Source organism: Carassius auratus, unplaced genomic scaffold (assembly GCF_003368295.1).
Source record: "Carassius auratus strain Wakin unplaced genomic scaffold, ASM336829v1 scaf_tig00014207, whole genome shotgun sequence".
NCBI lineage: Eukaryota > Metazoa > Chordata > Actinopteri > Cypriniformes > Cyprinidae > Carassius > Carassius auratus.
In genome coordinates, this window is record NW_020524479.1 from 304,014 (window position 1) to 448,192 (window position 144,179).

A 144,179-nucleotide genomic window follows, 5' to 3' on the forward strand; every position below is an offset into this window, starting at 1 on the left:
CGATTTACATGTTGCCCCTTGGTAATATTATTAGAAAATACAGGATTAGTTTCCACTGTTATGCTGATGATACTCAGCTATATATCTAAACGAGACCATATGAGACTTCTAAATTATCTAAACTAACATAATAATAATTTTCTCTTATTAAATTCGGATAAGACAGAGATATTAATTGGACCAAAAAACAGTACATAGAATTTTGTAGATTACAATCTGCAACTAGACAGATGTACTGTTACTTCCTCTTCAGTAAAATATCTGGGTGTTATATTAGACAGCAACTTGTCTTTTGAAAATCATTGTTCTCATGTTACAAAAACTGCATTCTTCCATCTTAGAAACATTGCCAAGCTACGAATGTTACCTCTTTCTGATGCAGAAAAGCTAGTTCATGCATTCATGACCTCTAGACTGGACTATTGTAATGCACTTCTAGGTGGTTGTCCTGCATCTTCAATAAACAAGCTACAGGTAGTCCAAAATGCAGCAGCTAGAGTCCTTACCAGGTCAAGAAAATATGATCATATTAACCCAATTTAACAGTCTCTGCACTGGCTAAGTTCCGTATCAGTTACAAATTATCATTACATACCTATAAGTCCCTAAATGGCTTAGCTCCTGCATACCTAACTAGCCTTAAAGGTGCCATCTGTAATGTTTGGCAAAAAAAAAAATCAAGTCATACTCCACATTCCATACCAGATGGGGGCAGTATGCCTCAATAAAGTGAATTGGTCTACTCTAGAGTAACAAACGAGAAACGGCATAGTCTCTATGCTCCGCCCCTACTTTCACAACAACACTACAGCCATAGCCGAAGCCTAACTGTGCGTTCACACAGTCGGCATCTAGAGCGTCAAAAATCGCTCTTGCCGCTCTGCTCACGATGCTGCAGAAAGATTTGTGAGCGCTCGGACGCTCTTACGTAGATCGAATGCTTATTTTGTATTTAAAGCGGCCGCAAAGCACAAGGAGTTATAAGTTAACCTCATTAAATATTGTTGTGGACAAATATTAGGATCCTTTACTTAAAATGAACAATCTCAGACACCTTGGTCCACGTATTACTTTTATTTTTTATGTCCCTGTACGCAAACAGGGACACATCATAGATTCATAAAAACGCTAAACAGCAATAATCACCCTTTCCTTTATTCTGCTTGGGAACTAATGTGCCAACTCTCAAGCATTCAGCGTGAGACACACACAATTGACTCTTTTCACAAACTTTCACGCCACACATCAATTTTTTCACGCACAGAAAAACCACGAATCAAAGAGGACACGGAGACCAACAGACTAGACAGAGCAGTTTAGTTATGATATAATAAAATGGGTAACATTAAGTTAGGGCTGTGCAAAAAATCGAATGCGATTTTGATGCACATCTCATCAGTAAAGACGCTCCTGTAATTAGAAGTATATCTCCAGCACGTGTGTTCAGATCAGGGTTGCCAGGTTTTCACAAAAAATCCTGCCCAGTTGCTTCTCAAAACTAGCCCAATCCCGCTTCCAGAAGGTTCCCCGATAAAATATTGCTTCCCGGGGTTAAAATATACGTTTTTTAGCAGGGTTGTCTTGGTAAAATTAGCATTTTAGGGGCTAAATATCACGTTATTTGTATTGGGGTCGCTGTGACCCGCGGACATGAAAAACAACCACAGACTTGGCAACACTGGTTGGCATTTACTACACCGAGCCGTAATTCACTGACAATCTACACAAAATCGATGTTAAAATCGCAGGCAATTCTTTGTCGATTTTAAAGCGATTTTGTTATAGTTGTCGGTAGACTACGGCTCTGTGTAGTAACTGCTGCTCCACCTGAACCAGTGTTGCCAAGTCTGCGGTTGTTTTTCATGTCCGCGGTTTGAAGCAATCCCAATACCAATAACGTGATATTTAGCACCTAAAATGCTAATTTTACCAGGGAAACCCTTCCCAAAAATTTATATTTTAACCCCGGGAAGCAATTTTTATCGGGGAACCTCCTGGGAACGCGATTGGGCTAGTTTGGACTAGTTTTAAGAAGCAACTGGACAGCATTTGTTGTGAAAACCTGGCAACCTGGCACATGCTGGAGATATACTTCTAATTACAGGAGCGTCTTTACTGATGAGAGTTGCATGAAAATAGCATTCGATTTTTTGCACAGCCCTACGTTAAGTTATAGCTAGCTTATTATCAAACGCAGCTACGGTTAGCCATCGCTAACATTAGCACGTTTATCGAACAGCCTTCGATACATTTCTATGTTATAACTTCCCGAAAACAAATACACAAACATATAAAACAAACTTCTAGCGAAATACTAACAGCATCTAACTTACCAATCCAAAAGAAATGTTGCAAGGTCGGAGTCGAACCTCATTTCTTTCAGGTCCATCAGTTGTCTCCAGCGATTAAAAGCAGTGCCGATGTTTACTCTGGTTCGGTTCCTTTTCTTATCGGATTTGATTTGTGATTCCGAGCGCGGTTGTTTCCCTGTAGTGTGTGGTGGTCTCTTGCCAAGGGCTTGAGACATTCTTTCTCTCTCTTCCCTGAACTGAAATGAAGTACTGGGCTGTACTTTCCACATGACTGACATCAACTTCAGGCACGCCCACAAGCCGTGCGAGTTATTTGTGTATTGCAGGTTGGCTGGTGGTTATGTTGCCCGCATACCACCTCCCATGGCCGAAACTGCTATTACGACACCTGTCGGGCCGGGGCTAGTAATGCTAATGCTAATTAAGGTTGATATCTCTGCAGCACTATAACTTGACATTTTTTTATGACATCATCGCCCTTATTTCTTCTCATTCTTTTGATGCGTGTAGGTCATGTTATGGATATTTTTACCTAAATTTTTGCATATGGCACCTGTAAACCATGTTACAATCCATTACACTCCCTAAGGTCACAAAACGCTGGACTTTCTTTTTTTTTTTAATCTACATTAAAAATGCATCTCTTTCCCCAAGCATTTGAATAATGTATCTCTTAAATTGTGACTACAGTTGTATCTGATCATTCTTATTCTTTAGCTTGGGTTAAACACATTAATTTTACTTTGTTGGAAAAGCAGCTATGATAATGATGTCTCTGTTTGTTTCTATGTTTTGCCACAGGATAACTAGGATTTACACAAGCTTCAGTCTGGATCCAGAACACCTGAGAAGACATGATGCTGACCCCTCATAGGACGATTTAGCCTACTTTTATTGCTGCATGCCATGTGTGGGGCTTCGTATATTTGGCTTCATCCGACAATGATTAAAAATTCTGAGATCTATCTTTTCACTCTGAGGAAAATTAAGGACTCATACACAACTATTATAAAAGGTCAAAACATTGTTCACTGATGCTCCAGAAGGAAACACAATGCATTAAGAGTTGGGGGTGTACATTTTGAACAGGATGATAACTTAAAAAAAAAAAATTGTTTAAAGATCATATCTGTTCATTTGGTACTGCCTTTCAGAAGCTACATAGTTTTCTAATACTGATTTTCAGAAAAAAAAATTAGTAGTTTTCCCTGATCATTCAATGCAAGTATTCACACCCTGTCTCTCTTAATAAATTGTGCTGATTTCTTGAAAATCAATAAATGTGTTTACCATTTGAAATAGTTGTGTTTGAGTCCCGCAATTGTCCTCAGTGTAAAAAAAAAAAAAAAAACAGATCTGAAATTATACATTCATTGCTGGAAAGAGTTCAAATATGCAAAAGATGCTGGAAAACCTGAGAAAGTGAAGGATCTGGAGGATCATTTAAACTGTTCAGGACAAAGGACTCTTGGAACACTATCCAAAAACAAACATGAAACACTATATATTTTTATTCACTCAGCTATAATTCTGACTAGCAGATTAAATGTAATTAAATGAGATTTAATTTCAGTGAAATATCAATACCCCTATCATCCTCTGCCATGTCCTTTCTATTTATTATGTGGAAACTGTCACTGGTGGTTTAAAGGGTTCATATTTTCACAGTCCTTCAGATGAATGGTTGGGTCTGGGAACAGAGGATAAAATATAAATACTATAAATACATTTTACAGTTTTCAATGTTTAAACACGAGTTAGAATGATGAAACATAATATAATAATACAAATGTAATGAAAACAGGCAGATATTTTGTTAGCTGAACTATAGAGCAATTCACAAGGTCATCTATATATAACAGACAGAATAAGCATATTTGGCCTGCTGTTGTCTGGGAATGGAGGTGAGAAAAGCACCAATATATAAACTTCCTCTGATGCTAATTCCTCAAATAAAAACCGTTTGTCAAATAAACGGCGGGCCTCTTATAGTGGCCGGGGGCGTGGTCAACACGTCAAATAAAGCCCGGTCTTAAATAAAGGCCGGGGGAAAATTTGTGCAGCAGAGCCAGATAACGAACGTACACGGAGAGTTTCTCATGCTCGAGTAAAGAACCGGTTGCGTCGGTTTTCGGATCACCAGTACACTGAACCGAGAACTGTTTCTGTCAGACACGTCTGAATCGAGAACTGAGGAGCTGATGATGCTGCGCATGCATGATTCAGCATGAAGCAGACTGACACACAGAGCGTCTGAACCGAACTGATTCTTTGGTTTTATATATATATATACACACTGTATCTGGAAATCTTTGTGCACCTCAAGTGTATGGTCATGTATGGGACTCAGCACACTTGCCTGGGAAATTTTTGTACACGGGTCATACAGTATACCTTAAATTTCACAGAAATTTCCTATGTCAGATTTATCCCAGAAATTCCTCTTTTCACGCAGTGCTAATTCTTGTTACAAATGTGGTAGAACCCAGTGGTGGAAAGAGTACTGAAAATTTGTACTTAAGTACAAGTACTGTTACATTGATGAAATAATACTCAATTACAAGTAAACGTACTGCTGTCAAAACAGTACTTAAGTAAAAGTAAAAAGTACTCCTCTCAAAAAATCTCAGAGTACAAGTTACTTGTTACTTTAGCTGGTGATATTTAATTACCAAAAAATATTCATATCAAAGATCTATGTGGATGGATAATAGTGTCAGGGACCTGGCAAGCCCGGGCCCCACCAATCACTGTTGTCACTGTCACAATCACTGACTGGTTAATCAATGACTATTAACCAGCCACACCTGCCACGTATCACGGAACCAATCAAGAGCACTATAAATACACTCACCCGCACCTCAGTTCCCGGTCAAGCCTCCAACAGGAAAGACCCTCACACTTGTCATCCGCTGTTGTCTCAAGTCAGATGTAACGTATACTCACCTCACTGTTACGTTAACCTGTGTTCTTGTTCTGCTGTTCCCAGGATTGTGGATCACCGTGCGATGCCATGTGTTTCTACGATTGCTGTATTCTCCCATGATCATTCCGAGTGGATACTGTCTGCAGGGCCGGCGCTAGCCATTTGGGTGCCCTAAGCACAAATGCTTGGCGGTGAACCCCTGTGACGGTTGGGTTTAGGTGAAACACAAGGAGAGGGTAGGATCCAAATGCAAGTATGGTTTATTGTAACAAAAAGGTAAATACAAAATAAACAGTCATGGGAGACAAACAAAACCAAAACAAAAGAGGAAACCGGATGAAACGGGAACTCGGAGGAAGCGAGAAGGTAAGGGGAAGTCTCGGGAGACGAGAACAATTCACACATAAGGTAAGGACTCCATACAGACAACAGAGAAGAACAGCTCTATATAGGGAGACTAATGACTAAGGATTGTCAACACCTGTGTGATTTAACTGGAGTGCAATTACTGTGAAGACATGACCAGACTAGAGGAATTAAAGTGCCTATATGGTGAAGTGCCTAAGGAGAAGTGAGCTCACTAGGGAACACCCAGGAAAACAGAGCTGACAGCGTGACGCCCCCCCCCCCCCCCACTCCCCAACTAACCAACCAACCAAAGAAATGAATAATTCGAACTGAACAATGTAAACACAGAAAGTTAAAAGTGCAAAAAAAGTTTAGTGCAAATAACAGTATAAGTGTATGAATTTTATGCAGTATGAATTTTAAAGTGCACATTTTAAACTGCAAATAACCATGCATAACTGCACAGAAGAAATTACTCAACAGAGGGACTACATCTCTATAAAGAGACCATTCTGCTATTCTATAGAACTATATTAAACATTTTCACTACCATCAGTTGTCAGAGGCCCTACAGAGGCACACGCCTACATTTCCTAGCTGCAAAATCAGCTATCAGCAGTGTTGGGAACGTTACTTTAAAAAAGTAATTAGTTATAGTTACTCATTACTTGTTCCAAAAAGTAACTGAGTTAGTAACTGAATTACTCTATAATAAAAGTAACTCGTTACCAGGGAAAGTAACTATTTGCGTTACTGTAAAAAAAGAAAAAAAAATAAAGAAAAAAAAAAGTTGCTACATGTAAGATAATTTGTACTTTTTTTTTGGGGGGGGGAATTTTCACAAGTCAGTTGAAATGAGTAGAACAGACAAGTACATAACTTTCAATATTTATTGCACGTCAACAGACAGCAAGTTTTATCATGCACTTCAAGTATTATCTTTGTAAGAAAGGGTGTTCTTGGCCACTAGCTTTGTTGATGCAAGGGACGCGCTGCTGAAGATCCCTCGCCGCTGTGGTGAATCCGCGGTGCCCTCGAGCTGGCGAGGTATGTGCCGCCAGGGACGCTCGAGGCGGTGGGCTGGAGCGAGTTGCCGGGGACGGGCGAGCTCGCTGCCGGCTGCCCACGATATGGAGGGGCGGCTGCCATCCGTGAGGGAGCGGAGGAGTCTGTGCCATTCGCCAGGGGGCCGGAGCCTGCCGCCTCCGTGATGGAATCCGGAGGGGCAGAGAACGGGGGACTCCTGCCGCTGCCCAAAATCGGAGGAGCCGTCGCCGTCCATCGGGCGGCGGAGGAGTGTCGTGCCGTCTCCCGAGGGCCGTCCAGTGCCACTGCCAGGCACCGCGGAGGAGATCACCCAGCCGGTGGAGGGCCGAGCAGCAGTGCGTCTGGGAACCAGAATGTTTTTTTTTTTTTTTTTTCTCTCTCCCCTCTCTCGTCCCTGTCCCTGTTCCCACAGGTCCCCGTGAGCGGTCCCCCCTGGAGGGAAGGGGGAGGGGGGTCTGAGTAGAGCGCAGTCTCGAGGGTACCCCCCGGCCTACGAGGGGCGATGGGGGTATGTGGCGATTGGGGCGGGGCCGAGAGGCGTCGGAACGAGGAGTGAGGCCAGGTGTAGTGATTGGAGATGAGCTACACCTGCGCCCCACCGCCAGTATCGAGTCCCACGTAGGAGATGGAAGGATATAAAACTGGAGCGACTATAGTGAAGGACGAGAGAGGACCAGGCCTGGGACATTATTTTATGTGTTTGCTTTTTATATATGCGCACCAGTCGTCCGTGAGGGGCTGGTGCGCCGTTTTGTATTTATTTTTGAATTATTAAAGTGTTTTTGATTGTGCGCCGGTTCCCGCCTCCTTCTTCAGGATGATTATGGAGTTATATCGTTACACCATCTGTGCTGCGAATCTCTGTGTAGCTGTTGCGTGTGTGTGTTTGGTGCCGCTGGCGCAGCCGCGTGTGCCGGCATATGTGTAAAAACACTGGCTCTGATTGGCTACCATGAAACACATGACTCTGCCTTAGCCAATCACAACCGCTTATCTCGTCATTAACCCACCTGCTCACTCGCTGTGTGAGCCAGGGGTGCGTTCGGATTGCATAGTTTATTAAATCAATGCATAGTAACGCACCGCATTTAACGTTCACTAACATTAATGGCGTTATAACGACGGGAAAAGTAATTAGTTACCTAACGCCGTTCTTTTAAAGGCGCAACATGTAATTTTTCTGCTTTAAAAATAGCAGAAATCACTATATCTATGTTATATATATATTTTCGTTGTGTACATCATCCCGACAGTTTCCACGAACTTTCAAATCCGGAGAAAATTATAGTTTAATTAGAAGACATGGCACGTTTCTTTATTTCCGTTTTGTCGCCCGTCTATGGCGTCATATAAACTTTGACCCCTCTAGTTTATCTAACTTCCTGCAGAACCGCCAAATACAAAGGTGAACAGAAACAAAGACGAGACGAAGAAGAAAAAGTAGTAGCCTTTATCGAGACTATTATATTTTATATTTATATTGTTTATATTCGTATTTAAACCTCAATCAATAACTTAGTTATGGATCATGATTATGCTTTGCCTGCACGTTCTGTGAAGCGCAAACGCACGGGTGAAATAAATGACCCGAGATGGTTTTGGGACAAGAGAAGCAACAAGACACGGGGAAATTTTGGAGTTGCATTTCCAAGATAGAGAGAGCTTCGTGACAAGCTGAAACTACAGAGAGATGCCGAACTCGCTTGCATTCTGATAAACAGGTATGCATCCATTCAGCAAACTTTATCTATCCGTATATTTTGTGAAACGATGATGTCTTGTGTAAAACGCAGACGGACTAGCTCTCATGTAAATCTACATTTGTTCTATATCTAGCTGAATAAAGTAGCTTCAAATGCAGTTCTCTAACTTGTTCGATATCATAGTATAACGTAATTATAATTATTAACGAAAGGCGACCGTGTTTTTTAACATATATTACTACTAGCTAGATGGAATATTGATTTGATAGGGGTCTCAATTCATATAGATGGTTTCATCAGCGCCTGGACCTAAAGTTCAGGTCTGTGTTGTTTATATCGGTCTGGCTGCAGTGCCTTCTACAAACGCAGTTAAAGGCAAGGTGATGAGTAGACTGAAGTTGGGCTTAGGTGGTTGTGCTGTGGGATGTGTTTCCCATACATTTATTTATTTTTGGAGACCCGCCACAATATTAAAACTGATCTTTTTTCAAAAAGGCTTCATTGAGTAACGTTAAGTACTGCACGTTTAATAATAATAATTCCTTACATTTATATGTTTAAATATCAAAGCGAGGCACAGGTGTTTTTATATTGCTGTATTTCTAAAGGAAGACTTGCATGTTATATGCCTGTTAAAGCAGCGTGTGAGCGTAGCTCTGCTTTGTTTACAGCTGTTACTGGGGAAACCTCTATTGATTGTGCTTTAGGTCTATGCTTTAAAACATCTCCTGTTGGCAAATAATGAATTTGCATTTCCTTAAGTCCGCCTGATCCACGCAGAAAACATTTTGTTTGTTATCAAAAAATATCTACTCTAGAGGGACTTGGCTGTTGTTATTGATTCTATTTGGAAGTCTAACGGAAGTTAAGTTAGGTCCACAAAAGTGCTCATGCGCAGTAACGTTTGTTTATGTTGTTGCCGTTGAAACCGTCTATATCTCTCCATTTGAAAAGACGTGATTGTCAAAATACTAAGTTAGAATGAGTGAGGAATGATAGTGAGGAGCGACAGAGCGTTGAGCCTTACGCTCTTTCCCGACGTCATCAAAGTACGTCTTATGTTATTATTTTGATTGAGTGACCCCTGGTGGCCAAAAATTCCATACTGCACGTTTAAAACTAACATTTTTATTTAAAACATTGTCTTACCTGCAAGTGACACGCGAGATTCACCTTTTTCTCGACTAATTTGGTCTAGGCCTATATTACTTTTGTATTGCTTTTGTATATTAAAGGGGGGGGGGGGGGTGAAATGCTATTTCATGCATACTGAGTTTTTTACACTGTTAAAGAGTTGGATTCCAATGCTAAACATGGACAAAGTTTCAAAAATTAAGTTGTACGTTTGAAGGAGTATTTCTGTTCCAAAAATACTCCTTCCGGTTTGTCACAAGTTTCGGAAAGTTTTTTTCGAGTATGGCTCTGTGTGACGTTAGATGGAGCGGAATTTCCTTATATGGGTCCTGAGGGCACTTCTGCCGGAAGAGCGCGCGCTCCCGTATAGCAGAGCAGACAGAGGCTGTGCACAGACAATCACTGATCAGAGCGAGAGCATCGCGAAATGTCACAAAAGGAGTGTGTTTTTGGTTGCCAGGGCAAGACAACCCTGCACAGATTACCAAAGAAAATACAGCATTAAGGGACCAGTGGATGGAGTTTATTTTTACATAGCATCAACGGAGTTGTGCAAGTGTTTGTGTTTGTTCCCTGCATTTCTAAAATGCTTGTTTTACAAACAAAGCCCAGTTTGATGACGGATTTGCGTATTGTTTATTTCTTAAGGATGATGCAATCCCAACGAAAAAGGGTCACGATTGTATGTTGGAACCACAGGCGGTGAGTAAAACTGCTTAAAATATCTCTGCCTCCTTGTTAGTGCGTCCGCCTCCCATCGGAGACCCGGGTTCGAGCCCCGCTCGGAGCGAGTCGTTGCTGCTGCTGCTCTCGTTCAGTTTCAGCCTTCACAGCTGTCACAGCTTCCAATCGCTCTCAAAGCAACTGGCGCTAGTGATTCTTTAGCTCCGCCCACACGTCACGCCTCCAGGCGCTCGTGTTTTTCTGGGAAAAATCGGTACAGACTATCTTTCTCTTATGAATATAATAAAACTAAATACTTTTTGGAGTTATGAAGGATGCAGTACTACTCTATAGGTACTCAAGATTAACATGATATTGAGTGAAAACGAGCATTTCATCCCCCCTTTAACATGCTTTTAGAAATATTTTATTTGTTATTTATACTAGTAGCCTATTGTGATGATTTTTTCACAAACCAGATTTTTTGGTGCCCCCCCAAGCACTTGGTGCCCTACGCGCAGTGCGTGATGTGCGTGTGCGGAGCGCCGGCCCTGACTGTCTGTGGCCTGCGAGAAGGAAGCAAAGAATAGTGAGTGATCTATAACTGTGGCTGTGACATCTGAGATCTAAACTCTTGCACCTGTGGATTTTTTTTTTTTTTTCATTCTACGAACTATACTACATGCACTGGAGAAACGGAACTTAACTGTGCAACTAGCACCAACGATACACTGCGCACTTGAACTCTTAATAAATAACACCATTCTGAATTCACCTTTACCTCTGTGTCCAGAGTCATACCTGACAGAAGGCTTGACCAAAACCTAACAAGGATGAATTCAGCGCAACCCGAAGACAGCGCTTCCGCTAATCCTACTCCCACATTGGTGTACATGGCAAGCTCGATATCCCGACCAGTGCCCTTCTCCAGTAGGGAGGAAGATTGCAATGGGTTTCTACTACAGTGTTCACTCGTGCTGGAACAGGACGCACACCAGAATGCTACAGAAAGATCTGAGATTTCATTTATCATACAGCAATCATCTGTACCAGCACTGAGATGGGCCGAAGCATTATGGTTTCAAGAATCTACCATCACTACATCCTTACAGAATTTCATCGGCCATTTCAAGGAGGTATTTGGACATCCGGTGGGAGATTCCTCGGTCAGTGATCAGCTGTTAAATTTACGGCAGGGCAAAATAACTGTTTCTGAATACTCCCTAGAGTTTCGCACTTTGGCAGCATCAAGCGGATCGAATGAAAAGGCCCTACTAACTATATACCGACGAGGACTAAATCCCCCTCTACGACTCCAACTCGCCATTTATGATGACAATCTGGGATTGGAAAAATTAATGCAGCAAGCTCAACGTGTGCATTAACGGTCACAGTCCTGTTATCGAGAAACCAACCAAGTGAGCAATTCTCTTTGCCCAAGTATGCCTGAAAAATGCCACCGCCCGAAAAAAAAAAAGGCGACTCCAAGTGGCTATCTCCTGAAGAACAAAATTGTCATAGAGAACAGAGGTTATGCCTGTAATGCGGGGGAGGGGACCATTTCATACGTGCCTGTCCATCTCATCCTCTACGGTAAGTGGTGAGTTCGGTCCTTCCTCGATCTTATTCTTAGTGTGGAACCTAACCACCAGGAATCATTCTCCCCATTTATATTAAACAATAGTCGTGCAGAACTAATACTGGGCCGACCATGGCTGATTCAACACCAGCCCTTTATTGATTGGAAGACTGGGAAGATACTCAAATGGGGTTTTAATTGTCAATACACCCACGTAAATTACCCTATTTCAAAAGTTGAAAGTCAGCATGTCACCCTACTTGTTCACTCCACTTCTATTGAAAGCCCCAAGGAGAACCAGACTGTCAATATCCCACCTTGTTATGCCTCATTTGCAGATGTTTTCAACCCCTTAGCAGCCTCCTAGCTTCCGCCGCATTGCCCATGGATTTGTGCAATCAATCTGGCTCCAGGAGAGAGCATTCCTAAGGGGGCAGATTTACTAGCTCTCCATCCCTGAACAGGAAGCGATGAAGGAATACATAGAGGAAGCCCTCAGACAACGATACATCTGGCCATCTACATCTCCAGCCGCAGCTAGTTTCTTCTTCGTTCCCAAAAAGGATGGAGGGTTGAGACCATGCATTGACTACAGAGCCTTGAATAAAATAATGGTGAAGTTCAGTTATCCTCTTCCATTAATCCCATCTTCCCTCGAACAGCTCAAGGATGCCCGTATCTTCACAAAGCTGGATTTATGAAATGCATATAACCTGATAAGAATCAGAGAAGGAGATGAGTGGAAGACTGCTATCATCACCCCTGCTGGCTACTACGAATATCTTGTGATGCCGCATGGCCTTGTTAACACTCCATCCATCTTCCAGAGTTTCATGGACGAAGTCCTATGTGAGTACCTGAACCAGTTTGCTCTAGTATACATTGATGATATTCTCATATATTTCTCGAATGAAAAGGATCACCAGTACCATGTGGCCAAAATACTCCAACGACTCAGAGACTTCTCCTTATTTGTAAAAGCCGAAAAGTGTCTTCCATCAGCAAGCCATTGAGTTCCTCGGCTACACTATAAACAGAGAGGGGGTAAAGATGGACAACAAGAAGACCCAAGTGATTACCTCATGGCCTACTCCAAAGACCATCAAGGAACTACAAAGGTTTTTGGGTTTCGCAAATTCCTACCACACATTTATTAACCAGTATAGCATGATTACTGCCCCACTTACCTCTCTCTTAAAAAGGAAAACCCAAGATACTCAACTGGACCTCCGAGGCTGAGCAGGCTTTTCAGACGCTGAAAAAGGTGTTTACCAGAGCCCCCTTGTTACAACACCCAGATCCTGAAAAAAGATTTATAGTTGAAGTGGACACCTCCACGACAGGCGTCGGCACCATTCTCTGCTAGTATTCTGAAAATGCTACTGAACCCATGCCTTGTGCCTTCTCAAAAAAGTTGTTCCCTGCAGAGAGGAACTATGAAATAGGCAACCAAGAAACTCCTCGCAGTAAAGTTGGCGCTAGAAGAATGGAGACTCTGGCTGAAAGGGGCCCGGCAACCGTTTCTTGTGCTGACCGATCACAAAAAACTGCAATATCTGAAAGAAGCCAAGAGACTTAACCCTCGTCAGGCCAGGTGGGCTCTTTTCTTCACTCGGTTTCAATTTCAGATCGCTTATCGTCCTGGATCCAAGAACACCCGAGCGGATACCCTGTCCTGACTGTATGCCATGGAGGAAGATTCAGAGAAGCCAGAGCCTATCTTACCCACAAAGTTGTTTGTAAATCCTATTCAATAGGACTTCGACAAATTGCTCAGAGAACAAGCTCAACAGCAACCCATGCCACCAGCGTGCCCACCGGGAAGGACGTTTGTACCCGAGGATCATTGCAAGGGTCTGATTTTCCCAGGTACATTCAGGCCACCCAGGGGTAACAAAAACTCTTGCTGCTTTGCAGCGTAAATATTGGTGGCTAGGCATGCAGGAGGAAGTGCAGGAGTTCATCAGAGGATGTGTGCTATAACCAATGTCCCACGACATCTACCCACAGGAAAACTGGTACCCTTACCTATTCCCCATTGCCCATGGTCTCCCATTGGGGTAGATTTTGTCATGGATTTCCCAGTTTCTGATGACAAGACATGCATTCTAGTGGCCATTGCCAGATTTTCCAAGTCATGCAAACGAATCCCTTTATGAGCTCTTCCCACAGCATTTGAGACTGCCGAGTTATTGATCGAACACGTGTTCCGGAACTTTGGGCTCCCAGTAGACGTCATCTCTGATCGGGGACTGCAATTTATTTCGAGGGTATGGAGGGCCATTTCTCTATTAAACGTCACTGTCAGTCTCACTTCTGGTTCTCATCCCCAGGTCAACGGACAAACGGAACGCAAAATCCAAAACATCAGTCGCTTCCTAAGGACATTCTGCCACCAGAACCAGAACCTGTGGAACCGTTAAATCATCTGGGCTGAGTTTGCACAAAACTCGCTCCGTCAATCATCAACTAACCTCACTCCCTTTTAATGTATTTTAGGCTATAAAACCCCCACCCTTCCGCTAGTCCTAGCAGTCAATATCTAGTTCCAGAACAGTGAGAGGGTTTGGGACCAGGCTCACCAGCATCTCCAACAGGCAGTGAACCGGCAGCAACACTTTGCTGATCTCCATAGAAGAGCAAATCGCATGTACCAACCTGGTCAGCTAGTATGGCTCTCTACATGAGATATTCATCTAAGACCACCCTGTAAAAATCTCAGCCCTAAGTATATTGGACCATTCCCCATTGAACACCAAGTTAACCCTGTCATGTACCGTTTAAGATTACCTGTACTACTATTCTCAAGTGAAATGAGTAGAGGCTTGGACCTGGAAACAGCAGTTCTCACGTCATACTTAACCAGATGATTCTCCCAAGCCATCAAACTGACTCCATCAGAGCAAGAATGCCTTTCCAGAGCCCGAAGCGACACAATTTTTTTTGTTTGTATGGATTTGTATGGTTCAACTATTTGCTACAAGACTAGTGCTGCGCACTAAAAAAAGCTAGTAGGGTTATTTTTTTCATGATGTACAATAATTTTTAATACCATTGGCAAAACTACCACATACTGTATACTGCCATATACCTGTAGATATATTTTTTGTTTGTCCATCAATTTTTTCAAGGCCCTCATTATTTCAAGCTTTGAAATTGGTTTAATCCAAGTCTAAAAAGACACATATACTTTATATGATTAATAGATTTTAGAGGCTTTTATGTACACATACAGTACACACACACACACACACACACACACAGTACACACACAAACACACACACACACCCACACACACACACACACACACACACACACACACACACACATATATATAGTCAAATCAGCATTGAGTCGCGTTCTGTGAAGTACCGCCCCTTTTTGGGCGATTTCTGTCAACTGTGAATAGACTTCCATTCAAAGATCTTTTTTTTCGAACTTATCACGCTGTCAGTCTCTGTTTTCCTGGGTGTTCCCTAGTGAGCTCACTTCTCCTTAGGCACTTCACCATAGGCACTTTAATTCCTCTAGTCTGGTCCTGTCTTCACAGTAATTTCACTCCAATTAAATCGCATAGGTGCTGACAATCCTTTGTCATTGGTCTCCCTATATATATCTGTCCTTCTCTGTTGTCTGTATGAAGTCCTTACCCTATGTGTATCGATGTTTCTCGTCTCCCGAGACTTCCCCTTACCTTCTCGTTTTTTCCGAGTTCCCGTTTCATCCGGTTCCCTGTTTTGTTTTGTTGGTCTCCCAAGACTGTTTATTTTGTATTTCCCTTTTTGTACAATAAACCTTACTTGCAATTGGATCCACCCTCTCCTTGTGTTTTCCTAAAACCCTACAATCTATCCAGCATTATGTCTACTACCATTTCATCCCCAGCCAGGAAGTGGGAGAGAAATCGTTTTGAGGGCTCTCGCCTAGTGGTGTTCCGGGGGACCAGGGGAGGTCGCTCTGGAGCCTGCGGTCGAGAGGAGGTCCGGCAGCAATCTCCACTGTGGGCTCCCGTTTACCCGGGATTCAGTTGGGAGCCGCCATGTTCCCATGATGACCACGGGGGAAAGGGAGACGCAAATCGGCTGAGCCAGCGTCGCTGTGCAAAATGGCCTCCACTCCTGGACCGCTGCTCAAAATGGCCGCCAACCTAGCACCACGAGGCAAGATGGCTGCCAGCACAGCGCCAAAGCACAAGGTGGCCAACAGTCCAGCGTCACAGTGCAGGATGGCTGACAGCTCCGCGCCAACATACAAGATGGCCGCCAGTCAAGCGCCACTGTGCAAGATGGCTGCCAACCCAGCATCAAGAGGCAAGATGGACGCCAGCATAGCGCCAAAGCACAAAGTGGCCACCAGTCCAGCGCCACAGCACAAAATGGCCGCCAGGCCAGCGTGACAGCCCAAGATGCCCGATGCTGTTCCGGAGGCCGAGGCGGTGCCCGATGCTGTTCCGGAGGCCGAGGCGGTGCCCGATGCTGTTCCGGAAGCCGAGGCGGTGCCCGATGCTGTTCCGGAGGCCGAGGCCGTTCCCGAGGAGGTGCCCGCTGCTGTTCCGGAAGCCAAGGTGGTGCCCGATGCTGTTCCGGAGGCCAAGGCCGTTCCCGAGGAGGTGCCTTTGACCTGCCAGAGTCAGGATTAGCCACCATGGAATTTCCAGAGACAAGGCCAGTTACTGCTGACCCTTTAGAGTCAAGTTTAGTCACCAGTGATCTTCAAGGACTGAGTCAAGTCATCGGGGATTTTCAAAGACTGAGTCAAGTCTGATCTTCATCCTCTCGGGGGTCTGGCCACGAGGACGTGGTGGTCTTCCGCTCCGCCCTGGGAGACCCCGGCCTCGACCACGAGGACGTGGTGGTCTTCCACTCCACCCTGGGGGACTCTGGCCTCGACCACGAGGACGAGGTGGTCTTCTGCTCCGCCCTGGGGGGGTTTCTGCTGTGACCACATGGTGGTGATGGTCCTCTGCTCCGCACGGGGGGGCATCACTTGATGTCTTCCATGGACCCATGTTTTTGTGTTTTTGTTTTCTTTTTTTTTTCTGTTTATCTCCTTCTTTGGACCTGGCCCTCCGTCCCTCCCCTTTATCCTCCGCTGGTCCACAACCCTTCTGGACTCCTTGTTTTGTGTTACACTTCTCTTGTCTCTGTCTTTCCATTTTACCTGGTTGTCCTGTCTTTGTCTCCCCATTCCACCTGGTTGTTTGTCTCTGTCTTTCCATTCTATCTGGTTCTATTGTCTCTGTCTTTCCATTTTACCTGGTTGTCCTGTCTTTGTCTCCCCATTCCACCTGGTTGTTTGTCTCTGTCTGTCCATTCTATCTGGTTCTCCTGTCCCTGTTTTCTGTCCATCCGTCCCTTCCCCTTAATTCTATCGTGTCACTGAAATAAATACCATTCATTCATTGTAGCAATAAGGATAAATTGGCAATTAAAGAATTAGGACAACCAAGACCAAATTTAAACATCAAACAAGTATCTACAAAGGGCGGGAAGTCGTATAAACAAGTATGTTCGAGGAAGTGGTATGAGCAGAGAAAAAGGCTAATAGGCTGCGAAGTAGCTGACGCTTTATTCTGCTAATTTACAGCTGCATTTTGTTACATCGTGAGAGCATGACGGACATCGCATGGGCAATTACAGGTGTCACCGAAATGCATCATCTCTCAGAGAAGGTGTAAAAACATGAAAGAGCAAAGATGCATATGGATAGTAGGGAGCAGTGTAATATAAGTGAGTAATTTAAGTAAGCAGTGTAATGTAAGTGAGGAATGTGATATAAATGAGCAGTTATATAAGCGAGTTGTGTAAACAGTTATTTATGTGACTTCAATGATTTCTTATTAAACTGAAATCGAAGTAAAACGTGTTTTTTTTTTTTTTTTTGGGAAAACCACGTCCTGGCGTCGGTCTTCATTTGCTGCTGCTGTTAACATGCATATAAAAACATAACGAGAGCAAGAGATTGATTCATAATGTCAGTTTATTTTTAACTTTTGATAACTTTTGACAAAATTTAATCCAGGAGCAAAGAGAAATAATTTCTAATTTAAAAGCACGGAGAGATCGCGACTGCACACAGTCTGCGCACAAGCAGTCCATTTGTATAAGTTAGGCCTATGTGAGAGATTGCATCCAGTTTTCTGCGATTACATGACAGCATTCTCAAATTACAAAAAGCGCTCAACACATTTCCTCAGGAATTATTAAAATTATGCGGAATACCTGCAATTCCACGCAGAGATTCAGACTGTAATTGACAAGAGGCTGATGCGTGTCAAACTCACAAGGAGAGGAAAGAGAGATGCAAATTGTATTGGTGTATATTCGGTAGATACTGTGGAAAATGAATAATGGAACCGTGTCAGATATTTCAGTATCGGTATCAAAATATAGATATTTATGATAGCGCTACCATGTAGTTTGTTTCTCCAAGCTTGGAATCCATGAATGACACTGAGCTCCATCTCTGTCTGATCAGCTCTTCACCTGCTGCAGAGGCGCTTTTCCCAGTTCAGATATCAGCGCTTTTATTGGTCCCTTTACGATCAGATATTTTTATTGGCTACTGAAGTGCTGGCAAAAGTTTGAATATCAATGCAAACTGTGGGTGTACTCAGTAACGAAATATGATTTAAAAGTAACGAGGTAGATTATTTTGCTTAATTTGTACTTAAGTACAAGTAGAAGTACAGCTTTAAAAATATACTCAAAAAAGTACAAGTACCCCAAAAAACTACTTAATTACAGAAACGTGAGTAGTTGTAATTCACTACCTCCCCCCAATGGTAGAACCATCACTTCTACCACAAAATACTTTTTTAAGTAATCTTCCTGATGTGTCCCAACTCCTTAGCATATCCAAAACCTCAGACCAACTTGATGATGTAGCAGAAACTATATATTCTCTCTTTTCTATTCTCTCATTTTACATACAGTTGCTCATTTACACTTAAGGAAGATTAAGGAAAACAGTCTGACACCGTGGTATAATGAGCACACTTGCAACCTGATCTAAGTTCCTAAAAGAGATGCTTCCAGAAGTCATAGATCCTCTTCTGACTATTATTAATTTGTCATTGTCATTATAATATGTCCCCAAAACCTTCAAACTGGCTCAAAAAACCACAACTTGACTCCAAGGAACTAGTTAATTACAGACCGATCTCGAATCTCCCTTTTCTGTCCAAGATACTAGAAAAGGTAGTATCCTCACAATTACAGTATATTTCTTCTTAGAGAGTAGCGGCCCTAGTACTGAGCCTTGAGGTACTCCATACTGCACTTGTGATCGATATGATACATCTTCATTCACTGCTACGAACTGATGGCGGTCATATAAGTACGATTTAAACCATGCTAATGCACTTCCACTGATGCCAACAAAGTGTTCAAGTCTATGCAAAAGAATGCTGTGGTCAATTGTGTCAAATGCAGCACTAAGATCCAATAAAACTAATAGAGAGATACACCCACGATCAGATGATAAGAGCAGATCATTTGTAACTCTAAGGAGAGCAGTCTCAGTACTATGATACGGTCTAAATCCTGACTGGAAATCCTCACATATACCATTTTTCTCTATGAAGGAATATAATTGTGAGGATACCACCTTTTCTAGTATCTTGGACAGAAAAGGGAGATTTCGAGATTGGTCTATAATTAACTAGTTCTTTGGGGTCAAGTTGTGTTTTTTTTAAGAGAGGCTTGATAACAGCCAGTTTGAAGGTTTTGGGGACATATCCTAATGACAATGAGGAATTAATAATAGTCAGAAGAGGACCTATGACTTCTGGAAGCACCTCTTTTAGGAGCTTGGATGGTATAGGGTCTAACATACATGTTGTTGGTTTAGATGATTTAACAAGTTTATACAATTCTTCCTCTCCTATAGTAGAGAATGAGTGGAACTGTTCCTCAGGGGGTCTATAGCACTGTCTGATGTAAGACTGTAGCTGACGGCTGAATGGTTGCAATTTTATCTCTAATAATATCGATTTTAGAAGTAAAGTAGTTCATAAAGTCATTACTGCTGTGGTGTTGGGAAATGTCAGAGAGGAAAGGTAATTTGTTCTGTTAGAGGCACTTGAAATTGCCCAATAAGCCGTGGTTCCCAGAACTTGTGGAGATGCTGGAATATTGGAATGATTGTGACGACATTTATGATTTGAAATTTGAAAATATTGGGAATATTGAATACAAACCTGATTCCAATGGAATGGAATAATTTACAATAATTTACAAATCTCATAAATGTATATTTTATTCACAGTAGAATATAGATGACATATCAAATGTTGAAAGTGAGACATTTTGAAATGTCATGCCAAATATTGGCTCATTGATGTGGAAGTTTACAATATTTTATTCAGAATACAACATAGATAAAAAAAAAAACTGAGGAAATGTTAAGGGGAAATTAAGTTGATTTTAAATTTCAAAGCATCAACACATCTCAAAAAAGTTGGGACAAGGCCATGTTTACCATTGTGTGTGTTTACCATCTCTGAGGAGACAAGTTGCTCAAGTTTAGGAATAGGAATGTTGTCCCATTTTGTCTAATACAGGCTTCTAGTTGCTCAACTCTCTTAGGTCTTTTTTGATATGGACTGCAGGCTAGCCATTTCAGTATCCGGATCCTTCTTCTACACAGCCATGATGTTGTAATTGATGCAGTATGTGGTCTGGCATTGTCATGTTGGAAAATGCAAGGTCTTCCCTGAAAGAGATGATGTTTGGATGTTGTTCTAGAACTTGAATATACATTTCAGCATTGATGGTGCCTTTCCAGATGCACGCACTCATGCAACCCCATAACATCAGAGATGCAGGCTGACAGAATTAACTCACCATAAATGGATTCAGCTGGAAACGGAGCTGCGCCGAGCTCTTCTGCAGCAGGGCTTTCTTCTGGGTCAACAGCAGGAGGAAATCGCTGCTTCTCGTCACACCTACTCTGAGATCTCTCTCCAACTCAACCAGCTAGTAGCCCTTTGGCTGCCCTGTCTGTCCCACCTGCTCCTCGCCATGAGGAACCACGACTTAATCCACCCGCTCTTCTGCAGCAGGGCTTTCTTCTGGGTCAACAGCAGGAGGAAATCGCAGCTTCTCGTCACACCTACTCGGAGATCTCTCTCCAACTCAACCAGCTAGCAGCCCTTTGGCTGCCCTGTCTGTCCCACCTGCTCCTCGCCATGAGGAACCGCGACTTAATCCACCCGCTCCATACTCGGGTGAGCCCAACTCATGTCGGTCATTTCTGTCCCACTGCTCGCTGACTTTCACTCTCCAGCCTTCCTGTTTCCCCACGGAGCAATCCAGGGTGGCGTTCATCATCACTCTCCCAGTAGGTCAGGCGAGAGAGTGGGGAACGGCCATGTGGGACAGCACGCATGACTGTTTTGCGTCATTTGAAGCATTCATGAAGGAGCTGCTCAAGGTGTTTGACCGCTCGACATGTGGTATTGAAGCAGCTCGAGCATTGTCGCTGCTTCAGCAGGGAGAGCAGTCAGTGTCCGGTTACTCCATTCAGTTCCGCACACTCACCGCGTCCTGCGGCTGGAATGAGAAGCTCAACCACGGCCTTCTCATGCTCAGCCACGGCTTGGCTGAGCATGTGAAAGATGAGATCTATTCACTAGAGCTGCCCTCTGGCTTGGATGGGTTTATCGACCTCGTCATTTGGGTCGACGACCAGATTACTCTCCGTTCTCAGCACCGAAGAGAGGGGATTACCCATGAACACGTCACCGGGGTCCTGTATGGCGCAGCATGTGACACGATGTCTCAAGGCCACATCCTCCTGGAGGAGGAGCCTATGCAGATTGGGAGAGCAAGGCTTACAATAGGAGAGCGACACTGTCACTTGAATAATCAGCTGTGTCTGTACTGCGGTGAAGCAGGTCATGTGGTAGCGGCGTGCCCTGTGGCAGGGCGACGATTTTCACACAAGGCATGGTGGGCATCACTACAACCCGACTGCCACCTGGTGGCCGTTCAGAGTTTCAAGCTTCAGTACAGTTTGGTGGAGCTGTTTTCCAGGTTTCGGCATTGATTGACTCTGGAGCGGAGGGCGACTTCATGGATTCCATATTTGGCTACTCGTTTGGGGATTTCGGCCCTTGCACTGGCCGAACCTTTTTCTGCCAGGACCCTTTGTGGCACCCATCTCACTAATATACTCACACCACCCAGTTTGTCACATTAACTTTGTCTGGTAATCATGCTGAAGAGATTAGATTTCACCTAATTCACTCGCCCACCGCTCCAGTGGGGTTGGGTCACACCTGGTTGGGCCCATGGTTCTATTAAGTTATGCCATTTGGGCTTTCCCCAGTGGTCTTTCAGGCACTCGTCAACAACGTACTCCAAGACATGGTCGATCGGTTTGTTTTTGTTTATATCGACGACATCCTGATCTTTTCCCAGAATGAGCGCGATCATGTCCAGCACATCAGGCGAGTGCTCCAGCAGCTGCTGGAGAATCGTTTATTCGTTAAGATGGAGGAGTGTGAGTTTCACGCAAAGTCGGTTCTGTTCCTAGGTTTTATTCTCTCACCTGAAGGTATCCGAATAGATCTCGCCAAGGTAAAGGCAGTTGCAGACTGGCCCACCCCAGATAGTTGTAGAGCAGTCCAGTGCTTTTTTTTTACTTGTAGGTTAATCAAGCAGCGGTTTTGGTGGCCGTCTGTGGTGCAGGTTGCTCGACGGTTTGTGTCGGCCTGCCGTATCTGTGCTGCGGGTAAGGGATCCAATCGACCCCCTGCAGGGCTACTTCAGCCATTGTCGGTCCCTTCGGCCCTGGTCACACATAGCGATGGACTTTGTGACGGGCTTGCCTTCATCTAGAGGCAAGACGGTGTTTCTCATTGTGGTGGACAGGTTCCCAAAGGCTGTCGATTTTATTCCCCTCCCCAAATTGCCGTCAGCGAGGTAGACAGCGACTATGGTCTTAGATCACATTTTCTGTATTCATGGAACGAGGTTTCTAGGTTTTGGACATAGTTCTGTCGACAGCTGGGGGCGACTGCGAGCCCATCTTCCGGTTATCACCTGCAGACTAATGGTCAGGCCGAGCGTACAAACCAAGATTTGGAGAAAGTCGTGCGCTGTGTGGCCATCGAGGAGTATGTGCACAACTCCCTCCCGGTCTCATCTATGGGTTTGTCTGCCTTCCAGTGCTGTTTAGGCTACCAGCTACCTTTATTCCCCTCTCAAGAATCCAAAGCTGTTGTTCCCTCCGCACATGCATTTATTCAGAGATGCCTCAGTACTTGGAGGATCGCCAGAAAAGCCCTCACTCGGACTGGCGAGAGGAACAAGGCATCAGCGGACCGTCACCGTCCTAAGTCCCCACTTTACGTGTGTGGTCAGAGAGTCTGGTTGTCTACTAAGGATATTAACTTCAGACTGCCCTCCCGTAAACTGGGACCCAAATTTGTTGGACCATTTATCATTGCCAAAGTGCTTAGTCCGGTGTCAGTAAGGCTCAAATTGCCCCCTCAGTTTAGAAGGATCCACCCGGTTTTCCACGTTTCAAAGATTAAACCCGCCTTTCGATCCCCCCTTCAGCCCCTGACCTCTGCCCCTCCATCTCCTAGGCTCATCGAGGGGTCGCCTGCCTATAGTGTACGAAGGCTCATTGATGTGAGGCATAGAGGTAGAGGTCATCGATATCTGGTAGACTGGGAGGGTTATGGTCCGGAAGAGAGATCCTGGATTCCGGCTCGCAATGTCCTGGTTCGTGCTCATAGATCAATTTCATTAGCGTCATGGTGAGTCCTCCAGGGAACTCCAGGAGGCATCCATGAGGTGGGGGGAACTGTCATGGTGTAGGGTGCTGTCTCAGCTTCCCCTGTGGTCTGTGTTGCCCTGTCTGCTTGGTAGCTCATGGTCTGGGCAATCAGCGCTGACCATGGCGGTGTTGTGCAGATCATGAACAGATTCTTCCCCACCTGTCACTCGTTCCCCCACTCCCTTATATGTCTCTGCTTTTCTGTATGTCATCGTGAGTAGATTGTTTTGTCTTTGCTCATGTTTTGTATGGTATCCAAGTTTCAGTCTCACCTTCTGTTTTCCTGTCTAAGGATCCATAGTTCAGAGATCCGGCAGCTCGAGTGGTCAGCAGTGTGCCAGCCAGCTCGGAGATCTTTGTGTGCGCCAGAGCATTTTATTATTGTTTATGTTATTTTGTGTTTTGTGGCGAGAATAAAATTATCCTTTTATCTACTTTGCTTCTGAGTCATCTGCCTTGCACGCACCCTGACAGATATTAATTTATATATATTTATATATAAGAAACGGCTATGTGCTTCAGCAACTAGCTCCCATCTAAGCATCTAAGAGGAATTTAATTGTCAGTGGGAACATAGTTTCATGCCACAGAGCTTCTCTTAAAACCACAGACAGTTGACAGACTTGTGTTCTTTGCTAAAAATCTTGTAAAAAAAATAAATAAAATAAATAATAATTACAATGACATACTTATCCCAGTTGCACAGTTTAAATTGTGAATTGCATGCACTTAAAAGTTGACAGAATGTACTTTCTGTAGTTGTTTTGCACTACTTCGGTTACATATAGGCCAACATGTGTTCATTTAATAAAAAACTGCTTAAATTAGCAGTTTAATCTAAATTGTTGTTGTTGTTTATTTGTTTTAATGGACAAAAGAAAATCATGTTTTTTTATTATTTAAAGGCGCAATATGTAATTTTTCTGCTTTTTTTCTGCTTTGAACTTTCAAATCCAGAGAAAATTATAGTTTAATAAGAAAACACGGCACGTTTCTTTATTTCCGTTTTGTCGCCCGTCTATGGCGTCATATAAACTTTGACCCCTCTAGTTTATCTAACTTCCTGCGGAACTGCCAAATACAAAGGTGAACAGAAGCAAAGACGAGACGAAGAAGAAAAAGTAGTAGTTAGCCTTGATCAAGACTATTATATTTTATATTTATATTGTTTATATTCGTATTTATACCTCAATCAATAACTTAGTTATGGATCATGATTATGCTTTGCCTGCACGTTCTGTGAACGTACGGGTGAAATAAATGACCAAAACGTACGGGTGAAATAAATGATCCGAGAAGGTTTTGGGTCAAGATAAGAAACAAGACACGGGTAAATGTTGGAGTTGGATTTCCAAGATAGAGTTTTGTGACAAGCTGAAGCTACAGAGAGATGCCGAACTCGCTTGCATTCTGATAAACAGGCAGGCATCCATTCAGCTAACTGTATCTATCCGTATATTTTGTGAAACGATGATGTCTTGTGTAAAACGCAGACGGACTAGCTGTCATGTATAGTATAATGTAAATCTACATTTGTTCTATATCTTGCTGGATAAAGTAGCTTCAAATGCAGTTCACTATCTTGTTCGATATCATAGTATAAACGTAATTATAATTATGAACGAAAGGCGACCGGGTTTTTTTAACATATATTACTACTAGCTAGATGGAATATTGATTTGATAGGGGTCTCATAATTCATATATCTTTCCATTCGAAAAGACGTGATTGTCAAAATACTAAGTTAGAATGTGTGAGGAATGATATGGAGCGACAGAGTGTGTGTTCCAATGAACAACAACTCCCATGAGCCTACGCTCTTTCCCGACATCATCAAAGTACGTCTTATGTTATTATTTTGATTGAGTGACCCCTGGTGGCCAAAAAGCCCATACTGTACGTTTAAATGCGAATGCAAGCATCCTACATAGCAAACAGACTTGGCCCGCATGTTGCCTCAAGGTGGCACTGCTGGCCTCCTGTCGGCAATGGCATGTACCCTTTCAGCCAGAGCTGGGCCATGTGCGGCAATGATGGCACGGCTGGGATCCGGCAAACAATATCCGAACTGATTGTTGGTGGGAGGAGTGTGGCCCAGATCAGTCCAGTGATATGTGGCCCAAATCAGGCTAAGATCTGTCAGCATATTATGTGACCCATGATAAACAAGATAAATACAATATTGCAAGATAATGGTTAAATGATCATATACAGTTTAATGAAGTGTAGAACTGTTAAAATGTAGTCTTTGAAATGGCAAGTCAAAACAGAATGAAACATTATCATTTAAAAATGAAGCAAATCAGTCAAGTATATTAAACTGCACTTTATTATAATTTTATTACATTTTATATTATTATTCTTGGTACAAATAATCTTAAATGCCTCCCATGAAAAGAAAGAGAGAGAGAGAGTATTTAACCATTATCATGTAATATGTATTTGGTTATTTGGCTACTATGGGACACACACTGATCTATAATATAGAGTGGGGGCACATCATTTTTATTAGTATATTTATGATCATGAAAGTATTTTATTTTTATTTAAATCCTGTATCCATGTGATGCTTGGTGGTAGGAACAGATCCAAATTCAAACCGCATTCATTGGCGATATGTATCGCCTTCCTCTGAAGCTATAGTAACTATTTAAAAATGTGACGTTAAGAAGTTTTACAACAAGTTTTACAGCAGCAATATCAAATGCTCATTGGCTCTCGCCGGTTTTGTCAGAGATTGCGACATGCCATGTGTCCGGTGATGCATGTTTTGAATGAGGAACGCGCGCCTTGACAGAGTGGATCGGGATAGTATTTTCAGCCTTTAACAACTTAAATTATGCCCTGAATGACGATGCATTGCAGTTGCAGTCCACTCTAGCAGAATATAATAGTAGTGCAACTACTATTATATTCTGTCAGAGTGGACTGCAACCGTACTGCATCGTCATTTGGACTACTGTGGTACTGGTCTTGGTCACATCTGTAATAAATTATTATGATTAAGTTACATGTGTCTATCTGTTACGTTGGTTGATTTGTTCTTTATAAAAATAAATAGAAAAATCAATGCAATACGTTTTTTTATTGCACAGTTACATTATGTGTGGGTTTTAAGTCAGATTTTTTATTCAGTTTAATGTACTTTATTGGCATAGTTTGTGTCTAAATTAAAGAGCCAGTAAGATGAAAATTCTAAGCTTCTTATCACTGTTTATAAGTCCTGTACAACAGGTTTAAATCCATCCAAGGTTAAAAAACATTGTCATTTTGTCAAAATATCATTTTAAAATTACCTCAATTCTCAGAGATCCCCAAATGGTTCGCGCGAAGCTGTTCAAAAGATTCAGTTTCCTTAAACCCCACCTTTCGGTAACATACTGTGTTCTGATTGGTCAAGTGACATAGTCAGTTTTGATTGGTTGTTCCGCATAACCCTTAATTGTAAACAATGCGTTAGCATATTTTTGGGGTGAATTATGTTTTATTCCTCTCACCGCGAAGCAAACAGTAAAATAAAAAACTTGAACAGTCTCGCTGCTTTTTCTTCTGTGTGGGTGTATTCAAGCCGCGTGCTTCAGTTTACATTTATTCATTTACATTTATTCATTTAGCTGACACTTTTATCCAAAGCGACTTACAATTGCTATTTATGTCAGAGGTCGCACGCCTCTGGAGCAACTAGGGGTTAAGTGTCTTGCTCAGGGACACATTGTTGTCTCATAGTGGATTCGAACCCGGGTCTCTCACACCAAAGGCATGTGTCTTATCCACTGCGCCAACACCAACCCACAGTTCAGTTTGAATCTGAATAGCGTGTTCAGCGCAGGGGCGTGGTCACATTAGATATAATTAAGGGAGACATGAAAAACAGACATCGCGTTGTTTTCATATGGATAACTTTATCACAGAATATCAGTTTTCGGCACCACTTGTTTAGTTTTAAAAGTAGACATGTCAAGCTTTCTATAGATATCTCTCTCATGTCTCTTCGTTAAGTATTCACGGAGTTACACTTCATTTTAATGACGTGTTTGTAAATGAAGATCAGCGCAGTCAAAGGCTGCAGACAGCACACATACTGAGAAGACGCTCGGGAGAAAACAAACACATAACTATGATCATAATCATACTTCGCGTTGTGATTCGGAGATGCTTGTTGGTCCAAATAAAGTTTGTAATGAACCCTCTTTTATGGCCAAATGCTTTGAAAATCACGCCTTGAACTCACCAAGATTAGAAAAGCAGTCATCAGTGAAATGTTGTGAACACAACAAAAGGGATTTGTTGTACTGCTCTGGTATTGTGGTAAAAATGAATTTTAGCCATTGGTTCTTCTGATCTTCATTCTTTGGCAGTGAAAATAAAACAAACTTGCCTTTACAATTAAAAACATACTGTCTCCTCGACATGATGCTATCACACCAACCAGAGCGTCTGTGTGGGGGGTGGGGCAAGTCAGAGTTTTGTTTCTCCCAGGACGGTAGGTGGAGATTATTATGCAAAGTGTTCTAGTGACGTACATAGAGATGGGCAAAAGATTTGAAATCTATAACGACTCTTCAGAGTCGACTCCTTACTTTAGAAGCCAATAACTTTATAAATCGTGTACTTTTTGGTTTAATTACTTTGCACATTGTTTACACTGATGGACAGCTACATCATACACTGTAATACAGGTAATTTTTGATTTCCCATCTGTGTGGCTCTTTAAAGCATGTCACAAAATGAATAACTGAGATCATAGCAATATACAAGGTAATAATATGAAATATCAAAATTCCCAGACAGCAATATAGTGTTTGCCCAGATCCGGCCCACATTTGGTCCACATGAAATCCATTCAGGCTGGATCTGGGCTGACACTGCTTGCTGTCTGGGTTGGGTCTTGGCTATATAAGGCTCAGGTGTGGCTAAGATTTGGGGATTCTGGTTTACTTAAGGCTGAGAATTGGCACCAATAATAAAACCTGTTGTGGCCCAGATCAGGGCCAGCTAAGTCTGATTAACTGGCTGAGATTCAGGTCGGTTATGGCCCATGTGTGGCCCGAGTCTTTAATCCAGTTCTGGGCCACTTCCGGGCCGTCATTCTTTGCAGTACTTGGGCCGATGGAAAAGTCATTGTGTGGCCCGGATCTGGGCCAGAAGACATTTGCTATGTGGGATATCGAGATATATATATCGAATATTGTAAAAATGTTTACAATATCGAGATAATTTTTTTATATACTGTATATCGGCCAGCCCTACCCATAAAAGACCACGAGAGTGGCTTCTACAGTTGCTATTTTCTGGTACCAAAGAATTAGAGCGGACTGTGCCTAATCTTGGACCTGAGACCACTGACTCGTGTGCTTTCGAATCACTCATTCAAGATGATTACACTGAGACAAATCCTCTCACACATCAGACTGAGAGATCTCTGTGGATTTAAAGGATGTTTCACTAGTTTCACTAGTGGCCTAGTGGTTAGAGAATCGGACTCACAATCAAAGGGTTGTGAGTTCGAGTCTCGGGGCCGGCAGGAATTGTGGGTGGGGGGAGTGCAGGTACAGTGCTCTCTCCACCCACAATACCACGACTTAGGTGCCCTTGAGCAAGGCATCGAACCCCCAACTGCTCCCCGGGCGCCGCTGCAGCATAAATGGCTGCGCACTGCTCCGGGTGTGTGTTCACAGTGTGTGTGTGTGTGTGTTCACTGCTCTGTGTGTGTGCACTTTGGATGGGTTAAATGCAGAGCACAAATTCTGAGTATGGGTCACCATACTTGGCTGAATGTCACTTCAATTCACTTTTCACTTTGGCGTGCTGTCCGGGGAAGGGGTCCGAGCTCAGGAATGGCCCGAACCTAGAGTACCCCCGCTTCCCCGTCTATTCATAAAGTGAACTCAGAGTGAGGAGATGGGGTGGAGGAGGGATGCTGATAAACCGTCAATGGATAGAGGTAAGTCAGCAATATTTATACTATGGGATTGATTACTTGATTATGGTCCACCTGTGTCGATTAGGCTAAGTATCTGACGCGCTCCTCCCGAATCTTGTTAATAAAAACGTAATTTCACTAGTTCACGCTTACATATCATACATCCAATGGGAGCCCCGACTCCATGCATTGGATGGGTAAACCTCTCTGTATGTAAAACAGAATGGCAAAAAGGATTGCCGGGGGCTTTCACCTACGTCCGAGGGAGTGTGAGCTCCTGGCAACGAACGGGTAAGCCTTGCAGAATGGAAAAGGTGAGGTTGTCTGGCTGGGAGGCTCTCGTCAGCATCCGATGGGAGCTTGGGCTCCTGGTATCGAAGAGAGAAGCCTTGCCGGCCATAGGATGGAAAAGGTAAGGTTACCTGGCCGGGAGGCTATGGCCGGCATCCGGTGTTGTTTTATTTTTTATTTTTATTTTTTATTACATTTGCTACACCGGATGGGTAGTCTCTTCAGTCATCAGAGGGAAAATTGAGATTGTTTTATCTGCAAAGCACCCATTGCTGTTCGGCAAAACTTAATTTGCGGTATTGGATGGGTACGTCTTGTTATCGGAGGGAAAATTTGTTTTAGCTGCGATGTACTCGTTGATGTGTGATAGGTAAGTGTCGCTGACTGAAAGAATATTTATTTTATTTTATTTATTTAATTTTTTTGAGGTTAATCAGGCATTAATCAGGTAAGCTTCGCTGGATGTAATCGTGCATGGTTGGAGTAAGAGAAAGATTCTTTATTCTTGTCTGAGCTTACTATTTGCCATTTTAACCATGCAGGTGCACGAAAAGAGCCTATGGAATCACCAATAATCGAAAAATATACTTTTTTTTAAATATATATTTAAAATAGCTAGTTCATGTAGTCGGCACTACTGTCATCTAGCCTGTCCTGTTTTTTTTTTTTTTTTTAACAATAGTAGATTCCATTTAAAGTCCAACGATTTAACCCTAATATGGACGTAAACGAATGCCTTAAATATAAGGTATTCAAAAACCGGTAAGTTCATATATTTGGAGTGAGTTCGGTTGAAATGATGCCTTGGTCATACGCACTCCGGACCACATGCCTCATGATGGGACCGACGCGCTGCCCCGGTAAACAAGAATGAGATGCGTTCTAACGTAACTGTGACATTAAACTCCGTTAGTAAGAGCGAAAACGTTGATTGGAGAATGAGCTTAATATCGTCTTGGTACAGGAAAGACTCCTGCAGGAGCAGACACTGCTGCGGAAGTGAGGAGGTACAGGAAAGGCTCCTGCAGGAGCAGACACTGCTGCGGCATTGGGGAGATACGGGAAAGGCTCCTGCGGAAGCAGACACTGCTGCGGCAGTGAGGAGGTACAGGAAAGGCTACTTGCTTCGGCTGCTGTAGATGTTGGCTGCGGGAAGAGTAAAAAGGGTTAGTAACATTTGATGGGGCAAGCTAAAAATGAATGGGTAGCATACTCTGTTACCAGCTTAGCAATTGGTTGACAATTCCTCAAGCCTTGTCCACATTATTATGTTCCTGTTGGAAAAGCATCTTTACTCTCATTTGGCCTCCGGGCTCTTTAGACGGTATCCAGAGTGGATACGTTTGGAACGCTGTTTTCACGTTGTAGTATGGACTGTGGAAACAGAGGCTGTACTGAAAGACATGATTATAGCAGTAACGTTAACCCCTTGATAGTCACCCCCCATTTTTGGCATGGAGACAGAAATTACATACCCAAATTAAAAATGTTTCTGCACATGATTCTTTCTGACTAGATACATGATCAACATTTGTCCACGAGCTGACACTTCGACGTTTACAGTTCAGGAATAGGAATCGTTTTCCTGACATAAATTACTAAATAACTGTCACTGAAATTATGTTTTATCGAAATATTGGTCAAATATCGAAGCCACAGTCTTTAGACTTTCAATTGATGCACGGTTTATCCAGATCAAGTAAGAGAGTGATGTTTAACGTGCTGTGAACGTGAAACGATAATAAACTGCGGCCGTTGGCGATGCTTGCAAGCAAATGGGTTAATTGCAGTTATGTGCTATTCGCTTCCAAGTAGTTTCTAAAGATATTTACTTGCCTGTTTTTCGTATAACGCCCCTAAAAAGGTGACAGTAATTTTACTCATACTTGCTATCCTGCGTCAAAACACGAGGGCAGATGCGTTTTAGATGAATTTTGAGTGATCACACCAGTGAATGGTGAAATAGGTCCCTAAATAATTTGGTCCTGCCAGAAAACTTGCATGGAAATTAAAATGTAAAATTAAATCAAGCATTTAGCAGACGCTTTTATCCAGCGACTTAGGTACGGTGCATTCAGGCATTTTTTTATATATATATCATGGAACATATGTCTGTATCATTTCAGTGAGGTTTAAATGTGCGCTGTAAGGCGAATGTAATGTCTTGGACATTTCAGTGTGGATGAAGACTCTGGAAGTAATGCCTTGGCTTCGTGGTTAAAAGTGGCATCATCATCCGACGGAACTATGTTTGTATCTGTAGTCCAAATCTATGCGCACTCCACACTCCATATCAGCAGGTGGCGGTAATGCATCTTTATGCTGGTTTGCCAAAACCACCATAAAACACTAGTAGAAGAAGACGGAACTGCGTCATGACGTCGTTTAACAAACTTTAGCCGCGAACCTGCTTTTAGATGCAACACTTTGGATGCCAACTGCCGTAAAAAAACAATGAAGCAGAAGAAGAACCTGCTTTTAGCGTCTTCGCCTGAAAATGTATTGGTTAACGCCGCGCGGTCTGCAATGCTAGAGGAAGCGGCCTCAAACTGCCACTCGGCCTGAACGTCGTGGTGAAAGGCTGAGCCGCGGCCGGGAAGTGAGAGAGGCTTGCTGCGGTGAGGCTGCGACCCAGGCTGGTTGGAGTATTGCTGCTGCAATCCAGCGCTCGAAGAGAGCTCGGTCAAGCTTGGGTCTGTGATAAGGTGACAGATGAAGCGAACCAGCATGCTGATAAACCGTCAATGGATAGAGGTAAGTCAGCGATATTTATACTATGGGATTGATTACTTAATTATGGTCCACCTGTGTCGATTAGGCACATTATCTAAGTATCTGACATGCTCCTCCCAAATCTTGTTAATAAAAACGTCATTTATTTTCACATTCAGGTCGCCCCTTGCCACAGACGTTTCCTGAGATTTGCATTTGAGGGGATAGCATACCAATTCACTGTCCTACCCTTCAGTTTATGCCGCTGCATTCTGATGGAGAAAATGAGGGGTCCAAGAACTGATCCCTGAGGAACACCAGTGACCAGTTGATGTGTTTTCGATACCTTCTCCAAATCAGCGAAGAGGAATCCCTGTGATGCCCAGTGATGAGAGGGCAGACAGAAGGATCTGATGATTGACAGAGTCATTAGCAGCAGATAGATCAAGAAGAATAACAACTGATGATTTGGAATCACCTTTTGCAATCCGCAGGGCTTCCGTGACTGACAGTAATGCAGTTTCAGTTGAATGGCTACTTCTGAAACCTAAATTTAGGTGGATTTGATAGTCTGGTTTACGAAAACAGTTAGTTGGATCAGTTAGAAAAGATATAGCAACTTGAGTCAGACCAGTCTAAAGATCTGACCTGAGTCTGGTGGTTGTAACTTTAAAGGTCTAGGATACTTAGAAATTTAGTCTCAGAAGAGGAAAAAGAAAAATAAGAAGAAAAAGATGAAGAAGAAGAAGAAGAAATAAGAATTTGGTAAATTGGCTTTTTCAAGCCAACTTAATACAAATAATCTGTCACGCTATCTGGTCTCTGTTTCCCTGTGTGTCCACTAGTGGTCTCACTTCCCCATAGGCACCTCACCGTAGGCACTACAATTCACACAAAGCCTTGTCCCTGCATCACAGTAATTGCACTCCTGTTAATTGCACCAGGTGCCTTCACTTATTAGTCATTATCCTCCCTATATTTACCAGTCTTTCCTGTTTGTCTTCATGGAGTCCTTTCCTTCCATTACCCAGTTTTCTCATCTTCCGAGTTTCCCGTCTCCGAGTTCCTGTTCCCGTTCCTGTTCCCTTTCCTGTTCCTTCTTTGTTTGTTTGTTTGGATTGTATTCTGGTTTTAACCCCGGCTTGTTGGATTACGATTTGGATTACCCTTAATAAACCACACTGAGATTGGATCTTTCGTCTCCTGTATTTCTCTGGGTCTCCGATCGTCACAGAAGGACTCCATCATGTTGAGATCCAGCGGTGTGGGACTTCATTCCAATTCCCCAGCCAGAATGGTGAAGTGGGGGGAAAAATATTTAAAATTAACCACCCTCCGCCAAGAAGGCAATGAGGTGGGTGTCATGGCACAAATGTTCTGGACCCTAGCGGATGGTTTGGGATAGAATGATGCGGCCCTAAAGACATATTCAACACCGGGCTGGATGACCCGGTTCCTAGATATGTAATGAAGCAGTTGGATGCTTTTAATTTCTGGGAGTTTATATTATTCTTACAACATAGGTCTCCATGCACAAGAGGTTGAGATCCAGCGGTGTGGGACTTCATTCCAATTCCCCAGCCAGAATGGTGAAGTGGGGGGAAAAATATTTAAAATTAACCACCCTCCGCCAAGAAGGCAATGAGGTGGGTGTCATGGCACAAATGTTCTGGACCCTAGCGAATGGTTTGGGATAGAATGATGCGGCCCTAAAGACATATTCAACACCGGGCTGGATGACCCGGTTCCTAGATATGTAATGAAGCAGTTGGATGCTTTTAATTTCTGGGAGTTTATATTATTCTTACAACATAGGTCTCCATGCACAAGAGGCCGCCAGCCCAGCACCACAGCACAACATGGTCGTCAGCCCAGCGCCACAGCACAAGGTGGTCGCCACGATGCAAGATTGCCGCTATGCCCAGCGCCACAACACAAGGTGGTCGCCAGCCCAGCGCCACAGCACAAGGTGGTCACCAGCCCAGCACCACGATGCAAGATGGCTGCCAGCCCAGCGCCACTGCCCAAGATTGGTTGACCTTCCAGAGTTGAGTCAGGTTCCCGTTGACCCTCCAGAGTCGAGTCAGGTGCTCAGTGACCCTCCAGAGTCAGGGTTAGTCACAGTTGACCTTCCAGAGTCAGGGCTAGTCACAGTTGACCTTCCAAAGTCAGGGCTAGTCACCGTTGACCTTCCAGAGTCAGGGCTAGTCACCGCTGACCTTCCAGAGTCAGGGCTAGTCCCTGTTGACCTTCCAGAGTCAGGGCTAGTCAGCGTAGACACTACGGAGTCAAGTCAAGTCCCCGGTGAAATTCATGGACAAGGGCAAGTCACCAATGATCTTCATAGGCAAAGTACAGTCACTAGTATTCTTCATGAACAAGGTCAAGTGACCATTGATCTTCATGAACAAATTCAAGTCACCATTGATCTTCATGTGCAAAGTCAAGTCACCAGTGATCTTCATGAACAAATGCAAGTCACCAATGATCTTAATGAGCAGAGTAAGGCCACCAATTCTGCGCCGCCCTGGTGGGCTTCTGTCTCGACCACACAGATGTGGTGGTCTTCTGCTCCGCCCCGGTGGGCTTCTGTCTCGACCACAGGGCTACAATTCCATTTTGCTCCTCTCTGGATTCCTGCCCTGTCTGTTTGGCCCTGGGGACTAAACGTTATGTCCTTCCTGGACTGGAGTTTTGTTGTTGTTGTTTTTTTTTTCTTTTTGCTCCTCTTCTGTCTGTTTCCATCTATGGACCTGGCCCTCTGTCCCTCCCCCTGATCCTCCACCGGTCCACCTCCCTCCTGGGTTCCTTGTCTTTGTCTTTCTCTCTGTTTCCCTCTGTGGACCTGGCCCTCCGTCCCTCCCCCTGATCCTCCGCCAGTTCACCTCCCTCCTGGGTTCCTTGTCTTTGTCTTTCTCTCTGTTTCCCTCTATGGACCTGGCCCTCCGTCCCTCCCCCTGATCCTCCCCCGGTCCACCTCCCTCCTGGGCTCCTTGTTTTTGTGTTTGGACTTCTTGTCTTTGTTTTCCCCATTTTACCTTGTCCTCTTGTCTCTGTTTCCCCATTTTACCTGGCCCTCCGTCCTTCCCCCTGGCCTTCACCGCTCCACCTCCCTCCTGGTCTCTGTGTTCCTTGGCTTCTTCTTGGGTTCGGGTGGAGCATCTGGTAGCTGCTCCGCGGAGGAGGGGGTAATGTCACGCTATCTGGTCTCTGTTTCCCTGGGTGTCCACTAGTGGTCTCACTTCCCCATAGGCACCTCACCGTAGGCACTACAATTCCCACAAAGCCATGTCCCTGCATCACAGTAATTGCACTCCTGTTAATTGCACCAGGTGCCTTCACTTATTAGTCATTATCCTCCCTCTTTTTACCAGTCTTTCCTGTTTGTCTTCATGGAGTCCTTTCCTTCCGTTATCCAGTTTTCTTGTCTTCCGAATTTCCCGTCTCCGAGTTTCTGTTCCCGTTCCTGGTCCTGTTCCTGTTCCTGTTCCTTCTTTGTTTGTTTGTTTGGATTGTATTCTGGTTTTGACCCCGGCTTGTTGGATTACGATTTGGATTACCCTTAATAAACCACACTGCGATTGGATCTTTCGTCACCTGTATTTCCCTGGGTCTCCGATCGTCACGCAATCAACATAAAAAAAAACTAAATAGTAAAGCTCGTAGACAAACTTCAAGTTGGCTTGAAAAAGCCTAGCTAGAAAGTTTGAAGTAGTTTTAAAAGATTAAAGTTTGAGGGTTTTCAGTTTAAAGTAATAAAAGTAGTTTTAAAGTTTTGAAGACCATACAACCTATCAAAAAATTAATAAATAGACAGATAGATAGATAAATAGATGAGAAATTGTTTACTACCATGTTGCTAACATTATAAGCAAGAAACAAGCATGTTGCTAGCATGTTTCAGAAAAGTTATTTGCATGTTGCTAGCATGTTTTGCAAGTGACTAGCATGTTGCCAACATGACCAGCAAGTGACTAGCATGTCATTAGCGTGATTAGGAAGTGACTAGCATGTCACTAGCATGCATCGAGAATATGATAAGCAAGTGACTAACATGTTGCTAGCATGACTAACAAGTCAGCAGCATGAAGTTAACAAGACTCACATTATTAACAAGTGACTAGCATATTTAACATATTTCCAGCATTACTATCAAGTCACTAGCATTTTCATAGCATGATAAACAAGTATCTAGCATGTCATTAGCATGATTAACAAGTGACTAGCATGTCATTAGTATGACTAAGTTACTAGCATGTCATTAGCATGATTAGCAAGTTACTATCATGTCGTTATTATGTTTCCAGCATGATAAGAAACGTGACTAGCATGTCACTAGCATGTTTCAAGCATTATTAGCAAGTGACTAGCATGTCACTAGCATGTTGTTAGCATGATTATCAAGTGACTAGCATGTGACTACCATGATTAGCAAGATTACCAAAGTGACTAATATGTCATTAGAATTAGCAAGTGACTAACATATCTCTACCATAGTGTTAGCACAATTAACAAATAAGTAGAATGTTGCTAGAATGCATGATTAGCAAATGAGTAGCATGTTGCTAGAATGATTAACAAGTGACTAGCATGCCTATACCATATCGTTAGCATGATTAATAAATGAGTAGCATGTAATTAGCATGAATAGCAAGTGACTAGCATGTCACTAGAATGATTAACAAGTGACTAGCATGTAGTTAGCATGATTAGCATCACTAACATGTCTTTAACAAGTTTCTAACATGTTGATAACATTATTAGTAAGTGAATAGCATGTAATTAGTATGTACTAGCATGTTTCTAGCATGACTAGCAAGTGATTAGCATGTTGTTAGCATGTTTCAATGCTAATCCAGCTAAAACCAGTTGATTCAGTAAAAAAAAAAAAAGCTAAGACCAGTGTGAGAGTGGCCAAAACCAGCATGTTTGTAGCCTGATAACTAAAAAACTAAAAAGATGGATGCGGAAATAGAAGGTAAAAACTTGTGCCACATGCCAAGAGAATAGAAATTGACTACCCTGTGCACCTTTACATCAGTGGGAGGTGCCGAATCTGCCATGGAGAAGAATCCACATTTATTATGCTGGTCCGTGGTTAGGGAGAATGTTTTTGATCGTAGTGGATGGCTACTCTTAATGGCTAAACGTGTACCCATTAAATAAGTCTACCTCTACAGTAACCATTCAATGCCTGTGACAAAGTTTTAGCCCACGTGGGATACCTGAAATGGTGGTGTCAGATAATGGCAGTTGTTTCACAAGTGAAGAGTTCCAAGAGTTCACATCACATCAAATACATCGCCACAGCACTGTATCATGCAGCTTCTAATGGACTGGCTGAACAGGTGGTGCAAATGTTCAAAAGTGTAATAAAGAAGAGCAAAGGAGATTCCATTGAGACAAAGCTGGCTAGAGCAATGTTCAGTTACAGGATCACACCACAGTAGACTACAGGGAAATATCCTGTGGAACTGTTGAAAACTAAGGTCTACCTTGGAAAAGTCAAAAACTTTAAAAGTCAAATACAGGAAAAACAAATGAAGCAAACATTTGACCATGATCAACATGCTAAAAAGAGACATGTGACTGAAGGTGACTAAGTGTACACTAAGAACTTGGTCAGGGCCTATCTGGATTCCTGGAACAGTTCAGAAACAGACGGGACCGGTGTCTTGTACTGTTGCACTTGAAAATGGTCAGGTAGTGCGCCGGCACATAGATCAAGTGAGGAACAGGCATGTTGTGCCTGCAGAAGAAACTTTGGAGTTGGAGGAAACATCTATGAAAGAGGGGGAGGAGTTAACATGGATTGCGAGTGTTACACTTCCCAAAGACACTAATGTGGAGCAGACAGAGGAAATGACCAAGGAGGTGTTAAGATCAGAAACTCCGGTGAAAGGTCATTTAGAGTTAAGGAGGTCGACGAGACAGAAGAAGACTCTGAGTTATTTACAGGACTATGAATAGTTAGAAGTGAGTTCCCCTGCCACAGGGCAAGAATGCGTCACTGGGATGGAGGAAGTCCACCCGAAGTCCCTAGTTTATACTGTAAATGCACAAATGTTATGGTTTTGTATTGTTCCCTTATATATATATATATATATATATATATATATATATATATATATATATATATATATATATATATATATATATATATATGTTTATATATAAAGCTGGGTAAAATGTAAAATAGTTGTAAAACGTGATATATTGTAAAGAGTAGATACCTATTTGAAGCTAGTGTTATTTGGGGAAAAGGGATGTAGTAAATTGGATGCATTTGACAAAATTGTCCAGTAGAGGGCGGGATGGGTTTACTTATGTTACGTTTTCTCCTGATGAGTGTTGTTCCAGGGTTAGTAGGTGTCGAGATGCATTGTCCGATCTGCACCTGTTAATAAAGAAACAACCCTAAAAAACAGCTAAGACCACCGTGACAGCGGCCAAAACCACTTTAAAACTTTCTAGCCAACAATCATCTTAGGCTGGTTTTAGCTGTATTTTCATTAGGGAGCTTTTAAGCTTTGCTATGCCAGTAGACAGCTTTGGTTTTAGCTGTATTTTCAGTAGGGAGCTTTTAAGCTTTATTATGGCAGTAGACAGCTTAAATACACCATAAGTCTTATTGTATGAAATAAAACAACCCCTCTTAACTTTAATTTTATGAGTGTCTGCAGTACTGTTAGAAGAGTTGGAGATTTAGCTGCTCTTTAAAAAATAGACAGTATATCAATGTCTATCAATGCAAGCTTCATTTGGTCTTTTACATATCTAGGGATTGTGTTAAAAGGTGCACCTCACTTCAAAATACTTTCAAGCCTTTGTTGAAGAGTTCACAGAAATGTTATCACTGATTTCCTATTTTTTGTTTCTTATGCTATTTCAGGGGATTTTAATGTTCACATAGATAATGCGGAAAACAAAACTACAAAAAAATGATAACTGTTTTAAAAACTTTTGACCTGATTCAAAATATGCTAGATTTAATCATCGGTAGAGGTCTAAACATTTCATCCATTGCAATTAAGGACGTAGCATCTGATCATTTCTGTATTTACTTTGATATATTGATCTCTGCTACCACTGTATCTTTCTCTGTCAGAAAGAGACGAAAACATGAGAGTGCTATTTATGGAGGCTATATCTTTAACACCAACCATTTCTGCAGACTCTGTTGATCTTCTCCTTGATTCCTTTACTCAAAAGTTAAACATTTTATTGATGATATTGCTCCTGTAATAGTCAGTAAGAAGAATGGCAGACAGAAATCGAAATTAACAGCAGTACAGAGTATGAAAAGACAATGCAGAAAAGTTGTCTTTTTATTTTAATTCACTATAGCATCTATAAAGACAGCCTTCCTGCTTTCTATGTGGAACTAGCCACAGCTAGACAGAAATTCTTCTCAAATCTTATAAACAGTAACTTACAACAACAACATCCCCCCACCCCCCACCAAGTCAGATTCCCAGTGAAATGCTCTTCAACAGCAAATGCAATGAGTTAGCTTCCTTCTTAAGAACATTAATATCAGGAAGGCTATTAGCACATCCTCTAGTTATACAGAGGTCGGACAGATTTGAACGCAATATCAAAAAGAATATACTATGTCTATTTTTAAAGCAACTGATAGCAACATTTTGAAAGAAATAGCGACTACATGCTATCTTGACACACTTCCAACATCTTTTTCAAAAGTGTGCTAAACTGTTTAGACGCAGACCTCTTAGAAGTGGTGAATGCCTCACATCTTTCTGGGACTTTTCCAAGCTTGCTGAAAACTGCAGTTTTTAAACCCTTTCAGAAAAAGAGCAATCTTGATAGCACCATTTTGACCAATTATAGACCAATATCAAATCTTCCTTTTATAGGCAAAATTATAGAAAAGGTAGTTTTTAATCAGCTGAACAACTAACTGATGTTATTATGTGAGTATAGGAGAGCATAAGTCTAAGTGGACGTCCATGACATGCGGAGTCCCACAAGGCTCAATTCTTGAACCGCTCTTGTTTAGCCTGTATACTGTATGCTTCTATTAAGTAAAATAATGCGAAAAAAAAAAAAATGCCTTTCACAGCTATGCTGATGATACCCAGATTTACCTACTCATATCTCCAAATGACTACAGCCCCACTGACTCTGCCAACACACTAATGAAATTGTGCCAGAACAGTCTTTGCATTTGGAAACAAAGTTGAAGTTCTCAAGGTGAACACATACCTTGAATCTGAGTGTCTAACAACAAAAAATCAAGTCAGGAATCTTGGTGTGATTCTGGAGACAGACCTTAGTTTCAGTAGTCATGTCAAAGCACTAACTAAATCACCATTTAAAAAACATTGCAAGAATTTGACATTTTGTTTCCAGTCAAGACTTGGAGAAACTTGTTCATGCCTTTATCACCATATCACCAGACTATTGTAATGGCCTTCCCAAGATGATCATTAGACAGCTGCAGCTCATTTTGCTGGCCAGTCAAGTACACCAACACCATGGTCATTTAACCAACCTTTGGTACTTTTGTAGTGTGGACAGGTGCCAAATCCTGCTGGAAAATGAAATCTGGTCAGCAGAAGGAAGCATGAAGTGCTCCAAAATGTCTTGGTAAATGGGTACAGTGACTTGTTTTCAAAAAACACAATGGACCAACTCCAGCAGATGACATTGCACCCCAAATCATCACAGACTGTGGAAACATAACAGTTTACTTCAAGCAACTTGTCCTATGAGCTTCTCCGTGTTTTTCTTCACCATTTTTTCCTTCCACTCAACTTTCTGTTGACATGCTTGGATACAGCACTGTGTGACCAGCCAGCTTTCTTGGCAATTAATGTTTGTGGTTTACCCTTCTTGTCAATTGTCATGTCAATGATTGTCTTCTGGACAACTGTCAGATCAGCAGTCTTCCCCATGATCGTGTAGCCTAGTTAACCAAACTAAGAGACCATTTTGAAGGCTCAGGAAACCTTTCCAGGTATTTTGAGTTGATTAGCTAATTTGTTGAGATTGTGAATTGGTGGGTTTTTGTTAAATGTGAGCCAAAATCATCACATTTAAAATAACCAAAGACTTGTGCATTGAATTTAATACACGAGTTTCACAGTCAGAGTTAAATTACTGAAATAAATTAACTTTACACGACATTCTAATTCATTGAAATACACCTGTAAACCTAACAGACTAGAGTCCTGCACGGGTCCATTTTTGGAGACCTGCACCCGCCCGTACCCACAAAGTTCAGCACCAGATCTGACCATCACCCATGATAATATAAAAATTAAATCTGCACCCACCCAGATCTGTTAATATTTGGCCCATTACCTGATCACACATGCTAAAATCAATCCAATTAAAGTGCTTTATTTTTTATCTCGCACCTCTCTCAACATCACGACAGTGTCATAAATGTGCTATTGAAACGAAAGTGCACTTTAGGTTATCTGCGGGTCCCCGACCCGTTGCAGGACTCTATAACAGACCATACAGATTAGGATTGAGTCTGTTAGAAATAACAAGGGTTTACACAAAACAAGGGGGATCTGCTCTTATAGTTACTATACCGCCCGCAGTTGGAATCAGCTTCAAAAAGAGATCATATGTGATAAAACATTGGCCACTTTTAAATCTAGACTCAAAAATCTGTTTAGCTGTGCATTTATAGAATGAGCACGGTGTGGTGTCTGTGTGCTGTGCGAATTTATTGCACTGTATTTTATTAATTTTATTTTATGCAAGCCAAAATGATTGCATTGTATTTTAAATAAACTTTTAATTAATTTTCAAAGTTTTTTAATTCCTTGTTTTTTTTTTCATGATTATTTTACTTTATTTTACGTAAAGCTTTTTGAATTACCATTGGGGATGAAATGTGCTATATAAATAAACTTGCATTGCCTAAAAGAATATGTGATAAAGTGATTCAAAAAAAAAAAAAGAAAAACACACGGGTCCACCTCAAAATGTAATATTTTCTGTATATTCTGTATTTTCTGAATCTTAAACAAAATTATTTAATGTGTCTCCTTAACCTTCAGAGCAACTGGATATGTAAAATAAACTGTAAAAGCTTTATCCCTTACTGGGGCTTTAACATCCCCAAGAAAATAGCACTGGTAATCCCCAGGGATAGTATGTTTCAATTCTTTATAAATAGGTGTTATTACACTTACTATCGAAGTGATCTACATTACATCTTTTTAAAAAAAGGAAGACAAACTAGTCCTAGATAATGGATCAGAAAAAAAAAAAACTGCTTTGGATTATTTTTAACAAACCACTGGCATTGCATACTTTATCATAGTCTTTTATTGTAATTATAACTCCATATTTATTACTAAAATCATTAGAAGATAAGAAAAACCCATTTGCATCTAATAGATCATGAATAAATATAATGCCTTTACTATACCAATCATCTTTAAACTTTCAGTTTATAACTATAGACATATTGTTCCTAAGAGTGTTGTGAAGGGAAATTTTGGGTAAATATAATTTTCCAAAAAGGCAGTACTTGTTTATTTTAATATTAGAAACCTTCAAACAAATTTTAGAAATATCAAGATCACATCTTGAGACAAATTCAAGGTCACCAATATTTTTGAAAATATGATTAAGAATATGGTACCATATTGAGTAAGGCTTTGCTAAGCAGCTGTGGCCTAATGGTTAGATACTTGGACTAGTTACCTAAAGGTTGCTGGTTCGAGTCTCGGTGCTGGCAGGAGTTGTAGGTGGTGGGGGGTGAATGAACAGTGCTCTCTTCCATCCTCAATACCCATGACTGAAGTGCCCTTGAGCAAGGCACTGAACCCCCAGTTGCTCCCCAGGCGCTGGATATCTGGCCACTGCTCTGGGTGCATGTTCAGGGTGTGTTCACTTCTCACTAATGTGTGTGCACTTGGATGGGTGAAATGCAAAGCACCAATTCTCAGTATGGGTTACTTGACAAATGTCATGACTTTCACTCTTTAAGCCATATTATTCTGAATGTACCAAGATCAAAATCAATGGCTTTCAAACCTCCTTTTCATACTCTTTAACCAAATGCAATTTACGTAATTAATGTGTTTTATTCTTCCATATAAATGTAAATAATATTGAAATCACAGATTGAATTAATTCTGTGGTAGTATAGAGCATAAGATCATTAGTTAAGTTTGGATACCTCAGTTTTTGATAAGATGATTCTGCCCAACATAGAAAAGTCTCTGGATAACCAGTGGTTTAAGGATTTTTCCATACCTTCTATTTTTGGATTAAAATTTGAATGTTCTCTATTGACAGAATTCTTGATTATTTTAACCCCCAAGTACTTTACCTCTGTACTGGAATTCCCTCTATTTCTTTTGAAGCACAATTATTGTGCCATTATTTCACACTTTTTAAAATTCAGTTAGATTTTGAAAATGTAGTCACAGGTGTATCTATTTAATTAACTCAAATTCTCTATTGTCTAACACCCTGACAAAGGCCTGTTTGTGCTGATACGCCTTGGTGTTTTTTTAACATATAGGCCTGTCTTACAATAAAGGCTTTTTATATTTTGCCTTATATGTGAGTGCGTGGACATGGATTATTTTTGAGGAATTAAGAATGTTGAGTATGCCCTGAAAAAGACCCCCCATGTAAGGCATTTCTCATTATTAAGACATAGTTTCTCATAATAATGAGAATCTTTCTCGTAATAATGACTAAGCTTCTCGTAATAATGAGAAACTTTCTTGTAATAATGAGAAACTTTCTCGGAATAATGACTTAATCCATTAAAAAAATGTAAAATAACAAATCTTAATTGATGTAGGCGCAAACTTGTTCTGTAATCTTTAGTGTATAATAATATAATCTGTCATTAAATAATGAATTTAGAGAAATTATCTGCATGTAGTCTTTTGTTAATTTTGTTAATTTGTAGCACTGTTACTCTTCCAGATAGTTATGGCTTCAAACATTCCAGACTAATATTTACATTTACATTACATTTACATTTATTCATTTAGCAGACGCTTTTATCCAAAGCGACTTACAGATGAAGACAGTGGAAGCAATCAAAAACAACAAAAAGAGCAGTTAAGATTTCAGTTAAGAAATCCAGGCATTTTATGAAGAAATGAAAACCATTACACATATAAACTTAATTTCTAGATGTTTATTTCATGCATCACATGCATACAGTGTACAGTAAGATATCTCATTTGAAAATCACAAATTATCGTTGTTCATTACCATAGCAACCTCTTGGTCTTCAGCATCCCACTTTTTGCAGGAAAAACGCTTAACGAACAGAGACAGACTGAACCAAATTCAGTAAACAACTTAATGATCAAGCATATTGTATAGACAGGCAGTAGGGTGGACCCAAAATATGAATGCAACACAAAACAGAAACGCTTATGCATTTTGTATGTATACATATGCGCAGAACACCAAGTGGTTGTAACTACGCCTTGTTAGCTAGATGAGATTAACTGTTTAAACATTGTGGTTGCTTGTGATGCATGAAAGTGACAGTTAATAAAACCAACAAATCATCAAAATTATTATCTATTCATTAAGTTTATACATGCAATGGCTTTCATTTCTACATAAAATGCATGTGATTTTTGTTGGAATATACCTGAAATAACATAGTCTGGCAGAGTAACTTGGTAAGTGCTAAAAATTAACAAATGACTACATGCAAAAAACTATCTGAAATCGTTATTTAATGACAGATTACAGCATTATATACTTTAGATTACAGAACAAAGCAATGTTTGTGCTGTTCCTGTATGGCTTTGACCAACAGATGTCGCTTGCTTGCAGTTACTCTTGCATTGCACATTTGTCGATTAGGTCTCTCTCTCTCTTTCTTTTTTGTGTGTGAATTAAGTCATTATTATGAGAAAGTTTCTCATTTTTATGAGAAAATAAGTCATTATTATGAGAAAATAAGTCATTATTACAAGAAAGTTTTCAGTAAAACGAGATACTAAGTCATAATTATGAGAAAGTTACTCATTATTATGACGTACAGAATTATATTTTTCTCAGCTGTGGCAGAAATGGGCTTCCATAGTTCTCAAACGCCAAAAAGCAATTGGATCAAGAAATTGGGATAGACTGTAAATTAGGGGATTAAATGAAAATGCTTTAAAAGGAGTAGGATATCCTGCCATTTACTTTTAAAAGTATTAAAATCTCTTCCAATAATAATTTCATCTGTAAGCCATGTGGTAGCCATTTTCAAAAAAAAATAAAAAAATAATAATAATAAATAAAAATATTAGTGCCCTTAGTGTAACCATAAATATTTATCAACATATATTTACATTCTTTGAATTAAATTCAAATTCAAGAACCACCATAATCAAGTGACCCTCACTATCGCTTAAATTTGCAACACGTTTAATGTCCATTTGATTAAACAAAAAGGTGACTCCTGCAGATTGCGAAGTTACAATGTGTTTTAAAGTGGTTTTGGACACTTTTTTTTTTTATCAGATCAGGCTGGTCTTATCTGTTTTTTGTTTTTTTTTTGTTATTTTATTTTACTGAATCAACTGGTTTTAGCTGAATTAGCATAGAAACATGCTAACAACATGCTAGTAACTTGCCAATCATGCTAGAAACATGCTAAAAAATGATAACTTAGTTAACTTAGATGTTAACTTAGTTATGCAAACAGCGTGTTAACATGTTGTTCATGCTAGAAACGTGCTAGCAACATGCTAGTAACTTACTAATCATGCTAACAACATGCAAGTAACATGCTAATCATGCTTGGGGGGTGGGGGGGTGGGGGTGAAATGCTCGTTTTCACTCAATATCCTGTTAATCTTGAGTACCTATAGAGTAGTACTGCATCCTTCATAACTCCAAAAAGTCTTTTGTCTTATTATATTCATAAGAGAAAGATAGTCTGTACCGATTTTTCCTGGAAAAACACGACCGGCTGGAGGCGTGACGTGTGGGCGGAGCTAAAGAATCACGAGCGCGAGTAAGCTTTTGCGTTGAGAGCGTTTGGAAGCTGTGACATTACCGTGAGGAAAAAAACATCCAAAACAAACCATGACTAACAGTCAGATTCAGCGTATATTTATGATCCAGAATCAGATCCAGAGGCTGAAATTTAACAAGAGCAGCATCAGCAACGACGTCTCTATGTGGTATGTACTGAAACTGTATATATTTGCTTAGCGGTTTTGGAAAATGACTAAGTTCCACTTTATGTTGTCTTTTTTTTAAGCTGTACATGTGGAAAGTGCAGTTTGATGACAACATTGCATGTTGTTTACTTGATGTGATTACACGCCGATAGCTAAGTTAACAACACAGAGATATTTGAAGCAGTTTTACTCACCGCCTGCGGTTCCAACACACAATTGTGACCCTTTTTCGTTGGGACTGCATTATCCTTAAGAAATAAACGATGTGCAAATCCGGCGTCAAACTGGGCCTTGTTTGTAAAACATGCATCTTCGAAATGCAGGGAACAAACAAAAACACTTGCACAACTCCGTTGATGCTCTGTAAAAATAAACTCCATCCACTGGTCCCTTAATGCTGTTTTTTTTTTTTTTTTGGTAATCTGTGCAGGGTTGTCTTGCCCTGGCAACCAAAAACACACTTCTTTTGTGACATTTCGCGATGCTCTCGCTCTGATCAGTGAATGTCTGTGCTCTCAGTGCTCTGCTATACGGGAGCGCGCGCTCTTCCGGCATAAGTGCCCTTAGGACCCATATTAAGAAAATCCGCTCCATCTAACGTCACACAGAGCCATACTCGAAAAAAACTTTCCGAAACTTGTGACAAATTTTTGTTCCAAAAATACTCCTTCAAACGTACAACTTAATTTTTGAAACTTTGTCCATGTTTAGCATGGGAATCCAACTCTTTAACAGTCTAAAAAACTCAGTATGCATGAAATAGCATTTCACCCCCCCCCCCCTTAATAATAACATCATGGTAGTAAATTGCTAATCATGTTAACAACATAATAGTAACTTGCTTATCATGCTACAAGCATGCTAATGGCACAAGGCAGCATACTGTTATGCTTTTTCAAAATGATTATTACCATTATTATGTAGGCATTGCACAAGCCAACATACTGTTATGCTATTTAAACTTATTACCATCATTATTATGTTGGCTTGACACAAGTTATCCTATTTAAACTTAAGTTGGTTTGAGAAAGCCAACTTACTGAAGTGCTATCTGAACAATTAATGATCTTATTCATGTTAGCAAGTCCTCTGCTAACAATCCAACATCGATTTAAGGAGCAATAAAAACACGAAAAGTTTTGAGAGAGTGCACAACATAATAAGACACTCATTTATTGCAACATAACAGTTTTATCACAGGGTGTTACTTACCTTGGTTAAGTTTCCATCACTGCAAATACATCATATAAAACATCCACCTTGTGACATAGTATGCATGCATGTATTTGTTTATTTTATTTTTATTTAATTTTATATGTTATTTTATTCTAGTTAATTATGATTAAATTAATCCTTATGACATTTTGGAGGTGTATTTGACCGATGTTCATGATCTGTCAAGCGAGTTGTTTTCCTCCGTTGACACTCATGAAGTAGCCAATGAAGCCTCCAAAAAGGGTCCCGTGGAAGGATGACCAGCCCCCGCCGACAGCTGTGCTGGCGCAACGTTTTTGTGACTTTCGCAGTCTGTACCCGGTACCATGGCGTCTGGCGAGGAGGACGGAACAGTTGAGGAGAAAGAAACCAACAACAAGAAGCGGACGAAAGGCGCCATCGCAACGGCATGGCTCACGTTCTACAATATCGCCATGACAGCCGGGTACTTGCTGGTTAAAGTTTAAGTCTGAACTGCTTTTATTTAATTCACTTGCTGAATGCAGCCGTGTGTCTGTTTATAGTGTGACCATTGTAAATCATTCGATTGTTAAGTTACCAAAGTTAACTTTAAAAGCGTCCACGATAGTCTCTTGCGCTAAACACTCACAGTGCGCGTACATAATTGTTAGTTTTGATTTATAAAGGGTCAGCTGTTACAGAGTAACAGGAATATTCTTAACAGCTACCGAAGCATGCTCAGCTTTTCCTAATACGGTTGACTGTACTGCACGTGTCGTCCCCTTCTCCTCAACTGTCGCAGTGATATGTTTAGCGCTGACACTGAAACTCTGGCCCGGCATGGCGAAATGCTCGACAGACAAAATGCAGCTAGGAAAAGTAAAAGACGGGATAATTGTAATGAAAGCGGAGTGAACCCGTTTTTCAATTCAACATAACTTACGTGCTCTAAACGGGTGTGGACTTAAAAGGGTATATTTTTGTGAAAAAGAAGTGTTGACCAATGTCCCAAAACATGTTAAGTAGGCTACTCTTTATATTAACCGTAGTATGTGAATTTTACTTTTACAGTTAATGCATTTAAAATGTTCAGAATCGCAACCTCGCTTTGATTTTTTATTTATTTTTTTTTTTAAGTGCAATGACTTTAATACTTTTAAGTGACTAACTACTTTATAATGTGTATGAACTGTATCTTAACTTGGAAATAAGGTGAAAAGCACAACCTTACATTATATGCTTTTTAATTATTTTTGGTGTTTTTATTAGTTTTTATTAATTAATTTATTTTTATTTGTATTGTCTTTTATTGCAGGTGGCTTGTATTGGCTGTTGCCATGGTCCGGTATTACCTCCAGAAAGGCACCCATAAAGGCTTGTACAGAAATATTGCCAGGACACTTAAATTCTTCCAGACATTTGCACTGCTAGAGGTAAGATCAGCTGCCTTTAACCCCCATTGTGATATAAACATGCACTTTTTTTTTACCCTAATTTTTGACACCACCTTGAAGGAAAACAAAAACCTTCTTCTATGATTTTTTTTAACTCTTTGTATCTATAGTTGTTGAATGAGTTACTCTCAGGTAATAATGTGGGATTAATTCCTGAATTAAAAAAAACAATCATATGGTCTTTCTCAAATTTTTGGCTTGTCCCTTATCCTGTGGGTTAATCATTGGGAGAACATTATATTATTTTATTTCGTTATAATGTTATTTTAATATTTTTGAAATGTTGGAGTTCCTCAATCTGCAGATAATTTTTTTTTTAAATGTTAATTCCAAACTGCATTTTTGCACACTTACAAGAAAGTGATAATACTAAAAAAAAAAAAAAAAAAAAAAACTCCTCACACAAGTGGACTTTGGCATTTACGATCACATAATCATGAGTGGTACATCCTCATCATTCATTTTGAAAAAAAAAAAACCAAATATATATATATATATATATATATATATATATATATATATATATATATATATTATTAAAAGAAAATCTTAACCTGGGCTTTAAACCCAATGAGAATTATTGTGTTTTAGCCCCCCGACAAAAGACACAGATACATTCAAAAATAAATGTGACACAGATATTAGATTTTTTTTTCTTTTTTAATTTATGCATTTTGCTACATCTAAACAGCTACACACGTATATGTGGGTCCTCAATTTACAAAAAAGCAAGCAAGCAAATTATTAGTTTTTTTTTTTTATTATTACTTAATTTCTTCAAAAAAGGTGCAGTAGCATTTGATTTTGTGTGTGATATTGCAAATAGCCATATTTGAGACAGTAATGACATGCACCTTTCAGAATGTTAACTTTAAGTCCTCTGCCATTTAAAGAGAGCTGTGCATAGTAATGTTTACCTTTGAATGGTATTCACCATTCATTATGAGCTCTGTGGATGTTTTAAATAAAGTAAGTTATGTGTATGAACACTCAACTCACTGTAAATTGTTGGACAAGTGAATTGCCTGTCCAGTGGTTTGTGCAGTGCCACTAGTTCACTGCATTGAATGCAAGTGGTATGTTAAGTGTGACCATTAGATGGTGCTTGTCATTCAAGTTTTGTAACCTTACCTCTGAGTCAGCCTAGGCATATATAGAAGTAGATATAGAAGACAGACTGTTGTTTACTTCCTGTTGTACTGTTCTGTGCTCTGAACCTATGGAATAAAGAGTAAGAATAATTCCATAGCATACCCAGCTGGCATTTCAAAATTGAAACAACCTCGGTACCATGGTTGAATCAACGCTGAATTACCTTTCGATTTTGCAAATTTGGATCAATTGTGACATTGATTCACTGTTGAAATTGTGTTGTTGTTTGACCATTGAATTTGCGATATTGTTTCATTATCTTACCTTCATCAGGGGTGAATTATGCTCCGTTTGTAGATGTTGGATTAACAGTGAATTAGGTGTTGATTTTGCAAAGTGAATCAACGTTGATAACACAATGTTATTTCACCATCGTACCTTTCAACATGGGTGAATATACAACTGTATGTTTATTTAGAACCTAGTTTGCATTTAGATCAACACTGTACATTATAAAGGTTAAAAATCAAATGACTGGCAGCAATAGCTTTACAATCAACTTCAATAAACTATCACATGCTCAAAATGGTATAACAGTAGTTTTATTTTGGAAACATACTGTATAAAACAGATGAAAATAACCCCAAACTTTAGCTTGCAGTGTTTGTGCATGGATGTATTGTTAAAAACCTTTAGAAGAACAATTAAAATACAATCATTTTTAAAGGTTTTTGTAAAATAATATACATATTTTGTGCTGCACTTGCAAGAGAAACTCTTGTACTTTTATCTTTTATTTTGGTGGAAGACTATAGTTTCTGTAAAAAAACATGTTTTACTAATGTGTCTCATTACTAGAGATTTGTACATTTGTGCAGTGAAAATGTGTTGAACAGTTCAAGAATGGAACCTGTAACAGGAGGGAAGGTTAGGACAATTCCGGGGGCCCCCTGAGGGGGGAAACATTTTCTAACGAGGGATCAAATTAAGTAAATTTTTATTAAACTAAGTAAAATCACAACCTATCACAAAAGGTCAGTGAATAATTTACAGAATTGACAGTGCAATGTAGCAGATGAACAATTTCTTACCAATTTGCCCAAAATAAACTGGATCCTTGATGACTCTACAAGGGGAAAGAAGAAAAGGTTTACTGAAAAGTACTTAAAAAGCAGGATTTCATTTTATACCATTTCTTTAAACCAGTGGTTCTCAAAATTTTTACACAAAGTACCACTTCAGAAAATATTTGGCTCTCTAAGTACCACCATAATGACCAACATTAAATTTCAGCAGCGTAGTAGGCCTAACTATTCAGCTACAGCTCTGCACAGTTAAAAAATGAGGCAGTTTTATTCCTAATAAGAATATTCATAGTTGTCAGACACTTCAACATTGTAAATTCAAAGTTTGAACATTAACACTGCACTGGGATTTTATTCAGGTAAATGAAATACTTAAAGATTAAATTAAAATTTGTTGTAACAAAAGTTATATAACTGTACTGTACGTAAATGTTAATGTAAAAAAAAAAAAAAAAAAAACATCCTTACCCAGATTAAATAAAAATGTATTAACATTAATTTATATTTATTTTACTGATTCCTCTGTGTAACCACTAGAGGGAGCCTGACACTTTGAGAACCACTGATTTAAAATGTACTGACATTTGCAATTATATATTTCAGAAAACACGAAATAATTTTATCTATTAAACAAACAAAAAAAATTGAACATATATAACACACCTAATGCATGGGATTCATATCAGGAAAATTTGGAAAAATTTCTAAAAGACAGACATTAACAAAACACTTACCAGCAACACAACAACACCAGATGAGCATTTAACTTGAGTATCTGTGATAACGTAATACAAAAATACACACACAGGTATTTATCTTCTGCAGGTTACATGTCCTTTCGTAAACTCTGGAAACGTTATACTTTACTATTTTGGAAAGATAATAAAGATAGCTATTTTCTTACCTCATTTTGCCAGTATGTTTGCAGGGCAAGACACACCTGACCCTTCTTGTGTTCACATTACAGTTTTTGTTCTCCATTGACATGTCACGACTCAAATTCGCTAAAAAAAAATATAAAAAAAAATAAAAGGCAAATATTAAATCATTCAGGACTGACCAAACAGTTACTATGAGCAGCTGCTCACAGGCAACCGCCTCACTCACAGAGAGACAATAATAGCGATCATATTTTCAAATTTAGTTGCATTGTCCAGTTTCTTAGATGACAGCGAGATTAACCAATCACAATCAAAGCAATAAAGTAAAACAACCGATAGGAATTGTTTCAGTGTGATGCAGCAAAATGTATATTGTTGTTAATTATGATAATATTTAAAATATACCTTTAAATTTTAGAATAGGTATCATAATTAAAATATTGTAAAATCCTATTAAAATAATAAAAATAATATTAATTTAATATTAATAATTTAAAAGTCATTTATTTTTTATGCTGTTGAAGACATTAAGTTGATTCAACATAAATATTTTATTAAAAAAATATATATTATGTTGATCTACAAATGTTTTTGTTAACCTTTTTCAACCATTTAACATTTTTCAATGTTGTTTCAATGTTGAAACAACAACTGACCTAATTTCAACCATATTTCAGCATTGAAGGTTGGTCATGTTAGGGATAAGCCAGTATCAGATTTTTCTGTTGCGATTAATTGCTAATGCTTTCATTACGGTATATGGTATTATCACGGTATTGACGGTTATCATGGTTATAATTAGGGCTGCACAATGTGTTGTTTAAGCATCGATATCGCGATGTACGAATCCATGATAGTCACATCGCAGGATTTGCGATGTAGGCTGTCGTAGTTGATCCGTTATTCCGTTATCCGTTGACGAATGTGATGAGCGCGCGAGAGAGAGAGAGAGAGAGAGCATGCGAGAGAGAGAGACAGAAGGAGAGAGAGAGAGCGCTTCAAACAACACGAGTGCTGTCTTGCTCTCTCTCCCTCGTGCATATTAATCAATTGACACGATGGTGTCGATGTTTAAATCATTTAAAATGAGAATGTAAATCTGCTCACCCCATTTTTGTTTGTAAGAAAAAATTAGATTAGATTTCATATCGCAATATATATCGCAGAAAAATAAAATATCACAATGTCATTTTTTCCCAATATCGTGCAGCCCTAGTTATAATACAGTATAACAGCTTAAATAACGTTTTTCTTATAACAAAAATATGGAACATTTAAATAAAATATCGCAATGTCATTTTTTCCCAATATCGTGCAGCCCCTAGTTATAATACACTAATAACAGGTTAAATAATGTTTTTCTTATAACAAAATTATGGAACATTTAAATAAAATAAAGCAATACAGAAAAATATATAAAGTTAAACGGTTTACCAATATTAAAGTATAAAAACTACACTATAAAATGTACACTATAAAAACTATAAAGACCCATAGGTATAACTAACCTTAGTTAATGCATTTACATTCACAATGAGCAGTAGATACATTTCCTACAGAAGTTATTCATCTTTGTTAAAAAAAATTACAAGTCTTAGTTCATGTTAGCTCATTAAATAACACGGTTGCAACTTTCATTAAAAATTGGAATTAGGGTTGTGCCAATAGACGATTGTATCGTGTATCGATGATAGTCAAAGATATCGACGTAAGCAGATGTCTCTGTTGATAGTCAAGACGATATTAGGCTCATTCTCCTATGTATGTATTAAATAATAATAATAATAATAAATATTATTATATTTTTTTTAATTAGGCGGCCTATTATAATTCAGCTCTTAAACTGCCCAGCTATTTCACTTCAGAACTGCATTTCACAAACACACATTCGCGCGCAAAGGGGGATTAGAGCCTGTAGTCGCTGAAGAAGTTGTAACGCTTGACTTGGATAACTCATTAAATCCATGAAATGAAAGAGATAGAAAATGAGGAGTTGGTGACCCACACATTTAATGGCTGGTACACGGCAACGCACTCTTCTCATTCATGATTAAGATTAACTCTTTCTTGGCATTACATATAAAGTATAGACAAAATAATAACAAGTCAGCAGAGCAGACTTATCATCCATAGAGGTTCTCAAGTAGTCCTTCTCTTAAAGACTGATCACTTAATTATAACATTCACTATGTGGTGATGACGTAGAAGGACTAGGTAAGTTTGCTCTGCCACCTTGTTATTATTTTCATGCACACAGCACTATAATGTGATGCTATATAGAATTGTGATATGCACTATAATGTGATACATATACATAGTTTTGACCACTACAAAGTCTCCATCCATAAACAGACGTACATTGTCTGCAGATAGAAGGTATTTCATTGCACTTTAACAAGTAATCTGAATGGCCTATATATGTGCAATATTTTAAACAAGCCCCAACTGAGTTTAATGCCACAGTTATGTTAGAATGCATCTCATTCTTGTTTCAATTCTGGTGCATCGAGCTCGTCATGGGACACGCGGTCTGGAGCGTTGTATAACTGATGCATCAGTTCAATTCAACTTTACTCCAAATATATGAATGTAACAATGTTCTTTCGCGGGAAGAAGGAGGCGGGAACCGGCGGACAATCAAATCACTTTAATAATAAAATAAAGACAAAAACAGCAAACAAAACCAAAACACAAAATAAATCCAGTCCTGGTCCTCTCTCGTCCTTCACTGTCATTGCTCCTGTTTTATATCCTAACCTGGTGGTAGCACTGGACGGCCCTCGGTGGACGGCACAACAATCCTCTGCCGCCCGGTGGACGGCGACAGCTCCTCCAATTTTGGGCAGCCGGCAGGAGTCCCACGTCCCCTGCTCCTCCGGATTCCTTCCAGGATGGCAGCAGGCTCCAGCCCCCTGGCGAATGGTGCCGACTCCTCCACTCCCTCACGGATGGCAGCCGCACCTCCACATCGCGGGCGGCCGGCAGCGAGCTTGTCTGTCCCTGACAACTCACTCCAGCCCACCGCCTCGAGCGTCTATGGTGGCACACTTCCTCCCCTGCTCGATGACACTGCAGATTCACCACAACAGCGAGGGATCTTCAGCAGCGCGTCCCTCCTTCTCCCGGTTTTCGGCACAAATGTAAAAATAAAACTTCATAATCATCGGGAAGAAGGAGGCGGGAACCGGCGGAAAATCAAATCACATTTTAATAATCAAAATAAACTCAAAACAGCGCGGCAGCCCCTCACGGATGAAATCAAAACACAAAATAACATTTCAGGGTTTTTCCTGGGTCAGAATTGGTCTTCGGTGGTGGATGACCGACATGGTCATCCACACACAGCAAAGAGTACCGTAGTACCCACATGATCCCAATATTGACAATAAATGTTACATTTAAAATAAATACAAAGAAACAGTTTGTGATTTTTTTTTCAAATCCTCTTTATTAGTGAAAAAATGATAACTGTCATCCTTTCTTGCCCTCTTTGCAAAAAAAGCTGTAATTTTACCACGACTGGCTTTTATAGTTTAGAAAGATAAAATCCTTTCTTGATAGACTTGATAATTATTTTAGTATAATCATATCAATTAAAAAGTAGCATTAAAAACATAGTATTAAAAGATGTAATAGTGTAATTTTTTACCATATAAAATTTAAGAAAATTAGCAGCTAGCTAGCAACAGCTTGCTTTGTGCTTTGATCTAGCTTCATCTCACTCCAATCTAACTTTAATTGATTTTATAGGTTATTTACTACACATTGTCATAGGCCTATTTATTAATGCTAAATTTTACTAAATACTCTTGCTAAATGGGGTAAGCACACTTACTTTCTCATTACAGATGTGTATGTTCTTCTAAGAAGTAATGATTTGTTATACACTGATTCAGACACTGACGGGCAGACCAATTGCTTTAACTTTTAACTACAAATAGTATATAACTATACAAACTGCCAACTATAATTCAACATTTTCAACAGTAATATAACATTAAGTATTTCCACAGGCTTATTACTCGTATATAAACACAATAATCAGTCAATTACAGGCCTAAGCCAATAATGTACTGTTTCACTTTCCCTTTTAAAACATATTTCAAACACTTCAAAATGGAAATACTCAGGTTATTGCAACTAACTTACAAAATATTATGACAACAGTCATCCTTCAATTCTTCAAAAATATGTTCACACAAGTTACAGACCTACATTAATTTTTAGCTACAGAAAATGAATAATGTAATCAAATGTAAAATTGATTATAAATTAAAGATTGTTCTTTATTAAACTTAGCTTTTTAATCAGGAGCAGGGAGCGATTTCTTTGTTGTTGTTGTTCGATTAATATAAAGACTGTCACTTTAAGAGAATGCACTGATACAGTGGCCTACGTTCAGCCGGCTATGTCTGCTGTAGGATACTTAAAACAGGCATTTTGACATGATTTTTGTGTGAATTTGTCCATTTAAACACAATACTTCAGAGAGATTATATTTTCGCGCATGCCGAGGAGCGCGTTTACGCGCTTCGGACGAGCTCACGCACAAATCTTCACACTGCACGCGCATGCTCGTGTCCTCTGGCTCTTAAATGTTTTAACTAACAAAGCTTAAATGAGTTTAGTTTAAACACAGATATCAGCACCCAGATGACGGAATAAATTACTGCTCATATACAGCATTCGCGTTGAACAAGAGTGAATGATTTGTTTTTGTAATGTCTTCGAAGCCAGAATGCACATGCATCAACATAAACATTTATTAGCTGAACCCTGAAACTGATTTTTACGTGCCATTTATAACAAGCAATATTACAGAGGATATTACAGATGCTTTGTCAGATTTAAGTTGAAGCGCGTGCCGAACCGTGTGTGGTTGAACCGAACATTTTTTTTTTCAGCGAACGGTGCCACCCCTATTACCTCAATAATCAATCAATTACAGGCCTAAAACAATCATGCCCGAGCAGACGGATATTAGTACATCTCGTCACACTGGCACCCGCTTCTAAATCAGTTGTATGGTCTGGTTTTCAGTCTAAACAGTTGCGTCAAGCATAAATGTCTTGTCTGTTTTGGGAGGTGCGCGCACAGTCAGCAGAGGCTCTTGCTGCGGTGCCAGGCGACTTAAAATGCTTCCAAGATCGACTTGTCGACCGCGTTCGACGGGCTGGTGACTCCGGCTTTAACCATTCATTATAATGAATCGCCTCAAAGGAGTCATTAGGTCATGAATCGGACTTTAGTGGACATGTTGTGTGGGAATCCTGGCTGTTAGGAAATTCAACACATACAAAAAACTTCATAACTGTATATATATATATATATATATATATATATATATATCTAAATAAACGCAAAAAAAATTAACTATATATATATATATATATATATATAAAATATAGTTAATTTGTTTTGCGTTTATTTAAAGTTATGTCAGCTGCATGTGTGAAATGCTTGTCACAAGTTGTAAGAAAAGATAAGGCAAATTTTGTTTTGACTGCAATTCTCACCCAGCAGTAATTCCAAGCGTGTACATCTGCAGACTGCAAGACGGGGGCGTAACTTGAAGTGGGCGTAACTTGAAGTAGGAGGCGTAACTTGAAGTTGTCCAAATCACACAGAACCACGCGAGATCTCAAAACGATAAGTTGTTGTCAATATGGCGGCTTTAATTAGGGCACAGAATATTGATTACGTTTTAAGGGAGGCAGGGTTTTTAGGTTTTTATGTGTGTGTAGATATTAATGTTAGGGGACAATGTGAGAGATTTGTACGTTTTAGTAGGAAAACGTATTATCTGATCCACACCGGAACAGAAGAGGGTGGTAATGCACCAACAAGCTGGATGTCAACCGCCGTTAAACTGGAAAGAAGACGAATATGACAGCTTGCTGTGAGAGACAATGGTGAGAATATTTTTTTTCCCGAAATAATTATTTAAATTGAAGTGTATAAGTCATTTTCATAAAGTGGTATTGTTTTTGGAGTTAATAATTTATTAAAACTAAGGCCTAAAGTAAGCAACCTATAACCAAAAGGTCTAAAGACGCTATCCTCCGGTTTCACAGGCTTAATCTAAACCTGTCTGTGACCTACATAATATAGCATATTTGTGATTTTGCTGTAAACATGTTTTATAATGCATAACTAACGGAGGAGCTCCATTAAGTACACGACTCAATAGTGGATTTACATAAACCATATATACTTCTTGAAGACTATTACTAAATGTCTGTTTATGATCTGACTGGATAATGTTTGATAAGAATTGTAGATGAGCACATCTAACAGACATGAAACAGGTGTCTGAGTGATGTGTGTGTGATAATGTGTAGAATTCACTTTTGTCAACACTGCTTTAGATCAGTGTAAGTCATGTAAACAAACAAATCTACATAAAGTAACTAAACATCAGTTATCTATTTTATTTGTCCATTTGCAATATTGATAATTTAAGGAACATTTGTGTTGGATAAAAAGTGATTTACATCAGTTATTATCTCAACATGTAAATGCAGTATATCACAGATATATGACAGAGGAGACTGACTCTTGTCTGGATGTTACAGGGACAGATGAGACACGTGTGTTTATCTGCTGCAGAGACACTGATGAAGGATACTGCCATTAAAGGATTTGTGTAAGTACACTACAAAAATAAATGAAACATTTTAAATCAAGTTGTATTTTATTTTAATGTAATTTTAAACAACTATTACACCTCTTTTCTTATTCTTGATTTCTGTGCATTTGCTGCAGATCTTTTGTGGTGGAGCAGGACCTGCAAGGAAAGGTGAAAAAAAGGGAAAACCTGAATAAAAAAAGAATAATGTAATGACGTTTTGTATTGTGTATGTGTATTTTTGTAGGACATGAAAATGTAGACTGGTGTGTGCACTGAGGATGGAGAAGACCACAGCATCATCCTGGAAATGATCAAGAGTCACAGATGAGACGCTCCATCACTTGTTGTGGAAATTCTAATTCAATAACAATTTGTAGAGACTGAGAATGAAAAACCAAACAGAGTTTTGCTTTAATTCTCTGCAGAGAATGATCTGGTTTACACACAGCTTCCGAGTCTGTGTGCAAAGAGATAACACACAGACATACAGACCACTTTTTATAGAATGTAAAAAGATACATTGAAGGACAGACTAGGAATTTTGAGCCAATCATGTTGCTCAGTGCACATCATAACAGATGCACATCTCATGCACATCTCATCGTAGATGCCTGGTTACTCTCAAAAACTGTCCGTCTCTGCTGCACAGTTTCCCCTTAAATGTTGTCATTCAATCTAAAGCAGTAACATGCACAAGTTACATAAATAACTCCATGTCCCTATGGACTATATATTCTACCTAATTCATTGTATGTTAAAAAAGATACTTAAATAAGATTAATGCAATCAATGCCAAATTAACAAAACAAAAAAATTCCATAACACACTCCACCTGCCCTTTACTGTCTCATCAGGACCAGATGCTGCTGTGGTGTTTTCATCCTCAGTTCGAATACCGGGGGACACATGTTAGGTAAAAACTATTAGTCTGAATGCACTGTAAGTCACTTTGGATAAATATATAATTTATTTATATATTTGAACCACTTCAGTGGTTTAGCCCACTACAAAAGTAATAAATCAATGCATGTACTTGTAAAGTCTGTGTAAATGTTTTTCAGGTAGTCGAGCTCATGGGTTGCAGGCACACGATTGTTTGGAGCAGACACAGCAGTCAGATTGTCCTGCACGTGTTCTTCTGCTCTCGCTTCAAGGTTGTGTGGTTCAGAGAGCCGACATCATGGTCTTCCTCAATTGAGAAGAATGCGATTGTGAAGTGCAGCAGCAGAACTGTATCAGTTGTGTTCAGATGGCAGGAGGATGTTAGCTTCACCATCTGTAAATACATGATTGTTAGAACAATAAGTTTGAATGAAGCTTTGTTTCATGTGTTGTTGACTTGTACATGTATGCATTTATTGTGATGCTAACTTTTATACATTGTTTTAATCATTTAGACATGTTTTTTGTTCTCAGTAAATTAAATATAAATATTTTATCCATTCATGTATTAATTGCTTGACTGAAAATTGATGTATTCACATCGACTGCATTTGTTTAACTTGTATATAGACATGTATAGCTATGTCACAAAAGAAAATACATTTTGCTTCTTTTACCAAAATGTAATTTTAAAAAAATTATAAAATTATTGGTTGCCATTTATCGTTATTATTGCTTGTTGGGGTGGGCAAAATATGCAATTCATTATGGGGTAATGTTAATTTTCGAGTAGTAATACTTACATTTTTAGAGTATCAAATCAACAGTCTTCTCCAAAGGTGAGATCTTCGAGCAGCTGATCGACGTACCCTTTGTTGCTGTGAAGTGTTTGTGCACCTGACCCTCTTTTTTATTATTAATGCCAAATTATTACATAATAGATCATGGTAAAACGGTTGTATCTAACAATAAACAATCATAATGCCATAAAACAGTAAATAAAATAAAAATCATGTTTTCATCATAGTATGAGATACTATACAAAAAAAAACATTTTTCATGTAAAATAATTGAAAAAAATATTCAAGAGATAACAGTTTTGGGTTTTCTAATAATAAAAAAAATGCTTTAAGGATAACATTTGATCACATTAGTGATTAGTTATAAAAAATTAAAATCAACAGCATTGGCTATACTACAATCACAAAATAAAAAGGTAGCCGTTTCTGCAACAAGACTACAACATGGGCAATGTTCTTCCTTATCAAGATACTTACAAATACATTAATTATACCTGTCACTTATATCTTTTAAGTTTTTGTGCTCGTTTTAACTTTGTAGGTCACATGATCAACATAGCGGATGATGATATACAAATTGCATTCATACTTCATACATATGCATTTAGGCTGTAGAGTACATACTCTTTTAGCGCACGTTAAGTTAGTTCTTATTGACAAAAATGCCTAATTAAAGGGTATGCGGTTTCGAACGCATCCCGACAAAATCTTGTTTTGAGAACTCGCGTGGTTCTGTGTGATTTGAACAACTTCAAGTTACGCCTCCTACTTCAAGTTACGCCCCCGTCTTGCAGTCTGCAGACAGACCCTTCTCGGTAATTCAGCCAAAATATTCTCCGAATGCACCACATGAAACATGTGTTCGGTCTTCCAGATGAGTTGATTTTGATGCGAGGGAGAGAGAGCATAGACAGAACTTAAGACGGAGAGTGGGTGGGGCGCTGTGCTCGTTTTCTCTGTCACTCCGTCAGTAGCCTGCTTCACTCACAAAACCCAATTACAGATCAAATATGGCTTTGGCGGGACAAAAAAATCGTTTTGGTGGCTGCCAAAAAATTTTAATTGTAGGAAAAACCCTGCATTTATACTGATAACTTTTGTGCGCAGATGCAGCAAATTTGTGACAGGATGCGCGATATGACAGTTGCGTCCAACTATATGTGAACTAGCTGTTTTAAATACAGTATTTTTATATTTAATGTTAGTTTATAAGTTTGTTTGAAAGTATATTTTTTCGATTATTGGTGATTAGTAGGCTCTCTCTCGGGCACCTGTACAGTTTAAAACACCAAATAGTTATTCTATGACAAAAACAAAGAGTCTCACTCTTGCCCCACCAATGTAAGATAATATCATGTATTGTCAATCTCACGGGCTGACGATATGATGATTTGAAAATGAATTGAACTTAATTAATGTTCAGAAGAATTTTTCATTGGCAATTTATGTGAACCAGTGAATTAACTAATGTTTACTAATGAAGCCCTAATGTAAAGTGTGAATGAACAATAAAAAAATCAAAACACTTTCAAACAATATCTAGGGGCATGTTGTAGTCCCGATTAAAATGAAAAAAAAAAAAAAAATAAATAAATAGCCTATTAATTCTAAATACTTAAGTATTTGGCACTTTGATGAAAATCATAGTGAATACACAAATCTGAATGACTATTTAAAATTATTTAAATATGTTTTAGAAAGTAGAGCAGCTGCTTTATTTATGGGGTTTCCAGGGAAAGGGCCGCATTTTCTGCAGCGCCATCTGTTGTCAGAGAATGAATGTGTTTTCATTCAGTAGTCTCTCACGTGGTCCCCCAGGTGCTTCTCATGCGTGCTTGTTTACATCAGAGCACACATGCGTCTTTCGAGCAGCATACAGTGATGTTGTGCATTTTGACCAGTTGATGGAAAACGTCTTCTTAATTTGCATTCCAAATTCGGAATAATTTGTAATATATAATTATTCACTTTATTTAGATGTACCCAAGATAACAATGTTGTGCATATTCATTACCGTGATATATCGCATTACCAAATACTTGCATATGTCTAGGTCATGTGCCGGCTGTTTTCCAACCGTTCAAAATGAAACGTTGTATTAACGATGTTTCAATGTTAAAATAACAACTGACCTTATTTGAACCATATTTCAACATTTGAAGGTTGGTCATGTGCCGACTGTTTTTCAATCATTCAGCTTTAAATACTGTATAAATGTTGTTTCAACATTAAAACAAAAGACCTTATTTCAACCATATTTCATCATTGAATGTCGGTCATGTGGCGGCTGTGTAATGTCATATTTGAGCCGCACATTCAATATTACATGCTCGTGGTGTACAATAGTATGGACTCCATTTTTGTACTCAGAATAATACTTTGTAAAAAATGAGGAACTGTCACCCAAAGGCAATATTATAAGGAAAATTACGCACAACTTGGCTAAAATATGGTGACTTAAATGTTATCAATGATATTTATTAACTTATGGGACTGGGCAGAATGGCATGCCACATCAAAATGAGTTCATTGAAGAATTTCTGTTTGTCTTCTAGCATGCTTGCATCTGTGTTCTGAATCTGTCTTAATTTCTTGTGCTCATTCTTTTTATAAAAGAAATTTCCTTAGCTCATTACTTCTGTTTTTATTTCAGGTTGGACACTGTGCTATTGGTATGTACTGCATTTTAAAATGTTATATAATAATTTTATTTCATATATATAGAGCTATTTTTATGTAATATTTTGGTTTGCTAAAGGAATTGTGCGGACATCTGTAATTGTGACTGGTGTCCAAGTATGTTCTCGGATATTCATGGTTTGGTTTGTTACAAACAGCATCAGACAGGTAAGTGTGCATGTCAGTGTGAATTATGGAAACTATTCACTGTTAACCTGTGTACAATCTCTAAATTGGCTTTTACATTTTACTATTTTTTTTCTTTTATTTTAAACATACGCTAAGATTCAGAATGAGGAGAGTGTGATATTGTTCGTAGTAGTTTGGACGATTACAGAGATCACTCGCTACTCTTTCTACACTTTCAACTTGCTCAATCATCTGCCATACTTCATCAAGTGGGCCAGGTACAATTGTGGCATGTCACTAAATGTAATTTCCCAACAGCAAAACTGCATGGCTTGGTTTCACTTGTTTACTCTGCATGGTGTGGTTTCAACATGTCTTATTTTTTTACAGTATATTTCTCCACACAAAATCCATCTCTACAAGTGCTTTGCACTTGAAAACGCAACACAGACCAGTGATTTTCCACCAATATAATATCCCTGATTCACACAGTCATAAATCATTATCCGTATTGTAATTTTACAGTTTTCTGTAAAATTAGTACTAGTATTGCTAAATGTATAGTTGTTATTTGATTCCAATTACTAATATATATTTTTTTTTGCCATCCAGCTGGTCCTATTGCAAGAGGATAGTGATGACCATAGCAATGCTTTTTAGGAGTTCAAGCATGTAACACTAAAACCCTACTGTAATTGTTAGAATGACCAAAGATCAGCAATCCCCATGTAAAACCTTATTGAGCAGACCAAACTATAAGTCATAGAGACTTGAAATGTACAGGGAAGGTAGTACTCCAACTGCCTACCACTGGATCAAGGTTCAATCCCAGTTGGCTGTAACAGTTGGGCGCTGCAGTGTTCAAAAGTACCAAATCACTCATAACTTAGTCACAGCCTCAAGTGTCTTATGTTGTTGGAATCAGTGGCTGATGCCAGACAAAAATGGACATCTCAAATATTCAGGTATTTTGAAGTTTATGAAAAACATACTTTTGCGAACTAGACCTAGTTTTTTTGCATATTTTTGCACATATGCACAATATTCATAATATAATTCGTAACTTTTCCTCTAGAACCACTGATGTCAATCAAATTGTTAAACGATTGAGATGTAAAAAAAAAAAAAAAAAAAAAAAACGGCTTTTGCAAACAAGATTTTTTTTTTTTTACAAAATAAAAAAATGTATAAATAGTTTACATGCATAACAGTATGTCAGTACATTTTGAGTAATTTTATAGAACCTTTTTGCATCTTTGTGATAAAAGAAAAAAGAAGAAACAAACTGCATCAGCAGAAATTTTCCTTGTCTTCAGCAAAAACACATTTGAATGAAATATTTTGTTTAGTACCCGACTGGGAAACATTGGAGGTCATTTTGAAACTATTGAAAGTCTTCTTGATGCTATGTCCTTGAGTAAATCCAGCCTAATGGAAGCTGGAAACTGGAAACTAATCAGATTTCTGCAGCCAGACAGCCTCTAGGATGCATTGTCTGTCCATGTAGACAGAAAAAACCAAGGCATTCAGTTTTATCAGTAATAAATTCATAATGAAGGGATTTTAAAAATTAAAAAAAGGTGGCAGCATATTGCACGGCAAGCCATCGCATTCCTGGCTTTATAACTATTTGTGCTGTTATAATGGTTCTGCCCATGTTTTTGAAATCTGTTTTATCTGTGCTGAGGTATGATTTCTCAGCACTTCTGGAAATTCAAGCCTCAGTAAACTGTGTGGAATATTAGTATGGTTCTGGTGACCATAATTTCCCTAAGCACCTGAGGTACATTCTGCTAGAGCTATCTTGTCTGAAATGTGGCTCGCTCATCAAGAAGAAGTGGTGGAAGGTTAGTGGAAAATGTGAGTAATGTACACGAAGTACGTGCAAACTATCAGTGTCTATGGATGTGGATCCTTCCGGTGTACCCTGTGCAGTCTGTGCCAGTACTTCGGATTTTGCGGTGAAAAACGCATAGTCTGAGTGTCTGGTCAGATTTCTGTCTTCTAAAGGAGCTGATATAAATGGCGATAGTGCATCCACAGTACCAAGATTTCTGCACAGTTAGAGCCGCACTGCTGAATGTGATGTCAGTAGGAAATGTTTATTCTGATTTTACTACTTCTGATTTTACTACTTGCTGGTCATATAATTCGAATATCATCAAAAAGTTGATTTATTTAACTAATTCCATTAAAAGTGAAACTTGTATATTATATTCATTCATTACACACAGACTGATATCTTTCAAATGTGTATTTCTTTTAATTTAGATGATTATAACTGACAACTAAGGAAAATCCCAAATTCATTATATCAGAAAATTAGAATATTACTTACGACCAATACAAAAAAAAAGGATTTTTAGAAATCTTGGTCAACTGAAAAGCATGAACATAAAAGTATGAGGATGTGCAGCACTCAATACTTAGTTGGGGCTCCTTTTCGCCTGAATTACTGCTGCAATGAGGCGTTGCATGGAGTCGATCAGTCTGTGGCACTGCTCAGGTGTTATGAGAGCCCAGGTTGCTCTGATAGTGGCCTTCAGCTCTTCTGCATTATTGGGTCTGGTATATCGCATCTTCCTCTTAACAATACCCCACAGATTTTCTATGGGGTTAAGGTCAGATGAGTTTGCTGGCCAATTAAGAACAGGGATACCATGGTCCTTAAACCAGGTACTGGTAGCTTTGACTCTGTGTGCAGGTGCCAAGTCCTGTTGGAAAATGAAATCTGCATCTCCATAAAGTTGGTCAGCAGAGCTAAGAAAACACAGTGGACCAACACCAGAAGATGACATGGCACCCCAAACCATCACTGACTGTGGAAACTTTACACTGGACCTCAAGCAACATGGATTGTGTGCATCTCCTCTCTTCCTCCAGACTCATGGACCTGATTTCCAAAGGAAATACAAAGTTTACTTTCATCAGAGAACATAACTTTGGACCACTCGGCAGCAGTCCAGTCCTTTTTGTCTTTAGACGCTTCTGATGCTGTCTGTTGTTCAAGAGTGGCTTGACACCATTTAAAGGCCTTTGCAGGTGTTTTGAGTTTATTAGCTGATTAGAGTGTGGCACCAGATGTCTTCAATATTGAATCTTTTCACAATATTCAAATTTTCTGAGATACTGAATTTGGGATTTTCCTTAGTTGTCAGTAATAATCTTCAAAATTAAAAGAAATAAACATTTGAAATATATCACTCTGTGTGTATTAGCTGATTAGAGTGTGGCACCAGGTGTCTTCAATATTGAATCTTTTCACAATATTCAAATTTTCTGAGATACTGAATTTGGGATTTTCCTTAGTTGTCAGTAATAATCTTCAAAATTAAAAGAAATAAACATTTGAAATATATCAGTCTGTGTGTAATGAATGAATATAATATACAAGTTTCACTTTTTCAATGGAATTAGTCAAATAAATCAATGTTTTGATGAAAGCGGTCTAAAATTTTCACCAAAAGAGGAGCCCCCTAAATGTGCATTTTTTAAATATATTTAAGCCTTTAAAGTAAACATATAACACAACAACAGAACACAAAAACAAAAAACAGCAACGACAAATGATAATAGTAATATTTAGAACTATTAAATAGTATTTAAATAGTGATAGCATGTATAATAACAATGATAATTATATTTAGTGGTGAGGGTGATGTTGATATTGATAAAATTATTAATAACAATAATAATAATAACAACATATCAATAATAATAGCAACAATAATTACAGTAATAATAGTAATACTAAATATGGCGATGATGATAACATTTTGTATTGAAAGTACAATTGCAATAGTTATATCAATATTAATATAATAACAACAACAATGGTAATAATAATAATAATAACAACAATAGTAATAAAAAAAAAAAAAAAATTAAATAAAAAATTTAAATAATAGTAATGCTAAGGATGGCGATTATGATAACACTTTTATCTTATGGCGACAGTGATATCAATAATAACTATTGTGGTAATAATGATAATAATAATAATAATAATAATAACAACAACAATACACACACGTGCGACATGCACCCACCACATACCACACCTCTCCTATGTTTTTTTTGTGTGTGTGTCAGTGTGCTTTTTTTTTTTTTCTCTCTCTTTCTTTTACAGTTACTATTTGTATGTATGCCTAAACTAAGGTGGTGCATTAAAAAGAAGGTGAAGTGCATTAAAATCAGCATTTGGTGCATTAAAATCATGTGTGGTATGTGTTAGATGTTGACTTGATTTGGTTATATTTTTATATTTTATATATCAATATTATTATTATCATCATCATTTCCTTTATCCATTTATTTATTCATTTATTTATTTTAATCATTTAATATATACGTTATACCATTACCACCCTTATATCAAGCAAATTATCATCACATCGCCATCATTCCATCACTGTTAAATGTTTCTATGATATTTAAAATATTAATAACCATAATGTCAATAATAACTATAATAATGAAAATACTCACAATATTACTAAAACCTTGTATAAATGTATAATAATAAATGAATACATAATTAATCGGGATGAGTCAGATTTGTAATAGTTGGATGAGGTCTGATCTGGAGTGTTGAGGTCCCGATACACAGTTGTAATGAGGTGTAAAATATTCTACGGAGATGTAGTCTATGAGCAAATTTTTCCAGTGTGTTATGTGAATAGTGCTTCGGGATTTCCAGTTCAAGAAGATAGTGGCGATGGCTAAGGCTACAAGGAGCATCCTTGTGTTTGTTATTTCCTGATTGAGAGTTGATAGATCACCTAGTAAACAGAGTAAGGGGGATAATGGGATGCGGCAGCCCAGGAGGCGGGACAGGGATTCAGTGACGTCTTTCCAAAAGTGTTTAATGGGTAGACAGGGCCATGTTGCATGGATATATGTATCCGGACAGCTTTGTGAGCAGTGTGAGCAAATTCCTGATGTGAATCCCATTTTAGCCAGCCTTTCCCCAGCGTAGTGTGTTCTATGAAGAGTCTTATACTGTATGAGCTGAAGGTTGGCGTTTTTAGTCATTGAATAAATATTTTTACAAATTTGAGTCCAGAAGTCGGTATCAGGAGCAATCAAAAGGTCTTCTTTCCATTTGATTGCTGGTAAAGTTATAGATTTATTTGAATTAGCTATAATTTGTATATTTTGGAAAGTATATTTTTCGGGGAGGATATATTAATTAAATCTGCTAATGCGGTAGGAAGATGAGTGTTGATAGTTCTGTTGTTGATTTTGGATAATACAGCTGATTTGAGTTGCAGATAATACAAGAATTGATTACTCCCGATACCGTACTCCTGGACTAAGAAAATGAAACAAAGTTGTTAGACTGAAAAATGTGCTTTAAATGTGAGATGCCCTTTTGTGCCCATTTATGAAAATTTAGTGTTTTTTTGTTGCTTGTGAAATCAGGGTTATTCCAGAGTGGGGTGAGTTCAGATGGGGCCTGATTGGAGTTTGTGATGCGATGATATTTCCACCAGGCTGTCAGAGCAGAGGCTATTGTCAATGATTTGAAACATGGGTGGTGTTTAACCCTTTGCGTGCAAACATCGCTGACGGCCCCAGTTTATTATTGTTTCACTTTCACAGCACATTAAACATCACTGTCTTACTTCATCTGGACAAACTGTGCATCAATGGAAAGTTTAAAGACTCTAGCTTCGATATTTGACCAATATTTTGATAAAACATTGTTGCAGTGACAGATATTTAGTGATTTATGTCAGGAGTGCAAAATAATAAATCCGTATTATGCCACATTTTGAATAGAAATTCACAACTCACTCATATTCAGTCACGTCAAGAGCGGTTTATTTGTGTTCACATAGACTCACTGAACAGCGTCAATAAGGATTTACAGACCAAAGATGCATATCTGCGGAGATATATGGATATATTTACTGATGTTTACTTCATATTTCTTCAGACAGAATCGTCATTTCTATTCATTTTCCACGGATTTACGCGATCAGATGATAAACAGCCTCTCCCAGCGATCTCTGTGTGCGTGCAGTAGTCACAGCTCGTGCGGTGTGTGACTCAGACTCTGATTGGGTCTTTCAAACGTCAATCTTAGAGTTTCATATCTGGACACCGCCCCATCGTGTCACATGCTTCCTGCACACTTCCTGGTAGTTATCTGGCCAAAACAACACTGAAACACCTCTGTACACACAAAATATCCGAATAATAAACCCGCGATTACGATAGTAAAGCTTGGTATGAGAATTTCTTGAGATCTGGGGCGTTTTTATAAAAAAAATCGAAAATGTACATCGGAAATGCTAACTTGTGCAGCGATGAAAAAGGCTACAAATAACATATTTTTACAACAGTAAACGACCAAATTCCACCCCTGATCGCTAAAGGAAGTTATTATAAACACTCGATCGGGGTTTAAAGTGAGTTTTGAGTAAAAGTGTATTAATAATTTCATAAATTGTCAGATGTAGCTTGATGCTAACGTTAGCACCAATGCTTCTAATAGCAGGTGCTTTTCTTCTTCATAATGCATTTTTGTCTCAATAATTCACGTAAGGTCGTAAGAAAATGTTTTGTTGTATTTTTATAGTAAGACTTTTGATAAATAAGGGCTAAATGCAAAGAGAGACTGAAGTGAGATCGCTGCTTTGTTGCTTTGTAAAGCCTGAAAAACCACAATCAAGGCTAATAAAGGTGGAATAAAAACAAAAGAATAATGATAAAAGAATAATGCGGATAATGTGTCATACTTGGCGGAGGTGTGAAAGAACCGTTTGGTGAGAACAATACAATCATGATTCGGGCAGTTTTCAACAGTGAAACATACACAAAGAGAACAGGAAAGTTTACATGTGAGATCTTACAGAGATGACAAGGGCCATAAATCAATCTGATGAGCCTTCTCTAAAAACACACATGACATGGCCTTAGAAAATATTTCATAAAATTCACAGTTTTACAGATTCGATTATGAAATTTTTTATGAAGTCTTGGAAGACTTGTGGCCTTAGCTACACTGTGTTTTCAAACTCATTTCCTACATCAACATTTTTTTAAATACATTTAAAACATATGTTTTTAATATTTTTATTTTTGTTTTTATGTTTGAGCTTATATATCTCTATTATCATAACAGTCTGAGTGATTCTGATTCCTGAACAGTAAACTTTAAAGTGTCAGCTTTGTGAACAAAGGTTGGTTATGTATCTAGTGAGAAAGAATCATGAGCAGAAACCTTTTTATTTTGGGTATGTAATTTCGGTCTCCATGCCAAAAAAGGGGGGTTACTAGTAAGAGGTTAATGGACTGACTAAAAAAAGGGATGTCTGATATATGCAAATTGTTCTATGAGTGATTGTTCTATGTCTAGCCATGTAGCCATGTCTGACTGAGTGGGGTGAGTCCATTTATATATGTATTGAAGTTGGTTTGCTAGTGAGTAATGGTAAAAATGCGGTGCTTCTAATCCTCCTAAGGATTTGGGTTTTTGTAAAGTGCTTAATTTTATCCGGGGTGGTTTATTTTTCCAGTAGAATCGGGTAATGATGGAGTTTAAAGATTTGAACCAATTGAGAGAAGGTTGGGTTGGGATCATTGAGAAAAAATAGTTTATTTTTGGAAGTACTGTCATTTTGATTATAGCTATTCTGCCTTGGATGGAGAGTGGTAAGTTGTGCCAGCGGTGAAGGTCGTCTTCTATTGTTTTCAGTAGCGGAGTAAAGTTGAGTCCAGTCAGCTCTGACAGCCTGGAGGAAACCTTAACACCTAAACAAGTGATGTGGCCGGTGCATAGAGGAATGGGTGATACCTGGGCTACAACATCCCATTTAGTTTGATGTAACGAAAGAATTGAAGATTTATTCCAATTTATTGCATAATCTGATATTGTAGAGTATAGATGGTTTTAGTTATTTCTTGCAGAGATGATTGAGGATTTTGCAAAAAGAGTAAAATGTCATCAGCATATAAACTAATCTTGTGTTGTGTTTGGGGTGTGTGGATTCCTCTGATGAGTGAGTTCTGACGGATGGCTGCTGCTAAGGGTTCAATGAAGATGGTGAATAAAGAAGGAGAGAGTGGGCATCCTTGCCTAGTCCCCCTGTGCAGTGTGAAGCTTTGGGATGTTAGTCCATTGGTTGTGACTGTGGCAGAAGGTGATGTGTATATAGAATTTTAATCCAATTAATAAACGACTCACCAAAGCCAAATTTTTGTAATGCGGTGGATAAAAAGTTCCAATTGACTCTGTCAGAAGCTTTTTCTGCATCTAAAGTGACTATAATGGTATTTTCCTGTTGTAATGATGAATAATGGATTAAATCATATAATCTGCGTGTGTTGTTGGATGCCTGCCTACCTTTAATAAAACCAGTCTGATCCGGGTGGATTATGAGCGGGATAATTTTTTCAATTCTATGTGCAAGAACTTTACTGATTATTTTAATGTCTACATTGATAAGAGATATAGGACGGTAGTTTGATGGAAGGGTTGGATCTTTATTTGGTTTAGGAATAAGTGAAATAGTGGCTGTGTTCATGTGCACTGGTAATCTTGAATTTTCTTTTATTTCCGTTATTGCTCTGATAAATAATGGAGATAAAATTGACCAGAAATGTTTATAGAACTCAGCAGTGAAGCCATCAGGTCCTGGTGCTTTATTGTTGGCATTTGACTCAGGGCGATATGGAGTTCTTTTTCTATGATTGGATTATCCAGTGTGCTGATTTGTTCGGTGTTAAGTTTTGGGAGTTGAATATTATTGAAAAATAAATTAATATCATCTTGTCTTGTGTTATTATCCGATGAGTAAAGTTTGGCATAGAAGTTTCGAAATATTGTATTTATTTCTTGTGGAGAGTTGGTAGGCTTCCCTGCTGAGTCCTTAATAGTTGCAATTGTTACTTTTTCTCTGTTTCTTTTGATCTGATTGGCCAAATATTTACTAGATTTGTTGCTATGATGGTAGGTTTCTTGACGGAGTCTATGAATTAGATATTGAGTTTTTTTATTTATAATTTCGTTTAGTAGGAATTTTTGTTTTCTTAATTCATTATATACTTCTTCTGTTTGGTTATTTGCATGTAATGTTTCAAGTTCTTTTATTTTATTTTTATTTTACATTAGATCTAAAAGATAGATTTAGCAACATATCGCAGATACTCTACTATGAAAATCACACAGCTTCAGTGTGACATCAATAAGAAAAAGTATAATTTCATAGATATTGTTAATAATAGTTGTTTATAGTAAAATATGTATGAATTTAATACATGACCCAGACTATTTATTTATAAATAAATATTACATTTGAATAAAGATTACCGCTGCCTCGGGGGATTTGTGAGCGGCTGCCAACGCTGGCGCCTTGGGGAAACTGTGAGCGGATGCCCCCGCCTCGGGGCAACTGTGAGCAAACGGCACTGCCTCGGGGGAACTGAGGGCGGACGCCGCCACCTCGGGGGAAATGAGGGCGGACGCCGCTGCCTCGGGGGACTCGTGAGTGAGGTTCCTGCAGGGAACCTCCTGGGTAGGCACCTCCACCCTGATGGCTGAGCCACTCAACTGCAGAGCCAGGTTGATGTAGTCCTCCAGCATCTCAACGGGGTGCCAGTATGGCATGATGGATTTGAAGGGCTCGGCTAGTCCTCCCCAGAAGAAGACCATTGGGCAGGTACTCTCGATCACCGACAACCGAGCCAGCCCCAGGAAGTCCCTGGCGTAATCCTCCACGGTCCGATCTTCCTTGTGGACATCAAGAAACCTCCCTGCTGGACCCTTGTAGCTGGCTGTGTTCTGTCACGGCACAGCAAAGGTCACCGTGGAAGAAACAGGGTCTGGGTCCAAATGCAGGGAAAACGGAGTGAAGGTAAATGAGTCCGGGAGAAAGGGAGCGGGGTTAGAAAATAGACAGGAGAGAGAGCACATGGCACCAAACAAACACAACACTCACAGGAGACCCTCCCGGGCACACCAGTTGAAGACTGTGAAAAAAAGAGTTGGTTGATTGTGATTTCATTTTTTTTTCTTTTTTTTTAGTGTGTAATGTTGCTGTTTGAGCATAAACAGTATTTACAAAGTTATGACACTGAAAGTTCAATGCAAATGTAAATATTGTCTTGTAATAAATATTATGGCAGTTTAATGCCTACAGTTGCGTCTGGTAGAGTCTACAACAAGCTACTTCCTGGGTTGTTGACATCACAAACCCTGAAATTTACATAAACCCTGCCCTCGGAAACATGCAACAAAGGGGACACTGCTTAAGCGAAAAGAAAGAGTTGTTGCCATGACATGAAATGTAGGGCTGCACGAAAAAAAAATATTCATATATGAATTGCAATTCTGTCTTCTAACTATTCTAATAGATTAAAAAGTTTCAAAATCAATGTTCTGAAGCAGCAGTTATTAATTCTGTTCATTGTGTCCCCCTGCTCTGCACACACTCTGCTCTGCATCTCTTATTCAGATCATCAATGAACTGTGTTCCAATTATACACAATTTGTGTATAGACTGACAGATATTGTTCACGTAGCTATGAGAAGGGTTAAACAGTAGCGAGCAATACTTCCTGTCAAACACTTCTTACTGTTACAAAAATGCTAATTATGTGTTCTTTAATCAGGATGAAACAGTATATTAGAGGCTGACATAAGCAGTAGCATTTACAAATGACAGCATATCTATGAGACAAAAAAAAAACCCACACCATTCTGAAACGTCCTGTAAGAGCCCCCCCTGAAAGAGAATGTTCTGGAAAGTGATTTTGAGGCTCTCTGTGATGGTACCACGTGGTGTCGCTCACTAGCGGATCTCAAACTTTTGGAGGGGATGAAGATTCATAATAGTGAGTGGAAGTAGAGGGGAGCTGAGCCTATGGCTGTTCTAGATGCGAGCAGCAACTGGTAGCCAGTGCAAGAAGATAAAGATAGTTGTAACATGGGCTCTTTTGGGTTTGTTGAAGACAAGTCGTGCCACTGCATTCTGAATCATTCGTAGATGTTTGATTGTTGTTACGAACTTGAAAAGGTCTAGGGAATGTACCTCAACATTTATATAATAACATACTGCTGAAGGTGGGGTATGGTGGAATAACACATGAAAGACTCTCTTTCAAAGGGAAAAATAAACTGGGCTTTATTTACAACAAGCCAAAAGGCCACTGGACCCAGTCAAACAACAATAATGTGCACAATGTGATAATGTAAGCAAACAAACAAACAATAAATGGAAAAGAACAAAAGCTGCACCAAAGGAAAGAACAAAATATAACAAAACAATCCTCAATCTAAACCTAATCTAACAAAAACAAAAATGTAGAACATAAACCAAAATATTCAGTGCATCCGGTACCCTAACTAAACTACAGTACCTAACAAAAAACTGAAATACAAGGGAGGGCGCTCACTTCTTACCTGGTGTGTCTAAACAATCTTCTGCTACGGGTGCAGTGTATATCGCGATATACTAACCTGCGTTCTCTTCCCAAAATGTTAATTATTATTAACCAATATCTCAGAGCGCATGAAAAGGTAGACAACACAAACTAATCTCGTCCATGTTAGAGCGCAACAAATATTAGAAGTACAAAGAACAAAGCACATAGCACACAATTCAATTCGCGGGCAGAAACATACACAAAAACTCCCTTCACTACAGAAAACTCATTTCACTACAAAAAGCTTGATTCACTACAGAGAGTTCTCAATACACTATTGAGAGAAAGCATGAATGAACAAGCCAACCCTTTAACCAGCTGGGCAGCCTCCAATTGACTCTCAAGCGGTGCCTTATTGATGACTGATGTCCGACTCAGTCAATCACAGCAACCTGCAAGCAGAGAGAGTAAACTAGGGACAGAGAGAAAATAATGAGCACAACAACCAACACGTGCAAAGTACACAAAAGTGCACAGATCAATGAAAACAAAACACATGTGGAGCGTAACAATTGTGCTTGATGTAAGTCCAGCCAGAAGAGCATTGCAATAGTCCAGCCTAGAAATGACAAGGGTGTCGTGGAAATTCTAATTCAATAACAATTTGTAGAGACTGAGAATGAAAAACCAAACAGAGTTTTGTTTTTGTATTGCTTTTAATCTGGTTTACACACAGCTTCTGAGTCTGTGTGCAAAGAGATAACACAGTATATAAAATTTATATAGTATATAAAAAGATACAATGAAAGACGGACTAGGACCTTTGAGCCAATCATGCTGCTCAGTGCACCTCACCCCATGGTACACATGTAGCAAAATGTAGTTTAAATGTAATGAAGAAATGGTCAAAGATATGAAGGGGTTTTACCAGAATGTTATCTGCAATACAATTGCGTGCGTTAATTAAGTCAAGTTGGTTGCATGATTTGTGTGTGCTTGTAGTGGTAAGTCATTTGAGATCAAATGAAGCAAGGAGTGAATGGAAGATGGAAGCATAAGGCATGTCCATATGAATGTTGAAGTTGCCAAAGACTAAAAGTGGACTGCCATCCTCCAGGAATAAGGACAGCAGGCCATCCAGCTCCTCTAGGAAGGTGCTTTGAATTTGCCCAGGAGGGTGCTAAATTACCACAACCCGGAGTTTTATAGGAGCGGTTACAGTGATCAGATGAGATTCAACTGCATTATAATTGCATAGGGGAGAGTGGGTTGAATATTTCCAATTTTTAGAAATGAGAAAATCAGTGTCCCCACCCCTGCCAACCTGACAGGGGGAGTGAGAAAAGGGAAATTGTTAGAGAAAGCAGCTGGGGTATTCTGGATAAATTCATGTCTCAGTCAAGCTCAAGATGCTGAGTGTGGAGTTTAAGGAAAAAGCAGAAAAAGAAAGAGGTGCAGTAGATGATGTAGGGATAGGATGCAGGTTAGCAACATTGCATTGCCGTCTGTGTGTGATATTAGAACATGAACGTGATGTTTTGGTAACATTTGATAGAGGTGGAAAATAGGACAGCTTAAGCCGCGTTTCCACCGCAGGAACTTTACCCAGGAACTAGGGACTTTGGCCTGGTACTTGGTGTGTTTCCACCACAGGAACCAGGAACTAAATAAAGTTCCGGGTAAAAAAATGCCCTTCAGAAAGTCCCTGCTGGTGAGGTTTCTAAGTTCCGGAACTTTTGGGGGGTGGGGCTTGAGCACTAAACATCCTGATTGGTTGAGTTCACGCAGCAATGGTCGAGTTCAACCACCATTTATTCGGATCAACATTTTCAAAATATTACCGTTATTGTGTCATAAAATGTAATTTTAAAAGTATTTCAGGCAAGAATGTAGTTGTTTAAAACTCAAATCTGTTGTTTATTTATAAAGACAGCGCCTATTTAAAAAAGTGTTTCGCCAATCTCGGAGACGGTGAGCTCCACACGATCAGCGGGAGCTCAGTGACCATCTATCCGACGAGAAGCAGCCTCATCTCGGATAGACCTTCTGATATGTGCCCCTGGCTCTGATGTCTCTTTAGTGGTTAAACATAAAATATAATTCAGCTGCGGGGTAAATCTAACAGGTTTTCTTTGGTCTGTATTAAATTTATCTATATGTTAAAATGAAAATAAAAAGGCAAGTCTATATAATATTTTGTTTCATTGTAATGGCTGCATATAACGTTACACGTATCCCTGAACAAAGTACATTTCTGCAGCTGTTATTATGTTTAAATGAAAACGAAAGGAGGCAGTGGTATTTTATATCCTATTTCGTTTTATTGTAAATATACAGTAAGGAAAATTGCAGTAGCCAAGACGAGCTGACTGAAGTTATCAAGTACACTGCTGTTTATAGATTTACCGGACTTGTGTCGTCGCGGACATCACACTCCCGAGACAAATGCACAAAGTCTGAACTAACTACCTAGGATGCACGTCCAAAATCAGCGGTACTTTGTATTGAGAAACGCGCGCAGACCTACGTCACCAGTCTATTTGCCTAATCTTCCCGGTACTTTAAACCGTGGTGGAAACGCAGAAAGCAACAGGTCTGGGGTGTGGGGTGTGGGGTGGGGGTGTTTAGGGGGTGAGTTCCTGGGAAAAAAAGGTCCTGGTACAAATGTTCCGGGTAATTTCGGTGGAAACACGGCAAGAGTGTGTAAAGGGAAGATAAAAATAATACTTAAGTGTGTTGCAGGTTTCATTGCTCTGTTAAAGTTGCAAAGGTGAAGTCGCAGAATAATGGTAAATTATGTGAAAAAATAATGCAATAAGAAAATAACTAAGCATTAACACATTAGACTGCACCCCATTAAACCACAATCAAATATCTTGAATATCTTTGAATATGTGTCCCTCAGACCCTTCCTCTTCTTTCTGCACACTTCCTCTGAATAAACACATCGACTTAATATGTATATATAGATCATAAAGTAAAGAGAGGTTTTTTTTTTTTTTATCAGATAGTCTGACCTCTTCACTCACTCTCTCCCAAGCAAGATCCTTTTAATTCCTGTTTCTGTAAAAGTATGAAGAAGTGATTTTGTCCTCCATTGTTGTTTGGGATTTTGCCTCCGCTCACTACGTCGTAATCATGTCACTACTACAGCAAGCTCCTGATTGGTTAACGTGGCGCAAATTTTCGACAAAATTCTGATTTTACAAAATGCCCGGAATGCTTAATTCGCACCAATACTGCCGCAGGATGTTTATTTGCATCATTGACTTAACATGTAAATCACTCGTTCTTAATGCTTCATTCGCATCTGGCCACAATAAAAGGCCACTCTAAAATGTGCAGTTTTATCACACAGCACAATGCCACAGATGTCTGAAGTTTTGAGGGAGTATGCTATTAGCATGCTAACTGCGGGAACGTCTACCAGAGCTGTTGCCCATTAATTGAATGAACATCTCCAAAGGCATTTAGGAGAATTTGGGAGTACATCCACAAGGGTGTGATAGAGCCGGTCGCTCCAGCCGACATGAAGTCAAGCTTCTACACCCCCTACTTCATAGTACCCAAGAAAACAGGTGGGTTACATCCAATCCTGGACTTGTATGCCTTGAACCGAGTTCTTCACAGACTACTGATAAAGATGTTAATGCCCAAGCGCATTTTTGAATGCATTCGTCCGATGGATTGGTTTGCAGCAATCGACTTGAAGGAAGCATACTTACATGCCTCCATTCTTCCTCGTCACAGACTGTTTCTTCTGTTTGCTTTCGAGGGGCAGGCATATCAGTACAAATTTCTCCCATTCGGGTTGGCCCTGTCTCCCCACATCTTTACTAGGGTTGGGTACCAAAACCCGGTACCAATATGGCACCAGTACCTATAGAACCGGTATGCACCAAACTGAATCAGCACACAGATTTCGGTGCCACTAAAAAGTATCGGTTCAAGCACCGTTTAGGCACCGGTGCCATTTTAAAAGTATCGTGATGGCACTGGTATCAAATAAAACCCAATCGATACCCAACTCTAATCTTTACAAAGGTCGTGGAGGGAGCTCTGGCTCCTCTCAGGGAACAAGGTGTCCGTATCCTCAACTACCTCGATGACTGTCTGATTATAGCTCACTCTCGAGTACAGTTGTTCCCGTCTGGGTCTTCAGATCAACTTCGGGTCAGCAGCGGTCATACCGCTCAGGTTTCTTCATATGAGACCACTCCCCCCCCTTCACCTCATTTGCTGGAGCCAATTGCTCTGCCTTGGACCTACCGATACTTAGCATCACCCTGGCTCTTTGGCTCCCTGTCTCCTCTTTGGGCACCACCACCACTTGCTCCGCTGCCATCGTTCTGCCCCCTGGAGCTATCAGCCCTTCCTCCACCATGGCTCCCCTCTCTGTCAGCTCCCTGGTGGGCCACCATCATGGCTGGGGTCTGAGTCCCACCTGGCTCCTCCTGTTTCCTTCTCTCTTCTCCCTGGCTCCTCCCTCTGTCTGATCCACCTTGGCACAATCTGTTTCTATCCTGGCTCCTCCCTCCATCTGATCTGCCCTGGACTCTGTTCGTCATTCTCCTACCAGTTGTCTGTCCTCTGTCTGAACCTCCACCTGTAATGTCAGCCTGCCTTTCTGCCAGCCCTTTATCGTCCCCTGTCACTGTCCCATATCCAATTATTTTGTCATCCTCCTAAGTTCTAAGAAACTATCACACCCCGGACTGTTTGTTGTGTTTTCATTCCCCATGTGCAGTTTGACCTAGTTTACTGTGTATGTCTGATTATGTCATTTGGTTCAGGTGTGTCTTGTTAATTATCTCCATTTACCTCTGTCCTGTGTTCCCTCATCCAGTCTACTATGTTCCTATGTGTGTCTATGGCCTGTTTTTACCCTCTTGTGAACTTATTAAAAGACTATTTGCATTTACTTTCATCTTCTTAGTGTGTTCATTTCACCGCAGCGTATATTATATGAAACGAGATTGTATTTATTTTATTTTTGCGATCATATAATAAAAGTGTTATATATATAATACAGTATAGACAAAGTGTGAAAGTTTACAATGCAGTATGATGAATGTTACAGTATTTTAACCCTCTGGAGTCTATTAACGTGTATACACGTTATGAGGCATTTTCTCCTGATAATCCCGAAAGAACTTAAATTACACTTTCAGTTTTGATCGTACAGATAAGAGCAATACATCAATCGAATCTGTAAAGGGTCAACTTTTTTGTAAACAGACATAATAAAGAAAAATTTGTACATTTATAAAATAAAGAACACATACAAGGTGTGCTGTCTGCAGCCTTTGTCTGCGGTGATCTTCATTTAGACGCATCATTATGTTATGAGTCTGGTTCTTCTCTCTGGCTTTTCCTTTCCTTTTTCCTCCCTCCGCTGATTACTACCTCATTCTTTCCCTTTCCCTCTTCAGCTGTGCCTCATTAGTTACCTTCTCACTGATCCATTTCACCTGCCCCCCCCCCCCTCTAACCCGCTTGCTATTTACTGTCCTCTGCTTTCTTGCTAGTTGCCGGATTATTTTGTCAGTGTATGATGCTGGTAGCTATATACAAACCCTCCTGTATCCGTCTTGTCGTGTCTCAGTCCTGTCACAGTCTGGGTCAGGTCAGCTAAACCACATCACTACCTATTAACCTCTCTTCTACTGTGTCCAGCCCTTCTCCTGTCGACGATCTCTCTGAGTTGCGCTCTGCGCATTCCAGCCATGCAGTACGTGGGGACAAGAGGTCTAAGTTCTGCTACCGGTCTCCCTGTTTTCCTGTTGCATGCCAGCCACTCACAAGAGTCACGAGAGAGCCACTGTCCCGTTCATAAAGGGACCCCCTTCAGAGATGGCCCTGTAAACTTTCCTTAGTCCTTTTGCAATCTGTCTGTGTTGAAGTTTAAAGAGACTATTAATTTCTGCATAACCTGCAACTTCCTGAGTTCCCGTTTGAAGAGACTTGTGTCTCCGGTCTCTCAATAAACTCTTTCATTGCATTTTTGGATCCTATCCCTTCCTTACTACAGAATAATCCGGCCACTGATGGATCCAGCAAAGGAGAGAACCATTCACACGGCTGTCGAACTGCAAGGTGCTATGTTAGGAAGACATGATGAGGAACTTACCACTACTCGTCGAGCGGTCGAGACGCTGGCTGCTCAGCTATCTGATTTGTCCACCCAGGTTCAGTTGCTCCGGAGAGAATCCACCGCACCCTCCAGGGTCGCCTGACACACTGGAGCCGCGTGTGAATAATCCCCCGTGCTATAGTGGAGAGCCCACCCAATGTCGTCCGTTCCTTACACAATGTGAGGTGTTTTTTTTCCCTCCAACCAGTCACCTATGCCTGTGAACAAGCCCGGGTTGCATATGTCATTTCACTTCTGACTGGCCGTGCCCGCAACTGGGGAGCAGCAGCGTGGGAGGCAAGGGCGGAATATACCATGCGCTTCGATACTTTCAAGGAGGAGATGTTACGGGTATTCGACCGTTTGGCCCATGGTGAAGAGGCCTCCCGCCTGCTTTCCTCACTCCGTCAGGGAGGGCGATCCGTGGTGGATTACTCCATAGAGTTCCGTACTCTCTCGACCACCTGCGGTTGGAACGAAACAGCCCTTGCGGCACGCTTTCTGGAGGGACTTAGCGCTCATGTCAAGGATGAGGTCATAGCCTGCGAGCTGCCTACGAGACTCGGTCCACTCATTGATCTCGCTATCCGCGTGGAGAAGAGATTCGAACTACGTCACCGTGTCAGAGGCGCTGACTCCACCTCCACTTCTACGGCTGCAGCACCGTCTCCTCCCCTCTCCAGTCCTGTTCCAGAGCCAATGCAGTTCGGCGGTGTGCGTCTTTCTGCAAAGGAGAGAGAACGCCGCCTAGTCCATCGACTCTGCCTGTACTGCGGAGCGGCCAACCACTTTGTTTTGAACTGCCCTGTAAAAGCCAATGCTTGCCAGTAGAAGAGGGGGTACTGGCAAGCGCAACTTCCTTGACCTCCTCGTCCACGTCCTGCACAACCACTTCAATCACCTTAAGCTGGGCTGGTACCACCGTTTCATGCAAGGCTTTAATTGACTCAGGCGCTGAGGAGAATTTCCTTGATGAAGCTTGGGCTCATAAACAAGGTATTCCTTTGTGGAGCCTAAACAGACCACACCCCTTTTTGCCTTAGATGGCAGCCCCCTGCCCATTATCGATCTTCAGTCTATCCCGTTAACTCTAACTGTTTCAGGTAAACATCATGAGACTCTTTCCTTCTTAGTGTTTCACTCTCCTTACTCCCCGGTAGTTCTGCAGGTGCGGGTTTTTTCTTTGTGAAGAAGAAAGACGGCTCTCTACGACCCTGCATTGATTACCGGGGGCTTAACAAGATTACCGTTAAAAATCGTTATCCTTTGCCGCTTATGGCATCAGCGTTTGAGCTTTTACAGGGAGCGAGGGTCTTCACTAAGTTAGATTTGAGTAACGCGTATCATTTGATCCGCATTAAGGAAGGGGAAGAATGGAAAACCGCTTTCAATACCCCACTTGGGCATTTTTAATATCGGGTTCTTCCGTTCGGCCTTGTAAACGCTCCTGCAGTCTTTCAGGCATTAGTCAACGATGAACTGAGAGATATGCTGAACATTTTCGTCTTCGTTTATTTAGACAATATTCTAATTTTCTCACCGTCTCTCCAGGTTCATGTCCAACATGTTCGCCGTGTTCTCCAGCGGCTCCTAGAGAACCGTCTGTTCGTAAAAGCCGAGAAATGCACGTTTCATGCCCACTCCGTTACCTTTCTCGGTTCCGTAATCTCGGCGGGGGGAATAAGCATGGATCCCGTTAAGGTACAAGCCGTTACCGAGTGGCCCATTCCAGAGTCTCGAGTCGCGTTACAGCGTTTTCTGGGGTTCGCCAATTTCTATCGGTGCTTTATACGTAATTTCAGCCAAATAGCCGCGCCTCTCACTGCTCTCACTTCGGTCAAGTCAAGTTTTAGGTGGACAGAGTCTGCTCAGCAGGCTTTTGATCGTTTAAAACATTTATTTACTTCCGCGCCTATTCTCATGACTCCTGATGTATCCAAACAGTTCATTGTCGAGGTTGATGCGTCGGAGACGGGCGTTGGGGCCGTCCTCTCCCAGTGCTCAGACTCAGATAATAGAATTCATCCGTACGCGTTTTTTTCTCGCCGCCTCTCGCCTGTGGAATGTAATTATGATGTGGGGGATCGTGAACTCCTTGCCATCCGTTTGGCTCTAGGCCAGTGGAGAAAATGGTTAGAAGGCTCTACCGTTCCGTTTATAGTCTGGACAGATCATAGAAATCTGGAATACATACGTTCTGCCAAAAGGCTTAATGCGCGTCAGGCACGCTGGTCATTGTTTTTCGCTCGTTTTGATTTTACGATCTCTTATCGACCGGGTTCAAAGAATGTCAAACCAGACTCCTTGTCTCGCCTATTCGACTCCTCGGACGCCATCCCCACGCCCCGGGAGATAATCCCACTGGTGCGAGTAATTGGTACCGCTGTCTGAGGTATTGAGAGGCTCGTGAAGAGCTCTGTCCCATTCGTCCGCTCCGTGTAACATTCCTAAGAACCTCCTATTTGTCCCGGTTTCCGTTCGCTCGGCAGTCATTCAGTGGGCTCAGTCTAACAAGTTGACTGCCCATCCCGGCGTTAGGGGCACGCTAGCTACAGTCCGTCAGCGATTTTGGTGGCCCACTTTAGAACCCGATGTACATCGCTTCGTAGCCTCTTGCGCTGTTTGCGCACAGACTAAGACTAGTCACTCTCCGCCGGCCGGTCTCCTTAGACCACTTCCCATTCCGTCGCATCCTTGGTCCCACATTGGTCTTGATTTTATTACCAGCCTCCCCCCTCGGCTGGTAATACACTAATTCTCACTGTAGTAGACTGTTTTTCCAAGTCCGCTCACTTTATACAACTTCCTAAACTCCCCTCGGCTAAGAAGACCGCCCAAGTACTGGTATCTCACGTTTTCAAGAGTCACGGGCTTCCCTCTGACGTAGTTTCTGACAGGGGACCCCAATTCGTGTCTCAGTTCTGGAAGGAATTCTGTCGTCTGATTGGTGCATCGGTCAGCCTCTCATCTGATTTCCACCCCCAAACTAACTGGCAAGCGGAACGCACCAACCAGATAATCGGTCGACTTTTGAGCAGCCTGGCATTTCGGAATCCCTCTTCGTGGGTCGAACAATTACCTTGGGCTGAATATGCTCACAATTCGCTCCCGTCCTCCACTACCGGTCTGTCGCCATTTCACTGTTGTCTGGGATACCAACCCCCCCCCCCTATTCTCCTCGCAAGAGACCGAGTCCAACGTTTCTTCCATTCAGGTTTTTATTAAACGCTGTAAACGCACTTGGAGACGGGTGAGAGCAGCCTTGTGTCATTCAAGGTTCCACGTTCTAAGAGATGCCAATAAACGTGTCAAGAGTCCTAGGTACGTGTGTGGTCAAAGAGTGTGGCTTTCCACTATCAATTTGCCTCTTCAGGCACCCTCTCGTAAATTAGCTCCCCGCTTTATCTGACCTTTTCAGATTTCCAAGGTCATCAATCATGTCACGGTAAAATTGAGGCTACCCCCTAAGCTCCAGCGGATTCACTCGGTTTTTCATGTTTCCTGCATAAAGTCAGTTGTACGTGTTCCTTCTCGTGTTTCCGTTCCTCCTATTCAGGCCGCAGGCACGTCAGTCTACACTGTACGCAAGATTCTTGATATGCGTCATCGCGGTCGTGGCCATCAGTTTCTGGTGGATTGGGAGGGTTACGTCCTGGGGAGAGAAGCTGGGTTCCCTCCCGGGACGTCCTGGATCGCTGTCTCATTGATGATTTCCTCCGGAGCCGCCAGATCCATCCCTCGGGAGCGCCAGGGGGCGCTCGCTGAGGGGGGCACTGTTATGAGTCTGGTTCTTCTCTCTGGCTTTTCCTTTCCTTTTTCCTCCCTCTGCTGATTACTACCTCATTCTTTTCCTTTCCCTCTTCAGCTGTGCCACATTAGTTACCTTCTCGCTGATCCGTTTCACCTGTTCCCCCCCTCTAACCCGCTTGCTATTTAATGTCCTCTGCTTTCTTGCCAGTTGCCGGATTATTTCATCAGTGTATGATGCTGGTAGCTATATACAAACCCTGCTGTATCCGTCTCGATTGTGTCTCAGTCCTGTCACAGTCTGGGTCAGGTCAGCTAAACCACATCACTACCTATTAACCTTTCTTCTACTGTGTCCAGCCCTTCTCCTGTCGACGATCTCCCTGAGCTGCGCTCTGCGCATTCCAGCCATGCAGTACGTGGGGACGAGAGGTCTAAGTTCTGCTACCGGTCTCCCTGTTTTCCTTCTGCATACCAGCCACTTAAAAGAGTCGCGAGAGAGCCACTGTCCCGTTCATAAAGGGACCCCCTTCAGAGACCGCCATGTAACCTTTCCTTTGTCCTTTTGCAATCTGCCTGTGTTGAAGTTTAAAGAGACTATTAATTTCTGCAGAACCTGCAACTTCCTGAGTTCCCGTTTGAAGAGACTTGTGTCTCCGCTCTCTCAATAAACTCTTTCATTGCATTTTTGGATCCTATCACTTCCTTACTACACATTAAAATGAACTGTAACTCAGTGAATACTCAACGAAGAGACATGAGAGATACATCTATTGAAAGCTTGTGTAAGATTAATAAGGGAATCAAGATCAGTATAACTCAAAGGGGATTGAATTACAGTGAATAAGAACCAAATTATTGGTTCAAATAATTCAGAATTAATATTTAACACTTTATGAACCATTCACCCACAGATAAATTGAAATTAGGGTATTGTATCAATTCTGGACAAAATATTATCCCATGGCCTACGATAATAATATCATAAAATTATGATAACTGATTATGAGCAAGGTAACAGAATCTACAGTTTAAGACAGTAACTTGTAAGCACACAGCACAAGCTGCTGGTATGTAAAATCAACCAAGGCTTTATTGAACTACTCCAATACACACAAACTAATCTTAACGAAATCACACAAACATTCATTCAAACAGTGACAGAGAAAAGTGATGTTATTAATGGAGGGTGAATGGAGTCCCAAGTGTCTAGTGTTAGACACTATTTTAGACACTATTTCTTGACCGCAGCCTGAGAGACTCAATCTACTAGCATTTTAATCTTAGTTCGTTTTCTTAATAAGATTTGCCCCAGTTCAGCCAGAATTAGGAGATATTGTGTACTTGCGTTTGGATGCTCCTGTGGGTGCGTGCGTTCCCTTTTATAACAAAGTTGCTGGAGAGGGAATTTCTGGTGCTGATTGACTGACAGTGAGTCGATGATGCATTCTTAGGAACAGCACTCGATGGTGAGTGGTTGGTTGGTTTTGCCCGGTGGCGCTTCGTTTGTGAGACTTCCTGGATTGTGGCTTGCTATGCAACGGAGTTTCTTCTGAGTCTGGAGCAACTCTGAGAGGGTTTTCTTTGATGAAGTTCAACGAAGGATCTTACGGAAGAGTTGATGAGTTTTGAGTGAGCTCTTGGTGGTTTGAAGAGTATGTAAGCATACACGCTGGATGATGGAAAGGTCAGCACAAAACATAGGCAAGAGCAAAAGTCACTGCAAAAGCAAGGCAAAAAGCAAGCATAACTGCTTGTCATTGGGTTATAAGTGTGTCCATCTGACCCGTTCTTCCTAGTGCAACAGCCAATCAGATATTGTCTTGGGTGGGACCTACGACCCGTTCTCCGGTTCTTGCATGCAATTAGCGTAATGTCCACATGATCTCATGTGTCCAAACTCCTGAGACTTTAGTTAAACACTTTAATAAGCAAACTTAATAGTTTAAATATGGTGCATCCTACACACATCTACTTTATGTCAAAATTCTAGAAATCATTTACCCATCAAGTAGGTACCAAAATACATATGCTTCCCATAGTTGATGTGGAACTAAGGATTTAGCCGTGATAAGTGTTTAACACACAAAATTAACTTGAGTAATATAAAGCATGCATAATACAGAGAATACACATGTGTGGAGAAGGGTCTGTCTGCAGACTAAAAGATAGGGGCGTAACTTGAAGTGGGCGTAACTTGAACTAGGAGGCGTAACTTGAAGTTGTTCAAATCACAGAGAACCACGTGAGAACTCAAAACGAGATTTTTTTCGGGATGCGTTCGAAACCGCATACCCTTTAATTAGGCACTTAATTTCAATAAGTACTAACTTAACGAGCGCTAAAAGAGTACATACTCTACAGCCTAAATGTGTATGTATGAAGTATGAATGCAATTTGTATATCATCATCCTCTATGTTGATCACGTGACCTACAAAGTTAAAACAAGCACAAAAACATTGCCCATGTTGTAATCTTGTTGAAGAAATGGCTGCTATACTACAATCACAAATTTTGTGATTGTAGTATAGCCAATACTGTTGATTTTAATTTTGTATATTTTTAACTCCACTAATGTGATCAAGTGTTATCCTTAAAGCATTTTTTTTATTATTAGAAAACCCAAAATCGTTATCTCTTGAATAATTTTTTTGTTAATAATTTTACGTGAAAAATGTTTTTTTTATATAGTATCTCATACTATGATGAAAACATGATTTTTTGTTTATTTACTATTCATTGCATTTTGATTGTTTATTGTTAGATACAACCGTCTTACCATGATCTTTTATTAAATAATTTGGCAATAATAATAAAAAAGAGGGTCAGGTGCACTAACTCCTCACAGCGACTCTGCGATATCTGCACAAAGGCATAAAACATTGTGACGAGTGGGGCGGGGCCGAGGGACGTGGGAGGAGGGAGGCCGGTGGAGTGATTGGAGATGAGCTACACCTGTTCGACCCACCGGTCTCGAGGCCCACGGAGGAGATGGAAGGATATAAAACTGGAGCGACGACAGTGAAGGACGAGAGAGGACCAGGCCTGTACTTTAATTTATGTTTGCTTTTTATTTGTGCGCATCAGTCGTCCGTGAGGGGCTGATGCGCTGTTTTGTGTTTATTTTGTAATTAAAGTTTCGTTTTGATTGTCCACCGGTTCCTGCCTCCTTCTTCCCGATGATTAGGAAGATTTTATTATTACAGTGGTGCCGAAGCCTGGGAGAAGGAGTGACACGCTGCTGAAGATGCCTCGCCGCTGTTGTGAATCTGCGGTGCCATCGAGCAGGCAAGGAGTGTGCCGCCATGGACGCTCGAGGCAGTGGGCTGGGAGTGAGTTGCCGGGGATGGGCGAGCTGCCAGCCGCCCGCGATGTGGAGGGGCAGCTGCCGTCCGTGAGGGAGCGGAGGAGTCGGTGCCGTTCGCCAGGGGGCCGGAGCCTGCTGCCTCTGTGAAGGTATCCGGAGGAGCAGGGAACGGGGGACTCCTGCCGGCTGCCCAAAAACGGAGGAGCCGTCGCCGTCCACCGGGCGGCGGAGGGGTGTCGTGCCGTCTGCCGAGGTATGTGACGAGTGGGGCGGGGCCGAGGGACGTGGGAGGAGCGAGGCCAGTGGAGTGATTGGAGATGAGGTACACCTGTTCGACCCACTGGTCTCGAGGCCCACGGAGGAGATGGAAGGATATAAAACTGGAGCGACGACAGTGAAGGATGAGAGAGGACCAGGCCTGGGCTTTAATTTATGTTTGCTTTTTATTTGCGCACATCAGTCGTCCGTGAGGGGCTGATGCGCTGTTTTGTGTTTATTTTGTAATTAAAGTTTCGTTTTGATTGTCCGCCGGTTCCTGCCTCCTCCTTCCCAATGATTAGGAATATATTATTTTTACAAACATGTTTACAGCGAATTCACAAATATGCTATATTATGTAGGTCACAGACAGGGTAGATTAAGCCTGTGAAACCTGGTGATAGCGTCTTTAGAACTTTTCCTTATATGTTGCTTACTATACGCCTTAGTTTTAATAGATTATTAACTACAAAAACAATACCACTGTATGAAAATGACTTATACACTTCAATTTAAATAATTATTTCGGGGAAAAATATATATTCTCACCTTTGTCTCTCACAGCAAGCTGTCATATTCGTCTTCTTTCCAGTTTAACGGCTGTTGGCATCCAGCTTATTTGTGCATTACCGCCCTCTTCTGTTTCGGAGTGTAGATCATATAATACGTTTTCCTATTAAAACGTACACATCTCTCACATTGTACCCTAACATTAATATCTACACACACATCATGAATCAAATCCTGCCTAAAACCCCTGCCTCCCTTAAAACTTGATCAAAATTCTACTCTGTGCCTCCATATCGCCAACAACTTATCGTTTTGAGATCGTTTTGAGATCTCGCGTGGTTCTGTGTGATTTGGACAACTTCAAGTTACGCCCCCGTCTTGCAGTCTGCAGACATACACGCTTGCATGTATGAGGCAACTTCTGGTGATTAGTTCCTATAACTGAGGTAGAAAACCCTACGACTAGGCTTTAAGAAAGAAGTGCTGCATTTTATCATTTAAACTTTTCATGAAAATTCCATAATTCAAGATGGCCACCACCATATGACATTATAATTTGCTAATTAGATGGGAAAATGTAATCCCTACATAAACATTGGGTCATCCTTAATATTTTTATATTTGACAGAAAGTTTCTATCTTTTATCACTTTTAAGATATAGCCTTTTGAAATTAAGATGTCAAAATCGAACGTTTTAGGAAAAAACCTCTGGCACCTAAAGGGTTAAGATATATGTGAGGTAAATACTGGTAATCAATTCAGCTTATTTGAAGCAATTTTGAGACGGTTGTTTCAAGTGGTTTAATTTCAAGTTTCATGGAATTTACAGCTGAAGAAAGGATGTGTTCTCTGGTCAAAGGTTTGGGACATATGAATGCCTTAGCATCCTTATTTTCCTGATAAGGCTGTGGATTTATGCATTGGGGTCACAACAGGGTTCTTGGCCATTTGGTCTTAAGTTTGGGAAAAAAGAGAAATCTTTTCCTGCTGTCCTGGCATGGCTCGTATGAGATTAGACAGGCACAAAAAGGGAAAGGGGGGGGGGGTGACATCTCCTTTAGCCATCTCTGCACCATGACTGTGTTTTATGATGCACTAATGGTTCGATGGGGAATCGTTCCGAACTGTGGAATGCAGTGTTGGGTTCATTTAATGAAATGGACTGTTCAAGGTCCTACACTTGACATGTCTACGTTTAAACTAAACAAGTGCTGCCGAAAACAAATATTTTGTGATAAAGTAATCCATATGAAAACAACGCAATGTCTGTTTTTCACATCTCCCTTCATTATCTCTAATACGACCATGCCCATGTGCTGAATGCGCTTTTGAGATTATAATGTTTCACTGAAACATGCGGCTTGAATACGCCCACACAACAGAAAACAACACAGCGAGACTGTTCAAGTTTTTTATTTTTATTTTACTGTTTACTTTGCAATGAGAGGAATAAGACATAATTCACCCCAAAAAAATGTGATGTGGATTACCTCAGGATTTCAGATTTCCTCAGAAAAAAAAGAATGAAGCGCTTTATTCAGCAGAGATCATAAACATGAGTAAATCTCTTTTTATTTATTTATATACTTGTACTAGTTTTTACATAACATGTAAACATTTTACTAGTTAGAATTTTTCCAAACTATAATTCCTGACTAAATGTATAATCAAGTGAAACATTATGAAGTTTCAATAACAATATACACTACTATACCATTCAAAAGCTTGATGTAAATAATATAAATGTAAGGCCGGGTTCACACCGCAAGGTGCAGCAGAGCAGAAGCAGCGCGTTAGCAGCAGGTAGGCAGAGCAGAAGCAGCGTGCGCCTATTTTGCTTTCACACCGGCAGCGGAGGCAGCGCGCAAATGAACAGCAGATTTTGGTCAGAGTGCTCTATAATGGTTACGTTTGCATTGCTTTATTTCCCATTTAAAATACATTTAAATAAAAAGACTTGGCAAGAAGCTTTTTTAATTAATAATTTCATTGTTACTTTTGTTGCATCTTTGTTTTGCTGTCTTTGTTTTCCATGCAGTACGTGTTGTTGATAGAAGAAAGGCCATCGCGCTATATTTGTTATTAAGGAGACTAAAAAAGACGCAGACTTTGGGTTCATCCCATTAACCGACGTAGGAGAGAACATGGTGCATATTACCATCTTGTCACTGGGTTTGTTTGCAATCAAATTTACCAAAGGACACCCTGAAAACGAATTTAATAAACGGTTTTAAATTATGTGTATTGTAAATGGTTCACAGCCTTGACTTCCTGCTCATCTTGAAATCAGCATTTACTTGTTTATCATATATGCATGTATCACCTGCTTTTGTTATTTGTGTGCTTATGTGTAATTTAGAAATTGTAAATAAATGGTTCCATTTGAATCAATTTTGAATCAAATATTAAGTTGTTTGCTCGTGTGCCAGCGAAAAAACACTATAAAATTAATTACCATCTGCAATAAGAGCCGCTGCAACTTCATCCCATGCTTTTTCCTTCTCCTCCAAGTCTTTGTAAAGTACATTGTGTGGATCATAAAGAACTTGATATTTCTCAACTTCCACGATGAGACGAAAGTCGTCCATTATTGTCTTTCCAGGTGCACTCTGAAGACCACTGCCTGTGACACCACGTACTGTTGTTTATGATTGTCAGCACGACATCCGTTCTTCTGCCAATATATAGGTGCTCGCATTCAAGTGGCTAAACATAATGAAATAGTCAAACAAAACAGGGCCTTCCTAAACCGCCTTATTGATGTGACATCCTTGCTTGGCCGGCAGGAGCTGTCATTTAGGGGACATGATGAGAGTAGTGAATCATCCAACAAGGGGAATTACAGGGAGTTCACAGAAACATTAGCTAAATATGACTCTGTCCTGTCCACACAATTCGAGTCCTCAACTGTGTTTTTTGCTATGTCCCATACTATTCAAAATGATTTGATCTCTGCTCTTGCAGCCACTGTTTCTGATCAGATCAGAGATGAAATTCAGGATGCTCCCTTTTTTGGATGGCAGGTGGATGAAACAACTGATATATCCTGCCGTGCCCAACTCTCTGTCATTGTTCGCTATGTGGATAGTGCAGGTAAAATTCAGGAGCGCTTTATTAGATTTTTTGATGTTTCGGGTTGGGGGCGAGATGCCCAGTCCGTTTTTGAAATATTAAATGAGAACATGCAGAGCTACAATTTTAAGTACAAGCTTGTGGCACAGACCAATGATGGGGCTGCTGTCATGGCTTCAGATCTCAATGGTCTGCAGGCCAAAGTGAAAGCAATAGCCCCCAGTGCAATGTTTGTGCATTGCTATGCACACCGACTGAATCTGGTGCTGTCACAGGGGGCTAAATGCTTGCCTGAGTGCAGAATTTTTTTTGCATCACTCTCTGGATTTGCACATTTTTTCCAAAATCCACAAAGAGGACATCTTTTCTGGAGTCTGCAGGCTGTTCAAGGTTGCCCAGAAACGCTCCTACTCGATGGAATTTCACATCACTGATAGTGAGCACTGTGGCAAACAATTATGATGGCCTCCTGCAGACATTTGAGAACATCATTGCAGATACAACAATGGATGATGATACACTGGATTGTGCCAAAGGCTTTGTGAGGAAACTGGAGGATTTTGAGTTTGTGTTCATGTTGTACACATCTGAACAAATCTTCTCTGAGACTGATGTGGTCTTTGATATTGTCCAGCAGAGGGCGATGGATGTTCTTTACTGCAAGAACAGAATTTAATCTCTTTTTGCATTTGTCAAAGAGAAGAGGTCAGTGGGGGCTTTCATAGCCATTTATGCCAAAACAGCAGATCTCACATCAGACCCACGAGATGAGCCCATGAGAAAGCGCCATCTGACCCAATTGCAGGATCCCCAAGTGCGATACAGAAATCTGTACATGGCCATCTGTAACGATGGAACCTTCCTATTCATCGGGAAGAAGGAGGCGGGAACCGGCGCACAATCAAAATACTTTAATAATTCAAAAATAAACAAAACAGCGCATCAGCCCCTCACGGCGACTGACGCGCACAAATAAAAAGCAAACACATAAAATAATGTCCCAGGCCTGGTCCTCTCTCGTCCTTCACGGTCGTCATTCCAGTTTTATATCCTTCCATCTCCTACGTGGGACTCGATACTGGCGGTGGGGCGCAGGTGTAGCTCATCTCCAATCACTACACCTGGCCTCACTCCTCGTTCCCACGCCTCTCGGCCCCGCCCCACTCGCCACATACCCCCATCGCCCCTCGCAGGCCGGGGGGTACCCTCGAGACTGCGCTCTACGGATTCCGTCACGGAGGCGGCAGGCTCTGGCCCCCTGGCGAACGCCGCCGACTCCTCCGCTCCCTCACGGATGGCAGCCGCCCCTCCATATCGTGGGCAGTCGGCAGCGAGCTCGCCCGTACCCGGCAACTCGCTCCAGCCCACCGCCTCGAGCGTCCATGGCGGCACATACCTCGCCTGCTCGAGGGCACCGCGGATTCATCACAGTGGCGAGGGATCTTCAGCAGCGCGTCCCTCCTTCTCCCGGGCTTCGGCACCACTGTAACGATGGAACCTTCCTATTCATCGGGAAGAAGGAGGCGGGAACCGGCGCACAATCAAAATACTTTAATAATTCAAAAATAAACAAAACAGCGCGTCAGCCCCTCACGGCGACTGATGCGCACAAATAAAAAGCAAACACATAAAATAATGTCCCAGGCCTGGTCCTCTCTCATCCTTCACGGTCGTCACTCTAGTTTTATATCCTTCCATCTCCTACGTGGGACTCGATACTGGCGTTGGGGCGCAGGTGTAGCTCATCTCCAATCACTACACCTGGCCTCACTCCTCGTTCCCACGCTTCTCGGCCCCGCCCCACTCGCCACACCATCCTTGATAACATCTTGGAGCAAATTCCTCTACGTTTTTCAAATTTGGAAAGCATGCTCTTCTTAGAATTAGTCAATCCAGGGAAATTTGATGAGATGAGACAGGTATTTCCAGAGGAGGCCTTCCAAAGTGTCCTGAAAAGTTATGGCTATCACTTTGATTCAGGAAGACTGAGGTCAGAACTTCAAGTCCTGTATTCAGATCAGGACTTGCAGGGTAACAGGGGAAAGCTGTGTGAATACTTGGTGTTCCTTAAAGAGTTGGACAGTTCAATGCCTCAGCTTTACAAACTGTTCTCATTAGTAGCAACAATTGGAGCTTCATCTGCAGGTGTAGAAAGGAGCTTCTCCTGTTTAAAGCGACTCAAGTCCTACACCCGAAACACAATGGGCCAAGGCCGTTTAAGCAGCCTAGCTCTGCTGGCCATTGAGAGGACACTGGTCAAGTCACTTGAAAAGACTCCTAGTTGGTACGACAGGGTCACAGACCATTTTCTTGAAAAGGAACGTAGGGCAGAATTTACTTTTAAATAAATAGACAATTTTATGATGTAGGCCGAAAATGAGCTTCCCCTCTATGACAGACCAGTAGCCGCCACTGCTGTCCAGACACGTTGAGTTGCTGACAGCGGAAAAAGCTTTTCACTTGTAAAACTCAAGGGTGTATGGGTAATGTAGTCTCTGCTCTCGGTGGGACGAATTAGGAAGCGTGTATTGTGAAGGGCGCTCTGAAAAGCAGCAGTGCCGGCAAAGGATTAAAAGCTCTATTAAGACAAATGTGCAAATGAGCATACTGGTACGCTAAAAGCAAGTTCTGGGCACACGGAGAGGTGGCGGTACGCTCAAGAGCTATATTTGGAAGTGGCATTACTGAGTACCAGTGCGCACCGGCCCACTTAAAGCACTGGTCTGTGTACAAAAAAAGTAGACCCTTTACAGATTCGATTGATGTATTGCTCTTATCTGTACAATCAAAACTGAAAGTGTAATTTAAGTTATTTTCGGGGTTATCAGGAGAAAATGACTCATAACGCGTATATGCGTTAAACGACTCCAGAGGAAAAACTCAGAATGTAAACCATCCCAAAGGTATAAAATATATTCCTGTGTGTTTTTATGTTTCCCAGCTCATATCAGTATACTTATGATTCTCTAGTCGTGTTAGCTGACCTGTAAGTGCCTATATTCAAGCATAAGAATGTATCTTTATGTTTCTATCTTTATTGCATATCTTTCTTGGTACCTTATTAAACCTCTTGGTTCGCCTTAGCTAAATATCTCTACTATGTGAGCGTAAAATGCATAATACTATTTTTACCATAGTTTGGGTTACCAGATAACCAGTTCATCACGCCATTCATAAAATATGCAAATCAGGAGTCATTGAGACAAAGAAACACTTTCCCGCTGAAACTATATAGCTTGTTATTGGTCAATCCATCCAAAAGGGGGAAACCATATAAAACCTCTTCCACACCCAAAAAGGCTTCTCTTAACTTGCAGTTCCCTGGAGACACCCATCACCTTGGACACATCGGGACTCACCTTCCGGGCTTTCTTCTGGCAGTTTTCAGCAACTTTGTTGATTCACTTCGAAGCAGTGAAACAAGGAATACTAGGAAACATTACAGGCTATCAATTATAAATAATATATATATATATAATTAATTAATTCATTCATTCATTCATTTATTTAGAATGTAAAGTGGCAAAGTACAAAAATATTTGCACTTCTATCTTCCTGATAGGTGGAAGACATATGGTACCAGTTGTCACGCAGTGGAATTGTATTACTCTGTACTGTACTGTGATGCACATTGGCCTGGACAATTATTCCAAGATTCACCTCAATGAGACTCTGTTTCAAAGCCTGCTTTGAATATAGATATACAGTATTGTTCAAAATAATAGCAGTACAATGTGACTAACCAGAATAATCAAGGTTTTTCGTATATTTTTTTATTGCTACGTGGCAAACAAGTTACCAGTAGGTTCAGTAGATTCTCAGAAAACAAATGAGACCCAGCATTCATGATATGCATGCTCTTAAGGCTGTGCAATTGGGCAATTAGTTGAATTAGTTGAAAGGGATGTGTTCAAAAAAATAGCAGTGTGGCATTCAATCACTGAGGTCATCAATTTTGTGAAGAAACAGGTGTGAATCAGGTGGCCCCTATTTAAGGATGAAGCCAACACTTGTTGAACATGCATTTGAAAGCTGAGGAAAATGGGTCGTTCAAGACATTGTTCAGAAGAACAGCGTACTTTGATTAAAAAGTTGATTAGAGAGGGGAAAACCTATAAAGAGGTGCAAAAAATGATAGGCTGTTCAGCTAAAATGATCTCCAATGCCTTAAAATGGAGAGCAAAACCAGAGAGACGTGGAAGAAAACGGAAGACAACCATCCAAATGGATAGAAGAATAACCAGAATGGCAAAGGCTCAGCCAATGATCACCTCCAGGATGATCAAAGACAGTCTGGAGTTACCTGTAAGTACTGTGACAGTTAGAAGACGTCTGTGTGAAGCTAATCTATTTACCAGAATCCCCCGCAAAGTCCCTCTGTTAAAAAAAAGGCATGTGCAGAAGAGGTTACAATTTGCCAAAGAACACATCAACTGGCCTAAAGAGAAATGGAGGAACATTTTGTGGACTGATGAGAGTAAAATTGTTCTTTTTGGGTCCAAGGGCCACAGGCAGTTTGTGAGACGACCCCCAAACTCTGAATTCAAGCCACAGTACACCGTGAAGACAGTGAAGCATGGAGGTGCAAGCATCATGATATGGGCATGTTTCTCCTACTATGGTGTTGGGCCTATTTATCGCATACCAGGGATCATGGATCAGTTTGCATATGTTAAAATACTTGAAGAGGTCATGTTGCCCTATGCTGAAGAGGACATGCCCTTGAAATGGTTGTTTCAACAAGACAATGACCCAAAACACACTAGTAAACGGGCAAAGTCTTGGTTCCAAACCAACAAAATTAATGTTATGGAGTGGCCAGCCCAATCTCCAGACCTTAATCCAATTGAGAACTTGTGGAGTGATATCAAAAATGCTGTTTCTGAAGCAAAACAAAGAAATGTGAATGAATTGTGGAATGTTGTTAAAGAATCATGGAGTGGAATAACAGCTGAGAGGTGCCACAAGTTGGTTGACTCCATGCCACACAGATGTCAAGCAGTTTTAAAAAACTGTGGTCATACAACTAAATATTAGTTTAGTGATTCACAGGATTGCTAAATCCCAGAAAAAAAAAATGTTTGTACAAAATAGTTTTGAGTTTGTACAGTCAAAGGTAGACACTGCTATTTTTTTGAACACACCCCTTTCAACTAATTGCCCAATTGCACAGCCTTAAGAGCGTGCATATCATGAATGCTGAGTCTTGTTTGTTTTCTGACAATCTACTGAACCTGCTGGTAACTTGTTTGCCACGTAGCAATAAAAAATATACTAAAAACCTTGATTATTCTGGTTAGTCACATTGTACTGCTATTATTTTGAACAATACTGTATATCCTATAAAGAAGTAACTTCTGTTGTTTCAGCTTAGTTCAGGAAAATCTCCAGGCATTGATGGTTTGCATTCTGAATTTTAAGAACACTTTTGGCATTGTATTGGCCAGGATCTTTATGAGGATTTACATAAAATTGTAGTAACAAATATAATACATTGACTGTCTTGTCAATGTACATTTTTTTAATTGTTGTCTAAAAAGGGGAATATATCTCTTTTGAAAAACTGGAGACCAGTCGCTTAATTTCCCTGGATCAGAAAAAAAGCTTTTTGGGTTCATGAGTGGACACTGAGAGCTCTCGGACTGGAGTGGGTTCATGGGTGGACTCTGAGGGCTACCAGACTGGAGCGGATTCATGAGTGGACTCTGAAGGCTCTCGGATTAAAGCAGACTATTGAGTGGACTCTGAGAACTCCTGGACTGGAGTGGACTCTGAAGGCTTCCGAACTGAAGCATGTTCTTGAGTGAACCCATGGAATGGAACAGTCTCTGTGATCACTAGTGCTGAGGCTCTTGAGAAACCAGCTGCTCTGGCCGAAAACAGTGGTCAATCTGCCAAATTAGAGATCAGCCCCAGATGTCTTATACAGTAAAAGTGCCTCCAAGTGCATTTTCACAATGACCGGGAACACAGGAATGGCATCCGTGGCCCTGTCCCAAATGGAACACGTCATGTGCACTTTTGGACTTATGGATTTACAATGGCTGCCGCGTGCATGTGTTCATTAAGTCCACGAGACCATAGGTTGTACCACTCTCAGAAGGGTGCTTGCGACAGTGTTAATTTTGACATGTATTTTTGATTTAGTCTTTATTTTATGATGAAAATTCTTAATAGTCTTAGTCACATTTTAGTCATTTGAGTCTTTCATAGTTTTAGTCTAGTTTTAGTCCAAGAAAAGTAATTGCATTTTTGTCAACTTTTAGTTAAACAGCAATTAGCTGCAGTAGGTGGCCATCCATAATGATGGTTCTACTGCTGAACTTGCCACAGCCGCCGCATCTGCAAAGTGCATTTGCAACTTTTCACCGCTGAGTGGTGCTTTAACCTCAAGTTATCAAACAAGCGCATTAAAGTACATTTTTGCCTTATAGTGCGGAAAATATGGTAATATGAATTATGTGTTATATTATTCAAAATAAATTGTGGTTCACTTTGCATCGGAGCATTAAAAGTGGTAGTCTATTTTAATGAGCTAGGCTTGCGTGTTTTATATATATATTTTTTCTTTATATTAGTAAAACGTGAGGCACTGTATAATCTTGCTGTCATTATTTAGGCCTAATTAAAACAACAAATTCATCATTGGCAGTTCATCATTGAATTCAGTGATGTCATCTCTGTTCAGTTTAAATAGTGTCTGTGCATTTATTTTCAATCAAGTCAATGATATCGCTGTAGATAAAGTGGCCCCAACTAAGCAGGCCAGAGGCGGCAGCAGCAAGGAACCAAAACTCCATCGGTGACAGAATGGAGAAAAAAACTTGGGAGAAACCAGGCTCAGTTGGGGGGCCAGTTCTCCTCTGACTGGACGAAACCAGCAGTTCAATTCCAGGCTGCGGCAAAGTCAGATTGTGCAGAAGAATCATCTGTTTCCTGTGGTCTTGTCCCAGTGGTCATCTGAGACAGGGTCTTTACAGGGGATCTGTATATGGGGCTCTAGTTGTCCTGGTCTCCGCTGTCTTTCAGGGATGTATAGGTCCTTTCTAGGTGCTGATCCACCATCTGGTCTGGATACGTACTGGATCCGGGTGACTGCAGTGACCCTGTGATCTGGATAAAGACTGGATCTGGTGGCTACGGTGACCTTGGAATAAGAGAGAAACATACTAATATTACAAATTTTTGGATATTAAAAGCATATTAGTATGTTATGTGTAAGCCATATTTTTTTTTTCAGCGTTGTGAGTCTTTCATCACAGAACAGTAAAAAATGTTCATAGTTATAGACATTAGTTTAAACTCAATAAATATAAACAACCTATAATGCATTTTACTTCTAGGTTTGTATAATAAGCTGCTCAAGCAAGCGGCAAAATATTTAAACACAATAATTAGCCTACTTTTCTTGTTAAAATATTTGAAATTAAAACTCCACAGACAGAAACAGACTTATGCCTTTTGCATTTAAATCTTTATCACAAGCAATTCCACGGGTCTTAATGAACTTATTTTTTTTTGTCTCCATAAAAGTGAATATATATATATATATATATATATATATATATATATATATATATATATATAAACCTAGCCAAAAACCCATGTGTTGCGTGTGAAACACAGCTTTAATTAGTATACATTTATTGTGAAATGACTGTATTTCCGTTTTTTAATCCGGGTTAATTTTTCCCGCGAAGAATGTGCTTTCACTTTAATTCAGCGCCTGCAGCACGGCAAAAATAGCCTCGGTACGTAAATGATCACTGCACTGCTGCAGACACACCGCTTCTTGAATGCACTGACGGACCGCAACCTCGTGCAGTATGAATGCTGGAATCCATTAACATGGGTGCGTAAAAGCTGCAGACGGAGTATGTGTGAAACAGGCGTTATAACGTAACACCAGAGCACTACTGTGTTTACCCTCACCACGCCTTCAGTCGCTGCTTAGAAGTGAAACATTGTAAAGGGTCCGTCTGAAACAGTGTCGAGCAGCCACGGCACAGCATAACATTCGTTCTGAACATTGAGTAATTAAATACATCGGTATGGTGGTATATTAAAAATTTATATCGCAATGAAAATATACACCGGTTTTCGGTATGAACCAGTATACCACCCAGCACTAGTTCTACCATACTTGTAACAAGAAGTAGAGTTTACAATTTTGGCTATATGAAGTTTGCACAAAACTAAATAATGCTCGGAAATATCATCACTTGGTTGCATAATTTCAACACTATCAACATCAATTCCATGTGACAATATTAAATCTAGAGTATGATTTCGACAATGCGTAGGTCCTGAAACATGTTGTCTAACCCCGATAGAGTTCAGAATGTCTATAAATGCTGATCCCAATGCATCTTTTTCATTATCGACATGAATATTAAAATCACAAACTATTAAAACTTTATCTGCAGACAGACCTAACTCTGTATACAGTAGCCAGTACAAACATCACAGGGGATTTATCATTAACATTAGTTTCTTTGGATAATGTTATTTGAAGCACCATTACTTCAAACTAGTTATACTTGAAGCCTGCCCTCTGAAAAATCCTGAAAACGTTGTTATAAATTGAAGCAACTCCTCCCACTTTGCCTTTTAGACATGGCTCATGTTTATAACAGTAATCTTGGGGGGTGGACTCATTTAAAATAATGTAATCATTAGGTTTTAGCCAGGTTTCTGTCAAACAGAGCACATCTAGATTATGATTAGTGATCATATTATTTACAAAAAGTGTTTTCATAGAAAGGGTTCTGATATTCAATAAGCCAAACTTTATCATTTGTTTATCCATATTGCATCTGTTTTTTGTTTGTTGAACCTCAATTATATTGTTACTCTTTACTTGGTTTGAAAGTTTTTTGTATTTTCTAGTTCGGGGAACAGACACAGTCTCTATAGTGTGATATCTAGGTGAAAGAGTCCCTATGTGCTGAGAATTAACTGACCTCTGTGACATGTGGCAGCTAGCAGACAGTCGGTTTAGCCAATCTGTCTGCTTCCTGACCTGGGCCCCAGTTAGTCAAGTACAAACTCTAGTTAATCTCCCAGTTAGTCAAGTACAAGACTATTTTCCATATTTCTAGAGAGAAGAGCGGCGCCACCCCAGGAGGGATGAAGACCATCTCTTTTCAAGAGGTCTAGTCTAGCCTGTTGTCCAATTGTCTATGAAACCTATGTTATTCTGTGATCTAACTAGATCACTTTCATCAGGTTTCTCATTGGGTGCATCACCAAGTGGGGAGAACGTGTTTAATGTTTTGATTGGAACAGAAGAGCGGTGTTTTGACCCACGACTATGCTGCCTTACTGTCACCCAGTTGCCCTGCTGCAGGGGCTCTGTTGCCGGAAGCAAACAATGTACAGGAAACAATGAGCTAGATGCATCCAAAGCCGTATCTAGAGCCCTAACATTCTTACTATCCTCTTTCTGTCAGCCTAACTATGTCCCTGCATTTATCACATGTGAATTCCTCATCAGCGACAGAGATAGATAAACTGTATATGTGGCAAGAGGTGCAAATAACAATAGCAGGAGAAGCCATTACTCACTGTGCTTGATGAAATATTCTTACCACAGTTGTTTGTAGAACTTTTGAAAAACTGGAGCAAGAGAGAGGAGAGGAGAAAAGAAAACAGCTATAGGTTCGAATGAAAACTCTAATGACAAGCTAACGAGTGCTAATGCAACGCAGGTGTACTGCACTCACAGATATAATATAAAAGTGAACGATCAAAATTAATCTGATAAGATTGATCGATAATATCAGAAATATGGTGTGAATTAATTTATATTTTGTCACTTTAAAAAAACAGAACGTGATAGTAAGATAATCTTTATCTTAATCTAGGAAAAAAAAAAAACAGCTACACGGAGCTACTATCAGCAGCAGCAAGGCCAGCAGGAAGCAGAGAAAACACTGTACAACAGTGACACCCGCAGTCAGGGTGTGGTGTGGTGAAACAATGCAATCGACACAAATGTTATTTGAAGTGCAGTACTTTCAAAAGGGGATTTGTTATAGTTTGATCGCTGCCATATAGACATCAATGTTTATATCTGAACTATAAACTTTATCACAGTATTTCTGTGATAATATAAATGACTGTAAGACAGAAATATCACTGTGTACTTGAAAAGACCGTTTGTGAAGATGTTTTTTTTTTTAACCAAACATGGTAACTGCTCTCTCTGTGTCAGCGGCAGTGCGAACACAGATTTGAATGATCCGGTAAGACTTTGTCAAAGGTTTAACCAGGCTCGGGGAATCGTTGTCATTTAGAAATGAGATAAAGAGGGTGTCTGAATCTGATCATCTCTGTGCTCTCTGCTCTGCGTCGAGTCTGAATCTGACCACTAAAACTTTAATATTAAACGGTTCATTTTATATTATTATAAAAATGGCTGATGATTTAAAATATAGACCCGAACACGTACAGGTCCCGGGTTGACGAGTCTCAGGTGCACTGTGTAGACCTCTACTCTAACGTGCAGCATTTATTCTTATTTGTCTACATATTTTATCTTCACTACAAATCTTGTTTAGTTTTATTTTGGATAATTGCATGTAAAAAAAAATGATTTACTTGTAATGCATATGCAAAATGTGAATTATTATTCACATTCAAGTGTTTGTGTGAAAATTATTAATCCGCAAGCATGAAATGGAGGTGCTCTCTGGATCACTTGAATTTTTTCCTGATAATGAAATAACTTGAAATTGGGGTGTCTCCCATTGATGAGAAATATATCTACAGAAAGCTTGAAATGTCTTTTAAACGCATCAGTTCAAAACTAAATCATTATGTAGGCTAATCTGTGAAGGTTGCATTTCTCTCTAAAGGCCTGTCCATGTGGAGAGAGCCAGCACTATGAATTTCATATTGCAGCAGACAAGAAAACATTTGTTTATTAATAAATAATTAAAATGTCTCCTTTTCACAATTATTAGGCCACTTCTGCCTGTGCTTTGTGGCGAACTTAAGTGCGGAATAAATTAAGGCTCATTATGGATTATAGATGTAAATTTAATATAAACCTGTGATTAGTTGAATAATGCAACGAATAATGACAAATGAACGACTAGTAGCTAGAAAAATCTTACGTGGGGCCAGTCCTATTAAATACTCTTTAGACATCTCTGTTGAAGTTTTTAAAGCAATTTATATGCATTTGTATAAATTATTATTTCAAAACGGTCTGTAAAGGAGAGGTGTAAACATATGTTTTTCCTCTTAAACACAAAAAAAAAAAAAAAAAAAATGATATATTATGTATTGAGAATGGCCAACCCTTCTCTGCAGATATTGTGCTTCTGGTTTGTGCATTTTATATCACATAAAGTCTACAAAATATAATGTATTCCATAACACTAGTGTTTTTGTCATGTCTGTAATGCATGTAACGCAAGCCTATAAAACATGTTCATAGACGGATGTTCATAAGACACTGTCCATATGAAAGAGTAAGAAATTCACACCTTTATTTCGACCCCCACAAGCTATACAGAATTACCCCCATAAAACAACAACCCCCTCCAGCTGAACTGAATTCGGTCTGGTTTTTGGCTGCAAGGAACAGTTTGTTGTCATGTTACTTGGTTGAAATATGCCTGCACTCACAGCAGCCGTACACTTTTTATTCATTATTTTCTCGCAGCCCATATTATTATTTTTACTAGACCAAAATAATAACAAATTATCAATTAATAATTAATCTCGCAAAAATCATTGTTATTTGTCATCGTAGGCGTTTGAGGAAGGCTTTAAGACTAAGCGGAATCCTCCGTCAGTTGCTCCCGCTTCACAGCGAGCACTCGTGCTATCTGACTCAGCTTCATCATCCGCGGTTTGATTTTGCAAAATCAGTTTGAGCGAATATAACTTATTGATCATGAGCCCAACATTTGGCTCTATGGTTGAAATAATATTTTAGTTCAAAACTTTTAAGTGCCATTTTTTTTTATTTACTTTATTTACTAACTTTTCATAAAATTACTTACCTAAATTACTACCCCAATTCTATAATGGTCAAATTTATTCAGGCCAATGGCATTTTTTATGACATTTGTCAGGGATCTGCAAGAAATTGGACACAAATGCAGAATGAGCAGACAACGGTATTTTATTAAACAAAACGTAGACTGGAACAGCTGGGGGAATATGCAGTGAAACAGTTCAAACAGATGGGCAGGGCAGACAACAATACAGGCAGGAGGAATGACCACTGAGACAGTTCGAGATGACCACGGGCTCAAGCACAGAGTAGGCAGCTCCAGAGGAAGGGCAAGGCAGACACAGGAAACCCGTAGTTTCAAGTGAAACTCAAATGTCACCAGTCTAGTCGCCAGGTAGAGACTCAAGAGACCAGAGACTTGACACGTGAGAGAGGTGAGCCACTTCCAGGCAGTGGGGTACAGTGGACAGGAAATCTGAGTGTGGGCAAGACAGGACAATACACAAAAACAAGCAAGACTCAAAAAAGACAATTGAAAACAAAATTAGAACGAAGCAAAAGAAAACCAAAGCTATCCAAAGATATAATCCAAGAGTAAGAACAAAAAACAAAAACAAAAAAAAAAACTGGAATTACTTAAACAAGAATATATGAAAATCTAAATCAAATGAGAAACAAAACTAGATTAGAATACACACAAAAAAAATCCTTTCTTTTAAACTAGACAAAACTAAAGACCAAAAAGGATATACATAACTAGATAAGAGATCAAAAGTAATGATCAAGCTCAAAGGGATAAATTCTGGGCCAAGAGACAAGTAAACACCAAAAACCAAAAACCAGCAGAGACACAAGGACAGAGAACCCAATATATAGAGCAATACACATGAGGATCAGGTGAAAACAATCAAGCAGACAAGGGCTAAACAAGGGGGCTTATTTTTAGAATAATTGTTGCCTACATAAATGGGTGAATCAATATAAATTTTAACTGCAGGCAGATATAGGCCTATATTATTGTATATGACAAATATTTGGATCGTCCCTTATTCTTTCCCTTATTTTCTTAAAGAATAAATACTTAATTTCTTCAAGAATAAACAAAGTATATCTTCTTGGGGTGAATTATGTCTCAGCGCGAAGCAAACAGTAAAATAAAATAAAAAACTTGTTTCGGGCTGCTCTCTTTAGGGTACAAGTGTGCTCATCATACCACGGTGTCAGACTGTTTTCCTTAATCTTCCTTAAGCATAAAGGAGCAACTGTATTTAAAATTATAGAAAAGAGAGAGTCCATAGTTTCTGTTAAATCATCAAGTTGTTCTGAGTTTTTGGATATGCTAAGAAATTGGGATACATCAGGAATCACCCATTCTTATACACATAACATTCTTATATTCATACAAAATGCTGCATCAAGCAAATTTGTAAGGGAAAATATGTAAATAATAAATTAACTCCATAACAGATTCCAAATAATAATGTGCTTAGAACTTTCCAATACAGCCCATTGCAAATGTTCTGCCAGTATCACATTGCAGTTTTATTCTTGCCAATATTTTAAAAAGTATCTTTATTTTTGGAAATTCATACGGTCTGTTTGTGAAGTAGCATCACCAGTGGGGATATTTTTAACCCCACCAGCAATGAAAATTAATTCAGTATGAATAAAAAGGTATTAGCAAAATTAAGTTGGTCTAATTCACAGTTCCTGAATATTGTACCTCTTCAACATGATTATAATTAACCACATAATAATTATGTAATATCTTGTGAAGTAATGCATGGTAACTAAAGTTAGCCATGTGCTACATCATAACTGCTGGTACGTGTATTTTATAATATGTGATGTCTCATGTCATGGTGAGTCTTAATTATTTCTCTTCATGTCTTTTTTCTTTTCTCCTGTGTTCCTCAGGTATAACATGTTTATTGTCATGTACCCCTTGGGAGTAATTGGAGAACTGCTGACCATACATGCCTCCTTACCGTATGTGCGGAGATCTGGCATGTATTCCCTGAGGCTCCCCAATAAATACAATGTTTCCTTTGACTACTACTACTTCTTGATCATCGCCATGCTGTCTTACATCCCATGTAAGCACTCAACTCACAATAAAACATCTACTTGCATGCTACCATTTCCTCGTTGGGGGTTGCCACATTTCTGTCACAAGACCAGCCGAATCAGTCTTTATCATGTAATCCTTGCTCTACTGTTAGAAGTAATAAACTGACCATGTCTGACTGCTAATAGAGTGGTGTAAATATAAAATGGACACACTGATATCCCAAACTGTCCTGTCTAATTAGTTATTAGATACATACAGTATACAGTGGCATGCAAAAGTTTGGGGATCCCCTTGCAGAATCTGTGAAAATTGTAACAATTTTAACTAAATAAGAGAGATCATTATAAATTAGGGCTGCACGTTTTCAAGTTTTTCATTAACCGTTAACCGAGGCCCTTAGCGGTTAATACTCGGTTAACCATAGTGTGCGCCAGGGTTTCCGTTGTCCGGTAATTTCCGGACATTGGCCGAAAAAAAGAAAAGAAATGTCCGACAAAATTTAATCTCTCTGGTCAAATTGTCCTATTAAAACTGCCTAATAATCTCGCCCACTAACACAATCTGAAATGTATAAAGCAAATATACACCGACCTTTGGCTATCTTATAAAGGAACAGGCTCTAGTAATAGTTATGTAACTTTCCGTGTTTAGGCGATGGTAACAAGCAGGCTCCGCGGCCGCCTCGCTAAGGCTATAGCACTATTCGGACGGGACTAGTTTTCTAAACTACGTTTGAGTTTCGATTCTTACCACCTGACGTCTGTGATTTTCATGTACCAATTCGGAGGGGACTAGTATCTCCGTGTTTATTACAGAGGTGGGAGGGTCTGATTTGTGCATCTGGGCGTCACAGAGATCACGCGCTGTGTATGCGTGCATTGCATTCATTCAAAATGATTGCCATTAGTATTATTACACAATAAATACTAAATGGCTAGTATAGCAAACCTTGTTAATGTGTGGTTCTTTTTAGTTTAACTTGTTTTCCTTTTTTTTTCTTTTTTTTTTAATGTAACTGAGTACATAAATGAACGTGAGTAATCTTACCTGATGCTGATATTACAATAGCCGGTATTAACTGTTTACGCGATCTTGCTTTTGATTTTATTATTTGTATTTTTTATTATTATTATTTATTTGCCGCTAAGCAAATCTATCAAACATCCGCGCGGTAAGAGCATCTACGGTTATTCACGTTGGCCAAAACACACAAGGAATAAAATATCACCGGCAATCACAGACATTCGCATTCAGACGGGATTAGCTTTCTCAGAGGATCACTGAGTTTGCTGAAAAACGGTAGGTAATTTGCTCTGGAATTATCACAGAGGTTGTGTGAGAAAAACACAGACGTGGCAGATTCGGACAAGATTAAAATCACTAAGTACGTCTGTGAAACGCAGATTTCTCTAACGACCCCCTGTAAAACTAGTCCCGTCCGAATAGGGCTTATGACTATGTTTGACAGGTACAATATTTGAAAATCGATAAAAAAAAATTTTTAATTACATTTATATCTGAATTTATGTCAACCTATAGACTTTCAAATATTTAAAATGTCATGAATTAATATGTATTTCTGTACAAAATGACAAACATATTTTCCTATTATATTTTGCCTGGAAACGCTTCCAACAAGGCGTCGGTTCTATTTCTAGCATGCACGCGTCGAGCCGCGCCTGAGCCGCGCGTCTCACGCAGGCAGTCGGCAAGCTCTAACCTGTTAACATAACATGGGAGCCGAATTAAAAACAGACACGCCACGCAGCTGAGATGCTTTCGCCCATCGCCACGCATCCAGTGTGTCCTGACCGGCCTAATGATGCCTGGGTGTTGGCTGTTGAGATTACAACAACTAGGTTGTACTTGAAGTATATCTAAGCACTGTATTGCGATACTTGCATTTTGCCCCGTCACTGTCAATTTTAAAGTGCTCCAACGCTGTACTTTTTTTTGCCCGCTTCATATTAGAAAAATGACTTCTTCTTGTGGACATTACAAATGTCTGGGAGCGCTCTGGCGGTCTCTGGTGGTGCAAAAATGTTTTACAACGAAATTCAATGCACGCCATTGACGTCACTTAACCGAGCAAAATGTTTCACTCGGTTACGCAATTTTTAACGGTTAATCGGTTAATCGGTTAACCATGGACACCCCTATTATAAATGCATAATATTTTTTTATTTAGTACTGCCCTGAGTAAGATATTGTACATAAAAGATGTTTACATTTAGTCCACAAGACAAAAAAAAAGAAAAATGCTGAAATTATTAAAATAACCCCATTCAAAAGTTTGGGAATCCTTGGTTCTTTATACTGTGTTACCTGGATGATCCACGACTGTCTTTCTGTTTTGTGATGGTTGGGCATGAGTCCCTTGTTTGTTCTGAACAGTTAAACTGAGCACTGTACTTCAGAAAAGTCCTTCAGGTCCTGCAGATTCTTCAGTTTTCCAGCTTCTTTCACATTTTTTTTTTTTTGTTTGTTTGTTTTTTGAGCCGTTTTCTCATTTTCTAATTTCAATGTTAAATAAAAAAAATATATGATCAAATGATACACAGATTGATACCCAACCCTAGTCTTAAGTAGCATTGGGTATATTTGTAGCAATAACAAAAATATGGGTCAAAATTATTGATTTTTCTTTTATGTCAAAAAACATTAGTATATTAAATAAAAATCATGTTCCATGTAGATATTTTGTAAATTTCCTACTGTAAATGCGTCAAAAATAATTTTTTGATTAGTGATATGTATTGCTAAAGACTTCATTTCAACAGCCGAAGTTGATTTTCTCAATATTAAGGTTTTCTAATAGTTGTATCAGCCAAATATTGGCTTGACATATACAACGATACATCAATGGAAAGCTTATTTGTTCAGCTTTCAGATGATATTTAAATCTTAATTTTGGCCTTGACCCTTATAGTCAAATATCATATTTGTATATTCCGTACTTTATATTTAAAAAAAAAAAAATTCATAGCATTGTTATTGTGAACTTAAGTGCTTTCATGTCACCTCTATGCCTCAACTGTCTGTAAATATACCTAAATGCAACTTAGGTGTTCTTCTGTGCATCTATAGTGCAAAGATTAATTTTGTTTATTTATTTAATTTGATTGGCAACTTGTGTTTCCTAATTGTGTCTTATTATTCTAAATTGAATGTGTTGTTATAATAATAATAATAATAATAATAAAAGTGTGTAAATATAATTACAAAGGGTGTCAATGTTTAGAGGGAAAATGAAATGTTTAATATTATAAATATTTAAAGTTACCCCAATTTAGAGTCCTATGAACCTTGTTTTAAGTGACCTGAAAATAAATGATATACTGTAAAGGAAAGTGAGCATTCCCTCTCACTTTAAAGTGGCCAATGAATAATGACACTCTCTCTCACACACACACACACACACACAAACTCCTGTTATAATCAAAGAAACTGTCTGCAGACTGCACTGCAAAATATATTTTCTCTGTGTGATTCAAATGTAATCTTTTCTGCAATTATTGCTTTATGTAATAGTTAAATTTGTGTATATAATATCTTGTGGGATGGTGTTAAAACTTTGAAATTGAGAGGTTAATGAAACAGCCTCTGATTATAATAGTTTGCAAAGATATTTTACTTTACTTTTTTGTCTGTTTCTCTTTTAGTGTTTCCTCAGCTGTACTTCCACATGCTACGTCAGAGGAGGAGGGTACTTCATGGAGAAATCGTAGTAGATAAAGAAGAGTAGAAATATGAGTAAAAAAAAAATTAAATAACGGCAGCCATTAGTTATTTAAGAAAAGTTTCTGGTCAAAATAAGAAGCTGAAACATTAAATACAAATTAATTCTACAATTATTAGTTGCAGTATAAATTATTAGTAGAACCTTTCCTAAGGTTCACTACACTTTCCAGCTGTGTTTTGTTTCACAAGGTTGGAATGACTTCAAACATCAAAAGAGATATGAACCAATGGACACCCCAGTGTTATAGGTAATCACAGATCTGCACTCCTTAACATTTTCTGCACCCAGTTAAGATGCCCCATCTGTTTTAACAAAGAGTCACCAACTAGGATCTAGCTTTACAAACAATTATCTATACCTATTGTGATTTGTGTAATTGTATAGATACTATGGTAAACTATTCTGCAAATTCTATGTCTTCATTTCTTTTTTTTTCTTTTTTTTTTTCTAATTTATGTTCTTGGACTGATTAGGGATTAATTGATTTATTTTACTTTATCTTATCTTCTACATCTAAATGATTAAGGTGTTGTTACAATTGACCGCAAATTAGCAAATTAGCTAGATAGTTAGATGTAACTATCATATATAACCCCCCACTACACACAAACACACATTAACTACGAATTGGTATTAACAGAAAAAAAAAATACAGTAGGAATACATTCTACAAGGGTTTTATCTGTTTAGTTTTTGTGAAAACTACTGCTATGAGAATATCTAGATATCATATCAATTTTCATATGTTTAACAAGCTTGCAAAGTCAAAAATCTGAGACCTGTAATATGAGTGTGACTTTGTCCCAACATTCGGATGTTTCACAGAAGTTTGGACAGAAAGTTAACATAATTAAAATACAGTAGGAATACATTCTACAAGGGTTTTATCTGTTTTGTTTTTGTGAAAACTACTGCTATGAGAATATCTAGATATCATATCAATGTTCATATGTTTAACAAGCTTGCAAAGTCAAAAATCTGAGACCTGAAATATGAGTGTGACTTTGTCCCAACATGCGGATGTTTCACAGAAGTTTGGACAGAAAGTTATATATATATATATATATATATATATATATATATATATATATATATATATATATATATATATATATATATATATATATTTTACTTTCCGGATGCACTATGATTATCTTTGTTGCTTCAGTGTTTACAATCCAAACTAGAGTAAATAAACTGGAAGACGTTTGTACAGGTAGTGCTATAGATAACAACAATCTTAGATTGTTTAGATATCTGTTGCTAAAACCTTGACTAGCAGACCTTCTGTGTTGTTGATTTTCTTTTATCTTTTTTTTTCTTTATTTTTTTTATTTTTTTTTTGTAAGAAACTCTGTTTTTGAGTAGACTGTCTCTCTACGGTGCTACAATATTTAATTCTTCCGTGCAGCTGAGTAGAGAAAAGGGCTGGATTTGGAGTGAGAAGTGGAGGAATTGATATTGTTAAATAGAATTGTGAAGTCTTCAAATAAACATTTTCATGTTATTTAATTTAATGCCTGGAAACTGAACTGAATGAATAAAGATCTTGTGGGGGAAAAAATGAATGGAAGGAAGAAAATGAAAGAAACAATAAAACAAATTGACAGTATGAAATTGGGCATTGTTCTTATTGATAAATGTTTAGACTGTAAGCATTCTCAAAGAATAGAGTTTTAAATTCGTAATATTGAAGGCATAGATTTAATCTATAAAAAATATCAGGCATTGAAAATAAATTGTATTATCCCGAACAATACATAATGCATAACAACATACATAATAAAAGTACATAAAAATTGTGGCTAAATGGTTAGGGCTGTGTATCACCAAGAATCTTGCAATATGATATGTATCACCATACAAAGGTTGCCATACTAAATTTTGCGATACTGTAAGCAAGACAATACATTGGGATATATCTTATTTTAGGTATAGTTTATATTGTAAGGAAAGCTCTCATTAAGAACACACCACCATATGCAAGAGACATGCACATAAGTTTAAAAAAAGACTTCTCGAAAGAAGGCCAGGAGGTGCATGCAAAGCTGTGGCCACTGGTACAAGAAGCCAGATAGTTGGGTAAAAGGACATTCTTAAAGGAAGGTTACACTCTGAGCGATAACCGGAGAGTGGACCCCAATTGATCACTTCCATTTGAATAGCTGTCAGAAATTCAGCCTATACTCAAGTTTGACTGAGAATTTATTTATTTATTTTTGTTGACATAAACGCTCCGATATGTAAATATTAACACTACTCAAACTTTGTTTGTTAATGCATCATTGAACATTCTGGGTTAATTTTTTTTTTTTTTTACGCCAGCATATGGCAGACACTGAATGTTTACTTTGTTTACCTGTTAAATGTTTTTAAAGCTGGTCATAATTTGATGTTTTTTGTTATGGTAAGTTTATTATCAATAGCTTTATGGTTGCCAAAATTAAGGAAAACAACAGAGTAGACAAAGCTGATTCCATATTTAAATAGGCCTTGGTTACAATAGTTGTTCGGTTTGTAGTTTTCCTTTACTCCCTTTATAGTGTATAGAGGATTAGTTACACTAAACGTGAAGATTTAGGGCTAATGACTCATTCCTGCGCATCGTTTACACTCTTTTGTGCATTGTTAATAGGTTTTCTACTTATCACCTAAATGTTGTCCTTTATTTCTTTAAATACTAGGGGGCTGAAAGGTAATGTAAAACATAAGTCTATTTTTCTTTTCTGAAAGGAGCAAAGGGCTAATTGTGTTTTTGTTTTGTTTTTGCAAGAAACCCACTCAGCTGAGGCTGACAAAAATTTTTGGAAATTGCAATGGGGAGGTTCTATCTTTTTCAGTCATGGAACATCACATTTGGCGGGAGTTATGATTTTGTTTAATAGATTTCCTGGGAAAATTATTGACCATAAAAGTGACCATACTGGCTGTTGGATAATGACCGCAATAGAAATTAATGGTATAAACTACATTTTATTATGTGTGTATGGTTATAAAAATAGAGCACAGAACAAAATCTTTTCTCATCTTTAAGTAAGTGCTTAGAAGAATGGAAATGTTTTTTTTTCAATGGATAGAGTAACAATTGGGGGAGATTTTAACCTGGCCCCTGATCTTTGGTTAGACTGCCTACCGTCAAAGAGCCACTGCCACACATTTGATGAAACAAACGTTGAATTGACCACAAAGGCCAATCTAACAGATTACTGGAGAATGAAAAACCCAACCAGAAAACAATTTACCTGGTGTTTACTCATCTAATAATGGCCAGTCCTCAAGATTGGATTATCGGTTAATATCGGACAATCTAGTTAATGAGGTAAATATGTGAAATTTCAGCATCATCCCTAACTGATCATAGTGTAATATTTTTGACACTTTCTCTGAGTGGAAGAGAGAATAACATAAACCCCATATGTAAATTTAATAATACCCTCTTGGAAGATACTGAGTTTTGTAATGTAGTTATTCAACTGGTTAAAGAAGTTGGTGAATTGGAAATGTGTTCACTGAGTAAATGGGAATGGTTCAAGTTCAAAGTTAAACAGATTATATAGCTATTAAGAAAAGTAAGCAATCATCAACACTTAAAAAGATAAGACAAGGGGACATCATTAGTCACATTAATACATTGTGCTGTAAAGATGATTTGACGCTGGATGAGCAGACTGAATTAAACAATTTACAGTCCCATCTTGATAATATATATTTGGAAAAGGACAAGGGCTCATTGGATCGAAGAAGGGAAAAAAAAACTCTTCCTATTTTTGGAAAAACAAAGACAGACAAAGAAAAAAAATATCAGAAATTAAATATATATGATGTTATTGTCAAAAATCAAGTAGTAGTAAACGAAAAAATCAAAGTTTTTTATAGTAATTTGTATAAATCCCTTTTTTTCTTAAAGAAGATTGTTGTTTTTTTCTTAAATAAGATTCAAGGGTTTAAAAAGACAATGGATGATAACTTATTAATAATCTATGGAAAATGAGCAAAGAATTGAGGAACTAGACTTGGCAGTTCGACAGATGTCTAAGGGGAAATCACCTGTAATAGATGGGATAACCGTGTAATTTTCCTTTTCTTTTGGAGTGATATCAGGGAAATGGTCTATAATGCTTATTTAGATTGTATCTCAAAAGGTAATCTTTCACCCACTATGAAACATGGTCTCATCACCCTAATTCCCAAACCTAACAAAGATAATCTTTTATTGGATAATTGGAGACCAATTACCTTGTAATGCAACGATTATAGATTATTGTCACATGTCTATGCCAATCTTCTGAATGATGGTTTATCACATATTACTGATGATTGTCAATCAGCTTTCATGAGGGGTAGAAATATACATAATCATACCAGATTGCTTTTATACATGCTTGACTACCGAGATCTTATTGATACTGATGCCTTTATTTTATTTCTCGATTTTTATAAGGCATTTGACACGGTTGAACATGCCTTTTTTATTTGAAGTCTTAGGTTTTTTAGGTTTTGGGAACAATTTTTGTAAAATAATTAAGATGTTTTATACTGACATATATAGTTCTGTGTCCCTGATTCCTGGTATTACTCCTAGGTTTGAAGTGCCCCGAGGTATTAGACTAGGGTGCCCGATTTCTCCCAAACTCTTTATTCTAGCCACCCAATCACTTATCATGCTCATTAATCAAACCCCGATTTGCATGGGATCTCTATATTTGACAAGGAATTTAAAATTAGTCAATTTGCAGATGACACAGCAATCCTTTTAAGGAATAAATTCATGGTTGATGTTGCCCTTGATTCAGTCTTGATTTTCTCTAATGCTTCAGGAATAACCCTATGGGCCATATTTTAACGATCTGAAACGCAAGTGTCAAAGCGCGAAGCGCAAGTAACTTTGTGGGCGGGTCTCGGCGCTGTTGCTATTTTCCCGGTGGGATAAATGGCTCTTGCGCCCGGCACAAATCTAAAATGGGTTGGTCTGAAGTAGCTTCATTATTCATAGGTGTGGTTTGGGCGTAACGTGAAATAAACCAATCAGAGCGTCATCCAACATTCCCTTTAAAAGCAGGTGCGCAAGTTCCATTATGGATTGGATTGCTATTATTATGGCGTATTTACCAGGCGCACGCCAGGAGCGGTTCACAGCCGAGGAGACTGATGTTCTTGTAAGAGCAGTGAAAGACAGAGAAGTTGTGTTGTATGGGGATGGGAGAAACCCACCCAAAATAGCGTCGGTTAAACAGGCGTGGGAGGAAATAGCCACAATTGTTTCATCGTTTTTTTTTTCCTGGTTCTTGACGGACAAACCAATTTGTCAGATGTCCTTATATACATATGACCTCAAACAGGTCTGATCCTTAATTACTACAATTAGCCTGAATAATTTGTAAGCTAGATTTATGCCTATTTTTTCACATCTTCGTGGCACACCACAATGATTTCCGTCATCTCATGTGTTAATATTTTTTTAGTGTAACAATTTATGATTTGCAAAAATAACTGTTGCATCTGTTTAGATTACATGAGCAAAGTGTATGCGCGTTGTGCACGCTATACATTATGGTCAAGCATGCGCCCTTAAAATAGCAGAATGAACAACGCGCAACGCGCCACTGACTTTAGACTAGGTTTTTTCTGGTCAGTGGCGCAATTGTTTAATGGAACAGCAAAATAGCACCAGGGATTGTTTGCGCCGGAACACGCCTCCTTTTTTGCGCTGAACTGCCCAGGGAGCGCAAGTTCATTCACTAGTTTAGCGACGTGCTTCTGTGGAGGGAAAAGCGCGCTTTGCGCAGGTGCAAAATAGGAATGACACATGCGTCGGTGTACAAAGTCAATTGCGCTGGGTGCAAGATAGGGCCCTATATGTTTAAAAAATGAGAGCTACTTCTCATTCTATCTTCAACGGATTCCATCATCTCCTCAATCAAGGTTAGATCTGAAGTGAAATATCTAGGAATAGTTTTATCTAAAAATGCTATCAGAAGGGAAGATGTTAATTTTTCTAACCGATAAATAGATATGAAAAAAATCAAGTCGCTGGCTTACCAGAGACCTCACTATCTTTGGTAGAGTTATTCTATCTAAAGCAGAAGGTATTTCCAAAGTGATTTATCCATGTCATTCCCTGTATGTTTCTTCCAGTAATATTAAGAAAATCAACTCAATTATTTTCCAATTCCTGTGGAAAAATAAAACCCATTATATAAGGAAATCTCAGCTCGTTAAAGAATATGATATGGGTGGTATCAGAGCCTTGAACTTTGAATCAATGTTTGGGACCTTTAAGATTAACTGGGTGAAAACATATTTATTATAACCAGATTCTATGTGGTTTTTCAATCCTAGACTTCTATTTTAAAAAAGTAGCAGGGCTTGATTTTCTTTTGCAGTGCGATTCTGAGGTGACCAAAATTCCTCTTAAATTATCTAACCTCCACAAATAAATTCTCCAATATTGGAAAATTATTTTTACCCACAACTTTTCTCCTCATGGATCCACCTTATGGAACCATAGGGTTTCTTCCCCATAGAACACGCCCTTAACGAGGCATAATATAAGACAAATATATATATATATTGTATTAAAAATATAGGCTACTACAGGCAATCAACACTGTAATCAATTAAGCCAGTTTTTTTTTTTTTTTTTTTTAACCTTTTACATGGTGTAGGCCAGTGGTTCCCAAACATTTACATTCCACGACCCACCTAGACAAGTGTAATCTATTTCACGACCCACCAAAATATTTGAGAAAAAAAAAAAAAAAACGGTTGACATTACTTTAAGCCTAATCTTACTCAAAAGTTTGATTCGATTTAATTCAATTCAAGTATATTTGTATAGCGCTTTTTACAATACAAATCGTTACAAAGCAACTTTACAGAAAATTGTGTTTCTACATTATTTAGTAATAGCTTATAAGTGGTGACTGTCAGTTTGTGCATGTATGACAGGATTTTTTGAAAAATTAATACAAGACATAGTCAGCAAGACGATGAACATTATTATATGATGCAGTCACACTTGTAGCAATATTTGTTAGTTCTATTTGTTGATTAAGGGTTAGCATCATCTAAGGTCCTCTGAGGGTCAGCCTCATCTCTTCTCAGGTTTTCTGGATCCAGACTGGAGCTTGCAAAACATAGAAACAAATAGAGACATCATTAGCATAGCTCCTGATCCAACAAAGTAAAATTAATTAGTTTAACCCAAGCTAAAGATTAAAAATGCGCATTTGATCAGATGCAATTACACTCACAATTTAAGATACATTATTTGAATGCTTGGTGAAAGAGTGTGTCTGCCTCCTGACCAATGTTAGGTAGGTTACAAAATGAAAACTTAAAAAATTAAACAAAACACTGCAGTTTATCTTCATCAGTGAAAAAATTTATGAAATCATTACTATTAAATGTTGGTGGAATATTTGAATCAGGTGGCATCTGGTAATTTGTTAATTTAGCCACTGTGTTAAATAAAAACCTTGGATTGTTTTGGTTATTTTCTATGAGTTTGTGTATATGGTCTGCCCTAACAGTTTTTAGAGCCTGTCTATAGCTGGACATACTGTTTTTGCATACAATTCTAAAAACTTCCATTTTAGTTTTTCTCCATTTGGGTTCAAGACTACGAGTTAAGACAGGATCCAGGGCGGCTTGTCTCCAAAAAGTTGATTGATGAGTGTCATAAAATCCATCTGTTCTGGACACCTGTTTGTACACCCCCTCCCCTGGGGGGGAAGTGTTTTTGTATGTGTGTGTGTGTGTGTGTTGGGAAGCTATGTGCTTTTTTAAACATTAAAATGTGAAATCGTGAAAATGGTATAAGGGAAGTTTTTATTAAGGTTTTAAGTACACAGTGCTTTTCAAGAAAAAGGTTATAAACATAGATGAAACGGAAACAATGTAATGATCGTTTTGTCCTACTTGGAAAAGTGTAAAAATGGTGTTAAAGTTGTTACAAATTAAATAAAAAGAAAACTAGGTTACTGGTTATTTATCTAAAACGACTAAAGTCAAAAACTGTCAGAAAAAGATTATAAACATAGATGAAATGGATACAATATAATGATTGTTTTCGCAGTTGGAAAGGGTGTAAAAACGTTGATAAAGTTGGTACAAATTAAATAAAAAAGTTGGCGTTTGTCACGATGTTATAAAATGTTATAACAAAAGAAAAATGAGGTATGCATTTACGCTGATCTCAAAGAAAATACATCAGACCCCGTCTTTAAAAGACCAGCACAAGATACTTGTCAAAACTATGCTGTACTTTACCACTAACTACAATTTAAATAAACTAGACTGTTACTGACAGAGAGTTAAATGAAAGAAAAATTAAAAGACCTCCCAGCAGAGTTTGCGAAGTCTCCGGTAAAACAACCTCACAGGAATGCTGACACACTCAGAATGCTTAGGTCCGGTCCCACTCAAACATCTTCTTCATCTTCTTGATGCAAAGCTTTAGGTGCATTTACCGCCACCTACAGGGCAGGAATATGGAGCATTGACCTTAATGAAAACTAACTCAAACATAAGAGATAAAAGAAATACAAAAACAAAATTATTGATAATAATAAACTTAGTAGTGATTCTTTAAATATTGTTCATCAACTCTTTGAGATACTTAATCCGTAGTATCTTTAGTATTAATACATTTCTATAGTCGCATCTTTATTTAACAATTTCTAAAATTAGATCTGGTTTATTTCTATATTAAGTGTAAGTAAATTGTATTCTTTCGTTGTCATATCTTTTAAATTTTATTAAAATAGGTTCAACTGTTTCAGGAAGATCACATTTAACACAAAGTCCAGACACATGTTTTTCCTCTTATAAATAATTACTGATTAAGTGCAATGGGTCCAATTATGGCGAGATCTTCCTTTCTATCCCCAAAATTCTCCTTTCATTTCCAACTGTTCTTTGAATATTATATAAATGCCTTATGAAATTATTATGAGATTAATGCCTTTAATCTCACCATCCCATTTAGTTTGCCACGTATCTTTTTTTTTTTTTTTTTTTTTTTTTATTAGCCCTTTTATTTCTAATTTACTTATTGGAGTATAAAATGCGATGTCTGACATTTCAATGTTTTTATCTGATCCACTATTAATTACCTTCTATTCCTATTATTTTGTATACATACAAAATAAATATTTGTTTTTGCTTGTATTCTGAACAAACTCTGTAAAATTAATGACAAAATGTCTTGTCTAGTTGAAGATTCGCCACTCTTTAAACTTTATAGTGCAGAAAATGAGTCTGAACATTAGATTAGATTAGATTAGATTAGATTAGATTCAACTTCATTGTCACTGCACATGTAAGGTACAAGGCAACGAGTTTATCATGGTTAAACTCGTATGACTACTTTAGGTATATTAATGTGTTCAACCCACTGAAGAGCCAAAAATTTGACAATCATTTCTGTAGTTTAAACTGACGGATGATTAGATGTTGTTTTTGCTATTCTATACCTACCCTTTGGAACATATGTGTCCTGTTTCAGGAGCTTTAGATCCAACTGTGTATATGAGTTACTTTAAAACTAGGTTAGCCTATATGATGTTTATTTTCCATCTAAACAAAAGTCCTTGTTGTTTTATTTTATTTTAACAAGCCACTCACACTTACTTTAGTAGCCAAAATCCTTTAATATGTCTTTTATTTTGTCAATATCAACTTCTGGCACAAAATTGTACATTCATTAATGTATGTTTTTCAAAACTCCCCACGTTTAGTGGTGAAGAAATTTGTAATGTATTTGGAGACGTTAAAAGAAATGAAAAGTTCCAGAACAAGATTTTTGTATTCTTCATTAGAGGACTGTTACTCCCCCTACTTTTTCTTTATTTTTATTTTTTTTTTCTTAAGTGTTGTTTTATTATGTACAGAGTGTGAACAAAAATTTAGTGTAATCTCAGACCGTATTTGTAAATCTACCAGTAATGTATGCCTTTATGTTTTTAATGTTTAAAGCATTGAATAAAAAATAAATAAAAAACACCCACTAACACTTCCCCCTAACACCTCCCTAATAATGTTGGCCGCAAAGGTTTAAATGTATGTTAAAAAATTAAACAAAGTAACGTTTTTAATAAAAACACATCAGTTTTTATTTGATGAAAACATTCTACCTGGTTTTAATATTAGACCGATGTTTTTACTTTAAAATTAAGTTAACCTATACGTTAACCTTAACTTCTGGAGTTGCTATATCAGTTTAAACCCTGTAGACGCATTCAAATATTAAACAGGAATGAATGTGGTAAGTCAAGATGTGCTTTTCTTGCCAAAGAAACTTTTACAACATTACAGGAAAGGCTAAATATTTCATCTCAAGTAGTGCGTAGAAACGCGTCTGGTGTCTGGCATCAGAGGTCTTTGCATTTACTGTTACGATCATGTCAGCGAAGATTGTAAAACTTCTAAAGGTTTTCGGGGTTTGCAACTCAACTGTAATCTAATTAGTTTTCCTGGGGTATTGATGTTGTAAATGGTGTGCTGCAGCCTGCAGGTCAGCTAAAGTTAATTTTTTGTTGTGTATTCAGTGATCAAAGGGTGACAATTTCAACTTTATGATGCAGGCCTGTGACACGAAGTTAGCTGAAAGTTCATTTACTGGTCAAAATTATGTGAGATCTTTTAACAAGTCAGACCATAGGAAAATGTTGTTTAACAAAATATTGTTAACCTCAACATAAACGTACTGAGAATGCAAACAAGTACACAAAAACAACCATACAATCATAAACACAAACACCCAAACGTAAATGTAATGTAACCAAACAAATACAAATATACACTCAAACAAGTACATTAATACACAAACAAACAAAATAGGTCACAAACACGAAAATACCTATATTAGATTGAAAATGAGTTGTTTGTTGCTACAAATTTCTCACAGAAATTTATACAATAGATTTGACATTCTTTCTCACTTTATAAATGGTGTTGTTAACCATGCTGTTTAAAATAGTTTAAAAAAGTATTATTTTTTAGCTTTCATGTAGGATTCATGTCAGCACTCAAATGTTTTTAGCAAGAGTCCAGAGAAAGATGAAAATAGATGTGTGAAGAAAAAAAAAAAGTAAGATGTTTTTTAATGACAGACTAAATGGTTTAGATTGTTTAAAACAACTAAGTTTATGCATTTCTCTTGAATGTGTGTACGGTAACCGTTGCATACAGAAGCAGAAGAAATACATAAACACATTGTGGTTGATTTACAATAAAAAACAATTATTATTTATAAATCATAACTTACTTTCTTTTCAAAACACAATAAACATTCTTATGACTTTTTTTACTGTGAACAACCGGTTTGTTTGGAAAAAAAATAAAATAAAAAATAAAAACATATTTTGTTTCTAAGTTAGAATACTTATAGTTTGCAGTAAAATCACATATATAAACTAAAACATTTTTCTTTCAAACCACGCGGTTTTCACACACACTCCTCACAAAACTGCCAACAAGTACCTTAAGTTTTTGTTTAAATGTTTAGCTGTAGCTGAGACCTTGATGGAATTATTTTATGCACAGGTTTGGGGAGGTTACTATGAACTTTGTAATAGGTTATAAATCACAAATTACCCTATTTAAAATCTAAAAGTTTGTTTAACTATATCAATTTCTTTAAAAAAAGTAATGTAACTGATAACATTTGATTACGTTTTAAGACTTGTAATGTTTTAAACTGTTAATCTTTTGAAACTTGTAAACAGGCCGGGGGTTAACATTAGAGTACTCAACAACTAATGACCGTCAGACTTTTCAAAATCCTTCATCACTTAAATTAGGATTGTGATCATTTCATTTTAAAGCACAACCGCCACAAAATCAGAATTGCTTGGAGATTAAATACATATTTAAAAACACAACAAGAAAGTTTAACAGCTATGATACGGTTTTGAAATCAAGTTTTTGCACACCTTTGAAGGGAAATGTCACGGCATCTAACAATGGGTTGGTAAAAAAATGTAACAAATAAATATACATCGGCCAAATAGGAAATAAGCATTTGTCTTTAACTCCTGAAAAATCTGACTCATATTTCAGAGTAGTTTATGAAATATATCAATTAAATGTGTACGTGTGTGGAAACAATATTCGGATATAACATTTTCATAATTAACCACAATTTAATATTTTTTTTTCTCAGTGACTGTAACTGATTACATTTATTTTTGTAATCAAATGATATATTTAGCTATGTAACTAGTTGACCCTAACACTGATTATGCATTCTAACAATAATAGATGGTGAAAGAGTTCATTAACCTCTTTAACTTAAAAAATGTGGACAGTGTCGCTTAACACTAGTTTGGCAAACAAAGGGTTTGCTCTTAAAACAACCCCAGACCCCGACTTGAAAGTACAACAATAAGTATAGCCATTGCAGAAATGTATTATAGAGATGCAGTAAGATAAACTGGATGCACGATTGACCGACTTATGACATGTTTACCATATTATTACAATGCCCTGCTTACCTAGTTTATGATGAAATATGTCTGTAAAAATAAACAAGCATACACACAATCTCCAGAATGGGGGGGGGGGGTGATGATGGGGGGTATTCAGACCACAGCAGTAGGACACGATTGTCTTTTTCTAAAGATAAAGACAATTATTTGGTTTCAGGACACACGAACGGTTCACAAGATAACATAACAACAGTTGCTCCATTACAGCATAGCCAACCCTATTTTAGCCTGTTTTAGCACATGTATATTGTATTATTGTTGAATATAGTCGTTTAGTCTAGATATGTGTTAACAGTTATTTTATTGTTATTATGTATTATATGTTTTGTTTTACAAAGGGGTTCAATTTAATACGGTTAACTAATACCTCATTCAAGCTATGTTGATCTTCAGGTCAGGGAACTACAATACCCATCATACACCTTAGGCTTCAAATATGGCCGTTGTGGATACTTACTTATATTGTATGCAGCAACGCACTAATTCATTGGACATCTGATTAAACGCATGCGCAGATAACCTAAATAAAAAGATGCACATTTGTACTCTGTTTGTGAAGTATACGCTCCTTCCATGTTGTGATGTTACTAACCCTCTTTTTTGTGATCTGTTTTAGTGATGCAAAGTTCATTTCACTTCTGAAAAATTATTCATTTGGACAGTTTGGTTCAATGAACCTATCATTGGGACCTTTTCGCAGTTACGTCAGTACATATTTTTTTTCTTCTAACAACTCAAGAGTCATTTTATTTCCGTGAATCATCTAAATAAATGTAATTGTGTGAACACATATTGGTGGTTATTATCTTTTGTTCATTCAAGTTAATGTTGAATCATCTAAATAAAGTTAACTGTGTGAACACATATTGGTGGTTATTGTCTTTTGTTCATTTAAGTTAATGATGTTTGTTGATGCAGTTTTAGGCACTTAAATATCAGTTTTTTAGTCAATTACAAAAGTGTCATACATTAAGTTTATTTGTATTTTTAACTACCCTAATTACGATAGAGTTACAGGTTTTGGGTGTTTTTTGGGTATAGTGTAAGCGGTGAAAACTTAAATGTGACCGTAAATGTGACAGACAGAGTGTGTTAGCTACTCAAACAGTACACCTCGTCATCTTTTAATAAAATATTCAGGCGAAAAACACTAAGACAAATTGTGTAAGCGCTCATTAAGATACAGAAATGAAAATAAGCGTACAAATATTCATAATGACAATAAGTATAATATACCCTAACAGCACGATAGAACTGCTAAGTACACCTAAAATTTGCTAGAGTGGTGGGATATAAACCGCAATGTTTTTCATTGCGTTACACTTTGAAACCAGAACGATATGTTTCAATGACATTGTTAGCTCTTTCTGTTTGAATCTATTTACCGCAGTTTCAACATCCTAATTGTAATGGTTTGGTCTTGGTCTTGGCCTTATAAGACTCGTTTTCCTAGTTTTTGCTCTCATGTTAACGGGGCCTTGTTGGCAGTTTTGTGAGGAGTGTGTGTGAAAACCGTGTGGTTTGAAAGAAAAATGTCTTAGTTTATATATGTGATTTTACTACAAACTATAAGCATTCTAACTTAGAAACATAATATGTTTTTATTTATTTTTATTTTCCAACCAAACCGGTTGTTCGCAGTTAAAAAAGTCATAAGAATGTTTATTGTGTTTTGAAAAGAAAGTAAGTTATGATATATAAATAATAATAGTTTTTATTGTTTAACATCAAACACAATGCGTTTATGTATTTCTTCTGCTTCATGTATGCAACGGTTACCATACACACATTCAAGAGAAATGCATAACGTGGGGAGTTTTGAAAAACATACATTTATGAATGTACAATTTTGTGCCAGAAGTTGATATTGACAAAATAAAAGACATATTCAAGGATTTAGGCTACTAAAGTAAGTGTGAGTGGCTTATTAAAATAAAATAAAACAACAAGGACTTTGTTTAGATGGAAAATAAAGATCATATATGTAACTCATATTGTCAGCATCCTGGTATTCTCTCTCTCGCCCGCTCTTGCTCATTAGCCTTTCATTTCACGCTCTCGCATTCTAGCTCATTATCCCACTCACCTTCAGCTGCTCTCTATCATCTCATCTCTGCGCTCTATCCGCACCTGTTTCCTACCTTCTCTGATTAGACTCTATATTTCTAGACTTTCCTTTCCTCTGCTCTTTCTTTATCATTCTGCCTCAGTGGCTACCTGTGTTTCCTTTGAATACTGAGATTTTTCATTAAAGACTGTTAAATCGTCTTTTGCTTTTGGGTCCTCTCTCTATATCCATGACAGAATAATCTGACCAAAAATGGATCCACTCAGACTCCAGGGAGCCATGCTGGGCCTTCATGAGGGGGAGCTGACCGCCGCTCGCAGCGCAATGGACACCAACGCGGTCCGCGTGACTGAGATGTTCCAAGAGCTTATTCACCTTCGCCTCGAGTCATCTTCTTCCAGAGGGCTGGACGTGCAGGAGTCCAGAATCAACAACCCACCATGTTATGCCGGTGACCCCAGGGAATGTCGTTCTTTTCTGACCCAGTGCGAGGTTGTCCTCTCGTTACAGTCGTCCACATATGCCAGTGAACGCTCCTGCATCGCCTTCGTCATCTCTCTGCTGTCTGGCCGGGCACGAGAATGGGGAACAGCAGTATGGAGCTCCGACGCCAACTGCCTCAATCGTTATTCCCTCTTCAGGGAGGAGATGCTGCGGTCTTCGACCGAAACGCTTTGACGTACGTCGCCGCAACCGCCACCAGGAAGGATCTCATTCCTCTGCCCCTTTTGAGTGCTGTCTCGGTTATCAACCTCCGCTCTTCTCCTCGCAAGAGGCTGACTCTAGGGTTCCGTCCGTCACTGCCTTTATTCAACGCGCTAAATGCACTTGCAGAAGGGTCAGATCCATCCTGTCCAAGACTCGCTCTCGTACTTGGCGAGCCGCCAATAAGCGTGGAGTTAAGAGTCCCCGCTACTCCGTTGGCCAGAGGGTTTGGCTATCCACCCTTAATCTTCCCCTTCAGGGTGCATTGCATAAACTAGCTCCCAAATTCATCGTTCCATTCTGCGTCCTTAAGGTTGACTCTGATTAGACTCTCTATTTCTAGGCTTTCCTTTCCTCTGCTTTTTGTCAGATTATTGGCTGATGTTGCATATCCATAACCCTCTTCCTTACCTCTGTGTAGTCCAGTCGTGTCGTGTCCTGTTTGAAGTGTGTACCTGCTTACAGCCTTTTCACCTTGCCTCTGCTCAGTTCATCCTCCAGTTTCGTGAGTGGTTACGGTTGGTGTATCCGTGCTCTGAACGCACCCAGCCGCTCTCTCTCTCTCTGCCTCCCGGGGTTACCCGTGGCCGGTCCAGACCGCAGTTTTCTGTTGCTTCACTGTTAAAAGACCTTCTGTTCCTGTAGGGCTGATACTATTATCAGTTGGAATTATAACCCAGAGACTTTGTGTTGGATCATTCCGACTCAACGGCTACCTGTGTTTCCTTTGAATACGGAGATTCTTCATTTAAAGACTGTTAAATCGCCTTTTGCTCTTGGGTCCTCTCTCTATATCCATGACACATAAACACAGTTGGATCTAAAGCTCCTGAAACAGGACACATATTTTCCAAGGGGTAGGTATAGAATAGCAAAAAGAACATCTAATCATCCGTCAGTTTAAACTACAGAAATGATTGTCATATTTTTGGCTCTTCAGTGGGTTGAACACATTAATATACCTAAAGTAGTAATACTAGTTTAACCATGATAAACTCGTTGCCTTGTACCTTATGTAACAGGTATTTTTTTAAAGGGACTTTTATTTTGACGGGTTGGCCTGTTTTCAGCAAGTTCGCGGGAGAGGCAAAGACATCTGGGAAGAAGGAAGAGGGAGATCGGTTTTTACGAGAGAAAGACACGCCATGATTGCTGTCTGAGAGATCATCAGTTTTCACCGGGAAAACGGGAAAGAAGATAGTAGCACAGTTCATCTCAGTTTTTGTGGGTTAAATGAACATTAACGCCATCGTCGTCTGAGACTGGAAACGGAGCTGGTGCAGAAGTTCGGCTGATTGCGTCATCGAACAGAGTGAGAGACTGGCTGAGAGCATGAGAGTCAGTTGCTGGAGCCGTGAGTTTCGTTCTGAACACTGCTGTTTTGCATTTTTCGAACTGTATGTATCCTTGAGAGTTTTTTTGCGTCATTAATGAGCTGTGCTTTGGATTGGGAGACGTTAATTTCTTCCTGCTTGTCAATCTAGTGCACTTGTTAGTGCGCGAGAATATGTAAATGAACTGGAAGTGAGTTTTTTTCACAGCGTTTAATCTTTCCACTCCCTGAGTATTTTTGTATTTCTGTGGAGACTGTCCATTGCCTAAAATCGGATTTGTTTTGGGAAACTTTATTTTTTTATTTTTATTTTTTCTCTCTCTTTTGAGACTTGAGTCAGTGCGTGCTTTGGCAGAGCTGTGCCATTTTGTTCCAGAAATTCGTTTTTTTTTTTTTGTAGTGGCCATTTGCTAGTTTTTTTTTTATTATTACCCTGCCATCCTGACGACATCTTCTTACTTTCCTGACCCAGGATTTTTTGATTACAGGTTATCTCAAGTCATCGCAAGTAATTTCTTCAGTTTCACCATTGCTACAGGCTGGTACAAACATTCATTGCACATATACACATATGAACTCTTTACTGATGTAGACTGAACTGGACTGAGAACTTAAACTAGATAACAGAACTGAGTTTGATGTGAAAATTGAATCTGTCGAATCTCAAGAGTCATTTCAGAGTTCATTTGATTTAAGTCAAGTTATTTCTGAGTTTATTTGAAGTGATTCATTAGTGAACTGATTGTTATTCCAGAGGTGAACACAAGTTTTATGGTTAAACAGTTGGTGGTGCACCACGGGTAAAGTTTATTGTGACTACTTTATTTGAATAACATTGTTATATATTTTTTGTTTTGCTTTGTTTTTTTATTTTTCATGTCTTGTTCTGATGTGCTTTATATTGCTCTGAAAGGAAAAAAGACATTCTAAAAAGAAATTATTAAATCTGATTAAATGTTAAAGTAAGTCTCAAGAGTATTATCATTGTTGAACTTACCTTGGAGTAGGGGCGTCTCACTTGCTCTGTTAGGTACCAGGTTGGTGGGAATGTGAATTAGTATTGTTATATTGCCTCACATATTTACACTTCAGGCGGCCACCAAATTAGTACAAGTATTTGTAGACTTAACTGAAGCCACACTCTCTGGTTCCTTTTAGTATATAATACAACAGAGTAAGGTAACACATATACATAACCTATACATTGAGACTCAAAGCACTGAGGTGGGGGACCAAGATCCTTTCCTTCTTAAGTCTTCCGAGGTAACATTAATTTCCCCTACTAAGCGGGCAGTAACGCACCCGTTACATTTTGGCGTCACGAACGGGATAGAATTAGTGTGTTTAACTTTTTTTTTTGTGTCACGAGTCCCAGGCCTTCAAGCTAAAGAATTGCAGAGCTTGAAGATCTGAGAAAGCAGATGGCAGAAATGCAAAGAAGGTTTGCAGAACAGGCAGGAGCGCTCGAGCAAGCCAGGTCTGAACAAAGGGAAGCCTTGTCACTTGCAAGAACAGTCATTGAGCACCAAGCTACTTTGCAAGCAACCCCAGCTGTCCTCTATATACCACGAGACCAAAAACTTCCAGAATTCAGTGGCTGCCCTGCAAAACTAGGTGAAATAAGCATTGAAGAATGGGTTGCATCAATGAAATCCGCCTTCCAGGTAATGAGGGTACCAGCTGAAGATCAAGTGGAGTTTGTGAAACAGCATCTCAAAGATGAACCTAAAGCGACTGTCAGGTTCATGCTGGGTGGCAAAGAAGATTCTGCAGAAAGCATCTTTAAAGTACTTTTAGACACCTATGGAGACAAAGTACCAATTGGAACCAGGCTGAAAGATTTTTACGAACGAAAGCAAATGCAAAGTGAGACGATATGCTCATACGCATATGACCTACAAGAGAGACTCAGCCGAGTTCAGCGCAGAGAGCCAAACAGAGTTCCAGAGGCCGAAAGTGTGTTAAAAGAACAACTTGTCCTGGGCCTTCGAGATGATTTTCTGAGGCGCGAAATGAGAAGACGAGTTAAAGAGGATGCAAGTTTGACTTTTGTTCAGGTAATGCAAGCCGCAATCACTTGGGCTGAAGAAGAAGAGACCAAAATGCCAGATGTTCCTAGACACAGTCCCCGTGTTAGAGTGGTAAGTGCTGAAGCAGAGCAAGCCTCCTCTATGTTAACACTGGAAAAGCTGCATGAAGCTATACAGAAGATTGCCGCCCGTCAAGATGAACTTTACCAAGCAGTACACAGTAATAGCAGGGTGCAACTTCAACAGAGTCATCCAAAAAGACAACCCCTGAAGGACAGTGATGAAAGATACATCTGTTATTCATGTGGTGAACCTGGGCACACTAGCAGATGCTGTTCACGAGGTACTGAAGCAACTACAACTACAGTGACTGATTAGTCGCGGCGTTCTACAGGGGTGCCGGGAACTAACATAGGAAACGTTCCATCAAGTGCATCTCAAACCAGCCCTGGGCCATCTATGATATGAAGTCATACAGCTGAATGGACTGACGAAGTAACAGAGACGTTGAAAAGTGGTGCATTTGGAGATTGTCTGACTGTTGAAGTTAAAATAGCTGGTGTTAAGACAAACTGCTTACTGGATACAGGCTCAGAAGTGTCCACTATTACAGAGTCACACTTTAGGAAGCACTTCGGAGAGCAAGAGCTGAGACTGTCATCTGCTCACTGGGTGAGACTCACTGCAGCTAATGGACTTGACATACCTGTTCTACGATGTCTGCAAGCTGATGTTGAGTGTATGGGCAAGGTTCTCCCGGGAAAATGCATCTTTGTGCTGACAGGCACGAGCCCACAAGCTGAGGAGATAAAGGGACTTTCAGGAATCATTGGAATGAATATAATCAGTGAGTTCAAGTCAGTGTTCGTCACAGGAGAGAATGTGAAGTCAGCCAACAAATATGGACAACCTGCAGAAGCAAAGATACGAAGAGTGTTGGCCAGCATGGAGAAAACAGAAACCCTGAGTCCTGATGGCAAGATTGGGTTCGTCAAAGTTGGTGGAAAACAGGCCATCACCATCCCTCCACTAAGTGAAAAGGTGTTCGAAGGTCGTTGCAGAGTGCCACCTAAAGTGAAGTGCCAGGTATTAATTGAGCCCACCACTGGTGTGAGCCTACCCAAGGGGCTCCTAGTGGCCAATGTTCTAACAAAAACTGAGGGTGGTAAAGTTTCTGTATGTGTCATGAATTCGAGTGGGCGGACAATTAGACTTAACCCAAGATGCAGAGTGGCAGTAGTGTCTAAACCACAGGAGGTGTTAACTGAGAATACACTAGAGTTTGAGGAGGAGGAAGGGACGTTTCATGTCCGACGAGTGGCGCATGTCCAAGCAGTCGAAATCTCTGACAACCCCCCAGTACCAGTCCAGGTGAATTATGAAACGCTCACTCCTGCACAAAGAGAGGAACTTAACAGTTGTTGGCAAAATACAGAGACATATTTTCCAAAAGTGACAGTGACTACGGGTACACACAGTTAGTAACGCATGACATTTACACCGGTGATGCTCCGCCAGTGAAACAAAGACACCGTAGAGTACCGCTACATGTTTTCCAAGAATTCAAAAGACACGTGCAGGACCTAGTGTCACAAGGCATCCTTAAGGAGAGTGCAAGTCCCTGGGCATCCCCAGCAGTGATAGTTGTGAAGAAAGACGGAAGTGTCCGCTTCTGTTGTGATTACAAGAGGCTTAATCAGGTCACATGCAAAGACGCCTATCCACTTCCCAGAGTGGAAGAATCTCTGGATGCACTGGGGAATGCTCAGCTGTTCTCCAACCTGGATCTTACAGCCGGCTATTTCCAGGTAGCTGTAAGTGAGCGTGATCGTGAAAAGACAGCAGTCACTACCCCGTTTGGACTGTTTGAGTGGACGCGGATGCCATTCGGGCTGTGCAACGCGCCAGCCACCTTCCAGCGCCTTATGGGAGTAGTGCTCGGGGATTTGACCTTTGATGTACTCTTGATATATCTTTACGATGTAATCGTGTTTTCCAAAGACTTCAAAAGTCACTGTGAGAGACTAGAGCTGGTCTTTGATTGACTGAAGCGGCATGGCCTAAAGTTGAAACCAAGCAAATGCTTTCTCTTCAGATCTGAGGTAAAATTCTTGGGCCATGTGATCTCCTCTGAAGGAATCAAAGTCGACATTGAAAAGGTTAGTGCCTTGGATGCTTGGCCTGTACCTAAAAGTGTGAAGGAAGTGAGACAATTGATTGGATTCACGAGTTATTACAGGTGGTTCGTACCAAAGTTTGCTCAAATAGCAAAACCATTGCATGCGTTAATGGGCAACAAAGACAAAAGAAAAGCCTCTGAATTGTTCATGTGGAGTAGCGAATGTCAGACCGCATTTGACAGATTGAAACAATGCCTGATGTCACCACCTGTCCTCGCTTACCCTGACTTTGGCCTTCCGTTTATCCTCACAACTGATGGGAGTCACCATGGGCTTGGAGCTGTATTGAGCCAAAAGCAAGGGGGAGCAGAGCGTGTCATAGCGTTAGCTAGCCGTGGCCTGAGGGGGTCAGAGAGAAATGACAAACACTACAGTTCGTTCAAATTGGAGCTGTTAACCCTTAAGTGGGCTGCAACAGAAAAATTCAAGGAGTATCTGATGTTCTCCAAATTCACTGTAATCACTGACCATAATCCACTGCGCTATCTGGAGACCGCTAATCTTGGAGCAGTAGAACAACGCTGGGTGGCTCAGCTGGCGGAGCTTAATTTCGAGGTTCTGTATAAACCTGGAAGGCTGAACACTAACGCTGATGCTCTATCGAGGATTCCCGCAAGAGAGGTTCCTGAACAGGAAGACACAGAGAAGGATTTCATCCGACTGAACTCTGAGGAAGTGCGTGCATGTCTGTGGCCAGCGCAAGAGCTCAAACCAAGAGAAACTGCAGTTCAAGTAGCTATACAAGCATCCATCAAGAAAGTGCTGAATGGTTACAACTGGGATGAAATTAGAGCGTTGCAGAGAAGTGATCCATTGATAGGTCCCATATACCATGCTGTATCCAAGAATGAAAGACCAAGCCAAACAAGACCACAAAGTATGCTGCCAGAGTTGAAAAAGCTTTGCAGAGAGTATGAACGTCTTCAGCTGCATCAGGGTGTGATGTTTAGATGAATCCTTGACCCAAGGGATGGAGAGAAAATAAGGCAGCTAGTTGTTCCAGCCTCCTTACGTCATTCAGTTTATGACAGCCAACATGAACATGGAGGTCATTTTGGAGAGAGGAGTACTCTGACATTGATGAGGCGAAACTACTATTGGCCTAGCATGTCTAACGATGTTCAAGACTGGATACGACAGTGTAAACGGTGTACACTGGCAAAGGATGTCTTTCCAAGAATTAGAGCCCCAATGACATGTAGTAATGTCACCGCTCCTTTAGAGGTTCTGGCAATGGATTACACTCAACTGGAGATGTGTTCAGGAGGATATGAAAATGTGCTGGTTTTGACTGACATGTTCACACGATTTACAGTTGCTGTCCCAACTAAGAACTAAACCGCGAATACCACTGCAAAAGCCCTTATCAAGCATTGGTTCCTCTACTATGGGTGTCCAGCTCGTCTGCACTCAGATCAGGGAAGATGTTTCGAATCTAAAGTGATCAAGGAACTCTCTAGAGTATACAGTGTCGGGAAGAGCCGTACAAGTCCCTACCATCCTCAAGGGAACTCTCAATGTGAGAGGTTCAACCGTACAATGCATGATATGCTGAGAACATTGACACCTGAGAAGAAGAAAGACTGGAAGACCCACTTGCCAGAGCTAGTGATGGCATACAACAATCACGTTCACTCATCCACTGGCTATTCTCCTTTTTATTTGATGTTTGGGAGGGATGCGCGCCTTCCATTAGATGTGTTGGGTGGAAAGAATTTGGAGGACAGTGATGCAGAAAACTTGGATGATTGGGTGAAGAGTCATCATGGTCGACTAAAGACTGCCGTAGAAGTTGCAAATATGGTTGCACAGGAAGCTTCTAGGAGACGGAAAAGAGTGTATGACCGAAAATCCTCTGGAGCGCTTGTAAGGCCTGGTGACCGTGTGTTGTTACGTGATCACAAACATAGGGGCAGAAATAAGATTCAAGACAAGTGGGAACATGCACCGTACATTGTAGTAAAGCAGAATCATTCAGACATACCTGTATTTACTATCAAACCTGAAAAGGGACGCCCGTTCAGAGTAGTACACAGAGATCAGCTCTGTCACTGCACATTTCCTTTGTCACCTAGTATGCCACGTACAACCACATGTAGACCCGTAACCCAGTCAGACTCTGAAACCGAATTCCCAGATCTTATTTGTGTTCCAGCCGCTCCACTTAGTCATGACCGAGATGGAGTGGTCCAGGGTGAGACACATGATGTAGATTTTAGAGAGGATGTAGTGCAAGAGCAGGAAAATATGGCACAAGATGTAGCCCCAGAAACAGAGTTGGAGTTACAGGAAGTTTCAGATGATACTGATATTTCAGATGTTGAATGTGAAAGTGTCCCAGAACTCAGACGCTCTCAAAGACAAAACCGTGGAAAATTACCTGTGAGGTATAGAGATGATTATCAGATGAAATAAGAAAAAACATTAACTGAGGTTGCGATGGTAAATATTTATGAACTTGTTGAAAAGTTTCGAATAATGTGTAAAAATTGTGTTTATGTTCCAGAGAGACTTGCAGGAGATGTCAATGGTATGGCAGGGTTTCACAAGGGGGAAATGTAACAGGGATTTTTTTTAAGGGACTTTTATTTTGACGGGTTTTAAGAGCAAGTTCGCGGGAGAGGCAAAGACGTCTGGGAAGAAGGAAGAGGGAGATCGGTTTTTATGAGAGAAAGACACGCCATGATTGCTGTCTGAGAGATCTTCAGTTTTCACCGGGAAAACGGGAAAGAAGATAGTAACACAGTTCATCTCAGTTTTTGTGGGTTAAATGAACATTAACGCCATCGTCGTCTGAAACTGGAAACGGAGCTGCTGCAGAAGTTCGGCTGATTGCGTCATCGAACAGAGTGAGAGACTCAGTTGCTGGAGCCGTGAGTTTCGTTCTGAACACTGCTGTTTTGAATTTTTCGAACTGTATGTATCCTTGAGAGTTTTTCTGCGTGCCGGAGTCATTAATGAGCTGTGCTTTGGATTGGGAGACGTTAATGTCTTCCTGCTTGTCAATCTAGTGCACTTGTTAGTGCGCAAGAATATGTAAATGCACTGGAAGTGAGTTTTTTTCACAGCGTTCTTTTCACTCCCTGAGTATTTTTGTATTTCTGTGGAGACTGTCCATTGCCTAAAATCGGATTTGTTTTGGGAAACTTTATTTTTTAAGTCTCTCTTTTGAGACTTGAGTCAGTGCGTGCTGTGGCAGAGCTGTGCCATTTTGTTCCAGAAATTCTTTTTTTTGTAGTGGCCATTTGCTAGTTTTTTTTATTATTACCCTGCCATCCTGACGACATCTTCTTACTTTCCTGCCCCAGCTGTTCATTTTTTGATTACAGGTCATCTCAAGTCATCGCAAGTAATTTCTTCAGTTTCACCGTTGCTACAGACTGGTACAAACATTCATTGCACATATACACACATGAACTCTTTACTGATGTAGACTGAACTGGACTGAGAACTTGAACTAGATAACAGAACTGAGTTTGATGTGAAAATTGAATCATCTGTCGAATCTCAAGAGTCATTTCAGAGTTCATTTGATTTAAGTCAAGTTATTTCTGAGTTTATTTGAAGTGATTCATTAGTGAACTGATTGTTATTCCAGAGGTGAACACAAGTTTTATGGTTAAACAGTTGGTGGTGCACCACAGGTAAAGATTATTGTGACTACTTTATTTGAATAACATTGTTATATATTTTTTATTTGTTTTTTTATTTTTCATGTCTTGTTCTGATGTGCTTTATATTGCTCTGAAAAGGAAAAAAGACATTCTAAAAAGAAATAATTAAATCTGATTAAATGTTAAAGTAAGTCTCAAGAGTATTATCATTGTTGAACTTACCTTGGAGTAGGGGCGTCTCACTTGCTCTGTTAGGTACCATTAAGTATCTCAAAGAGTTGATAAACAGTATTTAATAGGCTAGTGACAAATGGTCAAAAAGTGCTTTAGTTTTTGAGATACCCCTACCGGAGGTAGAACTAAACCCAACAATGTTTTTCCTCATCTCTAAGGTCTCCCATATATGAAATGGATTCTTGGCTAAAAATATTTTACTGCTAAGATTGTTAAATTAACAGATATTGTTATACACCCCAAAACCAATAAAGGACTAAAATATAGCTTGTCCGTATGGGAGTTAAGGCATATAAACTAATGCAGGTCAATCACACAAGCTCTGAGAGCTTTGAAACTTGACATGTTTCTAGTCAGGAAGTTGATTCAACTATTAGAAAAGACTGGATGTAAATATCTTTATGTATGGAATAAATAGAGACATGTAAACATATACCTAAAATAAGCGGACATGCACAAATTTAATATCTATGCAGAATGTTTTCATTTACTTTGTGCTTGCTTTGCCTGGGATTATTATAGAAACACATGTTGGCTTGTTGGAAAGGTGGGGTTGTGCTGAATCCAGCAATACCAAATATGTAAATATAGCATGACTAATAGGAGTTTTTTGTCACTCAATGTATGAGGTGTCCAAAATGAATGAAAATGGAACACTGACATAATTTAGTCTAAAGCCCATTATCAGTGGTGAGAAGAATGTTGACAAATTCATTGTTTCTGCAAAGTAACTTACATTAGGTAAGTGCTGATCTATATTTATGATACATTTAATAATGATACATTTCATAAGGCACAGTATACTATACAATTCATATGAAACACAGATCCAATTGAAGGTTAACATCGGAATGGAACACCTTTATAAAAATATCGTTGCTGTCGGGCGGAAACCTCGCATGTCAAAATTTTGTCAATTTCATATTTTTTCACAAATCAATGCTATGGTCAGTCCTCACGTGGTTCTATTATTTTTACAAATTATTAAACAATCTAAAGTGTTGAAAATAGATTGAGAGCAAATCTCTTAACTCCATCGGACACTTCAACTGTCTGAGAATCCTCTTAACTCCACCTCTTCTTCACTCTGCGACAGGTACTTCTGCGGCATTTTGTGTCCTCAGGATTGAAAGTCTCAACGATTGAGAAATCCTCATCGAGCAACACGTAAAGCAAGCTTTAACTCTGATTTTATCTGTGTTAAACTATGATATCAGTTATTGATGTATTTTAAAATGTCTACTTATTAATAGACGTATTATTACTAGGCTTATTATACGTGTGCCTTGAAGTTTTAAAATGTATCTAATTTCTAATTCTACTTGTATTGAATTAAATGTTTTAGATACCAGCATTAAATTATTGTTTTTATTATTATTTTACTGACTCGAAGTTGGCACTGTGCATGTAAAATACCCCAAGTAGACTAACAGGTTTTATTTATGGGAGAAAAAAGATCTGTCTACAGGATAGAGTATTTTAGCATCTATTTAGCATAGCATTTATATAGTTAATTAGATGATTTCTTGTAGCCTATGTCGTTAATTAGCATAGTTGTTAGTGTAACATTAGTATTGTGAGAAGCATAGTTAGTTAGTAGCATAGTATTGCATCAGTTAGGATAGCTTCAAGTTAGCATAGATTTATTTACAGTGGTCAGGATGGTACTTGCTGGTTGCTGGTTGCAACAGCACAGACTGTATAGTTTTCCAGCACACTTGAAAATTAGGCGCCAGTGGTTGCATGCACTTGGCCTGAAAAACTGCGAGTTCCCACCTAGAGCTGGAGTGTGCAAACTGCATTTTACACAGGATTGCTTCTCCAACGCAATGGAGGTGGAAATGGGCTTCTCCACACAGCTCACGCTGAAAAGCGATGCAGTGCCTTACTCGGAGACTGGCCCCATTCTCTCTTGCGCGGCTGCTTCGCTAGCATCGTTGGATGCCGATCGCATGCGGGAGTTAAGACCGAAGTTTGAGTCAGCGGCTTGAATTGATATGGATCAGGCTCTGGCCCTGTGTCCACAGACACCTAGACATCCTCCACTTCAGGTGAAGGTGGGGGAGAAAAGTCCTCTACTTCAAATGAATGATCTGTTGCAAAGCTACTTGCGTCACTAGAGTCACTCTCCATTTGAGTGACTCTGACAGCAGCTAACAATTAACCCTCACTGCGGGTCTCAGGTTCACGCCCCACCCGCTCACCCTCGTTCAAGGTTCGTCCCCTCTATCTCTGCTGTGCTCTGCCCACTTTTCAGCATTTTCCAAATATTGCCAGTGGGTGGAGTCAGGCTCTGACCAGGGGTTTAGTTACCCTTTAAAGCCTTATCTCTTGTCAAAAGGCTCGACGCGACTTGATGAACACTGCTGACAGCAGAGACGTCTGTGTCCGTATCATTCTTATCAATGAGAGTGTAACCTCGTATCTCCCCACTCCCAAGTCATAAATCTCGTATTTCTGTTTAAACATTATTTTGGGGAAATGTTGTGTTAATGTTGGTATACAACAGTATATGATAGCAATATAAGGTATAATACCAACTTTTACGATACAATGTTTAATACAGAAGATAATGGAAACTGTGGAGCAGAGGCAGAATCCGTTTGTTCTTGATATCAAGTTGCAAGCGGTCAGGTTGCATCTGAGAAAGTTGCAAAATAGCTCTCAAGCTTCCTCCAAGATGGTGCGAAGCACAATGCTATCTTTATGGAACAACATCTGGCAAAATCAAAAAAGAATAAAGAGCTTCTGTGAGCCAGAGAAAATAAACGAGTGTGCAACCTTCAAGGACATGAAAACATCAGTTGGAGTCAGCATATCTAGAAAGGTCCACATGGACTCAGACATGCTCTTTCGAAGATTACTGGCTGTCTCCAAACAAAGAGAGGTGTCCATGGAGACTGTGATGTCTAACGAACTCGCAGCTGTCCCACCCTCTTTGTTTTTTGATGATGGAAGCATGAAGAAGACAACAAAAGCTGACCTGGCCAAGAAACTCGATGCTGTTGTTGAAGAGACACAGCAGCTGCCAAATGTTAAAGAACCATCAGCATATATCATTGATGCCATGGATCTTCTTCAAAGTCTAAATGATTCAGCTTTTCAAACGTTCAATGACCTGGGTGAGTGTGTCTTGAAAAAGATCGCAACTTTAATGGGAAAGGAAGGTAACAGCTGTGTCATTATAGTGTTTGATAGATATGACCACCAACACTCAATCAAAGATCTTGAAAGACAAAAAAGAGGCACCAAGATGGGCATCCTTGCACCAACCTGGATGAGCTGAGGTACACACTAGCATCTACCACAGATTTGTCAGAAGCAAATCTACCCCCAACAGAAGATGGCTTTCCAGCAACATGTGCTGAGAGCCATGTACCAAACAGCAGTGTGGCGTCACAGCCACCTGGCCAAACCTCTTCTCTGGAACCCAGTTGGTAGAGGATGGAGGCTCAGAGAAGATGGGTGCATTAAATCTGTGATGTTCCAGAAGGCACCAGCCCCTAAAGGAGTTAGAGACCTCACCCACCTCTACTGTAAAGACGGAAACTGCACCGATGCCACCAAATGTCAGTGTCTTTCAGTGGGCTTGACCTGCACAGAGTTTTGCTCTTGTCCTTTCCCAGACTGTCCAGATATGACCAACTTTGTCAATGATGACAATGTGGATGAGTGACAGTGGTGTGTTGCAGTTGTAACATCGGGGGGGTTGACCCCACAAGAGGGTCTGGCTGCAGGCTTGCACTTGCACTTTCAGACTTGCATTCTCAGACTTGCACTCTCAGACACTTGCACTTCCGCCAGTGACATCACTTGCAGTCTTTATTTTTTATTTTGTTGAATTATTTGATTACTTTTTGTTTGAATTTCCCAACATTTTATAACAGTAGCCAGGTGGAAGTCTGCAGCCAGACCCTTCTCGAATGGTGACCAAAAGCAGTTCATGTTCCAAATGGTTGCTGCTAGAAAACAAACTAAACAGCCTGAGAAGACAGGGCTCATTACCCCAAAGAGTGTTTGTTTGTTTAGTTAGATTGCCATTTGTTTTATTTAAGAGTAATTTAATTTGTATTGTGTGAAGTTAAGTTATAGTTTTATTAAAAAAGTGCCATATGAAATATTTCATTATTAGATGTATCTTATATTTGAATTTGTCAACATTCTTCTCACCACTGATACTGGACTTTAGACTAAATTATGTCAGTGTTCCATTTTCATTCATTTTGGACACCTCATACATTGAGTGACAGAACACTCCTATTAGTCATGCTATATTTGCATATTTGGTATTGCTGGATTCAGCACAACACCACCTTCACAACAAGCCATCATATGTGTTTCTATAATAATCCCAGGCAAAGCAAGCACAAAGTAAATGAATACATTCTGCATAGATATTAAATTTGTGCATGTCCGCTTATTTTAGGTATGTGTTTACATGTCTCTATTTATTCCATACATCAATAATATTCACATCAAGTTTTAAAGCTCTGAGAGCTTGTGTGATTGATCTGCATTAGTTTATATGCCTTAACTCCCATACGGACAGGCTATATTTTAGTCCTTTATTGGTTTTGGGGTGTATAACAATATCTGTTAATTTAACAATCTTAGCAGTAAAATATTTTTAGCCAAGAATCCATTTCATATATGGGAGACCTTAGAGATGAGGAAAAACATTGTTGGGTTTAGTTCTACCTCCGGTAGGGGTATCTCAAAAATTCAGGGGCATTGTCACTAGCCTATTAAAGAATCACTAATAAGTTTATTATTATCATTAATTTTGTTTTTGTATTTATTTTATCTCTTATGTTTGAGTTAGTTTTCATTAAGGTCAATGCTCCACACTCCTGCCCTGTAGGTGGCGGTAAATGCACCTAAAGCTTTGCGTCAAGAAGACGAAGAAGTGGTTTGAGTGGGACCGGACTAAGCATTCTGAGTGTGTCAGCGTTGCTGTGAGGTTGTTTTACCGGAGACTTCGCAAACTCTGCTGGGAGGTCTTTTTATTTTATTTTATTATAAGAACTTAATCACATTCTCACAATTATAATATAACACCCTTTTCAGGTTTTTAAGAACGAAATTACACACACACACACACACACACACACACACACACATATATATATATATATATATATATATATATATATATATATATATTCACAGAGTTTAAGTTACCTTTCAAATATCCATATTGTAACACATTACAAATATACAAAAAACAAATACAAAAAACTATTTTTTTTTACTAGACACACATTGCGCAATACTGGGCATCCTGTCCAAGTATAATGTCCTGAGATAGTCCAAAGCAGCATGCATGAAACCATCGTTGGCACTGTTCACATTGTATCTTCAAAAGTTAACAGAAATATACCATTAAAAAGTAAACACATGCACAGTTGATTGCTAGTACGTTTAATCAAATTTGAGTTCAAATGTGTTGATGTTGGATTTTGCTTCCTTACATCCACAGTAAGAACAACAGTACTCCTCCTTGGATTCTACACCAGATTATATTTATTTATTTAGTTATGCATGCTGTATGCATTTATGTATGCATGTATACATTACCTGATCCATTAAGAATATTGTGTGCCATCTGTCATCTGACTTTCTTAATGCTATCATGATTTGGATCAATGTTGAAAGCATCAGGGATTGCTGGAAATATTTCAATTATCTCTCTTGCCATCTTAAAATCAGCAAATGTTAAATGAAAAATGGTCAACTTTGGTGTACCAGGTTAAATATACCTTGTAGCTTTTTTGGGGGGAGGGGGGGGGGGGTTCATATTGTTTGTAGACAAATAAAACATTTAAATTTCATCATAAAAATGTTGTTAATGTAAATAATAAATCATTTGTATTGAATTCATAATTGCATTTACAAAACAATAAAAATCACCTGTGCAACAAACACCCGAAAATTTGCACTGTGTGGACAATGGTGCTTGGTTTCCATTTTATTTCCAACCAGTCCCTTTTGCCATGTAGACTGAACCGTGTCTTGAAATATTGTCTAAAATGAAAACATTTTTTAAAGGAAAAATTAAAAAATAAATGTGTCATATGTGGAAACATGTTTTTGTCTCATTTATCTTACCAAAAATGTGTGGCGGCTAGTTTTGAGTCCTTGAGGTCATTCGAGACATCAGCTGGGTCAACAACAGATATTTTCTTTGACATGGCATGAAGGAACTACAGATTAATTTCCCAGGTTGGTCCCATAACAGAAAGTTAGAAGGAAAAATATGTTAATGTATTAATTTTTTTAGCCACATAGTCAATCCTAAATTACACAATTTTCATCTGTTCTCTACAGTATTTTGTTATTGTTATATTTTATTTTTAGCATTGAATTAACATTACTAAAACTAAGGAATGACTAAAATGTTCAACTTACAACTGGTTTTGCTTAGCACAAACTTCCAGTGATTGCTATTTACATTTACAAATCTCACTCCACCATCAAATTTTTTAATGTAAAGCGGTTTAAACATTTGAAATACAAGCAGTTATACATTTGCAGATTAACAGGCTGTAGTAACATATATAATGTGCAGAGTAGTCTAATCAGTACTAAAAACACTAAATCCTAAACAAACATAACGTAACATAGTAGTTTTTTATGAGGGCAGAAACTAATCTCTGCACGATAGTGGCCCTCCAGGACCGGAGTTGCCTATCCCTGGTTTAAGACTTAAAAAATCTTTTCACTTGCTTGATCCACGGCAGTTGTGACATGCCTTTTGGCCTTCCTTGACTTCCTTTTAGGATGTGGTACTGATGTTGGGACGGAGTAAAACTTAGACTCTCCCATCTTAGAAACAGTCAGTTTCTCTTTTTTGTCTTATCATTCCTCTGCAATTTTAAAATACTTTAAATTCAGAGGTTTTTGGAGAAGTTTTAGAGAAAAGCCGTGCTTCATTTTGTACTATGTCCTTGTTTTGGCAGGTCAGGGCCATGACACAACACCTTTGCCCATTTTTGAAATGCTGTCAAATGACCACACTGTGCCATCTGTTTCTTTGCTGATGCAGTTTGTGCACAACCTGTAAAAGTTCACAACACTGACAATCAGGTATTTGGAAACAGATTATAGTTGCCCACTTATACAAGCTGTTCTATTGGCTTTCAATAACGAGAGTGTTCTGTCATAGCTTGACAGATGTTTTGATGTTTGCCAGGGCTAGAATGATGGGATGGACAGCAAAAGCTTCACAGTGATACACCTTTGTTCAGCCCATGTGCTTAAAGCTGTGTCCCAGGCAATTTGCAGCCATGTGACTGGACAGACAAGGGACACAGAGAGTTTGTGATTTTTGTGTTCACAAGATTGCAAAATAGCCAGAATCTAGATGAAGCAATTAGGATCTTTCAGGCTCTTTGCATTGTCCTTAATACAAGGACAAATACTGCTTCTGTAAAGGACAGTATTAAGGCTCTTTTAGAGTCCAGATGAGGGTCTCACTTCTCAACTGTGTTTAGAAGAGCGTTTGATGAGACAACCAAAGCAGTCACCGAAGAGGAAGAGTCTTCAGAAGAAAACCTGTACTACAGTCCAAGCATCATTCAAACACTTTTTAACACATACATGGCTATCTTTCCCATGTGTAGTGGAGTCATGCTGGGTGACCTAAAGATAACGACATAACATCAGTGGAGGATGGAGGACAAAGACAAGACAACAAGACACGAAAAACGAATTGTCATGTTGATGGATGGTTTGCCATTGTAAAGCAACACATACTAATGAAAGCTCGTAGACTGCGGTTTGCAAAATGTCCTCTTCTTTGCAAGGAAGATACATTGAGCATATAACTCTTTTTTTCTGTTCTGGTATTTTAGACACCACACTACCAGAGGCATCCAAATAGAGGGTTACTGTTGACTTTTTTTCTCATTATTGTCACTAAGATTGAAATTCCCTTTTCAGTGTACATGTGACAGCTGGAAGTTCTGAATGTAACCTGGCAAGTGTCTGTAACTGGTGTCACATTCCTTCATAATTTTTTATAGTTAAACGCATTTCTACCAAGACATTGTCATGTAGTGATGCAGTCTTTTTTACCTCAGAGGAAAATACATTTAAGATATCTCTGTTAAGAGACCTCGTTACATTTACTGCCATAATTTCTTCTACAGAAGTCCTCCTGAGTTTAATGTAGTAAACTTGGCTCACTCCTTTATGGATGACTTTTGCCATTTTTCCTCTTTGGACATTGGATGCCTGGCGTTTTCGAGTGTGTTTTTTTAAATGGCAGATTTGTCCACGGCGATAAACAGTTATGAAACCCTTTCTCTGCATGTTTGAAGTTTCTCTTCATCAGAAAGATGTAGTGAGCATTGCACGTTGGAAATGTGCAAACTGCTCAGATTTTTACAAAAGCAAAACTCCTTTTCCTGCCATGCATCAATCTGACATGTTGGTACTTGAAGGCAAGTACACAGTTAGGGTTCGCTTTGCTGAATGCCTCATTTGAGATACGAGTCCATGGTTTCCCTAATTGCACTTAACCTATTTTTGGTTTTATTGCTCAACCATTTATTTTTGTTGAGTGAAATCTTGATGGTTTTTGTAACTGAATAAACATTTCTAATCTTTGTATTTCTCTGTGGTTGACTGTCATTTTCAAAATTTTATGTTGCTGTTACCAATGAGTCAAAAGAATCTTTGACTGTTACTGACACGTTAATTATCTGTACTTTATTTGGCAAAATCTGTCACCATTTCACTCAACTCTATCGTAGTAGTATGTATGCCACTTTCTTCGCTGAGTAGTTCTTCAAGAATTTCACTTTCATTTACTGAGTCCCAACAGTTTCCTGAACAACACCACAAGATTGAGCAGCCTTCTTGATGCTTGTTTTGTCAATGTCAATCCACTGTAACAATGGTTTTTCAATATAATCAGCACTCTTCCATGATGTATCATCAACGTCATCTTCACTGACATGTATTTGACTGTTACTGTGTGTTTAGTCTTGTGAAGTGCAAAGTGTTCCACTTTCTGTAGGCCTTTCCTTTGTCATGTTGGTAACACCATGGAGCTTTTCTTCAGTATCAGACCATCTTAACCCAGGATCTGTGTTACAAACACGCCAGGTTCCACCTCCACACAATCGCAACGCACACCCTCACCGAAGTTCTAAATCACACCCACCTGATCCTCATCACCATCCCATCACCGCAGCACCATATAAGCCACACACACGCACTCTATCATTGTCCGGTCACGTTCGCAACAAGATCATTCCTGTATGCTTACTATAAGGACTAACTCCTCTTCTACTCTCTCCAGCGATTCTCCAAGACCCAGTTCCCCAGTGTGTGCATGTGTGTGGCTCACCTACCTTCCAAGAAGTCTTCAACTAACCTGCACGGATCCATCCCCATATTCACTCATCACTACCTGCTCCTCTGCTTGTGTCTGTATAAATAAACATCTTCATTCTGTTACTCCTCAGTCTCAGAGTGATCCGTAACAATCTGGAGGCTGGCTCTTTTTTTAGTTTCCTTGATAGCAGCACTTGGTCTTTAAGTCCCCTGCGGTTGTCATGGCAAAAAACCCACTACCAATGTTTGTATTGTTTGTTGTCATTTCCAAAAATGGACAGAGACAGATTGGTCCAGATCTCAGAATTAAATGGAATGGTATGTCCTACTTTCTGTTTTGAGAACTCTTTCACAGCAACACTGAAACCACCTGCTAAAGCCCACAGGTCCTTTGCTGCCTTTTGTTTCCTATCGCCAGTCATATTCTATAAAGTTATTAAATAGACAATGTTAAAGTACACATAAAATTGTGATAACTTAAGAAATAAATTATTTAAAATGTGAAACAGTTTACAAGAAATACAGTTGAATTTAGTAGAAATATATAGTCCAGTATCAACATAGTATCAATGTAGTGGGACACAATGGCGGCACGTCCACACCCAGCG

The 144,179-nt window shown here is 39.4% G+C and overlaps 1 protein-coding gene and 1 long non-coding RNA gene across 2 annotated transcripts; both read left to right on the plus strand.

Annotated features, from left to right (window-relative positions):
• The first annotated feature begins 48,040 nt into the window (after positions 1-48,040).
• hacd1 (3-hydroxyacyl-CoA dehydratase 1) lies at positions 48,041-110,224 on the plus strand. The gene is made up of 7 exons (XM_026247038.1): positions 48,041-48,239; positions 49,071-49,188; positions 63,234-63,252; positions 63,339-63,427; positions 63,545-63,666; positions 105,679-105,857; positions 109,495-110,224. Exons 1-7 carry the CDS (start codon positions 48,121-48,123, stop codon positions 109,575-109,577), a joined length of 729 nt encoding a protein of 242 aa, XP_026102823.1. The 5' UTR covers positions 48,041-48,120; the 3' UTR covers positions 109,578-110,224.
• Positions 57,696-59,330, plus strand: LOC113074278 (uncharacterized). Its single transcript, XR_003280624.1, has 3 exons — positions 57,696-58,179; positions 58,843-58,913; positions 59,033-59,330. It is a non-coding gene; the product is annotated as an uncharacterized LOC113074278 (long non-coding RNA).
• Positions 110,225-144,179: the final 33,955 nt, after the last annotated feature.

Coding starts and splice junctions, on each gene's coding strand:
- hacd1 (XM_026247038.1), top strand. CDS start 48,121: ATGGCGTCTGGCGAGGAGGACGGAACAGTTGAGGAGAAAGAAACCAAC. Junction 63,667..105,678: donor TACTTCATCAAGTGGGCCAG/GTACAATTGTGG, acceptor TGTGTTCCTCAG/GTATAACATGTTTATTGTCA. Junction 105,858..109,494: donor CATGCTGTCTTACATCCCAT/GTAAGCACTCAA, acceptor TTTCTCTTTTAG/TGTTTCCTCAGCTGTACTTC.